The 144,179-nt window shown below is 41.3% G+C and overlaps 1 protein-coding gene and 1 long non-coding RNA gene across 14 annotated transcripts; one reads left to right on the top strand and one right to left on the bottom strand.

Moving 5' to 3' along the window:
* Positions 1–11,174: 11,174 nt before the first annotated feature.
* Positions 11,175–14,598, top strand: LOC114134585 (uncharacterized). The gene is made up of 3 exons (XR_003593415.1): positions 11,175–11,185; positions 12,445–12,453; positions 14,485–14,598. It is a non-coding gene; the product is annotated as an uncharacterized LOC114134585 (long non-coding RNA).
* Positions 14,599–54,217: 39,619 nt separating this feature from the next.
* On the bottom strand, positions 54,218–139,361 carry fgfr3 (fibroblast growth factor receptor 3). Of its 13 annotated transcripts, none has more exons than XM_028000270.1 (18): positions 138,900–139,361; positions 131,641–131,864; positions 102,583–102,846; positions 98,255–98,320; positions 87,585–87,754; positions 78,820–78,943; positions 76,843–77,033; positions 72,444–72,588; positions 69,742–69,923; positions 67,525–67,670; positions 67,250–67,371; positions 67,054–67,164; positions 66,784–66,974; positions 65,530–65,652; positions 64,689–64,759; positions 60,345–60,482; positions 60,096–60,201; positions 54,218–59,087 (listed from the first exon to the last, which is right to left on the bottom strand). In XM_028000270.1, exons 2-18 carry the CDS (start codon positions 131,786–131,788, stop codon positions 58,923–58,925), a joined length of 2,463 nt encoding a protein of 820 aa, XP_027856071.1. In that variant the 5' UTR covers positions 131,789–131,864; positions 138,900–139,361; the 3' UTR covers positions 54,218–58,922. The 13 variants fall into 13 exon arrangements, with proteins under 13 accessions (XP_027856071.1, XP_027856073.1, XP_027856077.1 ...); XM_028000272.1 differs by having other exon boundaries at positions 67,525–67,673; positions 69,748–69,923; XM_028000276.1 differs by having other exon boundaries at positions 69,748–69,923.
* Between the last annotated feature and the right edge of the window lie 4,818 nt (positions 139,362–144,179).

The following is a 144,179-nucleotide window of genomic DNA, read 5'->3' as shown; positions in this document are numbered from 1 at the left end:
TATTCTGTCAGCAAGTCACTAATTAGATCACAATGTTTGTAGATGCACCCAGTGGAGGTGAGTGGGTGATTTCAGTGAGGCTTTTACTTGCCACTACCAATTTTGCATTATTCTGATTTCTGCTTAAGAACTATAAGATAGGAATGTTTCAGTAAAGTGTATGTGTCATAAAAGATCAACTATAAAACTGGCTTTAAGTATTTTAAAACCATTCCAAAATGGATTTTCTCATATAAGATCTCATCACCGCTACTGATATAACATCTCTCTTCCTTGAGAAGGTTGAGCTCACGGACTCACAGGACTCGGCTTTTCCAAATCCGATATGCTCCATGATTGACAGCAGGATAAATCCAGAACAACTCTGGAGCGCAGGGGTAAAGCGTGCAACCCAGATACGGAGGCCTTAGTCCTCGACGCGGCCGTCACATGTTCGAGTCCTGACCTGATGACCGTCGTCTTTCCTCTTACTCAACCTGCTTTCCTGTCTGTCCACTCTCAAATGAAGGCCACTACAGCGGGTAAAGCATAAAAAAAGAGCAACTTTGCCCTACTTCATTTAGTCTCTTATCTGTTGAAAGTCTTGCTTTCTTTCGCTCTCTTGCAGCATTAATGAACTGCAAACCTGTTTCAACATGCCATGGAAAATACAGTATCTCTTTACATAGAGTCTACTATGAGGATGTATTAGGATCTTTTGTGGATAGAAAAAAAGAGTAAATTTATGCAAAAAAAAAAATCTAATTGTGAGAATGATCTCAGAATTTTCTTTAGAAAACATTGGAAATTTCAGAGTTTGAAAAGTCAAAAATGTTCAACTTTTAAATCTTGGAAAAGGTTTTTTTTCTAGAAATTTCTGAGTTTAATCTGAAAAAAAAATTATAGCAAATTTTTGACTTTTCAAACAGGAATTTCCAAGTATTTGCTAGAAAATTTCTGAGATCAATCTAAAAAATGTTGAGTTTTTTTGGCAGAAACGTACTCCCTTATTTTATCTCCAATGGCCCTAATGCTCTGCTGTATCTTACATCTCTACCTTCTTCGATTTCAAATTAAGCGCCTCGATGATGGCAAAAACCAAGCTAACGTTGAGTCGTCTTACTTCTGTAACAACATCTGCACAGAAGAGTGTTCCTGTCGGGCCAACCTGGAAGCATTTTTAAGGTGCATTGATTGATCAAAACCCAACCAGGCGGCCACAGATCAGGGCAGATCAAGTTGAAATCTTCAGATTCTGCTCACCAGCTATTTCATGGTGCATTTCCAGTGTATATTATTAACACACATTATCTTTATGTGCTAACTTGTTGATGAGGAGTGGATGAAAACCTGTCCAACCAAGCACGAATAGCCTTTCTGCACGCAGTTTGGCAGAAGTCCTCAGACATTTTGTGGTTGACAGAGAATTAAAAAAAAAAAAAACTCCAAAAGAAAAAAAAAGATGTTTCCAGGTGTTCATTTAACATAAAATGTTAGGTTTTTTGGCAGGAAAAAAAGAAGCTTTGCTGCTCACAGTTTTTTGTTCTGGTGTCTAAGCTAGGTACAGCTGAGGGAGAACTCTTCCTTTCAATTACTTACTGTTTATGGGGAGGAAGACAAAAGCTGCAGTTATGGAAACTGACTGCAGAGTCTAACCTCGGTGGAAACGCACTGTTCAGCTCGGTAGCTTTGTCTGAAACGATCTCAGGGTGTAAATCTTCAGTCCGACGGGATGAAGGATCAGCGCTGGGGAGACTGAATCTAAGCTACAAACCGTCCTTTAGCATCCCTGCTACGTTTGCCAGACTGAAATCATTCTTATGATTCTTCTAAATCTGCTTTTCCACCCTTTTGTGGGCACAAAAGACAATAGTCTTGAACAAGCAGTTTCGATGCGTCGTAGAAGCAAGAGAGAAACAGCAAAAAGAAGAGATGCTCCATTAGGTTCTGACCGAATCCACCAGAAAGTTTGGTCTCACCGCCACGTGAGGAAACAGTTACGAAATCAGTCCGGGTGTGTTTAAGAGCAGCAGGAGCTCCATGTTCCTAAATGGAAATAAAATTTGATTACCTAAATGAGACTGAAATTGGGAAAATGTATCACTGAGCGTGGAAGCTGAGGCTGCGGTAGCAGTAATATCAGATTACATTCAGTGAGAAAGTTTAGGACTTGATTTTAGAACATGCTTTATAAATTAACTTGAATCTCATCTAAAAAGCAAATTATTATTATTCTTTTGCTAATGTGCATCTAGAAAGTACTCAGCGCTTCACTTTTCCTACTTTTTACATTACAGCTTGTTCCCAAATTAATTAGCTATTTAAAAAAAAATATATATATATATCAAAATCTCATGAAAGAATTGAAGAGGTGTGAATACTTTCCAGAGGCACTCTACGTTGTCTTGAGTTTCTGTAAAGGAAGGATCATAAACAAAGTGTACCAAATGTTGTTTAATAAACTGTTAAAGTTCTTGTATTTTTCACTTGTTTAATTTGTTTTTCTTTGTCATGGTCTTTGTCCTCTGTCTACTTTGTGTGTTTGGTTTTTTTTGTTCACTAAGCACATCCACAGCACAACTGTATGCTGCCTGTCATTTTCTAACACATTCATGAGGACATTGTCATTTTTCATCCTAAATCCTAATTTTGTATCTTGACCAGCCTCTCCCGTCTGATGTCACTTCCGGAGGCTCCGCCCCTACCGTGGCATTTTAGGGCCATTGTATATGCCCAAAAAACCCCCAGAGATTTTCTAAAAAAAAACATGGACATTTCTCAGTTAGAAAAGTTTAAAATTTGCTAGAAATTAATCAGAATTCTCTAGAAAAAAAACATGGAGATTTTGGAATTTTCGACTTTTCACTCAGATTTACAAAAGTCGGAAGGTTTTTGACTTTTGAAACTAGGAAATTTTCAAAAACAAAATTCTTGATACAAGTCTCAGAAATTCAGAGGGAGTTTTTTTCCCCCTAGCAAATTTTCAATTTCAGAAACTTTCCTTGTTTTGTCCAGGGAATTTCTGAGATTAATCTGAAAATTTCAGAGTTTTTTTGGTGGAAATGTACTCCTTCTTTTTCTATCCACAGTGGCCCTAATATGCCGTCGGACCATTGAGAACAACATTAGTGCCAATGTGTTAAGTGGTTATTTTAACAGACCAAAACGGGACGCACAAAGCGTAAAAAATAGGGGGAAAGCTCTTGTTCTGAGAATGATAACTGACAGCTCTGAACAGTGAAGTACTGTTTTGTCATCTTAACTGAGCTGAAACAAACTTCTTTATATATGTAGAGCTGGTAAATATGTGTAAAAGCTTTAAATGAATACTTTAGTAAATGAATAGTAGCATGATCACAACAAAACTATCCTTCAGTCTGAGTACATTTATTCAGTGGGAGAATAAAAGCTGATGTAAAAATTGATGTACAAGCGGAGTTCACTTTGTCCAGCTGTAACCAGACCCTGATTGATCACTTCCTGTTCTTAAGACTCAAACAGAACCTACCTGACAAAGTAGAGTAGGCCAAGCAATCATCGAAAGGCAGACAGAATCCAGGGTCCCATGGAAAAGTAAAAATCTACAAGTCTGGAAAAGGTTGTAAAGCTGTTTCTAAAAGTTGAACCACACTGAGAGCCATTATCCACAAACGGCAAAGAACAAATGGAGGAGTGGCCGGCTGACCAAAGTTACCCTAAGAGCGCAGCGATGACAAAAGACCCCAGAACATCTAAAGAACTGCAGACCAGCGTATATGACGTCACCATGAGAAAACTGCCCAAAAATGATTCACATGGCACAATTCCAATAAGGAAACCACTGCCGGGCAAAAGGATCAGGAAGATTAACCTTCAGTTTTCCTAGAAAATCTCTTGAAGATCCTCAAGACTTTAGGAATAATGCTCTGTGGACTGATGGAATAAAAGTGGAATTTCCTGGAAGGTGTTCGACACTTTGAGGGGAAAAAAAATAACGGTAGAAAGGGAAATCATTCCAATAGCAAAGCATGGTGGTGGTAGTGTGGTGATGTGGGGCTGTCTTGCTGCCTCAGGACCTGGAAGACCGACTGTGGTAAATGGAACCAGCTGAACATCCTGACAGAGAACTTCTGGCCATTGGTTGGTGACCGAAAGCTAAAGTAAATCTTTGGTTTTGCGGCAGGACAATGATAAAAAAACAAACACCAGAAAGTTCATTTCTGAATTTAGACAAGTCAAAGTCTTGACCTGAATCTGAAGGAAATGCCGTGACTTGACCTTACGAGGGAAATTCATGTTTAAAAACTTTCCAGTGTGGATGACTTACAATTGTGGAAAGATGAGTGAAAATGTTTGAATGCGGTCGGTGTTGCTAAGTTGTTGTCATGGAAACTTTTAGTCTTCTTTACTCCGTAACAGTATCCACACAGAAGATTGTCATTATGACCTCTTAGCACCTAACCCCTTGTGGACAGTTGCCGCAAATTGACCACAAACCATCATACATTTCAGAAATGCCAAATGACGCCCAATTGAGCTGATTTGCATGAGCTATAATCAAGTTCACAATCTAATTAATTTAGGGTTTCACATGAAAACAGAATTATGAGTCCAGTTTAAAATCCCTCGTTGATGTTCCCATTGTTTCTTGAAAATTTTCTCCGTCAAACGTAAACGCTCTAATCCCTCTAGAAGAATTCACACGTGCCTCGTCGAAGCCCAAAACTGGAAAGTTTAAAAAGAAAAGTGAAAACCGTTTCCAATAATAATAAAAAAAAGAACAACAATGAGATGCGTGTGTGTGGTAAAACCGAAACAGCTGACGAAGTCGCTGAAAGCCGAGGGAACCGGCTGCAGTCTGCTAGATGGATTCCCTCTCTGTTTTTGCTCTTCTGTTTCCATTTGCCGTTCCATCCCCATGGAGAATCCAGATATTTTCCAGCTGTGCAGGCAGGTGTCAGGAGTTCGCTCAGGAATGAGCTCAGTGCAGCCTGGACGGCTCAAGCATGTTAATCTCAGGAAGCGCGGCCCGTTATTTACAGCTACAATTCAGATGATGAAGTGCTAATTGCAGACTCTAAAGGGCAGAGTACGGAGTTCATGTTGCCTTTAGATCAAGAACACCAACCACTGAGTCAGGCAATCAAACGGGCCATTTTCAGTTTGACAGTTGCCAGGGATACATTTGTCTTTGATTTGGCGGAGATGGACTGCTTTTCAGGAGAGGGGCTCAGCGACTTTTGTCCTAAAAGAACTCATAATTTTGGAGGAGCAATTTGTGGACAGTTTTTTTGGTGTCAATGTGGCTGAGCACCAGAGTCTTAAGACAAGCTCAACAGAACCATACAGTAGATGAGAGAGTTTGGTGTGGAAGAATTTGGCTGATTTTGTACTTAGTTCTGGCTTCATTCCCATTGAACACTTTTGGGATAGATTGGAATGGAGACGGCTAGCTTAGTCTTCTCTTCCTACATCAGTGTCTGACCTCACAAATAGTCCTCTGGAGGACTGCTCAAATATTCCCAAAAGAGGCGGCTGAGCGAAAGCTTTTTGCAAAAATAATGTACACAAACAGTGTTGTCAAGGTGACCAGGTAGTAATAAGTTACAGTGCAATCAGGAAAATCTCTGGTTTTCTCACTTCATATTGTTTAGAAATTCTTCACATTCTTGTAATTTATTTGTTGTCGAGGCATCCCTACTGACTTTTCACATATTGTTTTAACTACATTCATGTAGATGTTTAATCTCAACTAAATGCTGAAATTTGGTCTAATTCAAGTCTGAAGGTGCGAGTTTAGCCATGGAAGGACACCGCTTTAACTGCTGCCTAGTGTCTAAATATTCGATTTACTTATTCAGTTGTCATTTTGAAAATACTTAGTATACATAAATACAAAATAAGAAGATGTTGGGTCTTTAAAGTTCTGGAATTCCCTTACAGCTCCAGTATGAATCCCATTTCTGTAAAATTCTCCTGAATATTTAATCTGTTTTTGGTTGGACAAATCCACTGGTTCTTCATGTACTGTTGCAAAAGAGGAAGAAAAGACTGTTTGAACTGTACATAAAATACTCTGTTGAAATTTATTTGAACAATTCGCCACAGGCTTTATCCTGCTGTACTGTAAAACTAGGCACGCCACACAAACATCTTCAGAAACTTTCAATGTTTTGTTTCCAGAAAACTCTTTAAAGTGTTCTAGGTTTAAAGTCAATAATCAGAAGCTTTCAGTGAAAACTCCAGAGGAAGCTTGTGGTTCAAGTTTTGCTCATTGTCTAGTTCAGTGGTTCTCAAACTTTTTTCAGTGATGTACCCCCTTAAAAATATATTTTTAGTCAAGTACCCCCTGACACGGGCAAAACATTTTTGGAATAAAAAAGAGGTACAGAGATCGTGGACGTAAATCCCATTAAAACATACTTTTCCATGTACATTATGTACTTCGTCGGCTCTGGTTTTGCCTTCTTTTTCACTTTATCTGTACTTTCAGCAGCATTGCTGCTACGCTTTAGCCACGTCTCCATAGTTACAGTGTAATCATGATAACGACAGGTCGTTGACGAGTGCCCTGGGTCCGTGGGTCAAACTAACTTGGTGGGGGGGTCCGTTTTATTTTAAAGGATATTGAAACTAAATACTGAATATAAAATTCAGTGCATGAACACACATTTATATTTTATCGAACTTTTTACAAAATAATTTTTCCCAAGACTTATTATGAGGAGCCTACTGATTTTTAAAAGATATTTTTAAAAGCTTCACGTACCCCCTGCAGTACCTCCACGTACCCCCAGGGGTACGTGTACCCCCATTTGAGAACCACTGGTCTAGTTTGTCCAAATGCTAATGTTGCATGTCATTTCATCGCATAAGGTTTATATTATCCACTACTGAAAACGGTGTTCGACTGAACCAAACTGGTGCCAAAATGAATTGACCAAATATTATTTCATGTGCTTTGAAACTTTTCTGAAAATCAGCATCAACGTCTGGATTGTTGTTGTTGCTCCGCCTCATTAGCGAACTGCACAACAAAACAACTTTACAAGGTCATGCATGTTCACAGACTGTAAGAAGTCTCTAAGTATCCTCCAATGCAGATGAACATCTTCACAAAGTGTTCCCTGGTGTCTGCAGCTGTGTGAAGCACGCGGTGCCGCCTGCTCCGTCAAAGAACTGAAGCGGATCTGGACGTCTGGATTGATCCAACGTCCTGTGAGCGCGTCGCTTCAAACACGCAATAAATCTTTCAGCACAGCGTCCCTCAGCGTTTCTCGTCTTTTCATGAATATAAACTGGTTCCACTGTGATACCACGTTGTGTTGATCATCTCTAAATAAAGGTTTTCAGTTCTATTTTCAAAGTAAATCCCTTCAGAAATGCTTGTTCTTTGGTAACGTTCTTTGGGATTTCCTTGTTAATCGTTTAATGAGTTTCTTAAGGTTTTTCTTTTTTTTTTTTTTTTGTATTTGTGTTTTTGTGAAATATTGAATACAGAGCCTTTTTTAACGCCAAATAAAATCGATGACGCTCCTGCTGTTTGCATCCAGACCGCTAGGTGGCAGCCTGCAACAGGGTTTCGGTGAGGCGGAGGAGCAGCGAGAGCAGAGCGGCAGCTGCCCTCTCTGTTCGGGATGTCGTCTTAAGCGTCTTTTTTTCTAGCTGTTGTGTTAAAAATGACATCCGGGTATCTTTTACTCAACATTTTATCACTAAGTGAAACACATTATATAGACTAGTTACGCACAGATGGATGTTAGAAAGAGCTTATCTATGTTATTTTTGATTATCTTCAATTTACTTGCTAATAAAAACATCAGAATTAGACCAATAAAAAAAAAAAACTTCATGATTTTTCATGGCCTTAATGAAAAGTATTTTTGTTCACTTTTATGATGATCACATTGTCAGAAAATTTGAATATTTCATAAGACAAAAAATGGTTTGTCTCATGGAATCATGGAAATGTGAGGATACTGTTAAGTGTGTCCATGTATACAGTATATGTAACTGACACTGGGGAGTTATGGTGGATTTATTGATTAATGTCTTAAAAATCAGAGTTTTACATAAAGAATGATAATTTACTATCTCCTTAAAGAAGGAGGAAACGCTCTGGTGATGATGTCATGGATTTAGAACGTTCTGATAGGTTGACCGGCACATTTAAGTTAACTGGAGGAACATCTGTGGATGTCTTTTAATTCCACACCTGGAACACACTGACGTCTCGTTCGCCACAACGTTTGCTTTGGTTTTCAAAAGAAATCAAGCAAATATCAGGGAGAGAATCGTGGAGTCTCACAGGTCTGACTCATCTGTAGGATCAACTCCCAGCTGCTTGAAGGTTCATCTGTTCAAACAGTTCTAGACACCATGGGAAGGCCCAATCATCACAGCACTCAAGATGTCGACGGGTTCTGTGACCCAGAGATGAGATTTGGTCCAAAATGAACAAACTGAACCCAGAACAAAAGCAAAGATGATGCTGTACCTGGTAAGACAGTTTTTTATTATTTATAGTCAAACTGTCCTAAAAGGCAAATCAGTGAGGAAAAAGCCAAGTCTCCAAAATAAAGGTTAAGATAAAGCAGATTAATAGTTTGCAAAAGCACACAGATGCAAAAACCTTCATTTGTGGAGAGTCAGGAAGTTAAAGCTTGGGTCCAAATGGGTCTGTCTAGGGCACAATGACTCTGGCAGTAATGAAAAAATGCATTTAGCAAATAAAACTCATTTTGGTAATTGTAGCTGAAGAGAAGTTTAGTCCGATTTGACTTCAGACAGCGAGATAAAAATGTAACCGTCTTCTAAATCATTGTATGTAAAGCTTTGGTTTCAGCTGTGTGGTCAGATCCTGCTGCACCGTGAAGCACCGAGTGTTGGAATAAAAGCCTGTATATAATGTTTCTCTTGATCATGAGTCACTTCAAAGATGTATCACACATTTTTGCTTTCCCTTAACCTTTGCAATGATTGCCGATAACTGTCAGCAGTTTTCCCCGTGACATTTTAGGTCACATCACCCCAATGACACACATCACATGCATTTCTGACACACAAGGGTTTTAGGGTTTTCATTAAGTATAAAAATAAACATTTTCTCTCAAAAATAAAATCCCGATTTGTAAACTGCAGTTTGTATTTACTCTGATTATATATGTCGGATACTTAAAATCGTTTCATGAGTTGAAACATTTGTCACAAACAAAACTGTTGCCATGGGAACTTGTCCGGTAAAGAGGTCTGTCACACCTCCATTACAGCTTCTGCCACTGAAGCCAACTTGAGTCAAGATGAACCGATTTTAAAGAAATCGGATCCGTGTAAAACTGAGCGACAGACAAACCTCTGATTTCAAGGTGTTCCGTCATTTTGTGCTCTCCTCTTTGTGTGGGTCTCTCTCCCAACTATATTTGTGCATTAGTGGCTGAGCCGCAGTGAGCGCTCCAGGCCTGTCTGCCTTCCAGACCAAACACACATCCATCTCTGTCTCCCCGGCTGCTTGTGACCCCTGCGTTCTGGCGTCGAGTTAACCTTCACTCTGGCGTCCATAAACAGCCCGGCTCCTCGCCGAAGGCCACCCAGCCTCTGTGGTCACTCTCTGAGATCAGCATTAGTGGGAGCTGATGGACGCCCTTGAACCGACGGGCCTCACCAGTCACCAAGAGTACAAACAGAAACGATTTTAAAAGCATAATAAAACTGCCCGAAGCTCCCTCCGCCGCGCCGTTTCTCTCCTCCGCTCGTGCTTTCATTATGTTTCACGCGCTGTGGGGGATTTTGCTCGAGAGCAACTCAGAGTTAATATAGTTGAAATGTTGACCAGCAGGACAGCTTGTTCTTCTTTTATGGTTTTCGTTCCCCACGCCGGTTTTCTGTTTGAATGTGTTTCAGTGTTTTGCATCATGAATAATGAGGCTGAACCTTTTCTCAGTTGCTGTAGGTCGTGCTTTTACTTCATCTTTGGCTACTTTTTGTGCTGTAGCCAAGGATTCAGTGGAGTATGGAAGTACGGTGGCTACTGCCGAAACTTTTTTTTTCACATTTAGTAACATTACAACCACAAACATCAAATTAACTCAGAGCAGCAGTCTTTCACTTCAATATGTACATATTTTTAAGTTTTATATAAAACTTTTTAATCAATATTCAAGAATTATCGACTTAAAACAAGCGGCGTGTATGCTTTGGCTAATGTGCTAGTAGTGACGCTAGCTTTAGCGCGTTGGTGTTTTTGCTAACTTATGAAGCTTTTATCGCACGTAGCTTCTCCTAAGTTAATATTTCCAGACAAATTCTAAAACTCTAATTTACTTAGCTATTTTGTAAATGTTCAGTTGGAAAAAGTTCAACATTTGTGTTGAGGTTTTAGTTATCAACCGATTAAGAAATCATCAAGTAGCTCATATTTAGGTTCTCATTTTGAAGTCTATTTACGCAGTAGCTATGTTTCCTCTCCTTTTATTTTATTTTTTTTAACTACATCATCATCATCAACAACTTTATTAAAGACACAAGTAGGTCCATGTGGGAAAAAATAATAATTTAAAAATACAGCCTGTAGTTCTAGAGTTAAAATCTACTGTGTGCTTTAAATCAGTAACAGAGTTAGCATGACACATCAGCTATAAAACTGAAACTGAGTTTATAATTAAAAAAAATCAATTCATGATATGAAGCATGTTGTCATTGACATATAGTTGATGTCAACATAGGTGAACTTAGCACTTTAGAATTAGCTTCCACTCAATTACTGTGTGGCATAGTACTAAGCCCGGCAGCAATAACAAAACTAAATGCAATCAAAACAACCATTAATCATCATAAATGATATATGTGAGAATGTGGCTGTTCTTATTTATTTATTTTTTGCCAGTTGTTTGTTGATTCTTACATTGTGTGTGAATTGTGAGATAGTTATTTTTTGTTTTTGGGCATGTGCACTGACTGATGGCACCTTTTGAATTTCGTTGTCCTTGTGACAATGACAATAAAGATTTATCTTATCTTATCTTATCTTATCTAAAGTATTAATGGAACTAATGTTTATGCTTTAGTGGTGGTTTAGGGTTAGCACCACTAATATTTTAGCTAGTTGTGCCCACCACTGCTTATGGCTAGCTCACGTCTTGCTAGAAAGTTACTTGTAAGCTAGTTTTGTGTAAAATACTATTTTACAAACTATAGCGATACACTTGGTAAGTTTTTGTGTTTTTGTAGTGTGTTCCTTCTAAGCTATAGCATTCTCACAGAATGATGCTCCCATCACCATGTTTCTCCGTCGACTCCACTTTTGATGTTTATGTGCAGAGTTAGCTTACTGTGTTTTTCATGTAGACCAAAAGTAAACCAACCACATCAGCCTTCACAGAAGGTTGCGCTATGGTGCAAAAGGGGCTAAAAATACGTGCCTGCCACACTTTTCCTCTTTTTCTTCATAAAGAATATTAAAAAGCCGGGCATCGTTTTTCATCCACTTCCCAACGGTTTGTAACTTTGTGTTGGTTATAAAGTCACAGTAAAATGAATGGTGGTTCTCAAGTCACAAAAACAAATGTAAGTGGTTGTAATATTCAGTAACAAAAGCAGCTGTAGGATGTGACAGATTGAGAGAACCGCCAGCGTTCATGTTTTCAAAAGTGTAAGTAATTCAAAGGAGTACATCAAACGTGAAATGGGTTTGAATTTCACCAGTTATTACCAACTCTGCAGTTTTCCCGGCTTTCCGGAGCTTTTCAGTCGATTTTACATATTTTACTTATATGGACTTCAACAGCCCTGCTAGAGCTGTTCTTGTTACCGGCAGCAGCTGCAGGGAAAGTGATTTATAACCTTTAATAGACCCTCTCTGGCAACTTCCGTGCTTGAAATACTCCTCAAGTCATAACTCAGCTTGCGAATGATCATTATCCACAATAAACACGTCAAATGGCTGACAGCAAATAAAGATTTGAAAAGTCACTGGTTCTTATTTGGACAGGGAAACAAGGGATGGATGAGGCAGCTTCCTCAAAACATTTTTACTTCGATTTATTTGGAGAGAGACGCACAATTGTCTTCAATTAAGGTTATGTTTTCAGACGTCCTGCCATGTCTGTTTTACTGCCAGTATTTTCGCACTGCATAGTGAAATGGCAGCAATTCGGGCGTTTTTGACAAATCCATCAGAGTGAATTGAGTTGTCTTGAACTCACTTTGAAATCGGTGACTTTATTAACACCAATCCACGAAAAGAAAAATGTTCAAATTTAACCGTGCACACAGGATGTAACATTTCCCACGCAGAGAACAAAACATTCACTTTGATGAATGTTTAATGTATATGTTGAAATGATTAATAAGTGATCACCTGAACTCGGCTGTGGTTCATTAGTTACTTTAAACACCTGATTTGCTGATGATCTGTCAGGGTTGGCGTGAATCGACTTTTTGTAACTGAACTGTAATGCACAGAATTCCGCAGCACGTCTACATCTAAAGGTTGTCAAAGTCAAGCTAGCCTAACTGAGCTTCAATATTTTATTTATTTATTTACCCTCCCCTCCAGGGGGTCTTTTGTGGGCTCTAGTGTCCCTTATATGAAAGTAGGCTGACAGGAAAGGGGGGAAGACATGCGGCAAATGTCGCTGGGTCCGGGAATCAAACCCGCGACAGCCACGTTGTCATGTTCTGTGTTGTCTGTGTATTTATTTAGAGTTTTCCTTGTCCTTGAGTCTCTTCGTTGTCCTGTCTTCCCCTTACTTGTTCCCAGGTGTGTCTCGTTCTGTGATTACCCCCTGTGCATTTAACTCCACCTGTGTTCCTTGTTCCTCGTCGGGTCCTTGTCGTTACTTGCCGCCCTTGGCGTTTGTCGTTCCGTTCCTGTGTGCTCTGTCTATGTTTCGTCCCTCGTTTACCGGTTGCTACCGGCGTCGAGCCCTGGCTTTAGCTCGGCCGTGCTGCCCGGCTTTGGGACTGTTTTGGACTGTGTGTTGCCTCCCAGTCTGCACAGTCTCTCCGCCAGCCCAGACCCGGGACCAGCAACTCCAGCCGGCGCACCCCCGGCCGAATCAGCCGGCGTTCCAGCCGGCGCACCCCAGGCCGAATCAGCCGGTGTTCCAGCCGGCGCACCCCAGGCCGATTCAGCCGGCGTTCCAGCCGGCGCACCCGAGGCCGATTCAGCCGGCGTTCCAGCCGGCGCACCCGAGGCCGTTTCAGCCGGCGTTCCAGCCGGCGCACCCGAGGCCGTTTCAGCCGGCGTTCCAGCCGGCGCACCCGAGGCCGTTTCAGCCGGCGTTCCAGCCGGCGCACCCGAGGCCTCAGCCGGCGTCCCAGCCGGCGCACCCGAGGCTCCCAGTGTTCCGACCGAGACTCCCAGTGTTCCGTCCGAGACTCCCTGTGTTCCTCCCGAGACTGAGACTCCCAGTGTTCCGACTGAGACTCCCAGTGTTCCGACTGAGACTCCCAGTGTTCCGACCGAGACTCCCTGTGTTCCGACCGAGACCCCCTGTGTTCCGACCGAGACCGAGACTCCCAGTGTTCCGACCGAGACTCCCAGCGTTCCTCCCGAGACCGAGACCCTCTCTGTTCCTCCCGAGACCGAGACTCCCAGTGTTCCGACCGAGACTCCCAGTGTTCCGTTCGAGACTCCCTGCGTTCCTACCGAGACTCCCTGCGTTCCTCCCGAGACTCAGACCCTCAGCCTTCCTCCCGAGACTCAGACCCTCAGCCTTCCTCCCGAGACTCAGACCCTCAGTCTTCCTCCCGAGACTCAGACCCAGACCCCCTGTGCTCCGACCGAGACCCCGACTCTCTGTGCTCCACCAGAGACCCTGCCTCGGGGGGCTCGTCGTCGCTGTCTGTGGGCGGCCCCCGGGACTCCTCATCGTCACCTCCAGCGCCGCGGACGGCTGCCGGACGGCCTCCGGGGGTCCCGCCTCCGGGGTTCCCGCCTCCGTGGTTCCCGCCTCCAGCGCCGCGGACGACCGCCGGACCACCTCCGTGGTTCCCGCCTCCAGCGCCGCGGACGACCGCCGGACGACCGCCGGACCGCCTCCGTGGTTCCCGCCTCCAGCGCCGCGGACGACCGCCGGACCACCTCCGTGGTTCCCGCCTCCAGCGCCGCGGACGACCGCCGGACCGCCTCCGTGGTTCCCGCCTCCAGCGCCGCGGACAACCGCCGGACCGCCTCCGTGGTTCCCGCCTCCTTTGCCTCCGCCCACCCTGTGGGTAGTTTTTTGTTTGTTTTTGGACTCTTGGCCCTTTCTGTTCCTCCGCCCACTCCGTTGGGTTGTTTTTTGTTATTTTGGACTCTGGCCCGCCGTCCAGCGCCCCTCCACCCACCCTTGTTGTGTTTTTTGTTTTGTTTTTTTTGGGCATCTGGTAGCCGCCCTTGAGGGGGGGGGGTACTGTCATGTTCTGTGTTGTCTGTGTATTTATTTAGAGTTTTCCTTGTCCTTGAGTCTCTTCGTTGTCCTGTCTTCCCCTTACTTGTTCCCAGGTGTGTCTCGTTCTGTGATTACCCCCTGTGTTGATAATTAGCAGCAAAGTGCTGCATCTCTTTTTCTCCTATATATCATGAGTACATTTGAGATTTAGCGCGTTATGCTAACAACTTGACAGCTAAAACTAATGGTAGTCATCGTCGGCAAGACGTTTTTCAGGATCTTGTGTGCGTGACATCACGTTTGTAGCAGTAGCTCCATCGTGATGCCCCCCAAAATTCTATAATTCTTTTTATTATTTAGTAGTTTTTAACTAATAAAAATCCTCAAATGTTGACAACTAATCTGATTTTGTCCTATAAGTTATAAAGGACGATGCAAAACACGCATTCTTTTGAAAAGAAAAAAAAAGTATTTGGGACCTCCCCAAAAAAATTGACACCCTGGGCTACTGCCCCTCTAAGCCCGTTCTAAAGCCACTGCTGGTCCCAAACCCTGGCGAGGTAATGCCCAGTGGGCGGCAGCAGCTGACGCAGACAAAATCCCTGCGACTGCAAAGCGTTTGCCCACCAACATGCAAATCCACTGAATTAAACATCCTGAGCTTCGAGAGCTAACCAGAAAATTGAGGTTTGCATTTAAATGCAGATGGCGTTCCGGGGGCGACTGCAGGCCCAGTGTTTGGACGGCTGCTCAGGCTCCCAGTCCAGCGCAGTGAGATGCAGAGAAGCTGCAGGTGGTAGGAGCTGACGCAGACTGGGAGTGTTGTCCTCCCTGGGAAGGAAGCAGGCTAGCATCAGCAATAAAACCAGGGATTCTGGACAGCAACTCATTAAACGCTTCACTGGGCCCTGATGTCTGAAACTCAACTGGCAATTCTAGAAAAAAAACAGAAGAAGCAAGTCTGAGAAAGTGCGGGCGATTTGCAACAGTTTCCCGGCGCGATGAGATGCTTTACTCTTTTTTTTTTCTCTTTGCAAAAGCAGTTCCATCATCTCAGAGAAAAAGAGAGAGAGAATTGGAAGTTTAGAGCATCCCCTGTCCCGCAGCTCTCGGGGAAGATGTGATGGGGTTTCACACGGAGGACGTCTCTGTGAGCCAGATCCCCGGCACACCTTCCACCTCTCTCCTCCATCTGCCTCTTTTTGAGGCGCACCACAGACGTGGTGAGAGTGTAGGAGTGGAATTTCACCAGCCAACTGGGATTGCTGGAGTGGGGGGCGACGCTCTGCCAAAACTACGTTTCCACCTTTCGTGAAAGAGTTTCTGTCAAATGGAAAACAAATGTGCAATTGGCGCGTTCGACGGCGATGGATGCTGGAGAAGCCGAGGCGTGTCCGCCCGCCGTCGCCAAAAACGCCGCCTTTGAAATTAGAGGCCGGCGAAGAGGAGAACGAGAAAGAGAAGTTGAGCGGAGTAACAGCGGGATGCTCCGGCGTCGATGCGGAAGTATAGCCCGGATTTTCTTCTGAAGCTCGTCGTCAAAAACGCACGAGACGCAAATAAAAGGTGCTCAACTGAGACAAGGAGGATTTAATTAGTGCACTTGAAATAAACATGCCGTAAATCTCTCTGAGAGGATTCCGACCGAGGGATTTGCGGAGCTAATAATGCCGCTGCTGGGAGACTCCACGGTAAACAAATGCATAAGGACGACAGCTTTAATGCATTTTCTGCTAGTGGTAATCTTTGGAGTGAGACCATTTTTCCACCAGTTCTGTTCGGTCCACTTTAATAGAACCAAACAGGAAGTCCGGTTCGCCTATGAAGGTGTGAATGTGTAATCGGACTCTGATTGGACTTAAAAGAAGCAAAGTGTGGTCCGCCTACAGACCTTGAAGTGAACTGTGTTGCTGTTTCAAAAGCAGGAAGTGGACCACAGCGCAGGGCATTCTGGGTAAATACGAGATAAACAAATGCAGCACCATGTTTCGCTGTGAAGATAACATTTTCCATGTTGTCTTCATCAGTTTTGCAGATATGCATCAATTTGTATATCTGCAAAGTGATGTCATAGTTTAGTGTTTTTCTCATCTCTTTGTTGGAAAGCATGTTTGAGTTAAAGCCAAAACTGGCAACGTCTGATCGGTTAATTAAAGGGGCGCTATTATGGAAAATCAACATTTTTGAGCATCACATCATGTTATGATGTTATCCCCTCGTCAAAAACAAACCTGGAGTGTTGCCTTGAGTCTTTCATAAATGTTTGAGAAATCCTTTAATCTCCATGGCAACCATTCATCTGTGCAGAAACACCTCGGTGAACCTAGCCCCGCCTTCGAGGTGAAGCTCCTCCTCAGAGCTGCGGTTAACGAGCTCCCGTCTCACAGAGTAGCTCCTCCACTCGGCTCCTTCAGACTAGCCAGCAGCAACCAGCAAACACCTGGTGGACCTGCGCATCAGCCGAGCTCAAAAACATTGTTAACGGGTTAATAGAGGAGCCATGTTGTGACGACTTCCTGGAGGCAGAGTTTCAGAAAGAGCAGAAGTTTTTAAAGAGACAGAGACTCAATTGTAAAGAGTTAAGCTTCAAAGTCACATTTCTTTGATAATTTTTCTAACAACTGAAGGTAAGATAGTTAAGTGATTGTGCTATAAAACAATTGTATGTGCCTGGAAAATACATAATCATGCCCCTTTAAAAAAAAAAAGAAACAAAGCAAGACAAACTAGATAAAAAGTTTGTTGTGGATCTGATCGCTGGCTGAAAGCCGACCTTTACTAGTTGTTCATCCCTGCAACGAGCCAGAAAGGTGGGAACGATGGTATCCTTCATCATCTAGGTCAACATAGTCCTGAGTGTCGGCACAGAGGGAAGAATCAGTCCGTCTGTCTTTCATCTCATCATTGAGGAGATTAGAGTCGGAGCTAGCGAAGGGGAAACCCCCTCTGTCCTTCTCAGCAGGTTAGAGGACTGGTGGAGCTGCTTCCTCCTTCTGTCTCTGTCTAACTCTCCTTTTCTTTGTTGTGGGAGTTTGAAGGGCACACACACACACACACCCACAAAAACACCCCCCCCCTCCCCCCCGCACCTATGTGGTGGGAAGCTGTCAAGCTGCTGCTGCTGCTCTTGATGAGAACTAGAAAAAAGACTTTATAGTGAGTGACGCGGTCTGGATCCAGCTCTCATCCCCACCTCCACCTCCACCAGCAGCAGTCCTGCCCCTTGTTTACTTCCTGCAGCTCGCCGAAGAACAAAAACTAATCCAGTTTCAATTTAATCCTGCGAAGGCCGGATGAAAAGGGAGAAATGAAAAGCACGCAGTTAAACCCGGGACAGCAGGGACAATAACAAAGACTCTTATGGATGCGTCTTTGTTTTTGGAAAGACTGAGAGGTTCTGCATCTGTCATTGTTCAGCCTCTTGTTGTTGTCTGTCTTCTTCCTCTATAATCAAAGCTCTTATTCAAAGTGAATTTTATTGTTGGTAAAAGTCAAACAGTGGTGGAATGAAAGTGGTTTCGAGAATTTGAAACCCACTTTCAACCTGATTGAAATGAACTTTAATTGCAGGTACACAAATGAACTTGGGCGTTATTATTTTGTATTTAATATTTGCTTTCATATGTTAATGTCTAAACTGTAGACATACTTTAAAAATCTAATCTAATCGGATTGTGATGAATTATTAAAATATTTGTTAACTACATTAGTAATCGTGTGCCCACTCTAAAAAGGGCAGTTTACTGAGGAAGACACCATCAGAGCAGATATGAAGCAAAAACTGTACAAAACACTTCTTTGTAAATATATATATATATATATATATATATATATATATATATATATATATATATATATATATATATGAAATACATATACATATATATATAGAGGCTGCACAGTAGCGCTGCTGCCTTGCAGCAAGAAGGTCCTGGGTTCGATTCCCGGCCGGGGTCTTTCTGCATGGAGTTTGCATGTTCTCCCTGTGCATGGTGGGTTCTCTCCGGGTACTCCGGCTTCCTCCCACAGTCCAACAACATGACTGTCAGGTAAATTGGTCTCTCTAAATTCTCCCTAGGTGTGAGTGTGTGTGAATGGTTGTAATGTCTTGCCCTGCGACAGACTGGCGACCTGTCCAGGGTGACCCCGCCTCTCGCCCGGAACGTTAGCTGGAGATAGACACCAGCACCTCCCGACCCAACTAGGGACAAGGGTATAAGAAAATGGATGGATGAATGTTTTAAAAGTGGACAGGGAAGGAGACGTAACAAGGAAAATATTCAAATCTGCAGCAAAGATTAGTTTAAATCCTATTCTTGCATTAGTCAAAGTCTCAGACCTGAATAGAGTGAGGAATCTTGATTGAGTCTGACTGAGCTGGAGCTCTTTTTTAAGAAAATAGGCAGAAATTTCAGCCTGTAGATGAAAGCTGGTCAGAAATGACTTTCACCTCCAAATGAGAAACGTGTCGTTCAGAGGAGCTGGATAGAAATTAAAAGGCCGGGATTATGTATTTTCCGGGCATATAGAAAAAATTTATGGTACCATCAAGTAACTATGTTAACTTCAGTTGTTATAAAAATGCCAAATATGTGAAGCATGGCTTAAAAGAAATTTTACTTTGTAATTTAACACCTAGAAATTGGGCCTCTGTCTCTTTTAGAAGCTCCTGCTTTTTTCTGAAACGCCACCTTCAGGAAGTCATCACAACATGGCTCCTCTATTAACCCTTTATCCTTTATCAAAGTTTTTTTTTTACCAGCTTCACTCTGAGAAGTAGCTCTTATAATGAGCTCACCAGGTGTTTGCTAATTGTTGCTGGCTAGTCTGAAGGAGCTGAATGGGAGGAAGGCTGATCTGTGAGGCGGAAGATTGGAAACTGCAGCTCAGAGGAGGAGCTCCGTCATCAAAGGCGGAGCTAGGTCCTTTCAGGCCTCTTGCACAACTCAATGGTTGCCATGGAGATTCAACAATTTCTCCAACATGCGTGAAAGAATCAAAGCAACACTCCAGGTGGGTTTCTAATGAAGGAATAGCATAACATGATGTAAAGCTCAAAAAAAAAAAAATTTTTCCATAACACTGCCCCTTTAATTTCTCAAATTTCATTTGGAAAAAATGTTGTGTTGAATGACACGTAAAATGAATAAAGTTTATGGCTGCGTTGAAGCAAAACAACAGGACTAGGAGTGCTAATTCTTGCACAAAGACCTGTGAAGAATTTCTTCTCTTGTGCCTTTCTTCCTCTCTCTCCTGAGCGATGCAGAAAAATATGCAGCCGTAAATATGGTTTTCTGAATTGACTCATTGGCTAACTGTGTTCAGGGACTCGTGTCTGATCTGAAGGTGTGACTTCAAGGACAGTGTGGAGGTGTGGAGATGTGCTGTTTATCAGAAGGGGACGGATGAGGCTGCAGCCAGCCCAGCGGCGGCGGCGTTCCTGGGCCATTTGTTTTCATTACGCAGCCAGAGCGAAGCCACCACCTGGGCACGGTGCTCACACACAATATGGAGCATCATTTGGCGAAGTCCCCCCACCCAAAAAAAAACCCCCGGAGAAAAACAATGCGACTGCCGGAGTTCTGTCCACATTTTTTGCTCCATTTTTTATTTTTTTTTTATTTGCTGCTTGCTGATTCATGTGAACACAATGCCTGAGAGATTCAGTCCTAAATCACTTGTTTCTATGCTCAAACGTAGAAGAAGAATGAATGAATGAAGGACAGATCTCCAGGCCCGCTCCACTCGCAGACAGTCGAGCTTAAAGCAGCTTTTTAATTCCCCAGCTGTCAAGGTTTCTTCAGTTGCTCTGAGACAGCTCGAAGTTAGCAGCGAGCCACCGTCTCTCACCTTGGAGAAATGCAGTTTTTCCCTCTGTGGACAGGCTGCACAATGCTCCTACTCTCATGGGGTGGGATTCTTTTTCTTATCCTGAGGCAGAGAACATAAAAAAAACAAAAAAAACACATGCTCCATATAAAATGATCCTATTTTTGAAACCCTTTTCACTGAGTTGTATAGGAAGATGTTTTGTTTTGTATTTTTGCTCCGTAGGGAGGAGTTCTTGGATTGAAATGGTGAGTGTGACATACTTTTTCTCCTGCCTGCTCCAAAACACGCCTGGCGTGAGATTAAATGCTGAGACTCCTCGTCAAAGTCGAGTCTGTCTCACATTTCGAACTATGTTACCTTCAGTTGTTACAAAATGCTGCATAAATATGAGTCAAATATGAAGTAAAATAAACTGTACTTCCGGAGGCCTTGAAATTGGGCCTCTGTCTCTTTAAAAACTCCTGTTCCCTCTGAAACTCTGCCTTCAGGAAGTCATCCCACCACTCCTGTATTAACCCTTTAGCAACAATCTTAAGCGGCGGGAAATGAGAAGTTCCACCAGGTGTTTGCTAATTGCTGCCGGCTAGTTTGAAGGAGCTGAGTGGGGGAGCTGCTGCTCTGTGAGGGCGATGCTCAGAGGAGGAGCTTCGTCCTTGAAGGCGGAGCTAGGTCCACTCAGGCATTTTGAACAGCGGAATGGTTGCCATAGCGACTGAAGGATTTCTCAAACATTCATGAAGGAGTCAAAGCAACACTCCAGGTTTGTTTTTGCGGCGGGAGCAACATTTTAACATGATGTAAAGCTCAGAAAAGTCAACCTTACATAATACTGCCCCTTTAATTAAATGAGTCACAATGACATTTAATTCCCTTTGGGATCAATAAAGTATTTTTGAACTGAACTGACCACACCCTCATTTGAAAAATTCCGAATTTTTCCCCTTCAATGAATCCATCTGAAGTAACGGCTCAGTCGTCCAGTACAGTAGATTTATTCCCTTGATACACTTGACCCACATCCTCACATGGACTCATGAGAATCTTAATATTATCACGACTGGAATACGAATTAAAGCCGGAGGCTTAACGTGTCGGCCATGCCGTTACGCAGAACCACTGCTGCGGTAGATGTGACTGATCGACTCGGTCTTACCCTTTCAAGTGTCTGAGTGCTTGTGAATCTCCAATATTGCTCGATTTCATGGATAACCGTTGCTCTGGCTCCACGTCATGCTCAGTCCTCTCTTCTTCTTGAGTTGAGCTAGCGCAGCGCCAAAGAACCTCAAGGAGCTGTTGACGAAATTTGATGAAAGAGCAACAAAGAGTTAGTCACACTGCTCCGCATGGGACATGTGGGAAAGTTGATGTGTTCCCCCCCCTCGCCCATCTCCCTCTCAGCTCATGCTGTTGGGGTGTGTGTGTGTGTGAAAGAGAGAGAGAGCGCGAGACCCCCCAGATGTCTCATTAGCTATATCATTAGGGAGACAGCTGGAAGGGGGCACAGACAGCTGACATAGGCCTGTAGTGGCAGGATTAGCCACGACTTTAGGACGGCTGAGTGTTTGGGGTCCAGATCCCATGTCCAGTCTTTAAGCGTCTAGAGTCGCCACAAAACTTTTAGTCTAACATGGTTGTTGGACTTTTTAGTTCTTTAAGCGCCAGACATGGAGCATATAATACTGTTGTTAGTTTATAAATGACTGAACGGTTTAGCACCACAATACATTAAAGATCTGCTTTTATTGTATGAACCTTCCAGACCTCTCAGGTCTTCTGGTTCTGGTTCTGCTCTGCATCCCCAGAACCAGAACCAAACGAGGAGAAGCAGCTTTCAGCATCTATGCACCACAAATTTGGAACAAACTTCCAGAAAACTGTAAAACAGCTGAAACGCTGACTTCTTTAAAATCTCAACTAAAAACCCACCTGTTTAGAATTGTATTTGAAATGTAATCACTTACAAATGTATTGATGGAACCTGACTTAATGCTTTGTTTTTGGTTCTATGTTGCATTGTGTTTCTGTGTTTGTAATGATGTAAAGCACTTTGAAATGCCTTGCTGCTGAAATGTGCTATACAAATAAAATTTGATTGATTGATTGATTGATAAGAACGTTTTCAGGTAGCACACACATCTCTTCAGAATGGCTCCATGTCCCTTTGCCACGCTGTCATCTCGTCCCCGCCTTCTTCCACTTTGAGAAATTGTAGGTAGAAGCACTTGCTTATTATACCTTCACTTTATTTTATACATACAGCATCAGCAAAATCAACACAGAACAATATTTCCTGTGTATTTTTATATACAAACCAGTACACTACAAGTTTATTTCTGCTTTGAGTTAAGTGTTTACATAAATGATCAACATAACTGGTCATAATAATATTTAGACATTATCGGACACAGTATTTTTTCTAAAACTGTATATTATAACTCACCTGGCCCTTCCTCTTGATTCTCATCTCCCTTCTGTCCTCCAGCTGGGATTTCTCCCATTGAGTTGGATTTCTCCGGCTGAATTTCATCTTGGCCAATCAGTGAACAGAAGGAGGAATTGTGAACGATGATGTTGATTTTCAGCAATGGCAGCGGAGGAAGTAGACGAAGGCGCAGAGTCCACGTCGGACACGTTTCTAAATATTGAGCAATTAAAGTTGGAAGAAGAATAACGTTCAGGACATTTTATTGCTAGGAAAGATGTTGAAGACCTATTCCTTGTAGGATTATTTACGCAACTGCCAGTAAGCTTCATCAAACTTTCCCAATATGTCATGGCCAAACGCTAGCGGTTGGGTAAAATCAGATTGAAATCGTTTCAAACTTCAACAGAGGCCACGCCTCCAGGAAGCAACTGTTTCCTAATATCCAGGGGTCCAGACAAATATAGCAGACTAAGACTCCTGATGAAACCAAAATGACTATCGGCCATTGTTCTTTCCTCATTGTGTAATCTGTTTTGCAAAGTGCACCAGTCCCTCCTGCAGCATCCACATCATGATGCAGCCTCAGCCTTTTCCCTCCACATGTAAAGCCTTTCTGTGCATTGACAAATTGCAGTCTGGTGTTTGTGTTGCTCTTGGAGCGATGGCTTCCAGCCAGTGTAAGTGCAGAAACTGTGTTGCTGTATATAATGACAGTCTCCTATCAGATTGAGTCAAGCCTTTACAAGGTCTTTCGCTTTAGTTCAGGGGTTTGTACACACACTTTGAGCTGAAACACATCCATCACCGGGACGCAGTCCGGCTCCTTCCAGTAATAACTGGACATTCCCATGATTTTTGTAAATTGCTCAAACATGTGAGCAGCTTCCAACTTCTGGAGCTCAGATGTTTAATATCAGGCAGTGAGGAAAAAAGGAATTACTTATCTTATTTTACACAATGCATGTAAATATCTGGTTTCAGCTGAATTTACCTCTTAACTAATCAATTTCTTAGCGTTTCACAGATCAATAAATCAGTGTGTCTAAGCCTAAACCTGTTCTCTTGTTCACAATGAGAAAGATTATAATCGTTTGAATGTACAACAATACATCAGACTAGACATGAATATTTTTAACAGAGAATTGAACAGTTTTTGGTATTTTTTGTTAGGAAAACCTGAAAATGATACCACACAAAATACATTAGTAATGTGCATAAACTACACCAGTTAGGTTAGAATACTACATCACACCAATACAAAACTACTTTTAATGAAAATAATGCTTAATACCTGCTTAATGGTTTATTTCAAAAGGGAACTTTTAATTTGACAAAACAAATTTAACAGGAAGTACTGCAACACCCGGCAATGTCTGGATGCTAGTAGCTAGCCACAGCTAAGTTTTTCTTTTTAAACTGTTGATTCATTTATAGAATCAACAGTTGGTTTTCAAGACAAAAAAAAACAACAAATAAAAATCTCTTCAAAAAGGACTGTTAAATTTCTTTCTACAATATTTATAGGAATTTCTACTTTTCTTCTTTTTCTTTTTTTTTTTGCAAAAGGTTAGATACATATTTCCAATATCTAAAGGCCATTTGGTAACATAAATTAGAGATTCATTCGTGATGCAGACAAAACATCAGCTTTACGAGTCTAACAAAGAAGAGGAAGAAGAAGAAGACATCATGTTTCATGAGATGATTTGACCAACTTTAAGTTTCTCCTCAGCAACTCCAGAAGAAAAGCCTGTGTGTCATTAAATACTCTAGGAGGCACATTTAATGCTGGCTCTGTATGAGGGGGGCTGCATCTTGTTTTTACTCACGCTCCCCAGCCCCCAGCTCACTCCCCTCCATCGCCGCCGATGTCGTGCCCCATCGGGGGCCGCAACCCGTAGCGGCCGCAGCGGCTGACAGCTGCCACACTGGAAAAACAACGGCTGCCATTTTACTCCATGTGAACTCGTGGAGTAATCCCAGGAATGGCGGTGATTCAACCGTGGCCCTATAATGTTACATAACGAGTGCGCTTCATAAACATAATCTCTGCTTCCCTTTTCCTTCCTCTTCCCCTCAGTGGCACCTTCTCATCTTCAGCCCGGTGTCAGGCCCACTCCCTGGCCGAGCCGGATCCGTTTCCCACCCCTCTCTCGGTCTTTTACATATTTCACGTTATGCATTTAGAAGCACGCAGCTGGGCTTCCCACAGCTGCTGCTTAACTGGAGAGGAGTTTTACGTCTGCACACGGCGCTGACTTTTTGTTTTATTCCAACCTCGTTGCACTAGCAAAATAAATAAATAAATAAATTCCACAGGGCCAGTCAGAAGTTTACATCCACTCTACCAAACTTTTTTTTTTATTTGATTGCATCATTTATCCATGCTAAAACCAATTTTGATGTGTTTCAGATCACTGTCCTGCTGCAAACTCTAAATATGTCCATGTTTCAGTCATCTGCCTGTTGATAAGATAAGATAAGATAAATCTTTATTGTCATTGTCACAAGAACAACGGAATTCAAAAGGTGCCATCAGTCGGTGCACATGCCCAAAACCAAAAAATAACTGTCTCACAATTCACACACAATTGATGTTTACCCCACAGTTGATGTGGGGTAAAGTTAAAGGTCCCATTTTAGTCCCACTTTATAGCACAATGAAGTCACAATGTTTCCTACAGTTGTTGAAAAATGAGCTGCATATATCAGAAATGGCTTAAAAGAAATTGGACTTTTCATCACAGTTGTATCTGACGCCTTGAAATTGGCCTCTGTCTCTTTAAGAAACTCCTAACCTTTCTGACACTCCGCCTTCCCAGGAGATTCAAGGTTTTCTCAAACATGCATGAAAGAATCAATGCAGTACTCCAGGTATGATTTTGATGAGAGAATCACATAAGATACAAAGCTAAAAAAAAAAAAGTTAATTTTGTGTAATACCTCTCTCCCCCATTTAAAATACTTTATGTAAGTTACAGATTTGCTCACTTGTCTAACTGGCAGTTTCTTAGCCAGGCATGTTTTATTCTCCGTCTCAAACAAGTCAATTTTGATCTTTAAAGAACTTCCAGGTTGTCCAACCTCATCATTGCTCTTGCTTGATTGCCAAACGGTTCAATCTTTCGTTCGACCGTAAAGCTTCGCTGCAGAAGCATGTGACTCGTCCATGTAGGCAGCTGCAAATTTCACACATGCTTGAAGGTGTTGACTTTGGAGCGGTGACTTACTTCTTGTTTGGCATCCACTGAGCCCGAGTTTCAGAGACTGGGTCGCTCATGGTCACGTTGGCCAATCTTGTTTCATTCAAGGTGACAGTTTGGGTATTTGGACACAGTTGAATGTTTCAACATGATAATGACTTAAACACATGTCAAAACATTTTGATTTTGAGGATTACACTGCTTATTTTATGAAATCAGTTTGCAACACTGTTGCAGCCTGTTTAGTCCACTTTAATCAAACTATAGTTTGTTTGTCTAGAAAGTCCGGTTTGTTTAGGGGAGGTGTGAACTCATAATTGAACTCTAAAGCAGACCAAATACCAAACTCTGGTCCGTCTACAAACTAGATCTTGGTTTGGTTGAAGTGAAGTTCAAACAAATGTGTGAAAGCAAGCGGACCACAGACCGCTCCAAAAGCAGGAAGTGGACTATTGTGCACAGAATTCTGGGTAAATATGACCAAAACACGTGGTCTTTAGCCAAAGTTGAAGGAGAAATCCTACAGCTGCTAAAATCTGACATCTTCTTCTTGGGAGCAAACCACGAAGAAGAAGACAACAGGAAGTAGTCGAAGGATGATGTCGCTCTATTTTTGTTTACATTTTGTTAAGAAGGAAGTCACGCTCAGTGTCTTCTTCAAAAGTTTTCATATTATTTCCTTCAGTGGTTCTTGGTGCAGCGCCACCACAGGCAGAGGGGAGGAACAGGATGCTAAAAAGGTTTCATTTGTTTGAGACAGTGCAGTGTGAAAGTGAACCGAAGCAGCTCAAAATGTAAAAGTAGTTGCGTTTCCATTGACCACATAGTTGCACAATTTGACATTGAGAAACAGCAATTTTGAAATTTTTTTTTTTGTTTTTCAATAAAAGGTTTGAGCTCTAGGATGAGGTGTATTTTTCTTTGGCTGTATCAAAATTGATTTATTTCACAAAACTACGAGACAAGGACTTGTTTTGCATCACACCAGTCACGTGATCAACAACGGGATGTAGCCACTGGCACAAACCACGAAGAAGACAACCGGACGTAGTTGGAGTACAATGGCGTGTGTTTTATTGTCTTATGTGAACAAACATATTCACGCTTGATTTTAATCGGAGATATCACAACTGTGAAATTGTGTGCTTTTTTTCAACGTTAGCAGAATGCTGGCAGTTGCAACATTTGTAATGGAAATGCAAATGTTGCAACTTTGGTCTCCTATCGAACCGAGTCTACTGGTCTACCAAGTGCGAAAACACACTTACTTTAAAATAACAAGTGCATAACTGGAGGAACTAGCTGTACAAACGTCTTCCACAAAAGAGAGAAATACAGTTTGTGGAAGCACATCAGCTTCCACCTGCCGGGTTGTGTTTACAGTGCACCTGTACTTATCTTTGGCAGGCTCCTTTCCATTGTCTTTGTTTTTTGGGCAGCTGTGCTTCTTGTCAGCTGCGTCCACTCGGCCCCCCGACTGTCCACCTCACAGCGGAAACGTGTGAAACGGCACCGGCGTCTACTGTACGTCTCCAACTAGAAGAGTTTTTCAGTCCTCTCAGGGTGACGCAAGAGTCAGTGAATCCGTGTGAGGCAGCTTGAACCCCTAAAAATACACTTTGACAACTTCCGACTGCTGCTAAGAAATTCCCAAGTAGTCTGAGTGTGATGTAATCTGTGATGAATGTTAATCAGCGGATCAAAAATAAAAAGCTGCCTTCCACATCAGACAGATTAACCACGATTTAATCCCACCCTGACTTTCTCACCCTGGATGCATTTTGTCACTCGTCCCGCTTTACCCTTGAGATACCCCCACACCCCCCTCACCCTCCCCACCTTCTTTCTTCAGGCTGGAGCAGCAGATGAAAGGAAGTCAGAGTGAGCATTAAAGGCCGTGTCTTGGCAGTCAAGTTGACCTCCAGGCTTCGCTCCTCTGCTGCATTTTAATCCACCTCCTCCGACTACTTACCTGTAAAACCCTCCATGTCTGCTCAACCCGCTGGGTGGAACAGAACAACTTTAAAGGAAGTGTCATCATTCCCTTTTTTGCTGCTCAATACAGACCTTCTTTTGTTTTTCTTTTTTATATATATATATATTTTGAAATTTTACTTTAAATCTTTTATTATTCTCATAAAAAATGCTGTGCTTTGTGTTCTGTGGCAGTAGCTGATTTCTTTAGCATCGGCGCATGAAAAGGTCAGGGAACGGTAGCTGGAAGGTCGGAGGCTTTTCGGGCTTCGCTTGACTTCAAAGGACAGCGTGCTGCGTTTAACCATAAAGCTGCACAAATTGAAATGACAAAAAATAAATTTGCTTAACGGAACCATATCCATTTCCGAAAAAACTCGATAAGTTTTTGTGCAATACTGAGGTGGTTTTTTTCACAGCATTGAAATAGATGTACTTTGTAAAAAAAAAAGAAACACTGAAGAAAAGAACAGGAAGTAGTTGGAGTTTGTTTTTCATTTTTTCAAAGTGCAGATGGATCCACCAGAGCTCTCACAGCTTCACACAGTTCATAAAAAGTTGTGTCATTCCAGCATGTTGGATCCACAGCTCTTCTGTAAAATGGCAGACTACAATTTCCCCAAAAGTCTCCATAGCTAGCCGCTCACAATTAGCCGGGGCTACTGAATTAGCCGCCGACATCTCTGATGGCTGGTAGATGATGACCGCAAGCGCTATGACTGAATTATGAATTTATCTCATGTAACTATTCACATCTGTCGCTGCCATGATTTTTTAATGATTTATCGCATAAACAAGCTTATTCATGTGATTTTAATTCATTTCTTATTTAACGGAAACACAATTGTGAAATCATGTTTTTTGTTGTTGTTGTTTTTTACAGCAGCTTAAATAAAAATGTAACAAAGTCTTTTCTTCGTTTGTACCTTCAGACCCGGCACCTTTAACCTCACCGGCTGCTAATCTCAAAACACGCGCGTTATCGCGTTATTTCGCCGTCAGCGTGAGGAGGTTAGGGGTAAATACATGTTTGCTATTTGTCTCCCGGCCAAGACGCGCAGACAGGTTTCAGGAGTGGAACAAAGATGTCGCTGTACGAGAGCAGCAGATGCCCTTACATGTGTCGGAACAGAAGAACAAGAACAACTGGATGAACTCAACATCTCTTCAAAGCACCTGTCGGGCCCCGCTAGTTGCTAGGCAACAGTTCCCCCCGTCCCCCTCCTCCCCTCCCTGCTTCGTCCCACTTCGTTCTCGTAGTTCGTCTTTTCGCTCGGAGATAAACGCGGGTTTCTGCTGAGTGGAGAGGTTCTTCTCGGGCATCATGTCATCACGGTGCGCCTGCTGTTGAGGTGTGGACAGCTTCTGCGCCGGGGCTAACTAGGTGACCTACGTCTGTTGTTGTTGGGGTTGTTTTTTGCCTCCACCTCTCGGTTTTTCTCCCTCCTCTCCTAATGATGAACAGCGAGGCGCTAACAGCCGTAAGAATCCAGGCATGGGATTATTCAAAAAGCAATTTAGTCCCAACAGCGGGAGAGAAATGGAGCCGGTCTGTGACTGAACTGGGGCGCCGGTGGAAAAACGCAGAGCTCAGTGATTTATTTTTTCTTCAGATCACACTATTACTGAGTTCACATAAATAAATCAGAATCAACAAACAGAAGGTTATTAAAGTTACTTTAGCTCTTACTTTGTGTCTTGACAGTAGTTTTATGTGCTGCTCTGCTGGAATGTCACATTTGTGTGACTTTTTTTTCCCCTTGTGTTAATGTGTAATTCAATCAATAAAGTTTATCTGTAAAGCACATTTCAGCAACAAGGCAGGTCAAAGGGCTTTACATCATAAAAATACAAAGCTGCACAACAAAATAGAAATTGTGTTACTATGATTTTTGTCCGGGCTTGTTTAATTAGTTCAGTTCTTTGAAATGATTCTGTTGAACAATACGTCACAAGCAATGTCCGATTTTCATTGGTTAATATTTAGTAAATGTTTATTTATTATTACTTTTGTCAGTTTCAGGTTATTTCAGAGATTATTTGGGGCTGTTTGGTCATTAACAGAGTGGTGGCAACAATTTTGTCCATTAGTCCAAATCCCTCACAGAACTTGTGAGAAACTAAACTTCTTATGAAATTTTTTAAAATCGTGACTTTCTTCTTCCTTCTGTTTCATAAGGAATTATGAAAGCATTTGCACGGTGCATAAATAATAACAGTCTTGTCAACAGATTCTCCCACCCAGGCTGAGGATATCTGCAGAAGCTCCAGATTGATTGTTGCTCTTTATGCCCAGCTGGTCTGGTGTTTTTATAACGTCCCCCGCAGCTTTATTCTTGACTGAAACGTTGACTAAAATGAAACCTTTGTACAGATTGGTTGTGCCAAAACCGGTGTCCAACTTTTTCCTGTCGTCAGCTGGCTGTTTTTAACGTTCTCAAATGTTTTGTTGTCTGCTGTAGCCAGGAATCAATCAGAATCCAAGGAATGTTGTTTCTTTTTACGACACGTTGCACACAGAGGCACATTCTGTCAGTAGCAACAGAGGATGACGGGAACACAGGAAAATAACCTTTAAGCAGTTCTCGGTCTTGCTAAATTAGCGTGAGGGTAAGCAGTGGGAAGAAAAGAAAAACTCACGCTGGATGTTAGAGATTATTACCGAGAGTGTTCCTGCTCTGCGTTGAAGTTCCAGATGCTCCGTTGACGCTGAACCCGGTCGTCTCCGGTCAGATGAGGGGTTGAGCAGGTGCTTGTTGATGCAGGAGCGACAAAGTCGGGAAGAATGTTCCACATGTGAAAATTGTTCACAGTCGAACAGGGAGTGGGGGGAGTGATGGAAAGGGAGACAAAAAAATGAATAAATAAAAAGATCAGAAAGGAAACCATAGAATATTCTCCTCTGCGCTCACAGCAGAGAGCAAGGGAGTTGAATTTTGTTTGAAACAGGGATAGAACTGTGTGTGTGTGTGTGCGTGTGTGTGTGTGTTCCAGATAGTTACAACCCCTCCAAATCATCAACATTCTCATCACATTCTTTAGTCGTTTATCCTCATTTTCCTTTTGATCTCCTGTAGAAACCTTAACAATAAAATACTAATTATTTGTTTTTTTTTTCAAATTAAAATCTGTACATTTGGGCAGAAACTGCAGAACCATTTTCATCGCAGCCACAGGTGTTTTATGTCTCTACCAGCTTTGCACAGCCACAGATCATGACTCTGCCACTACCATGTCTTACTTTGGTGTGTAAACGGTGATGTGTTGTGTTTACTTCCTGTACTTTGTCTGTAGGCAAAAAAGTTACTACATCTTGTGTGACCAATTAGACATTATTCCTTTTGCTCCTCACAAGAAACTTTTTCAAAATTGTTGTTAAAACAACTTGAATTATGGAAAACTTACTTTTTTTTTTCAGCTTTAAATCATGTTATAATGTTGTTCCCTCATCAAAATACTTTTGCAATGGTACTAAAAGTAGTAAAGCATGTTTTATGTTTTACCACTTTACAATCCACTCCATAAGCATGCTGTGTAAACAGATTTTACAAAGTTAGGAGCTAAAGAAGCTGTTTACGTAACACTCCAGTACCACACCACGTCATTTACCAGACATGGTTAAAGCAAAAAGATCCCATCAGTTTTCTGTGTGTGTTTATTCTGATAGTGAACATGTGTATGAGTGATTCCTGGTCAACATTAACATAACATCGTGAGGGTGTTAGTGTTAACATTTATCCTTCAAACTGCTTCAGAGTTAAAGTGCTTTTAACTTCTTTGCTGCTTTTTTGCTCTTACATAACGTTACATGCCTTTGTATCATCCTTGTCCATCTTTTCTTGTTCCTCCTATTTTCTCTGCTGATCTTTCTACTCTGAATTCTCCTTGTCCAGTTTCTCTCTGAATTTCCTTCCTTCATTTTTCTCACTTTGTCCCATTGACATCTCTCCTCCATGTCTTCCTCTCCCTCTCATCCCATCCTTTCTCGTCTCCTCTGTCATTCCTTCTTCCCCCTTGCCTCCAGGAAGTGTTTTATCAATGGAAACCATTCAGTTTGTGGGACTTTGGGCCAGTAAGGCCCTTCTGGCTTGTCAACAGTTGTCTTGGAGAGGCAATGCACTCGCCAGGGCTGGCCGTCCTCCCACTGTGCTTCTTTGACCCGCCCCGCCCCGGCCCGTTGCTGCTGGGCTGCTTCTTCTGGCCCGAATTGGTCCGTCCAGAGCCAGCTCTGCCGCTTATAGGGTTGTGGGTTTTTGCGTGTGCTCGGGTTTGTGTCAGATGGTCAGTTTGTTGGCTTGGTCACTGCACCTTAGCCGTCTGATGTCACTGATCTGATGTCAAAAAATAAAAAAGTAGGACGGGGGATATAAGACTGTAGAAACATTGCATATTGTTTACATCCGGGAAATTTTGCGAATCTGCACAAAGCTGGAAAGCAAACAGACGACTATTTTGCTTTCCATCCATAGCCTTGCTGTCACAATAGAGCAATCCTGGTAACAAAAGGAAACCCAGAAATGTATGTATTACAAATTTAGTGAACAGGAAAGGAAATAATAATGCAGAAAAACAGTTGAACAACTAAAAACTACTCTTTTTTTTTACCCCTCCAGGGGGTCTTTTGTGGGCTCTAGTGTCCCTTATATGAAAGTAGGCTGACAGAAAAGGGGGCAGACACGTGGCAAATATCGTCGGGTCTGGGAATCAAACCCACGATGGCCGCGTCGAGGACTCAAGGCTCCAAACGTAGGTCACACTGTCCCCTACGCCACCACGGCATGCCCCAAAACTACTCATTTTCTTCCTTCTTCTTGCTCTCTGTGTTGGCTACGCCACACACAGACTTGTTGCCTTAGCAACTGACTGACAGCAGCTCCACTAGTGTATCAGGATGCAACACCAAAATACACAAAGATATTTTCCACACAAAAAACCAGAACATGCAGTCTGTTTATTTGCGATTATTAAGTGATTTCCTGAACACACCTGCGATTGATTAGCTAATTTAAACACCTGCTCTACTTATGATTCAAAAATACTTTCTTGATCACAAAGGGAACGATCTGACAGCCTGTGGGGCAGCTTTTTTTTCTTTCTTACTGAACTGAAAAACACCAAATTCTTCAGCATGTCTCTGTTAATTGAATGTAATTTGGAGTTAAGTGCTTTGCCCAGGGATACATGAAGAAAATGGGAGAAAGCTGAAATCAACCACTCAACTTTTGGATTTGATGAACCTCTGCTGGTTTTATTGTAGCTCTGGCTGAATGTTCAGGGTTGAAGGTTTAACCTCTGCCCTGGTCTTAAGTGCCTTCCTGCCTCAGACCAGGTTGTTGTTGTTGTTTTCCAGTACTATCCAGGTTTCAGCCCAATTCATCTTTAACCAGCTTCCTGCTCTCTGTTACCCACATCATACTGCTGCTGCTCTGCTCCATAAACTCCCAATAAAACTGAAACGTATGGTTACTGATATTTTCTTTCTCAGCCCGTTTAACGTGTAATGTAAATAAAAATGCATAGAAAACTGCAATCGTCTGAACACCCTTGACTTCTGTACACCTTCCCTCTGTGAATCGGGTGAGGTTGAAAAGACCTCAGTGTATGAATATCATAATTATGAGCCGCGGCGCATGTTTATAAAAAGAGTACAGTCTGAAATATGGGACTCGTGTAATTACACATTTGCTTCCAGACAGCTGGGTATCTCTGGTTAGATGCTGGAAATGCTATAGATATTCTAATGTAAGCCACATTTGGTGCCTATGTTGTGGGACTTTTATTTTCTCCGCAAAGGCACAATGGAGGGAAACATTATGCAATTAAATGTGTTCATTCAATACTATATTTATACAATGTGCATGTATAACTGCACTGTAAACTCGGTGTGGTTTTGGTTGAAAAGAGAGCTTGTTGTTGCGAAAAGAGACAAAGATGTAATCTTAGCTGTGAATGGGAATGGAATTGCTTCAGTCTGAGCAGGTCACATATAGCATTGGGGCCTGGTAACACTTAACTGCTACATATATATGTATTTATGCAAAGAGGTCATGGCACAGATCACGCCACCAAGGTTCTTTCAAAGATAAGTAGACCAAACTGGTAACGATGTAGAGCTATCTGGTTTCCACGCGGTTAAACGCCGAGACTGGATGTCAGTTTGTGTTGAATCAGAACCTTCGTGCCTCCTTATCCTTCAAGTAGATTCCAGAATAAGATTGCTGGAGGGGAAAATGTCAGGGGGGCTGTGAGAAAGAGAATCACAGGTGTTCTAAAAACAGAACACTATTAGGCATGTCCCAATACCAGACAGAGTACACGGACACTCGTACTTGGCTTAGGTATTTTGTCAGGGGAAAAAAAGGTACTTGACAATTCCAAATCCCGATATAGAGTAGTTTTAATAAGTTGGTATTTAGCTAGCCTGGTAAAAAACAGCCCTTTGTTCTAAACTTCACTTCCTACAGAGTGTCTGGACTCTCAGCTACTGAGAAGCGTTTGCTTTCTGGAGGCGCAGACGCTGTTGAAGTTTTAAATGTTACTCACTTGCTAAGGTTTGTCTGTGACGTATGCAATGCGCCAGTTCAAAGCTACGAAGCTTACCGGAAATTATGTGCGCTTCAAACAACCATGCTCCACTGTGGAGAGAGAAGAGCCAAACTGAACAACATGGCTTTTAATGGTAATTGAAGGAATGGCGAAATACTCTTCATTTCCTCTAATGCCATTGCTAAAACTACAGCCAGACTACAGCGCTAAAGCAGCGCAGAAAATCAACGTCATCTTTCACAACCTCTCCTTCTGTTCGCTGATTGGACCTAAATAAAGTCTTCTGGAGAAATCCAAGTCAATGAGAGTAAACCCAGACTGAGCAGTAAGCGAGAATTAAATCTAGCAAAAATAGCATTGGAAGGCAACGTAGTGCGTGTGCAAACAAACCAATAACTGCAAGAACTTTCACATGCTAGCCTTGGAACTTCCATGGGGATGCTTTACATTTCTGCAGGTCAGTTCATTATTGATACTTCTAAAGTTTTGAGAAAGGGTGAATGGCATATTTTTGTATGTACTCACATCAAGGCCCAAACAGTACGCATGGACAGTAACCGGTTTGATTCGCAAGCTGCTGACTCATCTAAAATCTCATCTAAATCACCAGGAGAAATTAGAGGTTGAATTAGAAGTAGAGAGACTGTTCAGTCAGAAAGCCAGCAATTACCATCAGCTGATCGGGTTTAATAGGTTTAATAGTGTGAACACGTTACACTACATTGCAGGGATGACCTTTTGTGTGTGGGTGTGATCACACACTTTGGTCATGCAAACCCTCAATGCTGTCCCCATTAATCTATTTTTCAATGCTTCCAAGAGATGATCTCCATCAGTGTTATGATGTTCTCCACTGCATCCTGGCTTTGTTTTTGTCAGTAATTATAAAAGGCACAAGAAAATCCGTCAAACTCCACGATATATACTGATGAGGCATAACATGATCACCAGACTAATGGTGTGTTGATCCAGCCATTGCTGCCAAAAAAAAAGTTGGACCTGGTCTCCAACAACTCTCCAGTAGTGGATACATAGGGGTGTGTCAAAAAGAAATTGATAAAGAATCATGATTCTCATTTACTGCGAATCAGAAATGACATAAAATGTCCCAAAATCAACTTTTAAAAAATAAATAAATGTAACAAGTCCTCAGGCTGTTGGCCTCCATTTTGTTACCGTGCGGAACGTTCTGGACAAGGTGGAAACGACAAAGATGAAAGAGAGGGATTCGAAAGCATTTCGACTCAAATTGTTACTAAAGACAAAGCTTCACATGAGCTTCACTGTGTGCGAGGTTCACAAAATGACCGTTGATGACTTCAGGAACACCGTAAATGAACGCCTTACCCTCTAGCATAGAGTTGTATGCTCCATGTTGTGTGTGATTGGTCAGAAGTTTGTTGCCGTGTTTTATGCAGAAATGCTTCAATGACTCCACTTCCTGTATGCTGTTTTTGTATTCGAAGGCGACACGAATACTTTGGAGGAATTATGTACAATTCATCAGAAACTATAAAGATTGTCAAATGGCCAAAAACTCCTGGATGGAAAATGAAACATCATGCGGCGCTCTCTCTGCGATGGTGTCGTAACCAAAACAAATAAAAGGAGTTGAAAAAACACTTTAACGTCTCCATTTCTCATTCTGTCTCGCAAAGCAGACTGGAGTAAATCATGACAACCCTTTGAACACCGAAAGATTGTAGTCGAAATCATCAAAAATATTAGTTTTTGAGTCCAATATCAATTTTTTTATTTAATCGTGGTTCCCCCTCCCAAAATAAAGTATTGAATTGAATGGTGTGATAGTAAAATATTCCCATTGTTAAAGGCAACCTCAATGTGGATGGCAGAACCCAAAGAATCCCTCTTCCAGTCCAACCTGGTGCTACGTGTTCCACAAACAAAGTCATTCTTTTGGCCTCTGCTCATATCCCTACCCCTAGTGGTCATAATGCTACGCCTGATCAGTGTATATTCTGACATAAACATGATGGCCTACAGTTTTCGCTTCGCTGCATTCTTGCTGCTGCAGGCGTGAATTCTCCCTTATCCTCCATCGCTCATAGTTTCTAAATCAAAGTGTTCTACCTTGATGTGCTACCTATCATCATCATTTTAATTACACTTCCTGAAGAGGCTCGGGGTGCCTCTAAACGCCGTGCTTCCATATTGATCGCGGTGAACAATAGGGAACCTGGAAGGGCTTTTAGTCTAGCTCTTAAAAAAAGAAAAGAAAAAAGAGAAAAAGTTCCAAAAAGCAGCACGCAGTGCAGAGCTGCCGGACTGAACTGTCACTGCACACTGAGGGGCGTTTAATCTTCACCACGGCTCATCCATCACACGCCGACAGCACAGGGGACGGCAGCCATGTTTACATGCACAGAATGTTCAATTCTAAGTAGCCCAGTTACCCGACCGTGATCAATTTATTTATTTTTTTATTCTCAGGGAAAAATACTTCAGCAAATATATAAGCTAAAATATGTAATAAAGATAACCAGGCTGGTTTTACTGGGAGACGTTAGAGGTGTTTCTGCCTGCGGGACGTTTCGTTCGGATGCACAGACAACCTGCTGGTTTTGATCAGCAAATATAAAAAGCGTGACTTTGAAGGACCTTCACAAGCTTCTGATTTAATTACAGGTCACAGGTAGATTTGAATGTCAATAAAACGACATGGCAATCCAGAGGTACTGACAATCACAGCTGCCATGGGAACCCTCATTTATAGCCCCCCTAGGGGCAGTTAGAGGAATCCTCTCTCTGGCAGCCAAACCCTTTCATATTTTCTGTGGAGCAGCATGCTGAAAGCTGACAGGAATATTCTAATAACTTGGGTTTTTTTGTATACAAGGGAAATTCAATCCCAGATGATCAAAGGTTCTTGTCGATGTCCAGCATTTTAACCTTAATAGTGATTTAAGGACCAAAAAACATTTGGTGAATTTATGCCTGAAACATGGTTGTCTGTATGTGCAGCGTTATATTCTGACATTATGACGGTAAAAAAAAAAGTTCCCACTGTTATTGCCCAGTTCATGTATTGAAACATGCTAGTAACAGGACAGATGCCAGTGTTTTATCTAAGCTCAGTGTCAGCAGAAGGCAGGGATTGAGTACATTTGCCAGGACATACGCCAATATCAGCAGCATAAACCAACAGTTTATAATTTTTCTTGAGAAGAATCAGGGTATCTGTGATTAAACCAAAATGAAACTGACTGACTGTGTCCTTTACGCAACTCCTTGGACTGTTTTAATTATTCCTTGTTCTGTGAACAATTAAATCCAACATTAGCATATTAATGAATGTGCTACTGTTACTATCAGTTTTAACTTAGTCACAATAATACAAGGACAGCTCAACTTACACTGTGGAATCCCTAAACACAAACCAGCAAGTCTAAATGTAATAAATGTCACTTTATATAACCATAAATATAGAATATGACAGAAAAAACCTAGGGTACAAAAGTTACAGCTAAACTAGAGCGGCAGCTAGCATGCTGGCGCAGAAATGCTAACACAATGTAACAGTATTTTCCTCTCAAAACAGAGTCTTAAGACTGGTCAATTCAATAACAAATACACTATTTGATGACAACTTTATGAAAATCATATTTTTGGTGCTAGATAGACGTTTATCAACAAAAATGAGACGGAGTTGTTGGATTGAGCAAAAGATTTACCAACCCGTCATGAGGGAAGCACTGCCACCCTGTGGTGATTCTTGGTAGAGCACCTCAGCGACGCTGATCAAACTGAAAACCGACATGCCTACGTCTCATATCCTGGTCACACTTAGCACTTTTATCCTCAGCAAGGATAAAAAAGTTACAATAAAGTTTCAGACTGTTTGAGCATCAGCTGAATGCAAACTATAATGTAATGGGTTTTTTATGATGTAAAGCACTTCGAACTCCCTTGTTGCTTAAATACACTACAAAAACAAACTTGGTTGATTGATATAAGAAATAAAATGCCTGCCATCTAGACATATGGAGTTTTAAAAAGCAACTAGTCATTTCATTTCAACCAGGGTTGGCCTATTCAAAGAGGAAATCTGTTCTAACATCAGGTCACAGCTGTCTCAGATAGAAAACACAAACAGATATTTGGAACAGAAATGACCTTACTTAGCTCAACTGCAAATTGATTTGAACATTTCTTTACCTACATATGTTTGATTTAAAAGGGTGCCAAGGAGGGCTGCATATTGTTGCCATTAGTTATTTCATGTTATGCTGTTATGCTATGATTGTTGGGCTTTTTTCTGAAGTTTTTGCAGTAGTCCTTCCCTTTAGTAGTTGACTCTCTGGATAACAGCCCACATGGATTCTTCCAAGAGTCAGAAGTTTATATATGAGTTTATTCTGGGATGGATGGATGGGTGGAAAATCTGAACAATGTCTGCTTTGCCTTTTAGTTTGTAAATCTTTTGCTTCAAAATAATGTTTGATGGGGTTTTTTTTTCCCTCCAGTTTTTTGCAATTTGCTGTCAAAAATGAAGCCTGCATGGCAATTTCCAACACGGACCTTGAAGTATTTGACTCTCCGGTGTCATTCTGCGTTTCTGCGTCACGCTTTCTGGAAGCATCCTCCATCGAAGAGCCTGAAATACGTCCAAGCTTCATGCTCAGGCCTACTACCCGTCACGCTCCCTCTGGTGCTGCGTAAACTGACTTCATGATCTCCGTCTTGACCGGAGGCAGCGAAGTTTAGCGGGACCACTCGAAATTCCACACGGGCAGCATAGAGTCGTTTTTTGTGTCGTGAGTCAAGCTCATTTCGGAAAAGGAAGAAGTGTTTCTTCGTCCTTGGAGATTAAGAAACATTGTGCAGAAACAAGCAAATATGGGAAACTTGTGGGGGGATAGGAGGATGCACAGATGGTCCCGTTAGGTTTTTCATTGATGGAACTTTCTAGGTCAGACGTCTGGTGTTGAGGGTAGGTTGGAGGGGATTTGTATTCTCAGCGGGGGCTACCTGCAAACAGCTTAAGGGTCTAAAAATAAAAAGGTAGCAGTAAAAGAATGAGCGAAAAGGCTCCCTTTCTTTCTTTCTTGGTTGTTTACCTTAAACATTAAAGGGAAGGTGGTTTCTGCATGTGGAACCATTTTCCCCCAGCCTTAATGACTCCTAATTTCATGGCAAATAAACTAAACAATGATGCCTTTGAGTCTTGCTTCACTTGTAAGCACTGCAAGACAAAATCGCATTCTTTTCCGGTCAAAGTCCAGCTTAAATGTTCCTTTCTTATCTACCAGCCGACCTGTAAATGGACCCCGGACTGTTTGCATTTAGTTTTTTCAGGCAGTTTGATGTCTGATTCCATCAAACTCTTTAAGTGTTTGACTTTTCATAAAATCTTTTTTTAAAAATGTTTGGTTTTTTTAACATATTTGACAAAACTGTCATGTCGTGACAGTATAATATGCGACAGATAATCTGCAGGAAAAAAATCTAACTCCTCCTTGTGGTCCTATTGCTGTCTGCAGAAATGCACCGCTCCAAATCAAAAACAACCAATCAGAGCTGGGAGGAGGGTCCTAGTGCTGTCAATCACCACATGTATATGCTGCTCAACGTGCTAAGTGGATTAGCCATTAGTTAATCTGCTAACAACAGAAAAACAATTTATCGTTACAGAAAAACAGTTTATCTGCTGTCATCTGTGGCGAAGCTAACTAGCTTAGCATTCACAACAAGGAAACTAGCTGTAGCTTACAGTATATAGGAGAAAAGAAGAGTGTATGTCAAGTTCTGCTTTACTGTGTGCAGTTTCCCCCACTTGAACAGGATGGATGCGTCTACAGTTCTCCACAACTGGATTCCACTCAAAAGACCGAGCACTTATCTTCACTTAGCTCCTATTTATTTATCAGTGTGACGGGAAGTTTTCCTTTACATTTGGTCCCAAAGCTGGTAAAACCCTTTAAACAACTCCAAAAGAAGATAGATATTACTAAGCTGTATTATTTAAGTTTACATAAATTAATTTTGCTCAGACTGCAAAGAAAAAAATAAGACTAAGTAGTAAACCACCGTGAATCAGAAAAGTGCTTAAAGTCAAATAAACAACAATAACAAATTTAAGTTTAACTTTAAAAGTTCAACATTTCACATTTACTTATTCATACTGATAATAAATAATTGATTTTATTTTACAAATATATACTTTCAAGTTATTATCTTACCTAATTTAAACTTTTCAATGTTTGTCAAATCCATCAGTTAAAAATTATGATGCAAAATTCATTCCAACCATCAAAATCACTCATTAATCATTAATGTGCCAAATATTGACAAGATTTCATAACAACAATATAATTAAGTTCAGACAGCATACAGGTGTTAATGAGCAACATCAGTGTACAGTCTATCCGGTGGCTAAGCGGAAGCTAATCCATCCAACAGTGATCGTTCACAGTAATAATAAAGTCTCTGTTACCGGCTGCTTCTCTGCTTCTTTGTAGCTTTATCCGGCTCTGCAGACCCGCCACACCAGCAGACCACTGTTGAAAAGTGACACTAAACTCCCAGTTGCTTCGTGTTACCTTCGTCTGGCGCTTCTGATACTGTAGTTCCGTCATTGTCCGTCCCTCTTTATGGTCCGTGTAGGCGGACCATAAACATGACGGACCACCGGTCCGCCATGTTTTCTTCTGATGGGCCATCACTTAGAGCCCGTCAGCTCCCGCATTCGGGGAAAAGCGGCTCGATCGTTTCCGATCTATTGAAAAAGGCTCTTTCCACTGGGTGTTTGCAGGGCTTGTCCAAGGTAACAATTAATGATGTACATCGATCGATGCAAAGCCCCGACAATAAGCTGGAGAAAGGTTTTAAGATGTTCACCTCGTTATACATTCACAGATACGAAGGTGAGTTTTACTTTCTTTAAACTTTGTGGCTAACATTAGCTTTAGCTTATCCTAGTAGGCAATATTCTCGGACATTTTTCTTGTAAAAATGTGCTAAACACTTTTCATCCATTCTAACGGACAATGTTTTTACCTTATTTCCAAGTATATTACGTGCGTTTATTGTCGTTAGTATCAGAGACCAAGTAACGGGGATTTTACGGTTCAGGCTTTTTGCTTTTGAAGCTTGAGGAACAACAAGCCCATAGCTTAACAGTAGAGCAGCTCTGGTGTCAGAGTTCTAGTTCAGCTGACTGTTCAAGTTCAGAGTTGTTGCTTTTAGAAAAATATGGCCGTGTTCCTTAAGGTCTCCGTGTTACTTCGCTTTATTAGTTTTGCATGCTTCTTGTGAAGCAGGACGGTGTTTACAGCAGTGTGTACAGGCGGATCAGTTGCTCGGCTGTCTGGCTCTGGTCTGCTCTCTCGTTCCCATAAACTCTTTCAGGCTGAATACAGAAGTGATTCCATGGAAATAACACAGGGGGCTCCTTAACCGTCTTCTTTAGGCTGAAGAAGTTGATCCGGAGTGAAGTGAAGGCTGTAAACTTTGCTGTGCGGCGTTAGCTTTAACTGGTAGCGACAAATATTTACAAGCCACCGTCTTCTTAATTCAAGACCGTTTGGAAATCCATGAAAACTTAAAAGCCCATTATATTAGGAAGACAGCAATGTTCGTAGTATTGCTTTATTTGTGTCTGAAATAAGACTTTGTCTTTTCTAGCTGTCATGGTAACGCAAAGCGGAAGAAAGAGAGCCGCATTTGCGCATGCGGTTGTGACGTCAGCGCGGCAGGTGCAAAGAGCTAGTGATGTGTCGGTCGCGAACGATCCGGCTCTAAGAGCCGGCTCTTTGAAGTGAACGATTGGAACCGGCTCCACAATGGGAGCCGTTTTAGGATCCTATTTGGGAGCCGGGTTTTTTTCTACAGTATATCGCTGTCTCTCCGCCTCCCTGTCGTTGTGCTTGTGCTCTGCAAGTGCCAGAGCCGATAGTTTTTCCCCACGTCGTTTTGTTTTTTGTCCTGCGGTGCCTCGCTGTCTCTCCCCCCCTTCTCCCTCTCCTTGCACGTTTTGCTCTTCTGCTAGTGCTAGAGCGGAGAGTTTTTTCCCTCGGTCGGTCCACTGCCCTCATGTCAAGCGTGTGCTCCACACATCTGACCAATCACACATAGTTTCAATTAATAATGTGGCGGGAAAACACTGAAAAAAAAGTTTATCTCCACTTTTTTGTGGAAACGGCAGGCAGTTGGCCAAGCTGTATAGCGTTCGTCGGCAGGTGTTTATGTACAGACACTCACTCAGCGGTCAAGAAGCACAGAAAGAAGGGGAGTTAGTGTGAGAACTGAATAGGTGAAAATAAATGAGTGACAGAAAACGGAGCAAGATTTGGACTCATTTTAATGCTACATCAAGCTCCAGGGCAGAGTGCAGACTGTGCAAAGTCAGCATTTCCTATCGTGCAGGCTCGACAAACAACCTGCACATGTGGACATCACACGCATCGGTATTGCTATAGCATTGTTATGCGGCATTTTTACTCATCGTAAGTGCTTAACAATGTCAATAATGAAACAAAATATTATAAAATTAGGTTTAAGCTATTAATTAATTAATAATGTCAAAAATATATATGGGGAGCCGTTTGGGAGCCGAAAGAGCCGGCTCTCCACAGTAAGAAGAGCCATTAGAGCCGCATCTCGAAAAGGAGCCGAAAATCCCATCACTACAAAGAGCCCATTGAATGTCTTTTCCCTTTTCTCCTCTTTTCACTTTATTTTCTTCTCTTTTTTCTTTCCCTGTTTTTCTATCTAATTCTGATTTGACAGATTATCTGTTTAATATTATACTGTCAGGACCTGGTGACAGTTTTGACAAATGTGTAAAGAAAATCATTTTTATAAAAGTTACATGCTGCCGCTGTAGAAACAACAAAAATGTTAATGCTAGATTTTTTTTCACCTTTTTTTCTAAAATAGAATTTTAAAAATTCTATTTTAGGATTATAGCTATGGATAAAAAAAAGTGTTATTTACAAAATGAAATTCTTTTTGTGTCATTCTAACATAATTGAATAAATAATTTTGGTGTCAGATATAAAGACTGATGATGTTTCAGGAGTTATTAATCCTTTGCACGGCACTGTAACAATGAACTCTGAGGCGTTGCTATAGAAGAAAGTATTACGTGACCATTTCCACTCTATGCACTATTAGGAATTCATTTTGCATTACCCGTTTCTTTGCAAGCCACCGTGCCCAGTTAATGAGATTCCCCATCAGAAAGCAACCATGACCTCCTTCCCCTTGAATCGTTCCAGAAATGCAATCGAATCCTGAAAGATTTTGACCTACAGAGAAATTTTTTTTCCTTTCATGATGGTACCTCATAGTGGAACATGTCACAATAGCTCAGGAGCGACTCTCAGCAACCACGGCCTTCCTGTCAACTTCTAATCCAGCAATTGGGGGGGGGAGGGCAGAGCAACAGTACAGATGTTCCATAAATGGGAATGGCTGGTGTTGCTTTTCTAATCTGTCCAAGAACAATGACCAAGCAGCTTAAGCTAATTGCTACCATGCTACTGATGCTAATCGTTTGCAGCACCTGGTTTATGGGTCAGAGTTTACCAGGAGGACAGACCTGAATTCTTAGAAAGTGACAATGCTTCAAGTAACAATTCATCTAATAACATTTTAATTATAGTTCAATTTAGTTTATTTATATGGTGGCAATAGTCAACAAATTTTAATCTTGAGGCTCTAAGCAAGGACACCTAACTTATACACAGAAAATCTACAGTAATGTAAGATAAATTTGACTCGATTGGCAGATTAAGGTTCTTAAACATAACCTTTAAGCAGATATCAAACATGCTTCTTAATAAGCTTCAATTTCTTCATTAAGATTATTATTCATCTGATGTGATTTTCTAATCTAAATGTCCTGCCTTTCATTAGCTGCAAGCAGAAAATTGGACCTGAGTCACATAAAGACAGTTATAAAGTCGGCCTTCTGTCATTTCCAGGACTAGAGGACTAATGAGAAACTCATCCATGTGTTTTATCATTTGTCTCATTGATTAGTTCAACAGTATCCTCACAGGTCTGCCTAAAAACAAATAAGAAATCAATCGCTGCTGCTGCTGCCGTTCTGACTAAACCCAGGAAGATAGAGCACATCACCCAGTTCTAAAGTCCTTCCACTGAGAGAATACACATTAAAATGCTGTTAGTTTATAAATCACTGAGCACCACAAAACACATTAAAGATCTGCTACTGTTGTATCGACTAGAACCAGAACCAAACATGGAGAAGCAGCATTCAGCTTCGACGCACCGACTTCCAGAAAACCGCAAAACAGCTGAAACACCGAGCTCCTTTAAGTCAAAGCTAACAACTCACCTGTTTAGAGCTGCCTTTGATTAGTAGGAACTGGAACATTGATTATATTTGATGTGTATTTGCTTGATGATTTTGATGATGGTATTTGACAAAATGTCATGTTTATGGCTTCTTTCATAATTGATGAGTGTACGATGTTTTCGTGATGTGGAAGCACTTTGAACTGCCTTGTTGCTGAAATGTGCTACACAAATAAACTTGATTGGACTTTATTTTAGTGAAGTAAGAAGAAGGTTATAATCTGGAGGGATCACTCTACAATCAGAAACCAAGAAAAAGAAATCTAATGACATTTATCTTCAAACTAATCTGATGTTTTAGAGTCGATTTTCTGGAAACAAACAAACGGATCCAGTTGTGACTGACAGGAGAAGAACCTTGATATTTAGGAGGCCAGTATAACAAACATACCTCTGCTGGTCTCCAACCATCATCAGGTCTATTCCTGCAGCCGTTCTCCAAGGAGCTCCCAAAACCAGATAGCTTTACTCACACACACACACCTGTTCCTGGATGTCACTCCTCCACACGGCTGTCTCAGTGGAGCGCAGTTAATCGCTGATTTGGCACACTTACAGCGACAACATACCGAGGTCCAGTTTCAGCAGCCCAGCGCCGCATACATAAGAAAACACGCTTTCATACTTGTCCTCACTCACACACGGCGGGCACATTTCACTTTACAGACGGACTCGCACACAAACGCTCGTACAAAAAACAGAAATAGCTTCTTTCAGTCGGGCAGCAATCGTGCAACGGCCACATCTGACTCTCATCTGATTCAGCCCCCCCAAAAAAACCTGCCTTTTCAAAGCCGGCCTGAAATGTACAATTATTGCATGCTGGCGACAGCTTGTGTATGCTGGAGCGCGCCGAGTTTTGTGGCTTTTGCCTAAATGGGAAACAATTAAAGAGGCTTTTGGCAGCGCATGAAGCTAGACAGATCAAAAATGGCTGAGCTTTTCAGGGAGAGGGAGCGGCCTGTGTCGAGTCATGGGAATCCGTAAACTTTATACTTCAGCGTTTGATCGGTTTGTATTTGTGTGTAGTTAGAGGTGGAGTTTTTCATGTTGTTTCAACGAGGAGGGCCTTGAAAAACTGTTTATTTCCATTGAACTTGCTCACGTTTTGCCACGTTACGAGAAGGAAACCACCACACGAGCTGAACTGGATTTCAAACTGCTGTGGAAGGAAAGGCACGAAAAATCCAGCAGAAAAAAAAATGCATTCAAGATTAAATTCATTTTATATACATGAAAATGTGTATTTTAAAAAAGAGAGAAGTATGAGCATCAATGTCAGGATTACAGTTGTGATCAGTTTTATGACGATTAATTAAACTTTGCTGCTAATTGAGAATCCATATCAGCTTCCTAAAATAATGGCGTAAGAACTTTTTTTTTGCCAAAAATATGAGCAAAAAAAAAAAAAAAATCACCACCTGTTTCTTTCTAAGATATTTTAGGCAAAAAAACCCAAAAAACCTTTGACCATTATCTTAGGATTTGTAAAAATAGTGCTCAGATCTTTTCATTCATTCGTTCGCTGATCATTCATGAACTGGCGGGTGCCGACACTGAGGGGTCACCCGACCCACCGTAACAGAACCGTGAGGGGTAATGATTACGTAACGAGTCGGACGCAGCGATGTGATGCAACGTAAAGACAGCTGCAGGCGCAGCAGGAGGCTGCGTGGTCCTCCACAGCCAGGGGAGAAGACATGGAGAGGACGACCCACTACAACGATCCTTTATTCAGACAATAAATGGATTTGAACAGACTGCACCCCGTTTCACACAGCTGCGAATGCGTTTCAGGGATTTTAACCGGGTTAAAAATGTGGAATGATTTGCAGAGAACTGAATGCACAATTGCATTGATTAAAGAAAGGCAAAACAAAATGAGAACAGAATAATTTAATAGCAGTCTCCCGTGGCAACCACTCAGCTGCGTAAAATGACTGGGTGAACCTAGCCCCGCCTTCAACGACAAAGCTTCTCCTTCAGACTAGCCAGCAGCAATTAGCAAACACTTTGTGGAACTGCATATCGGCTGAGCTTGTCATAAGAGCTACTTCTAAAAGCAACGCTGGTAAAAAAAAAACTTTGTTAAAGGGTTAATAGAGGAGCCATGTTGAGATGACTTCCTGGAGACGGAGCTTCAGAAAGAGCAGGTGCCTCTTAAAGGGACAGAGACACAATTTCAAGGTGTTGAATCGTGCAGTAAACTTTATTTCAAGTCATATTTGATATAAATACCATTTTACTAACAACTGGAGGTAACATAGTTACCTGATTGAGCTATAAATGGCACTTTGTGCCTGGAAACACATGATACTATCTTTTTAAGTTGCAGAGGGGAGTTGCAACTCAAAGTGCAAAGAAAAGGGTCAAGGGTCATGGAGACTTTGGTGTGTCTCACCTTCTTAAGTAACGCCCATATTTTCTCTCCATCACCTCCATCCTCCTCTTCAGCTGAGAGGAGGCTACAGCAGATAGCTGCAGCTGGCAGAAAGGGAAGTGGGCAGAAGGAGAACAGAGGAGAAAAAGGAGGTATGGAGGAGGGGGTGGAGGTGTGTGTGTGTGTGTGTGTGTGTGTGTGTGTGTGTGTGTGGAGGGGAAGGGGTGTGGGGGGGTCTGGGTGTGTGGAAAGCAGCCATTGCAGCAAACACCTCTAAAACAGAAACAGCCATTTAGCGGCAAAAACAAGCTCCCCTCACAAGACGACCATCAATGGGGCACTTCAGCCGGCCGAGGAAGTTCCATCGAGGGGCAGGATGTTCTCCTCAGGACGCTCTTGAGGCGGGACGCTGGCCAAAAGCATGTTTACATAGACCCGTCTCTCTCTCTCTCTCTCCTTCTGTCACCGTCCAGCTTTGCCCTCCTTTTCTGGCCGAGTAGAAAAGAAGGAAGAGAGAAAGAGAGAAAAAAGGAGCAAACTCTCCCCTGCCTGCTTTGCCCACTCCATCCCCTCCTACCAAGGCATTTACAGAGCCGCAGCCAGCGAGGCGGCGAGGGAGGGCGTGGAGCTGTGCTCAGCAAACAAAGACCGAGAGGCAAAGACTCTCTGTGATTAAAGAGCAGTTAAGAAGCTATGAGAGACTAATTTGTTCTCTGTGTGACTGAAAACAAAACAGAATCTGGGGCTTACGCTTCCTGCACTAGCTTAAAGTGAAATGCTAGCCACTTAGCGCTACAACAAAACTCCTTTCTCTTTCTAAATCCTTTACACACACTGCAATGTGGTAACATTTTCTTTATCTGTTCTACATGCTTTTTAGATTAACACACACACACACACACACACACACACACACACACACACACACACACCAAGCTGCTTCTGCTCACCAGCATCATGGAGACTGAAGAGCATCAGGGATGAGTTCATCTGAAGCAGAGCTAGCTTAGGAAATAATATTCAGAGTTGTGAACGCAGGCAGGGCCGGCCCAAGGCATAAGCAAACGAAGCAGCCGCTTAGATGAGGCAGCTCCTCTCTGGAGCTGATTTTTTATTTTTTTTAGTAACAATTTCTATGTCATTATAATAACAAAAACACACAATTTCATCATGAAGTGATTTGTTTTTACAATAAGATATATTGGATGATGCATGTCGAAATCTTTATTTTACAGACAAAAAGACAAAAAAAAAAATTGGGGGCCCCCTGGTGGCCATGGAGGTCATGCACGCTTTGCCGGTCATTTGAGCTGCGTGCGCTGAGCATCCAAACGTCCAAAGCTCTGGTAAGTTAGCAAAACAATGTCACAAAAGGACTTATCCTTCTGGGAGAAAGAAGAGAGGAAGAATAGAAAAGATCCAAGATAAAAATATGTTTTAATGTGTCTTGGTAAGGTAATGTTTATAAAAAAGATTTGTGAAGCCGCTAATAGAAAATTAGCTTTATAGCGACCTTGAACGGTTCAGTTCAACAGCCAAACATTTATGCTAGCATCTTTGTGTGAAGCCGAGTTTTAACTTGAAATGAGTTGATTCTCCTGCTTGACTCTGTATGTTTCTCAGGTAATTTTAGCTTCAAAACGGAGCGTTTGATAACGTTTTATAAGAATAATTAAAACTTGTCAACATTGTGTAGCAAATAGTTTTACATCAGGCTACATGGCTACATTCATGCATCAATAGCTGCTCTAAGCTGTAGTTGGTGATTTGTTGTTTGCTGCTGATCATTTATGTGGCTGAAACAAACAATATTTTTACATCAACTTCTAAGTTATGTGAAACTTCAGTTAAAATCATTTGAAGGCTCAGAGTCAACCCGGTACCGGTCCACATTCTCAGGGGAGAAAAGCTCACCTGGTGTAAATTACATTTTTAGTAAATGAAGTAACGCTTAAGAGAAATTAATTTCATCACATAATGTCATGAATATGTGTGTAGAGCTGCACCGATTGCAGTATTCTGGCTAAACCCAGTTACCGATCTTTAAAAAGGCTAACCTGCCAATTTTGATTTTGGCCGACACCAATTTTTTTGTCTGAAATGTTGCTAAATCTAGCAAGAAAGTCGCTGAGTTGGCAACAGTGGGGTGAATATTGTTAACTGTAAACGTTCAGACCCGACCTGGTGGGTCGGTCTGTCAGTCAAACCTCTCACTGCAGAGCAGAAGAGGACAGAGGCTGATTGTTAAACCTTTGCTGATGAAGATCAGGGGATAAGATGGACTTCACATGTAAGTATCGGCCAATCACGATTCCCCAAAATTAAGGAAATCGGCGCCCAGAAATCCACTGGCCGATAAATTTATCCTATATTATATACGCATAGGATATAATGTAAACAGCACCTGAGAGATGCAATAAGTAATAGCAGGTGTGTGAATGATCTAATATTCTAACTGCTGGCGTTCTGACTAAAACCAGGAAGATAGATCACATAACACCAGTTTTAAAGTCCCTCCACTGGCTCCCTGTAGCTCAAAGAATAGACTTTAAAATACTGTTAGTTTATAAATCACTGAACGGTTTAGCACCACAATACATTAAAGATCTGCTGTTGTTGTATCAACCTTCCAGACCTCTCAGGTCTTCTGGTTCTGGTTCTGCTCTGCATCCCCAGAACCAGAACCAAACGAGGAGAAGCAGCTTTCAGCATCTATGCACCACAAATTTGGAACAAACTTCCAGAAAACTGTAAAACAGCTGAAACGCTGACTTCTTTTAAATCTCAACTAAAAACCCACCTGTTTAGAATTGTATTTGAAATGTAATCAATTACAAATTTATTGATGGAACCTGACTTAATGTTGTGTTTTGATTATTGATTCTGTGTTTCTGTGTTTGTAATGATGTAAAGCACTTTGAAATGCCTTGCTGCTGAAATGTGCTATACAAATAAAATTTGATTGATTGATTGATTGTTGATTCCAGCCGGTCCACATTGTTAGCAGACATGGAGGGCCCCAAAACCGAATTTCGCTTGGGGCCCCACGGAGGCTTGGGCTGGCCCTGTGTGAACGTCTCACAGAACTCTGCCTCATCATCTGAGCGTGCTTTAGAACCCCAATTAAGAATTTGTAGAAAAACATCAAAGCTGGTGTTCGCAAATAAAGAAAAGATTTGAGACAAAGGTTCACCTTCCCACTGTCTGCCTCCCAAAACTATTTTAGCTGTGATTTTCTTTATTGCCACCATCATGCTGCAGTTTTGACCACCATGATGTCTTCGGTTTGTTATTCCACCCCGTCTGTGACCTGTTTTCATAGATATGTCTCTTTTTTTTTTTTAACCCAGCCACTAACAGTTAAACGAGTAAAAATAATAATCTTAATCTAGGAAACATCAAAAATGAGCGCATAGTGGGTAAAATAAGAGCTATGAAACTGTTATTTACTATTACATGTTGAGATATGTCTGCAGTGCAGTCATATTCAATCGTTTTAAATATACATCTCAAATTGTCTCTTTTGTCAGAATAAAAGTGCCTTTTGAGAACAATAACCTTAATCATAAAGCAGGTATTACATATATTTTTCATTAAACTCCTATTTCTGTTTGTAATTGTAGTTTTTTTTATTGGTTTGATGCAATATTCTCATTTCAAATGTTATGTTTTCATTAGTTATAAGGGAAAAATCATAATTAAAAACCCCCAAAAAGCTTTCAAACATCCGTCTGGGTCTAGTTAATCTATATGATGTGTTTCACTTAGTGATAAAGTTGCTCAAAGAAATTAAATTTTAAATAATATTCCAGTTTATTGAATGGGACAGATATGGAACGTGTTGGATTTAGAAATACTGACACATTTTAGAAATCTCAGCGTTTCAGTAAGGATTTACACTCTTTAGGAACACAGAGAAGAAGCTACTGTTTGTTATGCTAACCATGCTAACTGTGTTAATTGCTAATAAAAGCCGCTAAGAACTGTTTCAAATGTCAATTCTGTATTGATTTAGTCTTTGCTTTAACATAATTATTGTTCCTCATCTAAATCATTATTAACCACTTACCGCAGGAACACTAGCAAGCAATTTGAAGATGTGGTTGTCTCATTAGCTTACATGTAAATTCTTAAGCACAAATCAGAACTAGCTAGCATTATTATCAGCAGGACAAATCTTCACAAATAACATCTTCAGTCGCTATAGCAACATGATTACCTCCCCCAGAATAATGTTGAATTCATACAAAGGCAAACAGAGTCATCTTCTCCAATCAGGACATAAACATAAAATCCCAAATAAACGAATAAACACATTACATCAGCCCATGAGGTTTAACGTGGAGCGCCACTGAGTTTACGGTTTTAAGTCTTTTGGAGTTATCTTCTGTCCTCCTCACTGCATCAAAGACTTTGACCAGGAATTTGTCCCATACTTTTGTTCTTTTACTTTTTTCCCCCATTCATTTTCTTTTTCATTCTGAATGTAAAATCTGAACGCAACAACATATTGTAAATACTCTCCCCCCCCCCCAAAAGAAATCCCAAGCCTTGCCGCCGTCCGCTTAAACCAAACAGTTTGTGCGGAGTGAAAACAAAGGGAGTTACGACAAACAGGAACAAACCGACTAACATTTGCTCTCTGCGGTGTTTTGGTTCCAGTTCATTTCAAAATTCTTCCAAACTTCAGGATCGCAAAGTTTGCCAGTTTTTTTCTTTTTTGCCAACAGAGCAGTCAGTGTTTGCTTTTGCAAATCCGCAGTGACAGAAACGGGGCTGACAGAAAGTTCTGTTGTACCGTGTTTATTCAGAACCGGCTTTGACAGCAGAGAAAAAGAGGGAGACTCAAAGATGTTGTGAAACGGTTCTTTATTATTATTATTTTTTTTGTTGTTGCTCTCCCATGTGGGGGGAAATGTCTGCCCCGGAGGGGTTGTTGTTGTGGTGGAATGTTGCATCGTGAGAAAAGGATGAAGACTGAAGCAAACAAGCTGTGAAGGCAGACAGAATAATCCAGTTAGTTTCACCTTTCTGAGTTAGAAATCTGAATACAAGCGGAGAGAAATAATGACAAAAAAACAAGACGAGATCAATTGAATCAAAATGACAGAGCAGCTCATAGAGACACATGAAAGTCTCCTCCTGTACATAAAACCGTGTTTCAAACTACAGACCAACCCAAACCTGACTGCTGAAAACCGCTGAACTCTTTCTACGTCACGTAATCACTCCAGGCGCCATGATGGATGTCGGAAGTGAGAGACGGGAGAATTGAACAGAGATACTGAAATTGTTTTCGCCATTTTATTCGTGGCTTCTACTTGTTCTAGCCGAGTTAACTTGTCTATGAACGCAGCACCTGGTTGGGACTCACAGACTCACAGATTTACAAAAACTTTGAAACAGCTGGTTTAGAAACCGAGCCACACCTCCTCCCTCCTGACATGTTGATTAAATGACCGACTTTACTTGAATTCACACCACATCATTTCTATCACTATGTCATAAACGGCAATTCCCCTCAAACCGGAGCAACTTTATAGACATGCAGAAGACGAGTATGGAGGAATTTGAGTTATGACAGAAAAAATTCCCCCATAGACGAGATGCTAACCAGTTATGCTAGGCTACATGTTGGTAGGGCACTGTTTCCATGGTTACTGATGGTTAGACGCGTACTTTCGCCTTAATGCGACATTTTATATATTTCTACTAACGCTTACTTATAAAGTATATGAACGTTAATCTTCTTACTTTGTAACAAGTGTTCGCTGCAAGTCCGCCATTACACTGAAGGCTGCTAGTCAGAATGATTGATGGCTTCTATCCATCGCCGCCATCTTTCCTCGTTAAAGCTTATTAATAAAATGACAAGTTTTATTTCTATCCTTGTCTGTTTGTGCAGCCGACCGCGCAGCAACTTCTGACCTTTTTAAAGTGAAACGGGCCAGATAAAAGCGACATTAGGCCACCGCAGCTGTTGATTTTACAGGAGCGCATAAGGTTGTTGACATCCGTCATGGCGCAAAAAGTCAATATAAAATAGACAAAGAGCTGCGTGAAAACTGACAATAAACAGTCAAAAAACCAACCTGAAGAACCCGTCTTTCAATTTCCCTCTTCCATCCTCTCCTGGTTATCGTGTGGCTGAACACAACAGAGGATGAAGAAATCAGTGAGAACAGAGATCACAGGGCTCTGCTGAAAATCTGGGCTTTGTTTGTCCAAAAGGAATGAAAAGCTGTTGATTTTTTAAAAAGCATTTATAGTAAAAAAAAACCCCAAAAAACCAACCAACTCTGCCACATAAGAGGCTCGTGGCAGAAAATGATGTTTTTCACAAAGGGAGTGTTTGTAGTTGGTAAGTGCGGCTCTGTGGAGAAGTTATGAGCAGTGACTGTCTTCACTGACCTGACCTGACTTTTTTTTTTTTTTAAACAGAAAAATGTGCTGCAGCCTCTTTGATACAGTGGCAAAAAAATAATAATGGAATTACAAGATTATTCCTCTTTGTACATCAAAAAAATATTGACCTGTAACCTTCATTAGGTTTGTGTTAAACTCTTACGAAGCACATTTTGGCTCATGTTGTTAGCCGACACATTTAGAGACCGCAGTAGGCGGGAGCTCTTACTTGTGATGCCTTTCATGAGCAGCGGAAAAAGGCAACGTCGAAATAAGACGTCAGTTTATTTATGTAGCACCAATTCACAACACGTCACATCAAGGCACTTTACAAAAAAGTTGATTCGATCCAATATGACCTGCTGACCAAACTTCCTCATATGAATACTGGTTTAGGAAAGGATCTGCTGGACTTCTCCATTTGTAGAAGTGTTTACTGACGTAACACTCACACTTGTAAATTGGACTTAATGCTCTTGTGGCGCCCCCTGTTGGAGCAGGGGCCAAAGCTGCTGCTTAGTTCACTTGTGCCTCTGGCTGGCTGCAGTTTAGGAAACAGTTTTTTTAAGAAAACACTGGAAACAGTCTGACGTGTTTGAGACGTCAAGAGAGTTCATACAGTTAAGATATTTACTGCTGGTAACCCTCAAGAGAACCCCTCTTGAAAAAGACTTCAACAATTTTAAACAATTCTTATTAAATATTTGACTTTTGATCGGAGCGTTCCTATTTAAAAGGATTAAAGTAATTCTCCAGAATGAATGTTGTGACGACGAGACAGAGGGAAATATTCTTTTAATTTCATTTTAATGCAGAGAAAACAATGTAAGTCACAAAAAGTACCTTTGATATGTAATGAAATGCATTTGCTTCCAATTCTGCTGCATAAATAAAACTATGTATTTGGAGTCAGTTCTAATGTTAGTAAGCTGTTAATTCATTTTCATTAAACAACAACAAAAAAAAAAACAAATATATATATATATATGTGAATATATATATATATATAAATCACAAAAAAATAGGAAGTGAGGCAGGTCTTTAAATTTGCTACCAGAACAGAAAAAAAATCCATTTCAAAAGAGACCTAACAAAGAGAAGAAGGGCATTCAAAGATAAAATAACAATTAAAAAAAACATAAATGAAACTAAACCAGAAGGAAAGCTTTTTAAGGACCAAACAAAGTTCCAACTCTACATCACAATTCTCTTCTTCTGGCTCTTAATAAAAACACTGAGAAGCCAACAGCTCTGAATAAAATACTCTCACCACAGGGAAAGCTTTTACCCAACATGGAAGAATAAATAAGAACAAAACACCACTTGTTTCATTATATCCATCCGTTCTTTACAGAAGTGCTTTTTTGTCTGTTTGGCTCACTTAATAATATTAATAACATTAGTGAACAAACCAGGTCAGTTAGCCCTAGAATGCATCCTTTAAGATCTACATTTTAATAAAAAAAAAAAACAAAAACAAAAAAATACGCATTTATACATTCATAATGTGATGCAAAAACAAATCAAAATCAATCAATCCCCTTTTGCTAAATCATGTAATCGAGGCACAACTGTGATAAGAACACAAAAAGCATCTCCTATAAAAACTTTCACTGAACTATTTTTTTTTCCTGACAGAATTTTGGTGCCAATAGCAAAAAAATAAAAAAATAAAATAAAACCAATTTGGACATTGTTGCAAAATTATAGTCCCCAATTTGTATTTTATTTTAAGTCCTTCAAATATAAAAACGACTTAAGGAAGTACTGGCGCTGACTTGTTGGTGAGTCCAGCTGGTTTCTGATTGCACAGTAACACTTTCCCACCAGTTCCACTTAGCAGCGAGTAAATCTGCGAACCCATCAATGCCACGTAAAAGTCCTTTCCCTTCTGTGACTTTGCAAACGTTTCAGACTGAATGCTTTTTAACTTTGAGGGATCAGTTAGAAAAAAAACCCCCAAACAAAACAAAACAAAAAAAAAAAAACGAGAGAAAGAGAAAGCCTCACTACTAAGAAAACCCATTTTGTAATTCTCTTCCTAATACTTCTGGCCACCTACATTCACCGGCGCAGGATTTGGTTCAGAGATCGGATAAAGTCGGGCTTTTAAGACTAAATTTGGCACTTTTCACAACACAATCGAAGGACACACACAAAACATATGTTTGATTTTATTGCTGTGCGGTCCGAGTCACACAATAAGCCTTCATTTCATCCAGTAATAATAATACCATAGAGAGGCAATAAAGTTTTTGCTCCGTCAACGAGAAAAAATAAAACATTTATTTACCCCTTAAGCTAAACCTTTACTAGTGAGTATTAGCAGCGTTGACCTTATGACCTTTGAATGTTCTGTGATTAAAACCCTGCGAGGCACATTTTTAATTAAAAATAGATTTATGCAATTGCACTCACTGGAACTTGGATGCTTTTATGTAATTGTTAGCTACTGCGAAATATTTAAGAGCTTTGACCGCGTCCTAGCAGGACTGCACTGAATGAAAACCTCTTTGAAGAATTGTGAATTACATTAAAATTTTCTGGTTATTGCAGGAAAAACTGCAGGAAACAGAATTATGCAACCCATGTCAGTCACTGTATTTGAGTATTTAACACGTCCAATCTGAAGTAAAGAAGTAGTGTGGCCAGAGGTTAGCTGACAGCTAGCCCTGTTAGCTAAACAGGGTTAGCTAAAACCCTTTTGAGGGTTAGCTAAAGTAGGCTAGCTAACAGATTTAGCTAAACAGGTTTAGCTAACGGGTTAGCCAAACCTATTTAACTAACCCTTAAAAAGGCAAACAAAGTCATTGATTTATTTTAGAGATGCACCGATCATCTAGTGACCGGTACTGGCCATGTTTTCATCACGTTTTTTTTTATTCGAAGTGACGCCTTAGAAAAAGGTTTATGGACCGGCAAAATTCAACAAAAGTGTTTATGCTAGCTTGAGGTGGTTTTTTGCTTTTCCGTAAAAAAGTTAACACAAAAAGGGGAGAGGGAAACACATTTGCCAAATCAGTTCTGAAGCTCATCTGGTCCACTTTTTTTCTTTTTACATTTTTTAGTTCTTTTTTAATGCAAATCAATCTGAGCTAAACAAGGTCCTCGTGTAACAAAAGCCATAAAAAACCATTTTAGACATTAAAACTTCCACTTATAGACCAACTGCACATCAATTTTTGTTTCAGAATTGTTTATAGCTCTTAAATTGTGATTTGGCTACATTCAGCATTGGCAGGTAAGGGTTATAAAACAAAACAGGACTGGAAATTGGGCCAAAACATTCTGATCGGTGCATCTCTAATTCCTTTGTCCTTTAAAAACAGATTGAGGCTGTCAGAAGGCTCTTGTGTTTCACAGCTTGGAGTAAAAAGAAAGCAGTGCTGTAAATGTTAAAGTTTTCCATAGTGTATGTATGTTGGGTTTTGGGAGAGTTTTTAAGGCCTAGTCCACATGTAGCCAGATATTTTGGAAAACGAATACATTTCCAAAACATTTTGGACCTTCCATCCACACATAAACTCAGTTTCATGTCACTAAAAACAATTTGAAGAACTCAGACCAGGTCAGATTTGACAAGACAAGAAGTATTTGCGTGCGCATATGGGAAAACGGAGATTTGGGGTCCCGTGCGTTGCAGACTGCGACAAATAATGTGCTAAAATATCCACATATTTGTTCTGACATGATTCCCAATCGATAACTAATTTAAAACTAGTAAAAGCTACATACCTGGCAACACAAATGAACGTCCTGATGCCACGTTTAATTCCAGACAGAGATCGTTGTAGTGGTCGTTTTGAAGCAATCTGATTGGCTGACATACAGTAGGTCTTAGCTTTGTGCTACGCTGCCCCCTATGGGTGCGGCATGATGAAAACAACTTTCAGTGGCGTATATGTGCAAGTTCTTGTGGATGTAAACTTTTCTGAAAACGATCCTGACTGTACAATATTTTAAAATGGGTTTTCATAAAACATCCGGCTACGTGTGGACAAGACGTTTGAACAAACCCTAAAACTCTGATCACATCTTTGTTTAATACATAACTTGATGAAATCTGCAGTGAGCATATTTGCAAGGTCAGATTTACGTACTTTTAAAAGTCATATTCATGCTTTAAAACTGTAGGATTGACAGAAGGTGAACATTATTTTGAGAATGACGGTCTGTGTGATGTGCTGCTATTTCTTGCACAGCAAGAGTTCATCATTCTTTCCTTAGTGCAAATGCCAACATGTGAAACCAGAAGTAGAACCCGGCAGCCCCTCCGGGTGGCGCTCCGGAGTCACAGGCCAACGTCCGGCCGTCGCACTACACTCGCTCTCAGAAACGTCGTCTCCTGCCATACATTCTCATTTCTCTGTTTCGGACAGTAAACAAACCAACACACAAAAAAAATGGTGGATCAAAAAAAAAAAAAAAAACGTCTGCCAGTTTGTGACAAAATCATTTCTGTTGCAAAATAAGTTACAAAAAGTCGAAATAAAAATCTTTGTGTACAGTACTAAAATACCTAAAACCTAGAAGTTTTCAAACTTAAGAACCGCATGTTAAGTCTATAAATACCTTTACAAATATACATGTTAATTATTCAAATAAAACTTTTTTCTGCAACACCCAAAATAAAAAAAAATTTAATGTTTCCAAAGCATAGACAGTGTCTTCCATCCTAAAATAAACAGTTTTTTTTAAATGTATTTTTTTTTCTGTTTTTGTCTTTTACACACAGGGCTGTGGACAGTGATATGATACATATTTGCATTTATATATTTACAATAAATCACTTTCTAGATATAGAAAAAAACAAAACGTCCTCCAAGTGGCGCTGTTCTTACTACTGAAAGGGCCCGACATCCGCCTCACCTCACCAGGAATTTTGTTCGGAGAAAAAAAAACAAAAAAAAAAACTTTTCTTAGGATGAAAAACCCCCAAAAAACATGAACACTGAGGAAACCCGCTGCGGCTGGAGGTCTTCGCCTCTCAGAGCTTCTCCTCTGAGTTCTGCTGGAAATTTCTTCCTGGATTCTGTTCATGAGGGAGCATTCCATTGTGATCTGTGCAGATCTAGAGGAGATAGATCCGCACCACTACTTGGTCGTCTTCAAAATGCCCTTCACGTCCTCCGCGTACGATTTCTGAATTCAGTCCCAGGAGGTTTAAATCCCAGGAGGCACGGAATGGTTTCACCACACCACTGTTTGTAGCAAAAGACTGGCCAGAGTATAAAAATAGAATTTCATTCCTGAAAAGAACGCAAACAGCCCAAAAAAAAAAAAAAAAAAAACTAACAAAAAAAAATCCTTCAATGTTCGAAGTGTCTTTTTAATCGGAGGAAAAAAGCCTGGAGAGTTTAAGACGAGCTGCGGAAGTATTGCGTGAAGTCTTAATTTCCATATCTTGAGGAGTCTTGATTCGATGAGAGGTGGTTATTTGTCACAGAGTGTGAGCGGAGGTCGTGACCTCCGCCGCCGGGCTCTTATGTCCGTGTGACGGCATTGCTGGGAGGCTGTTTGGGAAGACAGGGCTCGTCGGGCAGCGGGTCGTGGGCGAACACGGAGTCGTCTCCGGAGGAGCAGGTGCTGTTGGAGTCCTGGCAGGTCGGGGAGTACTGCTCGAACGGCACCGACAGGTCCAGGTACTCCTGTCAGAGGAAGGGTCAAAGGTTACCTGTGGTCAACCGTCTCTTCTGAGACTCGCATAAATACAGGAAAATCACATTCTGCCTGAAGAGAGCCGCTCAGATTTCAACACATCTGAATTCCAATGACACCATAACATTGTTGAAGTTGAAATGATAAAAATAAATTGAAAAACGTCAATTTAAAAAAACAAAACAAACAAAAAAACCTCATGTTCTTGAATAAGAAGCTTTTACGCTAGCATGAAGTGGCTTTTCAGCCGTGTAAAAATAGGTGTATTTTGCAAAAGCTGCAATGTTTTCACATCACATGAGTCACATGATCATCAACCGGAAGTTGCTACTGGCAGAAAAAACAAAGACGACGACAGGAAGAAGCAGGAGGATGATGGTTTGTTTGTGGATTTTCTGGACAATGTGCAATGGTATTTTTTATTTAATTTTTTTTAACCAACAGTTTGAACACATTTGAAGCATTTTTAAGCCAATATAACAACAGAGTACGGGAGACAATTAGGGCCACTAATTCTGTCCTTCATGTCAAAACTTTAATCTAAGAATTCGGATGTTTCTTCTCAGAAATGAATGTATGAAAGAATGTGAAAATCATCTTGTCCCAGAAAGTTAGTTCTACTCCTGCACAACTCCCATCTGTGATTAGAGATTTAATTCTGTGAAAAAACGGAATACAGAGATGGAAGTCATAATTTTGAGATGACAGAAGATATAATTCTGAGACTAAACCCTTAATTCTGAGAGAAATAAAATCAGAATTCTGGTTTTATTTGGCAGAAATTCAAGGGAAAAAAAACAACACATGGCAGCCCTAAAACCTTATGACGAAATGTAAATTTGTTTAGCAGAACAATACTGTTCACTTCAAAACCAAGAGCAATCATGGAGCCATTTTTACAGCTGACTCCTCATGCAGTCAGCATAACCCTCAACATGACCACCGTTCATCATGAAGAGCCTCAGGCAGCAGGAAATAAAACCATCATCTTGACTCACATCAGTGGAGGTCATGGACAGAATCCGGTCCAGGTCTTCCACCAGCTGTCTGAAGGTGGGCCTCTGAGACGGGATGGCGTGCCAGCACTCCCTCATGATCATGTACCTGAAAGGTCAAAGGTCAAAGCCAGCCCCCACCCCGTTACTCTGCAGCCAATCAATTCAAGTTACCCAAAACGCAAACATCCAGTGGTCTGGACTAAACGGATCCAGTGTGAGGGTGTGACTGTCGTCGGTTCAGACACTTACAGCTCATGCGTGCAGTTGGCAGGTTTGTCCATCCGGTGTCCTTCTTTCAACAGCTTGAAGAGTTCCTCGACTGGGATCCCCGGGTATGGCGACCCTCCCAGGGTGAAGATCTCCCATAACAAAACCCCGTAAGACCACCTGATCAAAAACACACAAACAAAAACAAAACACTGATCAGATCAGAGGGTGTTTATCGGATTATTAAAACAACACAGACAGGCGGAAATGTTTTCTATCAAACTCTCTTCCAGCTGTATAAGTTACAAAGTAATGCTGCACTACCCCTCCCCCACCTGTTGCTGTCAAGCTTCCTCACAGACATGACAAGAATTCAGCTGTTAGGAAATATGTCAGGAAACACATGAAATACGACAAGCCAAATCACACACACACAAAGGGAAACAAGATACAAATAAGTACTAGTTATTCATAACTCAAGTTTTATTTTGGACCAATATCAGCATGTTAAAAATAGATGAATATTGGTAATGCTGCACATTGTTAGCGAAAACAGTCAAAGCTCACAAAAAAAAAAAAAAAACTGCTTTTCTTTCTCCGTGTGTTTCAGGGAGATGATTAATAATCCTAAATAATCATAAGTCAGTTAAATCAGTTTGGTACTCTAGTTAGTTCTGGTAGCATTTGTGAATGCAAAAAAAAAAAAAAAGCAAGAAAAAAAAATGCAATCAAACAGATCAGAACATAAAACCAAAGATAGTTTGTGTTTGTCCCGTTCTCCAGCCTGAGCCCAACACAGAAACTGCTAGTTACCAAAATAAAATCATCCTCTAGTAAACTGAGAATACAGCAGGTTCAAGAGTTTTTCCTCTAAAGTCTTCTGTATATAAAATACTAACCTATAAAAACTCATTAAGTCAGTCATGTAGTAGCTGACATTACAGATATCACTCAGTGAAAATGGGTCGTTTTCCAGCTGTGAACTGATCTATATTTCCACCCAGAGTTTTCTGCCATTTAAAAAAAAAAAAAGCTATATTATCTTATTCTAAAAGAGAATCAGAGACTTCCTACCAGGAACCAACCCTGACCTGGACTCTACTGTGAAGAGGAGAGTGTGTATTGACAGCCTGAACATTTCCATCCCAGCTGCAGTCCAAACCAAGCCATCATCTCACTCCCTTTCTCTCTCTGTGGCAGCAGCTTCAGAAAACTGCTGATTCACTCCGAAATGGTTAACCCCCCCCCCAAAACAAAACAGGGGACGGGGAGGGGGGGGGGTCGTCACATAATGGGCAGTCAATTAACCGGGTGTAGCATTGTTGAACGGTTCATCCTGTGAATCACAATAAGACCCCCTCCTCACTTTAATCTAATTATCTACGCTCCGATCTGCAGGGCGGAGAACGGCCGAGCCGACTGGTCCACCACCTGAATGAATAAAACATTCAGAAAACGGCTCCGACTGACCCCATCTGTGGGCCTGACCTCATTCTTCTCTTAATTTTCATTCATCTCTTCAGTTTCAGTTGAATTTTAAAACTGCGGCCATCTTCAAAAAGCTGCAGTGCTTCGTTTTTAAATTTTATTTTCAATTCGTTCCAGTCGGAAACAGTCAAAGTCGTCACGTCAAGAAGTCGGGACTGGAAAAGTTCATCTCCAGATGCAAACAACATGTTCAACAGCTGCGTTTCGACTGACCATGAATGACCATAAACGGCAATTTAGATGGAAGGTTTTCGAGCTACAATGATTTAGTTTTTCAATTGTATCAAAATTTGTCTATTTCGCCAAAAGCGCAATGGAAACTTTTTTCACATCAAACGAGTCACATGATCAACAGCTGGATGTAACGTCGAAGAAGACGACAGGATGATGACGCGTCATGTTTTTCAATTATTGTGTAAAAAAACAAAACATATTCTGGTGTTATTTTAATTGTGCGTCTTATTTGAGGAAAATGCAGCAGTTTGTGAAATTGTGTGTTTTTGCCATTAAAATATTGACAAAGTTTTGTAATGTAGGTACCAACACCCACAGGAAAAGAGAATTAAATGTTTACAAATAGATCGCGATTATTTTAATTTCATATGCTTTGCAGATGGTGTCGAAAAAAGTTTGCCAATTTTTTTTTTTTTTAATGAATTTTAAGAAATGTTTTCAGTCAGCGGTTTAAAACCAATAACAATGCAGGCATAAAATCCCAGACCTCCTTTAGAAATATGTGGATGCTGGGGATGTCTGCGCTAGCTGCTGCCTGTTAGCATTGAGATGCTATGTTAGCCTTGGATAGCTTCACTTATAGGCTAACTTCTTTTAGCCTATCAGCAACCTGAACATGACCATAGTCCAGCATCCAATCAGATTATTTTTTGAAGCAGAAATTAAATGAATCCCAACGGGCAAAGAAAATCAGCATTGTTGTCCATCGCTGTTAGCTGAAGTCGCTTGTGTGTCAGATTTACAACCGTACCAGAAACGCAAGAATAGAGAAGTTCCGCTTTGAACCTTTGTACGTACAAAACAAGAAAAAGCAAGTAATTACATTTAAATTTGTTTATAATGAATTGAAATCAATGCCATAAACTCTTGATTGTACTTTCTGGAAATCAGCAGGTGGAAGATTCACAAAAACTGGAGATCAGCCACAAATCTAAAACTGACGGATCGCTGAGTAAAATAATTACTTTCATGGGACTAATAGTGGGAAGAGCTTCCCAAGGATTAAGCATCTTTATCTTGACTTAAAGTCTTACATTTATACAAGCTCATATAAAACATCCTGCAGAGACTGCACAGCAGTAAAAACTGAAACATGACTAAACATTTTGCAACTGTGATCATGCCGATCATTTGTTCTTTACAGTTTGGAGTTTTTGACAGCTTAATTTGAATGTTTAGAACCGTCGCCCTAGCAGACCGAAAGCCAAACAGTGGAAGGCCCTCCGCGGTGTGAAGGGGATAAACTGGCTCAGAGTGACTACTGTATAAAGGCAGGCGAAGATTTGGAGTCTGTAATCCAGACCTGCTGAAATAACAGAGCCGGCCAGTTCTCCCCTCGGCCCGTTCCCAGTCTGCAGTGATCAGACGGCCCGGCAGCGCTGACAGGGGCCCCTGTTTGGCTTGGACGTCTGTGCTGGGGACACAGCGTCTGGCTGTGGCTGGCTGGGGGAAAGGCTGCTGGAGCTACTGCAAGATGCATCACCTTGGTGATCTCCCTGTCTGACGGGGCCGCTGGCTTTAGATCAGAGGCGGCGCAAACACAGCCAGACGGGGAGAAAGGCGTGCATGTCTCAGAGAAACACACAACCTGAGGGAACACCTCTGCTTTCTTATCTCGACGTTTTGGATTGAGCCTCATGAAATAACATTAATTTATGAGAATAGAATTGCACAATTTGAAAATGCAAAAGTAAATTTGCTTAATGGAAATACAGCAATTTGTTTTTTTGCGCTAGGATGAGGTGGTTTTTCATCCGTACTGAAATGGAAGCATTTTGCTAAACTGCAATGAAAAAACTTTATTCACGTCACATGATCAACAACCGGATGTTGCTACTGGAGGAAATGAGGAAGACGACGACAGAAAGCAGTTGGAGGATGATGGCACACCAAGTGACTTATCGCCTGAACCAACTAATACATGTGAGATTTTAATAGTGTTTCTTATTTAATGGAAACACCGCATTGCAAATTTGTGCGTCACGAGTCACATGATCAACAGCCGGATGTGACTACTGGTGGAAATGACAAAGAAGACGACAGGAAGTGGTAGGAGGATGATGGTTTGTTTTTGATTTTTTCAGACAAAGTGCAGCTGGCTCCACCAGAGCTCTCACATCCTCACAGTTCAAAAAAGTTGTGTGTTAGTCCAACATGTTTAATCCATAACATTTCTGGAAAATCAGAGGCTACAATTTGCCCAAAACTATTTCCCCAATAGCCTCTTCTAAATATAAGGAGCTTGTTGCTTCAATCTGTTTACATCTGTCGCTGCCATGATTGCTAATGATTTATTGTGCAAACAAGTTTATTCACGTGCAATTTTAATTTAATTTGTTGTTTAGTAGAAACATAGTAATTGCAAAATTGTGTTTTTTTGAGATAAGCAGCACATCGACTAAGATTTGCACACATGGACATGGAGCTAACAAGATGCTGGGACTCCAGTGTCGTATTGGGGAGTTAGGAACAAACTCCACCAGAAAAGATTCCCAGTTGAAGGCTGGTTGACAGCATACTGGAGATATTTGGCGCGGGAACCCATCGGTTTAAGTCCTGCGCTTGACACTAACAAGCTCAGTCACCACATTTCAACAGCCGCATTCCTCCGCTGTACACATCAGCGGACAGCCGGCATGAGACGGTCAGCTTGCGGAAACTCACACGTCGCTCTGGTGCGTGTAGACCCGGTCGAACAGAGCCTCCGGAGCCATCCATTTCACGGGTAGACGACCCTGGAGCAAAACAAGTACAACAGAACCGCTTTGGTCAGCAGAACTTTTCTGTATGGATCAGACAGGACAAAACTCAACGCCGTCACACAATGTTTAACTGTCTCCTGCCTCCGCTACGCGCTCCATCACAGTCAAAGCAGCACAGTGGAGACATTCAGCAGCATGTATTTAGATTCAGATTGTAGCGATTTACTGGTTTTCAAAAAATGTTATTTCAATTCTTCTTCTTAAAATGATTTTTTTAATATATATGATCACAAAGCCTCATAAATACTGTTAGGATTGTTTGTGGCAGACCAACACAAAGTAGTACATAATATTGTGAATGCACCGATTGCAGTTTTCTGGACGATCACCAATCTTTACAAAGCATGACCTGCTGATTTTGGCTGACACCAATTTTTTTTTGTCTGAAAATGTTGCTAAGTTGCAACAGTAGGGCAACTATTGTCAATAAGATCAATGGATAAGATCAGTTTAACATGAAACTATTGGACAATCTGGTCCAATTTACTACATTATAGTAAAGTAGTGGAAGGAATATGTTTTTTTTCTATTTGTAGAAAAATAGAAAAATTGTATTATAAATACAAAAACAGTGCAGAAATGCATATAAGCTACTAAATGAAATGAGACCAAACATGAAATATCTAGGATTTATTGCTGCGATTAAATAAAAAAGCAAACACGTAACATAAATGCACATTTTCCTTACTGTCCTGAGTTTTTCCCTGACACTTCAGACAAAGCACCGATGTCATGAAACTCACATTCGTGGTTTTTTTGTAGTAGTCTATGTTGTGCACGTCTCTGGCGAGACCGAAGTCGGCTATTTTCATGACGTTGTCCTCCGTCACCAGAACGTTTCTGGCTGCCAGATCTCTGTGGATACACTGCAGGGGGAAAATATGACGAACTCAGGTTAGCTTTACATACAGGAATGTGGATAACAAAAAGATTTTTGTTGAAAGTTGACCAAGCAGTACAAATTTAAATGGAGAAGAAATAAGTTTTTCATGTCCTGAAAAATGAAGGTTTTGGGAATATGAGATTTCTGTTTGACAGCAAAAACTTTTGAGTTTTCCACTCTGGTCTGTCATGAAGAGATTGGAGTTAATCTTAGAGTTAAGGTAAAGATCAATGTGCAAATTGCTAATATGAGGCAACGTTCAACCTAGCGTTAAGCAGGTCTCGACGCTAAGCTTGGATCTTTTTGTTGAAATCCGATGTTTTTGCCTAATTGTTCATGCTACTAATTCAATGTGACTGCAGTCAGATTTCTGTGTGAACGGTTTACGACCCGCATGCGTAGAAGAACGTAGACATCACACAGCAGAGCGTTATTTACAGGCGTAATAAAGACACAAACGTCTTTCAAGTTTGTAATTCTAATTTTCAGCCATTGTTTATGTCTGGATTGGCCGCTTCTGGCTTCTTCTGGTGCAGAATTTTGATGCATGTCTCACATCAATGACATAACGGTCGGATAAAATGCGACGTGATTGTCCTAACTGCAGAAAACTATTGGATAAGTATCCAGATTAGTATGGAAGTGGGACGATCTGGATTATTTCATGGTGAAAGAGATCAGCATCAGGTCATTCAGTCTGCCGTGAATACGCTGGATATGGGTCTGCTGTGTGAACCAAGTCTAAGATACTGAAAACTGTTTAAAACGTAAAGTCAAAATCATTCCACCTTCATTTTTAGTAACACAATGTTTTAAAGCCAAACCAGAAAAGGGCATATTTTGTTTTTTTAAAAAATGCAAAGAAATTGATGCCGATAGTTAAAATCTTGGTTACAAATCTTTGATCGGTGCATCTTTACTTCCTGCCTTTAAGAAAAAATATTAAATTGTTAGAAGTCTAAACCTTTTCCTGGTAATTATCTAAAACAATTTAAATTCTAATCACCTCATTCCTATAAAAGAAAAACTTGTACATTTACAAAAGAAGATATAGAATGTATCTTTTTATCTGTCTGTCTGTATCGTTGTATATTTAGGCTTTAGGAGATGTTACCTTCTGTGAAGCCAGGTACTCCATGCCTCGGGCGACCTGATAGGCGCAGGACACCAGGTCTTTAAAGGTGAGCTGCTCGTCAGGGATTTTGCAGGTGTCAAAGGAATAATCCATGCCTGGAGGACGGCGCGCCCTGAGGTACTCCCTCAGGTTCCCTTTGGAGGCGTACTCCACCAGGACGTACAGAGGACCTGGTGAGACAGAGAACATCGTTTAAAGATTCGTCTTGGTTCTCCTTTAATCGTCTCTTCCTCCTTCTCTGAGGCTCACCGTCCTGAGTGCACGCTCCCAGCAGGTTGATGATGTTTTTGTGTTTGCCTATCATCTTCATCATCTCCATCTCTGACACCAAGTCTGACAGATCTTTATCTGTTGCATCGTCTGGGGGGGGGAAAGGCAAAGCTAAATCAGAAACGGTGCTGATTTCTTTGAGATTATTAAAAGAGGGAGAATGTAATTTTATAACCTTTCAGCATCTTCACAGCAACGGTGAGAGGCTTGTTGGGCTTCTCCTTGTCAATGCCGACTGCCTCCGCCATGACCACCTGACCGAAGCAGCCCTCCCCCAGAGGTTTACCCAGGGTCAACCTGAAAACAAAAACGCTTTTAATCTTTAGACTCTCCACTGTGGCAGGTTTTAGGAAAACTGATATTGAGGTTGTAACGTGACAAAATATCAAGAAGTTCAAGAGGTCTGAATATTCTGACGGTCACAGTTTGTGCGGACTGTTCCTCTCTTACCTTGTGCGAGGAAACTCCCATTTGGGGTCAGAGGGCAGCTCCAGCTCTGAGACGTTGGCCAGCATGGGCCCGTCGCTGGACGACAGCCGAGCGATCCGAACCAGAGGCGTGTTGGAGTTCATGGAGGAGTTAGAATCCAAGGAAACCTGCTTGGGTGCAAAAAAAAAAATATCTGTTATAGTCTCTGAAAACAACAAGGTGAAATCTGTTTAACAAGGACAGAGACGGAAAGGAGAAATATTATATAGTTCACTTTGGATCAAACTAGATTTATTAAAGAAACAGAAATGATTAATCTCATAATCCAATGACATGACAGCTGAGACTACAAATATAATCCTCAGAGGCGTAATACTGCCCCTTTAAACTTTAGATATTTGAGTATTGTCTATATTAAAAAGAATCCCTAAACTTTGAATTCAGTGAATTAGATATAGGTCTTTACGTTTTGTGCAATGCAAAACACATATTAATAAAAAAAAAGAAGAAAGTCTGGGCCTTCCAAACAAATTGGCGCCCTGGGCTACTGCCCCGATCAGCACATTCTAAAGTCTGGCCCAGACAGCTGGACACGACTTTTACAGCCTGAGGCTGTGTGCAGGATGAAGCCGTGGCTGAAAGGGTTTCAAGCCTGGACATCCATCCATCAGTGACCTCCAGCTCCAGGTCCGTGGTTCTGCCTCTGAGTGAGGGGACTGCGGGGGGCTCCACATCCTCCCACCATCTATCTACCTGCAGGGCGGAGCCCGGGGCCCACTCCTGCTTTTTTTGATGGATATCTTGGTGTCAGTCTGCTGATTCTGCCCCTCTAGGCCTGCAACACCAAGTCTACTTACAAGTCATGACTGTAAGAAAATGAGGAAAAAAAAAATAAAAATCTCCAACCCCAATTTGAAAAGCATACAAGTAATATCTGACAGAACATGCCTGGGGGTTTACAGGAGATTTACTTTGCGTTATGAAAGAGAGAGGAGAAAACTGGGAGATTAGCCTCCCAAAATTGAAGCAGAGATTATAGAAAAATGCAATAAGAACTTTCCCTCCGCTACCTTATAAGACCATGAAGGTGGAAAAAATTTGAGCAGAATTACAGGCTGCTGTATGAGGATCTACTGGACTCAAGCAAGACTTCATTATGTCCCAAAAAGACAATGGCTACAGCTAAACACTCTTTGTTGTTTTCCACGAACTGATTTGTGACGTCCAAGCTTGTGCTCCTAGAATTATGCAACCTTTCAATTACAAAGCTGGAAGGCTGGAATTGGATCAAAACAGCCTCAGAGTCGCTTTTGCCAGCAAACAGAGTCCAGCAGGTAAATGAAGCAGTCGGATTGGGTGTTTATATGAGTGGAAACGTTTGGATTTTAAAGGTTCTCTTGCCTTCATGAATAGAGAATAAACAACAAAGTTAAATCTGAAAAAAAAAATGATGGAAATAACTTCAAGGCTACTCTTCGTTCCACTTTGTTTTTGAGCCAGTTACTCTCGTAGCAACCAAAATGTAACGAATTGCTGTAAATTTGAACTCCATCTTGTTTTCTAAGCAACTCCAGCAGAAAAAGGCAAAAAAAGAGAGAAAAGGCTCGTCCAACTGCAGGTTGTAGTGAAGCAGCTGCTCCACTTCGTGTTTCTCTAAACAGTTGGGCGTGAGAGGGAGTGTGTGTGTTGTTACACTCACAGTGAAATCTAAAACTGACACTGACAGTCGGAGGAGGGCATAAATATCCCTGCGCTGAATCTGCTCCAAGATAAATGTGAACACATGTCAGCAGAGTGATGCCTTACAGTATCCCAGCAGGACAAGGGGAAGATCCATGACAGACAGGTGGGTGATGCCCCTCTCACTTCATTTGTGCCGCATGTAGCATTTTGTACTTTTACTTTTTCACATTTTGTCATTTGCGATGAACCGATATGAAAATTTGTGATGACATCATTCGATACTGTCATTAATATCGGACCAGTTGTATTTGTTGGACCGACACTGATGAGTTAAAAACTGACTAATAACGGCCGATGCTAATGTCGTTGCCGATGTATTGTGCTGCATGACGATGCATAATCACATTACAAACCTAAGCTTCAATTTATTTATTTGGGTTTTTATGCGAAAGACCAAAACAAAGCAAAATAGAGCATCCATCTAATTGTTTGGCGCCCAAACCAACAAGAGAGAAAAGGAAGAGAAAGCACTGTGCAAATCTTGTATCTACTTTCTGTTACCTGTCTCTTGAGGGGGAACTTCGACAGTTTCTGCACAGGCGGCGTGGGGAGAGTCTTCTGCGTGGTCATTCGCATGCGGCAAAGGAAGACGATGACCACGGCGAAGACGAAGAGCACGCAGCCCGTCAGGTAGATGAGGATGTCGGCGTAGTAGTCGTCTTTGCCCGAGTTCACTGCTTTCGAAGGGAGGAGGCCGAGAAACATCAAAGGCACAGTTTAGCTTTTTATCAGCGGCACAAACACACCAGAAACTTATTTCGGCGCAATAAAGACACATGGATCACTTTAATTTCAGAGCTGCGGCAAGTAATTGTAGCCGTTTCCAAAAATGGAGGCAATTATTGACATCAAGCGTAAGGGATGTTTTACACTGTCTCTTAGCCTTAAGATGCCTGAACAGATGATTGAAAGTGATCAAAGAGCAGCAGAAGCGTTTAATTTCATGCCTCGTCTTTTCAAATGATGACATAATAACACATGCTAAACATATTCAAATTCTTGGTAATAATCCACTAAAATACACTCTAATCAGATTTACAGAGACTGCACCGTATGAATACTCCTGTAAACATTTGCATGAGAAGAAGATGAAAGAGACAAACAAGAATCAACAAGAGAGCCTGTGTGGTGAAGAGGAATATACCTGGAAGCACCGTCAGCCAAGCGGAGTGGTAAGCAAAGCCGATAGAGTTCCCCGCCAGACAAGTGTACTCGCCCGCATCCTCAAAAGTTACATTGGTCAAGAAGAGAACCTCTAGCTCCTTATCTGTTGTGTTAATACCGGCCGTCTGTGGGGGAAGGAGGGGGAGTAGAGATGGAGCAGAAGGATGTAGAGAGGAGATTCCATGAGCCCAAAAGGTTTTATTAAAATAAACACCAAACACCGCCATGAAGAAGAGGAGAGGGCCGAGGAGTCGGCTTTGCCACCACCAACAGCTGAAAATACCAAAGCACCATTACCCAGCTGTGCTTATCTCAACAGAATGAAATTTTTCTTTAACGTGTGTGTGTGTGTGTATGAATGTGTGGGGGGTGATGCTAATTTTAAATTAGAAAGTCATTTGAAGAAATGTGCATTTCACAGCAGCATTTATTTCTATAAGGCAGTGGTGGGCACACTTCCACTAATGCGCTAGTCACAGAGCTAATTTTCCGTTTAGTGCTGTAGCTAAATTTGAAAACATTTAGTGCCCTTAGCATTCCCTAAATTAAAGTGCTAATTTGCTTGGCTGTTTGGTAAACATTTAGTTGAATAAAGTTTGACATTTGTGTTGAAGTTTTGGTCATTGGCACACATTGTGAGTATCAACATGGTTGAATGTAGCTCATTAGCATTAGTTTCCGCTACGTACTGTTGGTTCAGCACTTTAGTGCTAGCAGAACTAATATTTATGATTAGTGTTTCAGGGTTAGCACAACTAACTTTTTAATTTGCGCTGCCCACTGCTGGTGTAAGGTAAAGGTGCAAGTATGTGACCAGCTGACAACAGAACTTTAACATGATATATTTAACAAGACAAAGTTGTAATAGCGGCTTGTGATTGTAAACTGAGCCACTAAAAATGCTCTCATTGTTCATTCCCCATTCTGTCAGGACTATGGCTGCATAGAAACCCCCAAATTTGCAACCACATTTCATTGATGTATATAAAATATATTTAATAATATTGTTGAATTTGAAGCAATTATAACAATCATCACTAAAAGGACAGTCCAAGTTTTCCAAAGTGCATAAAGGTTATACATCTTACCTGCTGTGAGATAACTTTTGTTGTTTTCATTTGGTACAAATTTAGACACAATTTTTGAACCTTTAAAAGTGTGCTTTGAACAGATGTTTACATGTAACCTAATGTTTATTTACTGAAAATAGAAAAAAGAGGAGGTTTGCCACCATTTATCTGACTTGTAAGTTAATACACCATTTCTATGGTGACATATGGTGGTGGCAGCATCATTCTGTGGGGATAAAGCCAACTTGTCTATTAAGTAAGAACTACAGGCAGAAAATGCTGTGTTTAACCAGAAAGATAATACCTCTACTGTTTTACTGCCTCAATTTATGTTCAGATATGTATAAGAAAATCAATTTTGTGTTTTTTTTTTTAAATAAAACTTCTCTTCAATAATCTTGAAAACTTAGGTTGATACACTGCACTTTAATCAAACTGCATTATGAATACATAAATAAATAAAAAAACACTTCAATTATGATTTTTCCTACTTTGACTAATGCTACAGCAACAAGGAGCAGTCAAAGTGCCTCAGTAATGAGCGCCGCTATCACAGCCCCGTGCCGCATACTCTGATATAAAAGACCATTAATATTGCGGGAGAATGCCCTCCATGGGAAATCAATAGCAATCTGTGTGTTTGAGGGAGGCTTGGTCAGTGAGCTTTTAGATTTATGGCATATTTGTGTGTGAGAGTGAGACTTCTGAAGCCATGGCAGCAATTAAGAACGCAATGTTGTGTCTGCTATTGATCAGGGTCAACATGGCGCTCTGAGTTAAAATGAATGATAGCTACTCACTAGCAAGATGTGATTACTTGAACCCAGTAGAGGAATGTGGGTGTGTTTGTGTGTGTTTGTCCTATTAGCAAGTCAAGCAGATCCACAACCAAGAGGAACCCTGCAGGCAGCGGAGAGCGTCAAATGCGGTGAAGGCGGTTCCTGCTAGCAGCTCAGTATTTACCTGGTTTGTGTACCATTAGCCAGAAAGCTTTTTCCGACATGCCTACAAAGTTTGAGGCACGACACCAGTACTTCCCGGCGTCTTTCTCTGTCACGTTGGACAGTTTCAGAATACTGCGAGCCACGGTGTGTTTACTGACATTACTCTGCGAAGGGAAAATTGAGAGGCACGGTGAGGCCTTGGAAAGTCTTGCAAGAACACAGTAGCTGCGTTTTCAATGACCATATAATTGTGCAACTGGACATGTCGAAAATAAATTCGCTGGGTGGAAACAGGTTAATTTGGGGGGGGGAAAAAACAACAATTTTTTCAATAAAATGTTTTGGTGGAAGGATGAGGTGGTCATTTATTTCACAAAACACTTTTTCTCCATCACACGAGTAACAATAACTGAAAGTTGCCACTGGCGCAAACTACAAAGAAGCAGAAGATGGCAGGAAGTATCTTCTGCCATGTTTTTATGAACTGTGATTTTAAAAGATTAATACCATCAACTAACTTATTCACATGTGAGTTCCATAGCATTTCTTATTGAATGGAAACACTGCAATTATGAAATAGTATTTTTTCGAAGTCAGTAGCTGCCTTTGCCTCAACCACAAAATTACACAAACTGAAATTATGAAAATGAATTTAGTTAGTGGAAACGCCGCAAATTAGAAAAAGAAACTCGTTTTTCAATAAAAAGTTTTGGCAAACGGTGAGATGGTTTTCAGTCAAAATTGGTTTACTTAGCAAAAATGCAATGGAAACACTTTTTTTCTGCATCACACGAGTCACATAATGAACAACTGGATGTTGCCACTGGTAAAAACCATGAAGAAGAAGACGACAGGAAACAGTTGGAGGATGATGGCGCTGAATGTTTTTCAATTTATTTCAACTTATTCACATGTGATTTTAATTGTGCGTCTTACTTAATGATAACACCACAATTGCAAAATTGTGTTGTTTTTATTGACAAAGTTTTGCACACATTTTTAATGGAAACAAAGCTTCTGTAAAAAAAAACCCCAACAAAAAACAGCAGCAGCTTAAGAAAACCTAGTCTTTTTTATTCATATGTGAGCTGAGTTGACTGAACAGTAGAAATAAAAGTGAATTTCACTTGCAGTCTTAAGAACTGACGTGTGAACATCTCTGGTGTTAAATCTCTTATGCATCTGTGAATGCATACCAACTACTAGCTGCCCTAGATGGGCTTAAATTATTAAACAGCACATAAAAAGGAAAGCAAATCAGATTTTAATGTAGCTAAATGAACATCCAGTGTTTGACTCTTCTTCTTTGCCTCGACTTTAAGTCTTTTTCCAGGCACCAAAGATCATCCTCCCCCCCCAAAAAACAACAACAAAAAAAAACCAGAGAGAAAGAGAGACACTCCTCCCACCCCGAGCTGTGCGTGTCATGTGTGTTTAAATGCCACACATGAGAGAGAGCATATCATGACTGAATGAGCTGTGGTGAGTCCTCATAGAGAGGCACACACAAGTTTCTGTAAATACTGTTTCAATTATGCGGCGGTCGAAAATAGAGCCTGGAGCCTCAGTCTGGGCCGACGGAGCCGTTCCCCCCCACCCCTCCTCTTCCTCCCCTTCACACTCCGTCTCTCTGCCCATTCATCTCTCCATTTCAGCTTGTTTTTTTTTGTTTTTTTTAAATTAAAGTCATCGTTTTTTCACACACTCTTCCCGAGTCTGCAGGATGATTTATATACTAACATGTCTTACACTGGATTTTTTTTCTATTAAAATTTAATACAATTAAGTTGCTGTGCTAAAACGGACGGTGAAAGAATGACCAGCTGCAATCATGGTTGAATAAAGGGAGCATAAAAAGGCCAGGTGGGACAAGCAGCTTACTAAATAAATGCAGGATGCCAAGCGCTTAAAAACTATTAGTGGATATTTATTATATGTATTTGTTTTCGTACCAAAATCAAAATAGCATTAAGACATAAAACCCCCCTAATTGTAATAAATAATTTTAGCTGCTTTAGGAATAATTGGTGCTGTTCTGTTTTAAGTGATGGCAATAAAATCATGGTGCATGTTTTTGCTTAAAATTATAAACATTTGTGTTAATACCATGAAAGAACATCATTTTGAACCAATTTCATCCCGTGAAAACACGTAAAACACAAAAACAAAGCATTTTCAATAGTAATAAAAAGTTTAACGATTGCATTTTTCTGGCCGATCCCCATCACCGAGCTTTCAATTTTGACCTCTAAATACCAATTTTGGCCGATTTTTTTGTCTGAAATGTTGCTAAATATAACAAGAAAGTTGCTGAGCTGGCAACAGTGGGTTGACTATTGTTAATTGTGAACCTGGTGGGCTGGTCTGTCAGTCAAACCTCTGACAGCAGAGCAGAAGAGGACAGTGTTTGATAAAATGTCATCCTGTCTTGTAAAAAAATCCCCCCCAAAAATAGTGTTTTGGCGACCTGATGTGCTGCTATGACAAATTCCTTAGAGGAATCGTAGGTGAGACAATTTTTTTGACACATAAGCAGGATAATAGATGACTGCAGCCGAAGAAAGTCTTTCCGTCTTTCTGCTGTTTTTCTTTTTTCGTGTCGTTGCAGAAAGATGTATGAAGACAGATCCAGGGAAAACAGCCCCATGACCTTCCTTCCCTCTTATTCCTTCCTTCCATTCTCTCCTTTTCTATCTCCCAACTCTTAGGTCTTAATATCCATTTTCTGCCTCCTTCTCTTTTTTTTTTCTCACACAAGCCTTCATCTAACCCCGACACACGTTCTCTCTCTCTCCCTGCTGACTTTGCCCTTCCTTCGGTTCCCTCACTCATTTTTTCCATGGCTTTTTTTGGGTGCCTCTTTGCTCTCTCATTCCCTCCTCCTCCTCAAACCACGCGACGCAGCACATCTGACGGCAGCGGCGGTTAGCTGAGCCCGTCTCCCTCCCTGCGTTTGCCGCCACCACAGCAGTTAACTTAGTCCAAACCAGATGTTTGTTTTTATTCCTTCTCTCCAAAGGGACAAGAAAAGAAAAAAAAAAAAAAAAAAAAGCTCGAGGGTGCAAAAGCCCTGTTGGTTTGCAATGGGAGTCTTCCCCTCATCAACCAGAAAACATAAAAAAAAAACAGTGTTTATGGTGGATTCCAGGTGAAGTTGCTTCTTTCAGTAGCTGTGTTTTCATTAAGCATAAAATTGTGCAACTTTAAAGTGGGAAATCAAATTTGCTTAATGGAAACATGCCAATTTCAAAAAAACTTATGTTTTTGCTAAAACAAAAAAGTGACACTATGATGAAGTGTGTTTTTTTGTAGCCTTATCAAAATTGGGTTGGAAAACTGCAACGGAAACACTTTTTTCAGATGTTGCAAATGGTGGAAACGTTGAAGAAAACATCAGGAAGCAGCAGGAGGATGATGGTTTGTTTTTGTTTTTTGTTTTGTCTCACAGCATCACAGTCCATAAAAAGTTGTGTGTCATTAAAATTGGGCTGATTTATTGGCGCTGGTTTCCTTAATTATGGGAGATCGGTGATCGGGTTACATGCTTACGATCTTATCCACTGATTTTAATAGTTAACAATAGTCACTCCACTGTTATCAACTCAGCAACTTTCATGCTATATTTAGCAACATTCAGACAAAAAAACATGGGTAAACATGGTGTCGGCCATTGGCAGGTCAGGCTTTTTAAAGATCGGTAATTGGCGATTGGTCAGAAAACTGCAATCGGTGCACCCCTAATTCCAACGAGTTGAGTCCATAGCTCTTCTGTAAAATGGCCTACAACAATTTCCCCAAAACGCTGCATACGTAGCCGCTCCCAAGTATAAGGGGCTTGTCACTCCAACACCTGAATGAGACTCCAACATCTCTTCTGATGGCTGAATGATGAGCATCTCATGTAACTGCCATGATTTGTAATTAAATTTATTCACATGATTTTAATTTAATTCCTTATTAATGGAATCACTGCAATTGCAAAATTGTTTTGTTTTTCAACATCAGCAGAATATAGACAAGGATTTGCGCACATTTGTAATGGAGACGCAGCTAGTGATGAATTTATTTCATGGGTGGAAAAGTCTTCCAAAATAGCAACAAGATGCTTCATCACACACCACACTCGCAGTAAGAGCAGAAATCTGCTTTGATTTACAGTGATATCATTAGCTTAATGGCTCTACACTTCCACACGCTCCAGTGTGTTGTAACGATGCTTCACCGTTCGAGCAATGAGCTCTTCAATTAAGAGCGGTGAAGGAAGCCCCGTGGCCCCCGCCGGCTCCCCTTCTGCAAAGGCTCATTAAACACGACATTTAGGAAAGATTAACAACATGTAAAATTATCTCGCGCCGAGCCTGGCTCCAGGCTGGCTCATTAAGACGTAAACCCACCACGGTGTGTGGCTCCAAACCCACCTTCAGGACGTTGACGTAGGGGGCGCCGTCAGGGCCGTAGCGGCTGCCGTTCACCTCGATGTGTTTGAGCCACTGGATGTGCGGCTGGGCGTCGCTGTAAACCTTACAGTGGAACTCCACGTCGTTGCCCACCACCACTGTCTGATTGGCTGGCAGGCCCGCCTGGAGGATCGGCCGGTGGGGCGAGCGCTCTGAGGGAAGCATAGACCGTAACGTTTTTTCTGTTTTTTTTAAAAACCAGATCAGACAGATAAATTATTCCCTGAATATTTATGTGAGATGCCGCAATTAAAAATGAATTCTGAGCGTAACAGGAAAGCAGTGAAACGCAGACGAAGCAGGAGTCGAGTGAGCTCTCTTGTTAGAACTAGCTCATAACCTGGCCGCAGAATTTTAAAGGACTTGTAAATGTTTAAGCGAAAGCTTTGTTTAGGCCAGTAAACAAGACTGTAAGCATGAAAAAAAAACATGAGCAATTTTGTACAGTTTAATAGACAGCAAAACAAGTCTGAGTTTAGTACCATTCCTCACACTGTAAACAAATGTCAACAAAGTAAGATGAATTTTACAAGTTCCAAAAACTGAACATGTTGGACAGACAGATGATATACAAGCTTATGGAGGGTTAAACAGGACAAAATTTAATAAAAAAAAACAAAACTTTATTAAATGTAAAATGAAATAAATAAAGGTTTAACTAAATATTTTAATCATTTATTTAATGTAAAATGTATTTATGAAATATGTCATTAAATTATTAAACCTAAAGTCTAGGAAAAAATTGTTTGCATAAAAAAAAATATAGGAACAATAAAATAAAACATGCAAACTTATACCTATCTAATTAGATAATTTAATTATTTCATTGTTCCTGTTCCTGCAGAGTTACCGTGAAGTCATTTTATCTGTGAAACTTCACCATAGAAATCAAGGGGCGGTGCAGTGGGCGGGGCCAACACTGATCTGTTGAACTCCGCTAGCTTAGTTTAATTTTAATGGAGGATTTTCATGAGCTTTTCTGTGACATTTTACAGTTAGCAGGTGACATAGAAGCAGGAGATGGAGATTCAGACTACCTGGAGGATAACATTTAAGAAGTTCTACTCACTCAACATCAACGTGAAATCAGACAGTCATTTCTACTCCCTCTGTTACAAGAGCCGCCAAGGTTTTCAAAAAACCATGCTAAGCTAGCGGCGTTCAACAGGTCAGTGTAAGCCCCGCCCCTCAGTTTCAACGGGCAAACTGAGGGGCGATAATTAATTAATTAGGAATTAAATAATGGCATACATATTTAATTATTTGTCTGCATCAGCTATAATAAGTTTATATATATATATATATTTTCCCTTTTTTTTCTCCGAAGAGTTTTTGCGGTGCTAGTGGCTCGTATTTTTTTTCTACGACAGTAGGCAGACAGGAAGGAGGGTGAGGAGAGGGGGGAAGACATGTGGTAAAGGTCGTCGGGACCGGGAGTCGAACCCGCGACGTCCGCGTCGAGGACGAAGGCCTCCAAACGTGGGGCGTGCTAACCCCCTGCGCCACCACAGCACGCCCCATAAGTTAATATTTTAATGATTTAATTACATATTTAATAAATTAATTCATATTACTTACATTGAATATTTAATTAAACATTTATTTACTTCACATTACTTTACTTAATAATGTACTTATTGATTTTATATTGCTGCTAATGTTTTAGTGATACATTTTTATTTTTTTAATTTGCCCCTTTCAACTCTCTGTGTCTGCTTAGTTCATATTGTTGTAGGTGGAGCTACGATCTCTGTTTCAGTTTTACTGCAACTTTAAACACAAGAGGCTCACTTTTCAAACTGGTGTTGCTTACAAACGCGCTCAACTGAATATCATCGCCATAAAACGTAATAAAAAGACAGAATGACGGGAGCTGAAAGTGCGCAACAGAAGAATAACCTTTAGCTTTTATGAGTTAAAGTGAAAGTAAACGCTTACCTAAAACATCCAGCTGGTAGGTGTGACTGATGGTGCCGTACTTGTTCTGCACCACGCAGGTGTAGTTTCCCCGGTCCGATGGCACGGCGCTTTCCATCACCAAACTCCACTGCTGGTGTCTCAGCTGAAGATAGAAGGAATGCATCATTACTACCAGGACTGTCAACAAATATTGCTGGACGATACAGGATAATATAGTTTTGAGGTCATTTTCAAAGATAAAGATATGATAATGCAAGTTTGCTCTCCCAAAGACAGATACACTCTAATTTTGTAAAGAACACTTCACACTGGAACTGGAAGATATTTTAATTACCCAGAAATAAAACAAAAACAATAAATAAAACAGAAATGAAAACCACCAAATTAATAAAATGGATTATTAAGTCTCTGTAAACAAAATTTTCCTTAAAAAATATTAATCTGAATGGAAATCATCCAGCTCATTTAATTTATCATCCAATTAACTGACTAACTGCGACAGGCTTAATTACGACATGTTTAAGTTAGAGAACCAAAGTCAATTTTGAAAACATCTAAGGAGATATTGTGGTGATTTTAAGAAGCAATAATAAAACAAGCAGGTGCGAGCGTTACAAACTGAACTCTACAATGCCAGAATTTGTTTGACGGTATACACGTACAACAGAATATCGTCTGCATAAATCCTAATCAAATCACTGAATAACACCAGCTAAGGAACATGAACAAAAAGATATGCGCCAGATTTTTCACTTTACTGTGGATCACTAATTCTCAACTTTATAACAAAGCTAAAATTCATAAACAATGATGGTTAAATTATCATCTTTCATCAACAGAAGCCATTTTCACACTGGGTTACTTTCACAGGTGTTCAGCAAAGCAAATGTCTGTGAGGGCTGACAGACTTTTTCTTCTTTTTGCACCTCCGAAATTAGTTCCACTGTACCACTCAAGAGAAATGCATCGCCAGAGACTCGAAAGCTAAATTTTGCGCGGTAATTCAAACCAGGTGCGGCTGGAAGGCATGGAAGACAGATACTGAGTTGACAGGCTCAGAAGACAAAGGGATGTGGAGGGAGTTAGCAGAGGAGAGGGTACGCGTCGACAGGCGGCGTCTCCACGGGCCGACGGGGGCGACCCACGCCGTTTAACGGGGGGAAACGGACGTCGCAGGGTGAACTTCACTTGAAGAGGTCAGAATTTCTAATGAGTGATGTCGACAAGGTGTCTTTTCGGGGTGGAACACTTCACCTCACCTGCGTAAGAAAAAGTTGTTCACAAACACGCTTTATGGGGGGAACCAAACAGATATTAGTGTCGCATTTGTAGGCAACAAATCTCTCCCACCACCCTTTCTTCTTTTTCTTCTTCTTCCCTCTGGAGCACACACTTCTTCACCCTCTCTCTTGGAGGTGCATTCGGAAAATAAAGCAACAGTGTAAATATTATGCCTGAGTGTGCTTTTTTTCATCTTCTTCTTCTTCTCGCAGTTGCGTGGTAACATAAACCAGGCCGCCCGCTCGGCGTTGGCAAATGGTTTTTCTGTGGAATGGCTGGCTCCACCCCGTCTATCCCCTCTCTGAGATGAGGAGTCAAACTCAAGTCAATGGCTGCTCTCATGAGCAGATGAGTGACGCCTTGTGCTGTGGTCGCTGAGGGGAGGGGAAAAAAAAGTTGGTGCATGAGAAGGGAGGAGGCTAAAATGTGGTAAAATATGAGCTGGAGCTGATATTCAGTGAAAGCCAGGACCACCAACAGAACCAGGGAGACTATAATCACAGCTATGCCATACATTTACCACTGTCTCTCTACTGCTGGGATTTGATGTGCAAATGTTTCATTTCAGATGTTACGTGTTTGACGGACTTTGTAAAAAATCTGAACTCATGTTTTGTTTTTAAATGTGGCATTTCACGATGCGTAAAGACCTGCAAAAGCATCTACACCTCGGTAGCTTTTTGCACATTTTGTGTACTTTGTTGAGATTGTAAATGATAGAGCAACATAGATTAGTTCATACTGGGCAGTGGTAGGACACAGTGGAAGGATTTGTTCAAAAATGTTTACAAATAAAAACCTGAAAAGTGTTACTTCCATTTCTATACTCCCCTCTTAAGTAAAACCATCCTGTTACATTCACAAGTTCCAGTGGGAACCTTTTTGTCTGCGTGTTTCTGGTAGGCCTGTAAATCTGACGTACAAGCAATATCCGCAACGATGGACAACAAAGTCACTTCTCTTCATCCACTGCGGGTTCATTTCTCCTTCAAAAATTGTTCTGATTGGACACTGGAAAAGACAACTGTTGTGTTCAAGTTGTGCTAAAAGCAGTTAGCCTATCAGCAAAGCCATTCAAGCCTAAAATAGCATCTCAATGCTAGACATGTAGCAGCAGCACAGACGTCCCCAGGGCTAATGTCAGCGTCCACATTCCACATTTCTATAGAAATCAATCATCAATGATCAGGAGTTTCTGAAACATTGGAAAGATTGAGTAGAATAACACTTGGCGCCAACCTGATGGTTGAATAACCTACATAACGACAAATATCTGTCTTGTTGAGCTCAAATATCAATTTATTCAATAATCGGATTGATGGACCTCTAGTAAGGACTCAAGTGAATGCCACACTTTTCAGATATTCATTTGTAAAAAAAAATTCAAACTATCCTTGTCCTGGTGTATGACATAAAATTCCCCCCAGAAATGCTAAGAAAGTTTGCCATGGCGAGACACTGTATCCAGTTCTCGCTTTCTGAAATTGAATTTCTGCTGTTGATTAAATATGAACTCTCAGTGACTTTGAGCGTTAACATTCCTCTGCCTTTCATTGGTAACTTTAATTATTTTCTACACGCGGGCCGTTGGCTTTTATTAACATGTTACACTGGCTAACCCCTGGTGAACCTGTAGCATTAGTCCCCAAACGTGATAATCCCATCCATTTCAATCATGCCAGATTCCAAGCAGAATTAAATTATTAAGCAGCTTATGTTCCAGTCATACCAGGCTTTAGAGGTTTTAGGGGCTTTTGCCGCGGCTGTACAGAGCAGCGCTAGCCATGGGAATGGATGAGGGGGTTCACACTGCAAGGAACCGCCTGCATTGAAAGAAGACAAAACTAGAGATGCACCGATCCCACATTAACACCTATACCAGTACCAATACTGGAACAAAATTCTAGATCGGGTATCTGTAACTGTGCAAAATCCATAAGGGCACATCTATTCTAATTCTATGCTTTGTGCTCTGAGCAACGTCCTGGTTTATTATTTATGTTGTTTTTAGAATTCCTAATTGCACTTTCTGAACAATTTGAAAGAATGTTTGTTGCAACTTAATTTTTACCCGTTTGACCAAACTAGTCAACTTATTATTTTAATCAGTTTCAGTTTCTTTATTATTTATTTTCCATTGGCTATTCTACTCCTAATTACACTGACTGAACAAATTACAGTTGTTTTTTCCATGTTTGACCAAGAGACATGGAAAAGCTATTGGTGTATTTCAATGAGCTGTACTGGTGTAGAGTTACAAGATACATTTGTAATCCAGTACATTAACGTCTCTCTTTAAAAAAAGAAACATTTGTAATCAGTTCAGTTGAGCTGCTTTCCTGTATGTGATCGGCCGAAACTAAACCTGAAATAGGTATCGGTATCAGAAGTGGAAAGAAGTGAATTTGTGCATCCTGAGACAAAGATATTGTTGTTTCCGGTACAGTGGAAAGACACAGAAGTACACTTTGTTTAGCTCATCGCGGCAGCTGGCTATTTCATGTACATCAACAGACAAAGTGAATTATCCTTGATGGATGTTAAAAAATAAAGAAATTGAGAAATAGAAATTTTTTGGTGATGCAGTAGTTGTGTGAGAAAACACAGGAAGCGTCGTTCCCCTTTATAGTCCAAACCCTCTGTCTTCACCTCGCAAAATAGCCCTGTCAGAACAAGTGGGGGCCAGTTAGCAGAATTTATGAGTGTGTCAGAGCGGACCAGCAGCCCGGATCCGCGCTACCGTCTAATTTGACCCGCAGAGAGGGCGGAAGCAGGAAGACGCGGCCCTTCAGGGCTCGCTATTAAAACCGGGAAAGTTTTGTTCGTCTGATGCCTGACTTTGGCTCAGCTTGACACTTGCATCAACGAGGATGAGGTCGTAAAATGGGATGTGTGAAAGCGACACAATCAAACCCCGCTAACGGCAAATCCTGCCTTTCAAAGCCATAGTATGTTTTAATAAAAAAAAATAAAAAAAACAGGTGAGGAGAGTGAGCGTTGTGGCTACGGGAGGTCTAAAATTAGATGAGGAGTTGAGGGGGAAAGAAAACAGGGGTCTAAAAATAATCTCGCAAGCATAGAAATTCTAGTGGAGGCTGTGGTAAAAACTGTAGTGGAAACGGGAGGATTTTGAAGTGCTTAAAGTCTTAAAAAGTAACAGTGGAGGCAGATTAAAAGCCCCTGCTTTGGAAAGCTGTCAAAACAGAGGGTGAAAATTCTGGATGGAAGAAGAAAAAAAGAAACAACACAATGAAACCCCCGCTTCCGCCAAACAGCAGCTTTATGTGTTGGAAGAGAAAAGATGGCTGAATGGGCTGATGGCACGCCTATCTCCTGCCATGTCCATCTGACAGCTCAATAGAGGGTTAAACTTTGACCTTCAGGCCCTGGCCTTGGAGAGCTCCACAGTTGTCTGGGAAGCAGAAAGGAGATGGAATCTGAGTTTTAATAAATGACGTACACATCTTATTAACAACTTAATGTAGTTTACCGTTTAGTTTTCTATAGCCCCTGAAAGTGCCTGAAATTGACTTAGATGCCTCTGAGAGTGGGAGACAAATAATGAGATGTATGCTTCAGAGCAAAACGTGGACCTGTTGGATGAGAAACAACTGATTATTCTGAAGTTATACTTGCTTATTAAACCGGAAAATAGCCATTTGACAACAACATTGTCAGCATTTTTCTAAAAAAAATGTATAGCTTCCAGCTGATCTGTCCAACTTCACCCATAAAGGTTTTGTCAGCAGCTTTTTAACCATCTCCTGTTTTTGTCTTTGAACATTGCAGCTGAAAAAACGTAGTCTGGGTGCCAAGTTTCTACGTTTTCTGTTTTTGTTTTTTTTTTGTTTAGATGTTGTTTTCATTGACTAAACTTTCCCAATATTTCTTAAAGTACATTTTCTTTTCAAATATTTTCAAATTCAAAAATACTTTGATCACGAAGGGAAGTTAAATGTTGTTGTAACTCATATTAATTCAAATTTCTTTAAATAGTAATTGTAGATGGCTTCTTTTCAAGAGGTGCTGTTATTGCTGTGCCATGCATTCACAGCCATTTAGTCTCACAATGGAGCTGACAATCTGGCAGTGAGCAAGCCGCTATCTGACTGAAATTATGCCTCCTAGATAACCGTCTGATGGACTCGCATCGAAAAAGTTAGATTGTTCAAAGCAGGCCCAACCGCCTGATGGAGCTAGAAATAAGTCAAATAGAACTGGGACAATGATTAGAACTACGCCACGGGTCGGTTAGCTGCTCCTTAAACACGCGCCTCACGTGAAGAGCAAAGCGATCCTCAAAACCAGCATGGCTGAGATTCATTCAGCTAAAATTACACATGGCTGTCAGTACCAAGATGATGTTGTCAAGTCAGAATGGAGGCAGCAGGAAGATGGCTTCACCCTCAGGACCCTGATGGGAATAGAGTCTTTAGAATGTCATTGTTGGGATGACAGAGCTGAGGCCCTGCCCCCCACATGAACCCATCACCTCCACATGGAAGACGGGGTGATACGGGGTGATATGGGGTGATACGGGGTGACGGAACACTGTCCGCATCTGTCTATCGCTCACGCTGACGAGGAGACAATTCAATCTGGGGCCGATTTGTTTGAAATACTTCATGTGTTTATTTCTGTGTTTATTCATTCCATTTCCGTAATTGAAAGCTACGGAAGCGTCTAGCTGGCAGAGCTCAGAAAGAAATTCAAGAGAATTTCTTGAGTCAAAGAGAGAAAACGTTCTCGTTATGACGATATGCAAAGCTCATCGTTATAATGAGAAACTTTCTCGTTTTTACCAGGTATTTAAAAAACAGGCTCTTCTGACAGACGGCGACTTGTTAAAAGGTAAAAGACACCCGTTTTCCTCGAGACGGCTTCTAAAAATCCCAAGAAGTGTTAATGTTTTAATGTTAATGATCTTTCATATTTAAAAGGGAAGATATTTTGATTTTAACGAGATATGAATCTCTGTATAATGTGTTTTGCATCTCATTATGACGAGAAAGTTTTCTCTTTTAAGTGAGGCACTGCTCCCGAATTTATTTCCAAACTCTGGCAGTTAAATGCTTCCGTAGAAATCAAATTACACACAGATTGATAATATTTACTAATTAGGTGACTTCTGAATATAATTGGTGGATTTTATTTAGAAGTACTACAGTAAATTGGGGGAGGAGGGACTGAATCAGGATTTGTTTTTGTAAAGATATGGTTTCACTGATAATTATTGAAACAATTTTTAATCAGCATAAATTTATATTTAAAAAAGTTTCAAAAAGAAATCTTTTTGGACTTTTTGGTTAACAACTTTGATTTGTAAAAAGCTGGAAGATTAAACAAAAAATAAATAATGTTAACCAACCATTTTTTATTTCAATTTCTTTGAATTAGACTTTAGGTCTAGAGACAACAGACAACGAGATGTTTGTTTAAATATTACATCACAGTATAATGAGCTGTGCAGTAGAAACATGAAAAAAATAACATTTTGGATGACAAGAAAAATCAACTGCTTTCAGAGAAAATAAAGATATTAATGAGGCGGTGATGTGGTCAGAGGTCTGAAATTTGAATGGGTTAAAGCTGTTACGCCTGACGACCCTGAAGCCTGACCGTGTCACACTGGTATGTCACCCAGTGCCATGACCTCTCCCTTCACTTCTGTGAGGGCAAACACTGCCTGCATGGTGATCACTAACTGGATCTTAAAACAGTTCTGGGACAGAAGGGAGGGGTGGGGCACGTGAATATTACTCAATAAAGACACATGGGAGAACGTCTTCATTAACCAACACAGACATAAAGGAAGATGCTCCACTTTTTCTGCCATGTTCAATAAGAGAGGAGCATCTTAATAAGGCATCAATCACCCCTCAAGATCTAAATTTTAATTACGGCTAAGGAAAAGTAAAGCAGCTTTAATATACCAGATAGAATAGTAGGTAAGTCAGTAATTAAATGTGTTAATATGCTAATGTTAGCAAGAGGAAAAAAAAAAGCATAAGGTGCAATTTCTTTTGGAAAAATCTTTAGACTAGAACCGTTTAGGCTTTTCAGAATCAAACTAGGATTTGGATGTCATTTCCAAGTTATCACCACCTGTTGGAGCAGGGGAGGTATTACAAGGTTGTTACTAAAAAAAAAAAAAAAAGGTAATTAATGCAAATTGTTCTTAATTCACAAGAAATACTCAAATATTTTTTTTAAGTAGAACTGATTCTTCCCAAAGAAGGACTTTCACAGGAGTTTAATGAAGAAGTTGAAGATCGGACAAACAGGTGGAATAAATATGTTGTTCTCTGAGCAGTCAGTTGGGGATTAATCTGCTGCTAACAACGTGGAACCAACCATATCATCAGCAAATCATCATGTACACTACAGACGCTAAAAGCTGCTGTCGGGGAGCCACTTCAGTCCAAGTTAGGGTGTCCTGAGGGCTGCTGACAGGTGTGTGTGAATCTGTGCGGGTTGGTGGTGGGGGGGGATAGATAGACAGAAGAACAGAGAGTGGGGACAGAGCGAGAGAGACAACTGCTGTTGGTCTGCTGGGAGCAGATGTTGGAAATCTCTGTAAACTGTTAATAGCTGCAGGATCTCATTACATTTAACTCTTTAAAGGCCAAAGTTCCACTTGGGAAGAAATGTGTTTCAGTGCTTCTCTGCTGAGACATTAGAAGACGCTAATCTACAACCACAAAGTGATGTTTTAGTGCCAGTTTTCCTATGATATTCTTCAAAATACAGAATTATTTGGTGTAAAACAAGATAAAAAAAAGATCCTATTACAGTATTATTTTCACAGGTGATCAAATAATGTCTCCAACGATCACAATCTGCTGTAAAGATTATTCAATACAGAGCAAGGTAAGAGTAACTCTGACCAATTGAATATGCCTGGCAGGACTTTTCAAACTGAATACCAGTGAGTTCCAATATTACCGTACATATTTGGTTATTAGTTATTAGCTAAACAAACCTAAGACTGTGACAGAGAGCTCAGCTTCAAGTGAGTCTGATGACAAAAGTGAACACAGCAGCTGTTTGCTGCAGCGCTTCACCATCAGCGCTGGACTATCATGCGAGCATGCATGTGTCTGGTTTCAGGACTGCAGTTAGACCCCCCACCACCACCACTATTAAACTTATTTTGGTCGTTAGTTGGTAGAGTATGCCTCCGTGGCGTCTTTCACGACATTTATACACCGTGAGAAGATCCGCCGGGCACGGCATTCTTTCACCACTCAAGGTTTACGCTCCTTTAATTAGGGAAACTCACGTCAAGGACCAATCCCGGCACTAACCCTATGGATGGATGGACAGCGGCGTAGCTATCCTCCCAGGGGGATTAACATGCCTTGCTACGGGACACTCTGGCAGCACCTTAAGGGGTGGAGATTGCGACCTCCGCCTGGCAGAGTTCTGAGTGTGAAGGTTTGAATCTAAAAATCTCCTGAACGCCTCTACCCTTTTAGGTGTCAACATGCTCTTCCTCTCACCTTGATGCCTCCCATTCTCTGCTCGCCCTTGAACTCCTTGCCGTTCTTGAGCCAGTGGATGGTTGGCATCGGGATTCCGCCGGCGGCGCAGCGGAACTTGACGGTGTTGGCTGCGGGGACGGCCAGGAGCTTCTTGTCCATCCGTTCGGGCTTGGTCCAAAAAGGAGCTTCTGTGGGTCCAAACACAAAATCTTGTTACAGACAATAAAGGAATTCCCACAGAGCTGAAAGGACTTAAGAGAAAAATGCTAAACGGGCCCAGTGGTCATTTTCTGCTCCTGTTTTCTTTAGGATTCTTAGATCATGTAACATTTTGAGGAAAGACCCTTTGGGAATGTACACATACATGTTACTGTAATTGCAAAAAGATGGTGCAGAGGGGAAAGCTTGCTCTCCTGTCCTGTTCTGAAAGTGATGCAGCTTGGATGAGTTATGCACTCTGCCAGACACAAATGGGAGATTCTGGATTCCAAAAGATCCTCCGACACAACGATGTAAAGAGCAGGAAACATGAGTTGGCACTTCTAAGTTTCGGCTTTACTTTTGCAAATGTGGACACATATTTGTGCAAAAGTAGTCACACATAGCCTAGGGGAAACCAGTCAATTGTTCTGAGCGTCGCTTCGTCCAGAGAAACTGGACCATCGGCTATTGAGAAACGATTGTTTCCTGGAGGCGTGGATTCTGTCAAAGTCTGCAACGATTTAACTCAATCACCAACGTTTAGTTGTGACATATGTAATACGCCAACTTGATGAAGTTTACTGGCAATTGTGTGCGCTGTAAACAACTTAGAGATGGGAATCCGGCGGAATTGTGTAGGATGACAATGGCCAAACATACAAATACAAACTTCAAAGTATTTTATTGGGATTTAATGTGATAGAGCAAATGCTCCACCTTCCAATATGACTGACCTGTGGCTCAGTATGGAAAACGGTCATATGTTACTGTTGGAAGCTTACAGGCACCTGCGGAGCCTTTGGTCCGGGGGGGTTCAAAACAGGATTGAGTTCTAACTCAATCTTGTTTTCATCCAATTTCAAGCCCCGCTTGGTTTACAAAGCGATGTTGTTCAGTTCATAACAGCGTCGCAGAGAAAAACACGGCTTGACAGAAATTGAAAAAGCATTAGAAGCGGCGCCTGAAGCTCTCCGACGGTCCGAACAAAACTTATCATCTCCTTCGCCTCCGAAACAATGCGAGGGTTCATCTGAATTGCACGATCTTGGGAGTTTGAAAACCTGTCAGGGTCGATTTATTGAGTTGTATTGAGGAGACGCTGGACAAAGGGAGTGCAGCCAGTCAGACGAGCTCTTTGTCCCATCTGTGAGGATGAGGAGGGTGAGAGCACTGAGGCATGGTACGCTCACTCTCTTTAGTGGTCTCTGTGTGTGTGTTTCCCTGGACAAAAGCTGGGGAGGTGGCTGACCGGTCATCAGATGTCTCTTTTACTTTTCCAAACTCCGGAGGAGAGAGAGGAGCTAATTATCATCTGAATGCCAGGACTTCTGTCCATGTGTGTGCTCCATCAGGCATGGATGAGATAATAATTAAAAAGTAATCCGAACCCCCCAGCCCTCCACCCTGCAACAGCTGAAGTAATGCTTTCTTACTTCAGGTGGGACGTCAATCACTGCCGAATTACAATCTCGGCGTCAGATCTGCTACATGTGCTTTTATCACGATTCCTGCGGTGTTCTGATGCATTTCTGACACACAGTGTTTTGGCTCCTGCTTTCAAACACTGGCATCGGCTTCACAGAGTAATTGCAACCAGACTGAGGGAGATATTCAGTGCTGAGAGACGCAGACGTATCCTCTGAGAAAGCAAACAGAAGGTTCCTAAAAACCTATCAGACAGACAGTAATTGAGCGGGTGTGCGTGGAGCGCAGACTTCCACCGTCCTCAGCTTGCAAAGACAAACACTCTCCCCACATTCAAGCACTCGCACACAATCTTCACCTCCAAATGAAGAAACTCTGAAACTTCCTGACTCCCCCAGTCGCCCCCCGATCTCCCTGTAGCGTTAGCGACTCGTCACTCCCTCTCGGGGTGGGACAACCCTCTAAGGAGTCTGAACACATTGTTTTCTTGGCATTGCAGTAAGCCACACACACACTCAGTCCAAAAAAAGAAAAGTAACACACACACACGCACACCCCCACACACAGGTTTTTAAACAGTCGCTTTCCCAATGTGTGGTCCTTCTGCTTCTGAACTCAGCCGAGCCTGAAAACACTTTCCTGCTGTTGGTCCCTCAGCCACAATGATGTCTCCAACCCTAGAATAGACGGGGACTCAATAAGCTGGAGGAGTCACCATGGTTTCCTACCCAAGTTTGGTGGTTTTTTCTCTTCTAACATCTTGTTCAGTCATTGAGATGTCCCTTATTGTAATCGAATTCCAGTCCAAATACAACATCTGGGAGGATTCTTCCCAAACAATATCTTGCTCTGATATACAGACAATAAAAACTGTAGATGTGGACCAAAAATTTGACTGTCAGATTTCCAGCTTGAGCAGGCCTCGATGACCGATAAATGGAAGTCTTAAAACGGATCTTTTTCAGTTCATTGAACACACCATCAAAAAGAGCATCCAGGTCACGTTGACAGCAACATCAATTGGTGCTTACGATGGTACTGAGCACAGAAACTTCAAAGTTACCTCTTATTTTTTTAGCTTAGTTTGACCTGCTGGTTGTGATTGTGATCAATCTTGGACTAATGCATACAAAAATGTGCGGTCAGATCTAATAGGTGATAGTTTTGACAAGGTGGTCCTTATTTTTGCATTAAATGCATACATTCCTAGGATTTATTTAATTTTTAATAAAGTTAATAAAATGCATCAAAGAAGCTGATGCATTTTTAGAGTTCTTTGTCTTTTACTTCTTATTTTTGATGCATTTAATAAAATTGAGAGGGTAGAATCTGATTTTTCAATATTTGAGAAGTGAATTATCTGATTTGAATCTCGTTCCGACTGATTGGTGCCTCTTTGAACAGTTCACTCTAAATGAACTGTTCATTTAGAGTGAACGAGAGAGCAAAGGTTTCACCTGACAACAGGAAAGCGGTTCTCTGTTATCCTGAAATGCTTCCAACCTCTGAGTGTCACCAAACAGTCCAGGACTGATGATTAAGGGTTCTCTAGAAAATCCAGTTCGTTTCAGGAAGTGTGAACCCGTAATCAAACTCTGATGCGGACCAAAAAAGCAAACTCTGGTTTGCCTACAAACCTAGGTCTTGGTTCATCTCTGCTGCCGATATACTGTAAATAATTAATGACAAATGCTGGGAGGCAAGAAAACAAATTTCTGTGATTCTTATATTTTTCTGATTGTGTTTAATTCAGAATCGGATGAAATTGGCAAAGACTAAATATGAGAAATTGGTCACAGCATAGTGATTAGGGCATCTTTACATGAAAGAAGCAAAAATATAAAAATAAAAGTGAACAGAAGAGATGACAGTTGAAGCTATAAATCCTATCACTACACCAATATAGTATACGGTAATTTCTCTGAATTTAGATTCATTCCAAAAACATAAAGCCTTCCTTCACTTTAAAAGCAGCAGGCAGTAGCTGTTCTGATTGCAATATGACTTTTCTTTCAAACTGCAGTCCGGCTCCATGTGCTCTGCCACACACAGGAATTCTATCCCATGTCTAATTGGCAGGATGGTATTTCCTCAGCAGAGGCGGGATTTTCATAGGGGGGTGGCACCTCCAAAGAGACACATGGTCCACAGAACCCTTTCCTGCCTGGATATTTGCTGTAGTGGAAACTCTTCCACTGCAACAGAATGATTCAGCCATGCCACTGCAGAGATGTGTCCACTTGACAGCTGCGGAGTGGGGAAAACGCTCCCAGTGCCTAAAACTACACTACGGGCTTCCAGCGTGTTTGATAACTTATTCCAAAGTGTGATGGAAGAAGTCACTGAACACAGAAGGAAGAAAGGCCAGTCAGTGGGAGGAGCAAGGATTTACTGCTCCATTACAGGGTCATATTGCTCTGATTTGACAGGAAAGTACAGAAATATTTCAGTTTCTTCTGTATAAAAATACGTGATCAAAATACTGCTTTTAAAACAATGGTAAACGCAACTCCCTGTGTTGAAAAATAAGGATGGCAGAATCATTATGTGGGGACACAGCAACGTAAAAAAAAAAAAAGCTATACATCTTTTTCCTCCCGAATTTGTGCTTGAGATTTTGTTGGTTTATCAAATAAAATGCAAATAAAAACGTCCATGTTTGTGAGGGATGCATCGATTCACTTTTTTCACTTCTGATACCGACGCAGATATCTAAGGTTTAGTATCGGCCGATACGATTTGATATAGAAAAACAGCTGGATAGATTTAAAACATTTCTTTTTTCAGATGCAAACATAAATGCGCTGAATTACAAGTGTATTTGCCAACTCTGCCCCAGAACAACACACTTTACTACCAGCAGCGTCACTAGCTTGGTCAAACATGTAAAAACAACTTTCATTTGTTCAGTCAGTGTAATTAGGAGTAGAACAGCTGATGGAAAATAAATAATAAATTGACAAAAACAACAGATTGACTATTTTGGTCAATTATATTAAAATAAACTGTAGCAAACCCTCTTTCAAATAGTTCAAAAAGTGCAAATATTGCTTTTATAATGTATAAAATGTAATAGAATTACATTTTATAATATAAAATATAATGTAATATATATATATAAAACGCATGACATCACTCAGAGATCAAAGCATAGTATTAGCCTAAACAGATCTGCCCTTATATACTGGGAACATTGTCACCGATACCTGATCTAAAATTCTTTTCAATATTGGGACTGATACAGATATTAATATGTAATTTGAACGACATCAAAAGGCGTGAAGAGGTTAGTTAGAACCGATCTTTTGTTTTTTCTTCTATTGCTGCTCCACGTGCAGATGAGCCGTTTTTACATGAGTAGAAATAAACTACAGAGGTTAGTGGAGTGTGCAGCCCCAGCAGGGTTATGCTCTCTGTGGCCGTTTTCCTTTAAGCCCTGCTGTTCCCACTGCTCTACCCTCTCCAACCCCAAACCCCTGCTTCCGTGTCTTCACATTCCCTCTGACTTCTGGTTCTGTGCTGCGTGACTGCATTACTTCTGTCTACCAGGCTTGAGCGTGGCGGCAATTAGACGGGGCAGGATGTGGAGGGTGGCCGGCGGCCGGGGCGCGAGGCCCGCTGATTCTGACACGCCGCACCAGGTGAAGTCGAAGAGGGTGTTTTAATTGCGTAATTGTATAATTTGCCCTCGCTGACGCCTGCGAGCACACAGGCAGATTTCATTACAGATTATACTGGGGCCCTTTGAAGGCGCAATGCGCCAGAGGGCCTTTGGGGACCAAAGGAAAACAGAGCTGGAAGAATGGCGGCTGTGGAGCCGCGTTGCGTGGCCCCGGGTCTGGCTTTCTGCTCTCCTGCCAGGGTAAATACGGAGGCTGCATGGCTCCGGAGCACAGATTAGGCTCTGTTAACATTCCACCCTCCAACACACACACACACGTACACTGCACTTTTTACTCACCACAAGCTAAGACAGTGGGCACTGCTTGTCCACTCAAGAAAAAAACCCCTCACTTTCAGATGTCCTGTTCACTGTGAGAGACTGGAAGATAACTGAACGCTTACATTAGTCACTTTGAGATGCGTCAACCACTGAGGCATTTCACGGCTTCAAAGGGTGGAAGAAGAACCAGTACATATGGAAACATTGAGTCTTAATCTGCTAAGTAATCTACGGTAAAGCTGAAACGATTAATCAAATTAATCGTGATTAATCGATCATTGAAATAATCTGCAACTAATTTAGTAATTGATTCACTGTTATCTGGAGTATACAGACTATATAAAAAGGCAATTTCCTGAAAGAAAGAGGTAGAGATAACTGAGCTTCTCAACTCATGGGACAGCCCAGACACCCTATGGAGGAAACTCATTTCACACGCTTGTGTACATATTCTCGTTCTTTCGGTCACTACCTGGAGCTTGTGACCATAGAAGAGGGTCGGATCGTAGACCAACTAGTAAGTCCAGAGCTTTGCCTTTCAATTCAGCTTGCACAAATTTGTCTGTTGTCTTCCCACTCATTTGTGAACAAGAACCCCGAGATACTTGCCCTCCTCCACTTGGGATACGACCTCGTTTGCAACCCAGAGATGGTACTGTACCCTCTTATAGCTTAAGGTGCTGATTTTCATCCCAGGCCGCTTCATGTTCGGCTGTGAACCGATTCAATGAAGGCAGGAGATCACGGTTTGATGAAGCCAATAGAACCGCATCGTCTGCACTAAGCAGACAGCCGATCTCAAGACCATCAAAACAGATCATCTTACCACGGTGGTCTCATACTCCAATCCCCAAGGGCCAGTGTCCTGCAACTTTTAGATGTCTCTCTGATTCATCTCATCTGGATCCAATATTAGCATGTTAGCAGAGCTTGACTGCATGCTAGTGAGGCAGTTTAGCCATTCAACTAAAGTGTGTTGGATGAGGGACACATCTAAACGTTGCAGGACTCTGGCCCTTGAGGATTGCAGTTTGAAACCACTGCCTTAACAATTTTTCATTGACTAGAAATTCTTTCCATGAAATTCTGTTCATTTAGATTATTTACTATTTGATTAATTTACATTTTTGATCTGCATGAGTGAAAATCCCCCTGAAACCACCCAACCAGTCTGACCAAGCAATACTTCCAACTCGTATTTTCTTCCTCGACAATTCTGCACAACTGGGTTACGTCATTACAAAATGTTCACAATAAAAACACATTGACATTTGTGTTTTCAGCTCGATACATTTTAACTTTTAACTTGAACTCATGCCAGCCTATATTTGCACTCCACTTGCACTAAGAAATGTTGACTCTTATGCTTTTCGCTCATAACCATTTGCTGCTTCTTTTTTTCTCTTGTGCTTCCAAGGTAAAGAGTCTTTTGTTCACTCTGCTCCCTCTTCCTGGAACTTGCTACAAGAAACTCTGAGACTGACTGAATTCATCTCATTTAGTCATTCTGCATCCAAACTAATGACATGTACCGGTTTTTATAGCTTGACATTTTCTTTTAACGGTGTCATTTTTTGAGTTGCATTTGTTGCTGCCTCTTGGCCGGGACTCCCTTGAAAAAAAGGTTTCTAATATCAATGGTAAAATAAAAGCAATAGGGGGTATGAATAAGTTTGGAGGCCACTGCTGTTGTTAACCTCAGCTCCTTATTGGTTTCCTTTTAGCTGTATTTTCTGATGCAGCGACCTCCTCATTTGGTTGAAGACATTCACACGGAACTAAGTTTACAAAGTCAAATCTTCAGAATGTCTTCCTACAGATTCTTCCACCAGGTGTGTTAATGAGTCACATCCCTAGTAGAGTCCTCTCTGTGTGTGGATGTTCTTCCGCTCACCATTAGGGACTCTCCGGCTGGCCGTGTGGCTCGTCACATGGCTCCTTCCTGCTGCAGCCCTGCTAATTAGCAGTGGCTTAACGGACATTAAGCTGTGATAGGGGTTTAATGTTTCTGAGCTAATCCCTCTCCTTTTGGCCGGGAAATTGGAGCCTCATATGTCATGAGGTAGACTTACACCCAGAGATTAAGTCTGGCAGTCAGAGGGTATTTACCGGAGTGCAGGATGTCTGCCGAAAGCTGTTGCCTTTGCTGCCACTTATGTCCGCTTGGAACACGGTCCAGGCTTTTCCTGCTAAGCGAAGGCTGTGCATTCAACATGTTCGGGTTTAACACTGAAGGTGGCTTATCCAGTCAGACATGTGGCAGAGAGACAATGACAGGAGGGTTTCTGCCGGGCTTTGGGGATAAAGGCTTCTGGTTCAGTGAGATCAGACTGAAAAGATGAAATATTTTCACCCAGACGCTGCATGTTGATGGGCTGTCCTGTCTTCATAAAATGAGAGCACCTAAACAAATTCAGTTTTTTAAATTAAAGTCTGAACAAAGAAAGTGTTTGATACATTTTGGGGTTGATCAGCAGGTTGTCAACATAATAAGCTGATAACGCACTTTGGAGTGGAATTGGTGACTGAATGACAAACACTGAATGTACAAAAACAGAGCAAACATGTTGAGACTAGGGCTGAACGATATAGCTGAAAAAATGTGCCAGGATATACATAAGCTTTTCTTATTTGTTGATTTTGATCATTCTTGATTAGTTTTTTGTTTTAAAAATGTGAAATTTCTCTCATGTTTCTCCACACCATTACTTCTTATTTTTCAGCAGTTAGGAGGCATAGCGAAAAACCTGAAATTCAACAAGTGGTTGCTAAGTAACGAAAGAGTGAGTGAATGAGTTGATGCCACCAAGCTTGCTTGACTGGTCTTGAGAGGGTGAGGGGCTAAAGTCTTTCCTCTACCTACATCCCCCAGAATGCAGTACGGTTCTGAATCAGAGTTCAATGAATAGTCCATATATTGAACATTATCTTTTGATAGTGTTATATATCAATATTGTGATATATGTTATGATTTATTGTCCTGCTGTAGCTGAGATATGGCTGAGTTTGGTTCAGGCTGCATGAGAGCAAGACTTCAAATATTTTGTTGTTCTTACATTGTCTTGATTTTTAAAGAAAAATTTCAATCAGCTAAAATTGGAATAGCCAAAGAAAACTATATCTATCATGTAGAATTACAGCATCTATAATTCTACATGGCAATGCTCCATCTTTCCAGAAACAATGAAATGTTAAGACTTTTTCTAACAGAAGCTTCCCTTGCTCCATCAACATCTGTCTCTCCCCATATAATGATTATAATTAAAAGACGATAGGCTGTATAAATCATTAATGACGACCATGAGGCACACAGGCTTTTCTTAACATCACAGTCTTGCTGCTTCAGTTTGATTCGTGTGTGACGGTGTCATCAGGAGGTCTGAAAGGCCTGGAATGGAAATCTGATTTCAGATCGCTGTCCGCCTTTTGCTCTGTCATCAGAACAGTTCCATGTTTTTGCTTCTGGCATCAATCTCATTCATGTTTCAAGCAGTGGGTTGTTTTCCAGTTGTTATTCAGTATGAAAAGGTCAGATAAAATATTCCCATTTTGACCTACACCCAGGGTCAACAATGCACCGATCCACTCATGTCTTACTTTTGCCTGCTGTCTCTCTCCTTCCTACTTCCTGTCTCTCTTTATTTCTTTCTGTCTGCCTCTGATCCTTCACAGTATTTCCATAAAGTCAATTCCCTCTTCTGAGTCCCCTACACCTGTCTGCGCCTCACCTTCCCGCTGTCTCCCTCCATATGGTACGATAAAGGCAGCCCAGTGTGTCGTCTGGCTGGTAGAGGGCTGTCAGAGCGGGGGAGACGCTCTCAGTCTCTCTGAGTCGCTCTCAGTCTCTCTGCAGCCGTGCTGGCTGACAGAACGGAGCGTGTGAAGTCTGCGAAGTCGGCACAAGCCGTCCTTCATTGTTCTTTGTTACCCTACACCTGAACCCGGTGCGCTCCTGAATGCCAAATCAGCTCTCGTCCCGGCAGAGCACTTAGAGGGCTGTTACCTGCTGGAAAACCTCGGAGCTTTTTGATCTGTGCGCCGGTGGTATTTAGCTAAGTGCTGTGGGCTAAAGGTTTATATGAGCCCAGCAAGGTAGTTAGAGATTATTAAAGCCACATAATGATAAAACTCAACTAACAGACAAGTCACGGACCAGAAAAAAACTTTCACTAAACACGATCTTGTTCCCGCACAAAAGAAACTAATTAGGTAATTAGGTCCTGAAATATAATGGAATAAACAAATAATAAGTAAAGATGTAAGTCTTAATAGCTGCATTTCCATAAGAAATGAGCGCAAATCTGTGTGTCTATTCGGCTAATGTAAGAAACACCACCACAATTTTGTAACTGCGGTGTTTCCATTAAAAAAACAGACGAAATTCAAATCACATGTGAATAAGCTTGTTCACATAAATCATTAAAAATTATGGCAGCGACTGATGTAAACAGTTGCATGAGATATAATTCATAATTCAGCCAAGGCGCTAGCGTTCATCATCTATCAGCCAATCAGAGGAGACGTCAGCGTCTCATTCCGGCGTTGGAGCGACAAGCCTCATATACTTGGGAGAGGGTAACTATGCACATCTTTTTAAAATGGTAGTCAGTGATTTTACAGAAGAGCTGTGGATTCAACACGTTGGAATGACACACAACTTTTTATGAAATCTTGGGTGAAATCTTGGGAGCGGTAAAAACATACAACTTGAATGTATTTTAAAAACTAATTTTGAGCATTTGGAGTCGATTCAAAATTCCCAGCACTAAATAGATCCCAGGAATTTTTCTAGAGAAACATTATTTTTCCTGCACCTCTGATAATACGAACAGCTATTTAAACAGAACTGACACATTACAATTTGTTTTGAAAGAGATCAAATAATAGAACGTTTTCAGTTTGTCACCATTATTTAGATTCTGCCTGGACAAGAAATACATTCACAATTGTGAACCCGAATTATCAAAACTTCTTTAACGGTTATTTCACGTCAAACAAACAAACAAAAAAAGAGTCTTCTCAGACCAAAAATGTTTGACATTTGTGACCATTAAAAACATCTACATTACACCAGCTATTGCTACAAATGTATTAAGCAGAAGAGTAGAAAATAATTCACCATTTCCATTACCTGCATCTTCTGGATCTTCATCATAGTCTTCATCATCACCAGATGACAGAGAATCTGAAAAATCAGAAACACGGGAGCTTCAGAATGACATGGATTACATAAACCTTTAACTCAACAATTCCTACGTGCTTTGGACCGTTACCTAAACACACAAACAATTCACCGATCACGTCTACACCCCAGAAATGTGTGTGAATTGGAGATTAAATGGTGTGTGGCCATAAACACGTACGATGGTGCAAATGTTCCTAAATCCAGATCCAGAGATGCATGAATGCACGCTGCAGCTGGCTGCTCATTGAGAAAGTTCTGAATGAGGCTACAGTTCTGCTGATATTACAACCTAAACATTTCCGTAGACGATAGGAATCCGGGGGTCGTTAGTGCTGCAGTCCAACGCTCCTACGAGTGGATCCACACACACACTTCTCTAGCCATGGTTGCAACATACACTTTCTGCTACAAACTCTCCCTGTCAGACTAATTATTTTGCAGCCATAGATCCTGTTTAGATTTGCTGTGCCTTTTTTTTTTAAAACTTTATTATTTTTTGCCAACAGCGTGGTTACTATTTTCCATGTGACCTTGGATTTTTCCAGTTCAGATCCTCAGATCTGGTTAATGAGAGCCAGCTGTTACCTCAATGGCCCCGGTGAGCTAAAACTGCTCCTCAAACTCCTGACTAGCAGGTTTTTGTTTCTATTATTTGACACCTGAGCCCAACGACTCCGCACTGCTGCGGTTCGACTCAGCAGATAGAAGGCGTCCTAAAAATACTCACCGAGGAGTAGCAGCAAAAAGATGGGGATTATAGCTGAAAACAAGTTAATCATATTCCAAATGGCATAATGTATGTGAGCAGACATGAAAAGGTTTAGTAAACGAAACATGGCGAATAATCTGTGGGATGTGTGTGTGCTTGATAGACGTAGCAAGCATTGGGTATGTTAAGGGAAAAAACAACCTCCTCCCCCCCCCCAAAAAAACTAGCATACTCATCCGAAAAACCTTTTAATCGGCAGTTTTCAGACTTCCGTCTAAGAAACGTGTAACATGGTCAAATATATATATATATATTTTTAACTGCTTCAATGTGTCTGGTGGCAAATTTGATCAATCAAAAAATTGTAAACATCACTTTCCACAAAAAAGTCAGGTTAAGGCAAGTTTTTGACGTCTTTTTTTTTCTTCCAACTTTCTTTATTGAATTTTACAGCTTGACATACATCAAATGTTTGTACAATGAAAACACGGTAGTTATAGATAGAGAGAAGAGGAAGTTCAAGCTGATTTCTCCCAGAACCCAACCCACCCCGTCCAGGTCTAAGCACAAGACAAACAGCCAGCAGAGATCCAGTCCCTGCAACAGCTTCTAGCAACACGACACACACACACACACACACACACACACACACACACACACACACACACACACACACACACACACACACATCCATCCGTACACTTTCCAAAGGAGGCAGAAAAAGAAATAAAGAAAAAATAATACTAAGTAAATAAATGAATATATATTTATACGTTCGTACTAGTAAATTACACAAATATACAAATAAAGAGAAAAATAAAATAAAAATAAATAAATAAATTATAAGACAAAGAATACCTATCGGTTAAAAACAAAAGAATTGGATATCGATGAGAAGGCCTACAGATAATTTAATTTCCTTCTGAATCAGGTAGTAAAGTCATGGTACCCCCTACAGACAGGAAAGGTCTCCGAGTCTCCATAAATTTACTGGTGGAACCCTTAAGTGAAAATCTGAGTTTTTCCAGTTTCAGGTTGTAAAGAACTTCTCTGACCCAGTGGTCATGAGACGGGGGGACGTTTAGTTTCCATCTAAGTAGAATAAGTCTTCGAGCCAGAAGGGTGGTGAAGGCTAGGGCCTGTTTCGAAGAACGTGAAAGGCCCAGGTCTGGAGGGATGCCAAATATAGCCGATAATGGATTGGGGAAAATTGTCTGATGATATGCTTGACTTAGTGTTTTAAAAATGTTTTTGACGTCTTTTGTCGAAGACACACCAGCCGAGGTAGTCACACACATCCTCAGTGAATAATGGGAAAGACTTAAGGTTGACAGATGGAGTCAGTGACCAATCTCAGGATATAACAAGGTATTAATAAGTTGCAAAAGCCTAAAATTGCTAAGATTTTCTGTCATGTCGTTCCAATAGTTTGAAGTCCTTTGAACGCGATGCCAAAGAAAGTTCTGTAGTGACAGAAGTTTAGTAGACCTCTTGCCGAACAAAACTGCTAGTCAGTGTTAGTGCTAATCAGCTAGTCACCGTCTGAGGAAAACATGTTAAGTAAAAGTGTGAAAACTAACTATCTCTATAATCACTGATAATTAGAGATTTTTGAATGCATATTCTGTTTTTACTAATTTCCTTACCTGTATTGGAAAATAACGTAATATCACTATTAGCTTGAACAACTGCTCAAGCTAATGTTAGCATACATTTCAGAGCTTAATATTGATGCTAAACAAAGAACTATGTCTAGTTTTTTTTAAAGAGTTTGAACTAAAATTTAAAATAACATGACTTGTTAAACATATACTGGTTTATTCCTAACCGAATTGAAGATCGTTACACAACTGCTCGTGACTTTTAAGACCAAAAGATGCTGATTTCTAGCATGTTTTTATACCTGATAGTTCAGTAGAATTGGTTCCACTGGGAACCGAAATTGAATATTTTGTTACATTTTCCCTTTCACACTGCACTGTGTTAAACCAAACAAATCTTTAAAAAACCTGTTCCCCTCCTTGCACCAGAAACCACTGAGATCAACACGAAAACCCCCGAAGAAGATACCAAGCTCAACTTCTACCTTCATGAAATGGCAGCAGAAATGGAGTGGCATCAGATTTTAGAGGTTGAAGGATTTCTCTTTTGTCTTTGGTAAATAGCCACGTGCCCTTTCTCCCACTAGCAAACTTTTGTTTTGGTCGTACTTACCCAGAATGTCCTGTGCTATAGTCTGCTTCCTACTCTTGGAGCCATCTACTGTGGAACCACAACAGAGTTCACTTCAATCAAAGCGAGAACTAGGTTTTTAGATGGACCAGAGTTCACTTTTTTGGTCCACTTCAGAGTTTGATTGAACATTCACACCTCCACAAACACACCGGACTTCCTGGGCAAAAGAACTAGAGTTCGATTGAAGCGGATTTAAACAGGGCTGGTGTGAATGCGCTCAGTTTTCTCAAAAAGTCTGCTAACGTCTGATCTTATTTCTATGAACCCAACACTGTTTATCTTTTCTCATCGGCAGAAGGTAGCAGTGCACTCCTAGCTCTTAGCTATCTGCACCTAACTCAAATATTTGAGGACCAACACAATAGTACAATGTGTGTTTTCAGATAAACCAAAGGCGCAGTGTTTACAGTAGAGGGAGGAGAACCACCTGCACTGCAGGGGAAAACAGGATATTGTCGCCTCATGCTGTTCAATGTCAAACTTCTAAGGTGGTTTGTGCAGGCACAGGAGCATTAAAATTATTCACTTCATTAAAGAATGCAACAAAATTGCATCAACTATGATCTTAATCCCTGAAGCATGCTGAGCAGAGCTGGAAGCAAATGTGCTTATTTTATTTTACTTGAGAAATTTAGTTAAGGAAAAAAATATTATGCCAGACACTCTAGCTCAGACATCAGTGATGAGGACAGTGGTGCATATTCAGTCTGGAACAGATACTTTGGACATAAAGGAGAAGTTATCCACCTCTGATTAGCGCTGGAGTTGATCGCATCCTCTCCAGTTTGTAACCAAACACACTTGTGTGTGTGTGTGTGTGTGTGAGTGCTTGTGAGAAGGTAGGAGGGAGAAGTGAGAGAGGAAACTCACGCATTTATTGCCACCCCATCTGTTTTCAATGCTGAAATGTTTCAAGCTAATTGCTTTCTAATTAGTTGTCAATAACGGACTCAGCTGGTGTCCCGGGTTATACGGTGAAACGCCTCCTGACTTTTAAGCTGCTGCTCGCTAGCCTCCTGACCCCCACCGCCGCCGCCCACGGCCCCACCCTCACTTCCTCTTGGTCTTGCGCTCTTATTAGCGCTCTGCTTTCACCACAGAGCCATGATAATGAAATTCACCTTTGACTGTGTGGCTGAGAGTCTGTGTGAGGCGTGTGCACAGAACATGCTTTAGTGTATCTGCGTAGAGGTCTAAACCTCGGCTGCTAGCATGGAGCATTACTGGATGTTTGGTAGGAAGTTACTACAGTTTGCTGGACAAACAAACAGAAAAGCAGAATAGATGTGAGTTTTCAGAACACCCTCCTACATCTCACCTGTCACCCTGATGGTGTAGTTGTTGAGCAGGGTGTTGGTATGGGCAAGTCGGCACGTGTAGACACCCGAGTCTTCGTACGACACGTTGATGATGCGTAACATCCCTTGGCCGACTCGCGTCCGGTTGCCTGACAAGAGTCCAATGCCGTCTTTGAACCAGACGACGGGCTCTAAGGAGTCCTTCCGGTTGCATGACATGTCCAGGGTGTCCCCCATGCCCAAGATAAAGTCCTCCAGGAAAGCAGTTTCACTGGACACAGAGTCTGCAAACAGACATGAACAAAGAAGAGCAGTTTAAATTAAAGCTGCGAGCAGCCTCGTGCGGCCCTTGCAGCCAAGCGCCGCTCTGGCCTATTGGCCACCGCGGGGGTTCCAGCCACCGCAGAAGCTCTCGCACAGTTTCCAGAGCCGCAGCCTGCTTGCCACTGCAGAAGCTATCAACCGTTCACAGTAAAATATGACACTTCCTGTTCTCAGGGGGCGTGGCCTAAGTGATGTCATCATTTGACCATAGGGTATTGTAGGACACCCAATGACGATCAATCACTGAATGTTTAGTGCCTCTGTGTGTTTCTATGTAGGATATGTAACAGTTTCGTGTTTCATGGCGAGTAGGTGAACTTTGACCCCTAGTAATCCCCGTTCAGCATGCTCAAACACTCACCGTTTTGATAACTTTGAATCAGACATGCCTTATGATTAGACTGACCGAGTTTGAAGCTGATCAATCGAAATCCCTAGGAGGAGTTCGATCAAATGCAAAGGCTGTAAAAGTCAAAATCGAGGTCAAAATCAGAACTTCAATCCAAAATGGCCGACTTCCTGTTGGGTTTAGAGCATGGTTCTAAGAGACTTTTTTGTACCTCCTGGCAAGTTACACAAGTGTACCAAGTTTCGTAATTCTAGGTTAAAGCATGGCTTGGGGCTGATCATTTAAAATATTCTAGGGGGCGCTGTAGAGAAATTCGGCAATACCCGTCAACGGCTGTAATGGATTCCTGTTCGGGGATGGATAAGGATGCATCCTAGTGAGTTTGGAGCAGCTCGGCACGAAACTGTGGAATTCAGAGCCAAATGTATTTCAATGGTGTTCGCAACGCCGCCACGCCCACCTGCTCCATCGAAGCTGGTCGGAGTTGGAATCCACAACACACCAACATGTCTTCTGTCTCTGGACAAAGTTTCATGTCGATTAGGTCAAAGGGGTAAGATAGCGACGGTTCACAGTAAAACATTACACTTCCTGCTCTCAGGGGGCGTGGCCTAAGTAATGTAATTTTTTCACCACAGGGTATTTTAGGACACCCAATGACGATCAATCACTGAATGTTTGGTACCTCTATGTGTTTTTGTATAGGAAATATAAGAGTTTCGTGTTTCATGGCGAGTAGGTGAACTTTAACATGCTCAAAGATAACCCCCCTTCAACATGCTCAAAAACTCACCGTTTTAATAATTTTTAATTGGCCATGCCTTATGATCAGACTGACCAAGTTTGAAGCCGATCAATCAAAATCCCTAGGAGGAGTTTGATCAAATACAAAGGCTGTAAACGGCAAAAATAGGGTAAAAATCGGACCTTCAATCCAAAATGGCCGACTTCCTGTGATACTTGCACTATGACATTAATTGTAAATTCTGAGCGTCTTAGTGAGCTCTACAACTGTACCGAATTTCAAGTCAAGTCTCTATGATAAAGTAAGTGAATAGCAAAGGGTCTTTTGAAAATTGCTAGGTGGCGCCGTTGAGCCATTTTTTAGCGATTTTTGCGACGACCTTAAAATATGTAAATTTGAAACTCGCTGTATGCATCCGCCAAGTTTGGTGAGTTTTTGAATATGATAAAGCCTCCAAAAAGGCGCCTCTTTGGGGTGGCAGAAAAAGAAGAAACAGTACAGATACAATAGGCCTTCGCAGCGCTTTGCTGCTCGGGCCTAATTACAAAGTCAGTTAATCTGGATTAGCTAACCCTAACCCTAACCCATTTGCTGAATAAGTTCCGATGTACTGAACTTCCTATATACTGGTGGCTCTATGCCTTACCAGAGGCACAAAACTCTGAAAATATCAAACCTTCAGCGTGGGGGTGTACTCTCCAAGGTGTGGTCTATGCTAGTTTCCAAACTTTACTTCCTGTTCATGTCAGGATTCAGGTTGGAGTGAGGGTTCTTTTCAGAGACGAGCTACGCGGAGGAGTTTGACAGCCTGACGCACCTGCAGCGGATTCCGGTAACCGGCGGCAGGCTTCTTAAGAAGCGGTGGAACCACCAGTCATCGCTCGACGGTTACCACTTGTTGGTCAGACTCAGCCTTAAGATCTCTCATAGTCAATGTCAAGTATTGTCAAGTCATTTTGTCCTTTTCTCTCTGTTACCTCACAGACCTTGATCACGTTTCCCAGAGCCAAGCCTGGATCTTCGCTGGTCGAGCGTGTCTCGCTGGTTGGTCCTACCAAGCCGTTCCGATCCGCTGCTGTCCCAGACCCCCCGAACCTACCTGGACCCTTGTTCCCCTTCTGACGTCCTCTCTTCTCGATTCCTGAACAATCGTTAAATTGATTAAAGACAAACCCTCCTAACAGTAAAGTCTGTTCTTCTGTGCGCACCTGCATGTGGGCAAGGAAACTAAAATCCAACATGACAGTTCAGTAACGTCAACATCTGGTGACATTATGCTTTGCATAATGTCATTTCGTCAAGATGGCGCCGGCGCAGCTGGCTGCCTGCAGACGCAGCTCCCGTCGTGTGTGTTTGTCTGTGTATATTTGCTGTAACCGATTAATGATCCGTGCTTGAAGAACCCATGGATCATCAGTTGGGCTTTCCACAATGGCTGGATGTGGTTCTGTCGATGTTCTCTGCGTTCTTCTGCTACTTTTTATACTCGTGGTTGCGGAGAACCTCGCCGAGCGGAGTAGCGGCATTGTTTGCTCGCATGAACGGCTGATTGCGCCGTGTGGGCCTCTGCTGCTGCCCGGAGACGGGCCTGTGGTTCCGGAGGAGTTACGGAGGAGACGACGGGGCTGCGGGTCTGGAGTTAAACGGAGGGAGAAGAAGAGACGGCGCAGGCTAGTGGTGAGGTCTTTGGGAAATAGGACAGAGGAACTAACGGCGCTGGTTAGGACCCAGAAGGAGTACTGGGAGTGCAGTCTCTTCTGCTTCACGGAAACCTGGCTACACTCGCTTATTCCGGACTACAGCGTGGAGGTTCCTGGATTTTCCTTGGTGCGGGGGACAGGGACTTTTCCAAGAGTCGGAAGAAGAGGGGCGGTGGGATTGCACTTTATGTGAGTGAGAGGTGGTGTAATCCCGGCCATGTTAACGTGAAGGAACAGATTGTAGCCCGGACATTGTACTTCTGGCTGTGGGAATGCGGCCGTGTTATTTACCGAGGGAGTTTATGTCCGCCATTTTGACCGCTGTTTACATTCCCCCATCAGCTGATGAAGCAGTGGCCTGTGACGTCATCAGCTCTAACGCAGCCAAACTCCAGACTAAACACCCGGACGTTGTTATTGTGTCTTGTCTCTTGTCTTGTCTTGTCTCTATGCTGTAACTGCGAAGTAATTTCCTTGCCGGGATGAATAAAGTACTTCTATTCTATTCTATTCTATTGTATTTGTGCAACCCAGTTGATTCACTCCAAACCAGTAGATAAAAGCACGCCTAATTTGAATTGTGATTTTTTTCTTCTTTCTTGCAATATTTCAAAAGTATACTTTAAATTTGATTGACGATTGCATGGGAAAATAGCTCGTATTTCGCAATTTAAAGTCCATCTAATGAAATGCCACCGTCAGTTTCTCTTAGCTACAATAATATTAATTACACTTTCACAGCAGTATTTAATTAAATTTTTGAATTAAAAAAAATTAAATCACCTTAAACATTCAGCTTCTATGCACCGCAAATCTAGAATAAACTTCCAGAAAATTGCAAAACAACCAAAACACTGAGTTCCTTTAAATCAAGACTAAAAACCTGTTCAGATTTGCTTCTGAACAGAACATTGACCAACATATTTGATGTGTATTGATGATTTTAATAATGACATTTGACAAAATGTAATATCTGTTATTGGTTTTCACAAGTGTCGACTATCTGATATATATATATATATTTTTTTTTAATGTTTTCACAATGTAAAGCACGTCGAACTGCCATGTTGCTGAAATGTGCTACACAAATAAACTTGATTGATTTTTGTAAAAGACGAAAACATTTTTTTGGTGTTGAATCTTAAATATGGCTTTCAGACAGAAGGCATATTCAAATGCAAAGTACCTGATTAACTCAAATCCTGTGACCTCTTGCTGAACTTCCATGTGTGATTATGTCAGCCACACCCACAGTTTGCTTCACCAATGCAGCCTCAGTTGGGTTTTCCACTTGTTAACAATCATAGTTTATTTTCTGGAGCACAGCTAGTAGAACTGCATTACAGGCCTGGCAAATTCTTCTGTTGATCTAATAAATCTGGGGTTTCCCTCCGACAAAGTGTATTTCACCCCATATAATGATGTTTCACGCTCTGTGTCTGTGGATGTGACCTTGTAGAAAGGCCTAAAAGAAATATGGAGAGCACTGTGCCTACGTCTTCTGTTCCCCGGCTCTCAAACAGAAATGTGCCAGAGTCTGGACTGGAAAGTAGCAGCTTTAGAAAACCCTGAAATCATCCACAGCAGTCTGACAGCCTGACATCTCCAGGTGATTTCAACAGACACAAACACAATACAAACGTAAACCACACGCATCTATTTAGCATAAGTTTCAGACATTGCCAAATGCTCACTCCTAAATTATTCGCATCGGTATGAAGAACGGAACTATCCTGACTCCCACATTCCTGTTATTATTTTTTTTAATATACTAATTTGTGTAAATCCCTCACTTTCCTTTTTATCCAAACCCTGTTTAAGAAAGAAACGTAGTCATGGTGCTTGGCTACAAACAGGAAAAGCTGCTGTCAGCCCATCAGGCAGAGAGCACAGACAGATGTGAACTGTGAGGAAAGCCTCATTTATTTCTGCTTGGAAAAACCAACATGTTTACCGACTTCGCTGAGGATGCCGACTAGAGGAAACGGAGCCGCTTGGATGCGACACTGAGGCGTTTTGTTCATTCATCAGAGGTGTGTCCTCTTATTCATATTTCAAATACACAATACGGCGACCATAAATAATCAACGTGGCTTAATGGCAACAATTGAGCTGAATGTTCCGTCGTACACAAAGGCCACTTGTAAGGCAGCTAATGCATGCATACTTCCACATGTCTTCGACAGCTTCTGTAACAAATTACTCAACATGCACCTGTTTGCACACAAAACACTGAACCCATCGAGCCCCCCAAACCCCCAACGCCTCATCACCCCCTACCAGTACTGAATATGTTAAATGTGTGATTTATGTTGGCAAAGACACCCACTCCCAAAAATGGGAGAAAGGACAAAAACATCCTTGAGCAGCCACTACCAAAAGACAGTAAGTGTTAGGCAAGCATAAAGTATTGCACAGTTGCAAAGTGGAAGAAAATAAATGTAAAATCTTTTCAGTTATTTTTACAAATACACAGTGTTCCAAATTATTATGCAAGTGATATTTTCTCAGATTTTCTTAAATGGTCAATGCAAATGATGGTCAGTATAATTTTCAAGTCATGAACTATTACAGTATAAATCAAATTTTACTGAACAAAGCTCCCAATGAGAACAGTATTTTTTTCAAAAATAAAAAACTCAAAATGCAAAATGTTCCAAATTATTATGCACAGCAGATTTTCTAAACATTTTATGGATTATAAAGAACTGCAAACGGTCATTCTTTGAATGTGTGGCATTAAGTGGTCACATGTACTAAAATCAAAAGCTATTTCAATCAAAACATGCAGGATGTCAGAAAACCTTCCCAGAGCTGCTGTTCTGATATGAACTGCTTTCCACCCTCAGATCTTCTGCTTGAGGAAACTCCAAAGGTTCTCAATAGGGTTGAGGTCAGAGGTCAGAGGAGGATGGTGACCACACCATGAGTTTTTCCCCTTTTATGCCTATAGCAGCCAATGACACAGTGGTATTCCTTGCAGCATTCATTGTCATGCATGAAGATAATTTTGCTACTGAAAGTACGGCTCTTCTTTTTGAACATGAAAGAAAGCGATCAGTCAGAAAGTCCATATACTTTGCTGAGATCATTTTCACACCTTCAGGGACTCTGAAGGGTTTGACCAATGATTCTCTCCTCATGATTTCGGCCCACAGCATGACTCCACCACCTCCTTGCTGATGTCACAGCTGTGTTGTGATGTGGTGGCCATCCACCACCAATCCACTACTGCGTCCATCTGGACCATCCAGGGTTGCACAGCGGTCATCAGTGAACAAGTCTGTTTGAAAATTAATCTTCATGTACAGCTGGGTCCACTGCCACCGTTTCTACTTGTGAGCTCTGGTTAGGGGCCCAATAGTAGGTTCATGTGCCGCAAGCCTCTGGAGGATCCTCCACTTTGAGGTTCTAGAGGCTCCAGCAGCTTCAAATAACTGTTTGCTGTTTTGTAAGGACATTTTAACAGCTGCTCTCTTAATCCGATGAATTTGTCTAACAGAAACCTTCTTGATTTTGCCTTTATCTGTACAAACCCATCTTTGTTCTGAATCAGCCACTAATCTCTTCACAGAACGATAACACTTCAGTTTTTGTTAAATATCTAATGTTGTCATACGGCACTACACTATCTGATGATCGCTATCGTTTGTGGGTGTTAAAGATTTTCAGGCGTACCAGAAACACAATACAGAGGTTCTGGCTTCGAACTTTTACATGTAAAAAAACTCCCAAAAAGCAATTAATTGTATTAAAATTTAATGGGCAAAAACAGATGGAATTAATTCATCAAAATTAGAATGGTAAAGTCCTGGCTCTACTTAATATGCATTAATACGCACAGTTGAACACCTACGGTCTTCCTTATTTCCACTCTTGGGAGTACAGAAATAAATGCCACTCATGGATCAGAAAACAAATCTGTAATTGTGAATTTTTCACTAACAACTTGGAGTTACATTCTACAGAAAAATCAGAAAGTCTGTGAATAATGAACTGCAAACAGGCGAGGTTACACTGGAGAGGAATGCTGTTCAGCAATGAAGTAAATGGTGGAGGTACATAAGTACACAATACTTTTATAAAAAGTTTAATTCCTTTCCACTTTATAATTACAGGTCAGTTTGAAATGGACTATCATGTAAAGTCCCAATAAATCCCAAGTAGGAGGTTGCTTGGAAATAGATAAAATGTGAAAACGTTCAAGAGGCACGAATACTTTGGCGTTGTACACAATAAGTCATAGAGGAATTAACTCAGTTAATATTTACCCAATCTCAAAATGTTTCTTCAAAGCGCTTAAAGGATTAAAAAAAACTTATTTTTCTTTAGCCATGCTAGAGATGCTAGGTCAATAATAAACCAATGGGGCTGTTCAGTGGCCTCCGGCTTCGACAAGCAGATTTACAACACGTCTTTTTGTTAAAACAAAAAGCTCCATTCAGGAGGAGAAAAACAGTGAGGCAACAGCGCACAGCACATAAATTCAAGCCCAGCATGAATGACTCTCTACCTTTGTGCACGTCTGAGAAAGAAACCTGAGAAAAAAGGGCTGCAGAGTATTTTCAGGTCTTAAACTTGGAGAAGTGGGCTCTGTGAGGTAGATATAAAATTCTCCAGAGAGTCAGCGCTGGTAGTGGACTTACCGGAGTGAAACCCCTCTGAGTAGACAGCAGCATTCTTTGTATTCATCATGCGTTTTCTTTATAAAACGCATTTTCCTGGAAAAGACTTTCCAATCGTGACAGCGTTAGGAGCAGAATATATCCAATTAGCATTTGTTAGCAGCGAGGCGGGACGCTGAAATGCATCTGTGCATCTTTTGCTTTGATCTTGGGGAAAACATATAAGAAGAATATTCATTCACAACTTTGATGTTTACACGCTGCCAGAAGCTGAACAAATGCAGCAAAACAAAGCTACACCCAACACGTTCTAAAGAATCCCAACTTCTCAGGTGTAGCACAGAAATGCATCTTTGCTGAAATGTCCGTCGTCCAAATTTGGAAATGCAGGTTACTAAAGCTGCTGTGCATTAAACGTGTTTTTGGTTTTGACGGGCCCACACATTTTGCGAGCGCTCGACTGCTCCGTGGCAGATCTACAACTCGCGGAGCGTTGGGCCAGATGGCCTCATGGTGAAAATCCGGTAGCGTGAGGCCGCAGGGTTGAAACCCAGCCGCTGCTCTTTGAGAAACAATGCAATGCGCTGCTCTGTCCGGGGAAAATATGCATAAAGGAATTCCTAATTAGCATCTGGGCACTTTCAGTCCCTGTAGGAACGAGAAAAAAAAACAACAAAAAAAACCTAACTGCAGCTGTGTGGCCAGCTGGGCCCATCTGTGTTTGTACTGAGGAGATCCAAGGTGGGAATACATTAGAATCGGATGCTCTTGTGTGGCTAAATGCAATACAATACACTTTAAAAGTTTAAAATCAAACTGTACATCTAAAATTGATGGCTCAGATTTTCTGATGTAAGGTCTTTTTCAGGGATGAACCCAGCCACTGTTTTCACTTCCGATACCAAAACAGATATCTGAGGTTTAGGACATTTATGTACTTAATTACAAATTTATTTGCTAACTCTGCACCAGTACAACCCACTGAAATACACCAACAGCTTCAGTAGCTTGGTCATACTTGGAAAACAACTTTAATTTGTTCAGTCAGTGTAATTATTAGTAGAACAGCAGATGGAAACTAAACGAAAGAAACTGAAGCTGGCAAAAATAAACTGCAACAAACGTTCTTTAAAAGGATTCAGAAAATGCAATTAGGAATTGTCAATATAATGTAAGATAATATAATAAAGCATAACGTTCAGAGGACAAAGCATAAAATTACACTGAATAGATCTGCCCTTCCGGATCATGCATATTGTCACCATACCCAATCTAGAATTTGTTTTTTTTTTCAATATCAGGACTGATACAGATATTAATATCGGGTCGATGAATCTCCAGTCTTATATGTTTAGGTTGTTGGTTCATTCTTTTCTCTTTAATTTTCTACAAACTCACCAGAAAATGATGAAATTAGAAACCTCACTTCAAAAAAAATAAATAAATAAAATCGGAACTATCCCTTTTAAGTCTCTCTGAGCCCAAAGTCCCCCGACAAACACTGGATCTGCTACTTATGCCTGTGCTGAAAACGCAGCTTCAGCCCATTAGCAGTGTTTAGACTGTAAATGGCCAAAGATGTCTGATAGAGAAACAAAGGTGAACAAAGCCTAAGCAAAGCTTCCCGTTCTGCCTTTGTGGTGACATCCAGCTTCATATCGACATCTCCACATTCCCGCTGCTCTGCCGTCCGGCGCAGCATGTGTAAGCTGTTTGAGCAGAGCGGCTGCGGCACTATCGCCGGAACCCGACGCCAGCTGGAAGCAATGTGTGAGATCTGACTTTTCAGTGTGTGTGTGTGCTGTCGTGGATGTAGGTTCAGATAAGTGTGTGTACGTACGATTGTAAACGAGGTACTTCTGTGTTTTGTATGCGCGGCTCCACGGCCCCGGCCGGACAGTCACTCCATAAATCAAGGGGGCCTATGCCCTTCTGGCCCCTCTGGCCCTTTCAGAGCAATATCATAACAAACAGCCCTTCAGAATAGTACAGCGTCTGTCTCTGAGATACTGGGGTGTGTTTGTCTGTTAAAGTGCAGCTCAGAGCCTCCGTCTTTTCTGTGTGTCTGAAGAGGTTTATTTATCCTCTACAAACTTCTCCAGGGGCCAGTGGGCAGGCCACAGCCCTAGGGATAAATAGCCCTCTTTATGTGGGAAGTCTTTCCAAACTTATCCCTCTTATGCATACACACCCTCTTACACACGCACTGAAGGATTGTGTAAAAAAAAGTTTCTGGAGGAACAGGAAGAAGCATAGACTCCGTCATGTCAGGTCAAGTTAACAACTTATGGTTGTTAGCATATTTAATTGAGCCGATACATTATCACATTAATTTCAATTAATTAATGACAGATTTAAACATGTTAAAATTGTTGACCCAATTAATCACTTTTTTTTCTATTTTAAAGTTCAAGCTGGAACTTTTGCATTGTGCTTCTTTAGGGCGGTTGATAAAGACGCTCCTCGTAGCCCACTGGGGGTTAATTTCCACTTCAAAAACTGATCTGATTGGACACCAGAAAACACTGTTGTTGTGCTTAAATTGTGCTAAAAGGAGTTAGCCTGTCAGCGAAGCTATTCAAGCCTAAAATAATGTGTAACTTGACAAACTGTAAAGTTTACTGGTTGACTGTATGGTTATTATGATTTAATATTTTTGTGTTTTTATGATGTAAAGCACCTTGAACTGCCTTGTTGCTGAATTGTGCTATACAAATAAACATGTAGCAGCCAATACAAACGTCCCAATGTCAGCATCTCCAGTCCACATTTCTAAAGAAGTTCCAGGAATGATCAGGAATGAAACACTGGAAAGCTGAATGGGTAAAATAACACTTTGCACCAATGGTTAAATAACCTAATTAGACATTTAAAACAGCAAGTATTTTCCTTGTTGAGCTCATGTCTATTTATTCAATAATTTAGCAACAAAAAGAGATTCTGAAATGAAAATTGTTGTTTATTTCCACTTATTTTTAATTAGATTTACTATATGAAACATTGTAGGATGTACAGTGCTCTGCACATGCTTCCACAGCAGCTACCAACACATTCACCACGCAGGCAGAGCCTTCAACACAAACGTAGCCCAGAGGCCCATGCCAACTCTGCCTACAAATGTGTTCCTTATGGAAAAGTGGTAAGAAGAAAGCTGTTGTTAAAAGACATCAATAAGCACTAATTATTGTTTTTGAAGAACACTGATGCAGCGTCACGATGGGAAGATGGATGGAGCTGGTAGAGACCCTTGTAATGTGACATAATGTCTCGTGAGATAGCTCTATAAACTATTGATTAAGGTTGGCAGAGGAGTCAATACAAACGCAGAGTATACTTTTCAGATTTTTATTTGTAATAAATTTAGAAAATTATGCCTAATTTTCATTTCCTGTTGATCTATCAAATGAAATCCCAATAGGATACATTGAAGTTCGAGGTTTTACCTTGACAGAGCATGACACTTTAAATCATTTTGCTAGCTTTGATGTTTATTAATGACATCTGTGTTAGGTTAAAAACTCTCTTTGTAACTGTTTAAGATTTAGACATGTGTATGAGGGGTACTGATGTGCTTCTTCCTCTCCTTTCCTAACAGGTACTTTGAGTGAGCCGGGGAGAAAAGCAGGAGCACATGCCTTATTTAAAGCCATATCAGGGATTAAGCTGCTTTGAAAGTGATGGATTCCAGATGCTCTGGAGAGACATTTATCTTTATCAGGCTACCCCCCCTCTTTTTTCCCCTCCTCCTCACTACATTTAACTAATCATACGACAAGGCCGTGTTTCCCACATGTGCGGAGCAGGCTGCTCCCAAAGCAGCGGCAGACAATTCACCAACAAATGGCCAGTTGCAGGTAATTAGTTTGCTTCCACTACTGTAAAAGGTTGGATTCCCTGTATCTCAGCCATCACTCGTGGCTCCGGGTGCGTGCGGCGCTGGCACTGGGGATGATATGCTCAGTGCAGATGAATCTGATTTGTGTGTATTGAGCCATTAATCCTTGCCAAGCTTCAAATATTTCACCTCTTATGAAACAGACATGGGATGTTCTGCAAATATTCGAATTGAAGCTGATCGACTAGCGCTGTTTGGCATAGAGAGGTTCCCAATAGGCCTGTCATAATTCCTTTACATTAAGTTTCATATAACCTAGATGGATGAAATGACTTCAATCAAAGCATAATTATTCGTTTGAATCTCCTGATCAAAGTCCAGATCTGAATGCAATTAAGAATCTGTGGCAGGAGGTGAGAATTGATCTTCAAAGAAGTGCTAAATTCAATCTGATAACAGCTTGAGGTTTTTTTTTTTTTGCTGATAAGAATGGGCAAAACTGTTAGTTCCTGGATCAGGGGTCTCTGACTCTATACTCTCTACGCCAGGGGTGTCCAAACGTTTTTGTCATGCTGTGGGCCAAAAGTGTTGAGTCAAAAGTCCTCACAGGCTAAGAAAATATTAATAATAAAAAACTCAAATCAAGCAAATACAGTAGTCAGATTTTTTTTGTTTGTAGGTAAGCTGGATCATAGATCCAAAACATAAAAGTGGTTTTGCACGTATGCTGTATTAAAAGAAAAGAATCTAGTTTTCAATTTCTTTTGGTCTCGACTGAATAAATTTATTTTCAGTTATGAGAACCAAATTTGGGTCAAAATACTGGCAATATCTAGCCAAGTTTAACACATTAAATAGAAGCTGATTCTTCTACAGTGAAGTCATCTCTTCGGTAAAGTCTCTGGAAGATGCGGTTCTACTGCATCTTGATGAAAACTGAAGCTTGAAGACAAATACTTTGTGTCCTACTTCCAGTTTTCCATTGATCAGATTTTCATTTTTAAGATAAAATTTCAGATTTATCATTGAAACAAATGTCCAGAAGACTGCAAAACATGTGAGACAAGTTCCTTTAAAAACCCACCTGTTTAGAGTTGCTTTGATTAACAAAACCTAGAATATTATATATATACAGTATATATATATATATACATTTGTATATACCGTATGTGTATATACTGTATGTATATATATATATATATATATATAATCAATATATCTGATTTATATTTGCTAGATGATTTTGATGAAGGCATTTGACAATATGTAATGTTTGACGTTTCACAATGAGTTACTGTATTATGTTTTCATAATGTAAAACACGTTGAACTGTCTTGATGCTGAAAGGTGCTAAACAAATAGACTTAATTTGACTTGACGATGCACTTCTTTGTGACAAAGCAGAAAACTCCAAAATGAGAAAATGTAAATCTGCTTAAGCAGTGTGCATACATTTGCCAGTCTTTGTGTGCATCTTATTTTTGCTTTATATGTCTAAAAGACACCATAATTCACTACAAATATCTTCCAAGGTGCGTCAGCCTCATAGACGGACTGGGACGTCCTCAGCAGCAGCGGCTCGTCTGCTCTCTGCTCCCGCCAACAGATTCTTTAGCCTCTACTTCCTCTGCTGAAAAGCGGCACCGGCTGCCAACCGTTTGGCAAGCTCAGCAACCCGTCAGACTAGCCAGTATCACATGACCTTCAAACAGGATCTGTAGAGCCAACCCTCACCCTCACCCCCACCCTCACCACCCACCAACAACATCATTCTCCTTCCCGCCGTCAATAAAGAGCACGTTTTTCTTCCTCCGTTTCAAAAGCTACTCAAATTGTAAATCTTGCTCGTCTCTGGAAAGTTTCCCAATTCTTTCACTCCTTCCTCTATTCTCCTCTCCTTTCTCAAACGTGCAGTGAAAATCCCTAATCTCTGTTTAATATGGTTTGGCCGGATGTAAATACCTTTGGACAATGCCTTTAATCTGGGCCAGCCCGACAACCTCACACCGACCTAGAGAAGACTGCCAAGACGAGAGGGGCTATTGGTGGAGAGATGAGGGATGGAGATCAAGGAGGAGAGAAGAAGGGTGATGGAAGGAGGAAAGGGGGGAGGGTCTCTCCACCAAGCTGTGGCGCTTCATCAAAAGAACCCCCAAAAATCAAGTTAAAGATAGACATTGCCTCTAAACATCCCGCCCTGGCCTGTGCCAGCATCAACCCCCCCTCAGTCCTGCCTCCACTCCCGCTCAGGCCTGGACTTCTGCTCAGCTGCACTAACGAGCATCGGAAGCGACTGTACGTCCGGAGTTTCTTGGCAGAGGCCGGCCATCTTTGCTCCTTTCAGACCCTCATCGTCGCCCATCGTCTCTCCCCACCCGCCTCGGAACGGGGCGTGGGTCTGTCCCATGGTAATTGTCATTCTGAAGACGAACTGGCCTAGTTTCAATTCAGCAGACAAAGTGGAAGAAGAAGCCCACCCCCCATAAAAGCCAAGATGTCGGTGGAGAGAGTGTGGGGCGGGGGCTGCCGAACAACATAATCACACAACAACACGGAGGATCCAATCTGATTATAAGGTGGCTTTTACTAGACATGACTGCGGAGCCTCTTGTTTAGGCAACGGGATCCCTTCGTGTTCTGGGAGTAGAGGTGGTTTTATGGCATGCCGTCAGTGATTTGCGCAAGCGTCACAAACAAAAGTCAAGACGACCTGGAAATGTCAACGGCAGAGTCGTATGACTTACAGCTTCAGACGATTGAAGGAAAAAATAACCTGATAGCGACTCGCAACCTTGACCGAATCTATGTGACAACTTTTGGAAAACTGTCCAACGGTCATAAAAGTGAGCTCTAAAAAGTTCCCGGCGTAGAATTTGCGCTCTGGGTGATCTGAACTGTTCAGAAAGAAACAAACTTCTCAAAGTTCAAAGCACAATTCAAAGGCCTCTTATCTGGAACTCCAGAGATGAGAAGCATCTGATGGAAACCATGTTCAAACACACTGACACAGCATGAGGAGATGGCTGATTGAAATGTTCAACTCTGACCTCTGGTGACCTCAAGTACAACCCTGCCCTGACCTCCCAGGGTGCCAAGTGTGACCCCCACCCCCTCACAGATGCACAGAGACCTTCTAAAGTACCCATAGATAACGCCAGAGATAGCGGTGTGAGTCTTTGTGGAAGGTGAAAGAGATCACGGGTTTATGAAGTCTGATCATTGGCCAGAAGAGCTCGTACGTAGAACACACACTCACACACAACTAAAATCTGAAAGCTAGAGTGGAGTTGGCACTGTCTACACTCTAACAATGACTCTGTCTTTCAGAGATCTTGGCAACAAGACCGAAGTTAAGCCTCAGCAGCCTTTAGTTAATTAATCTGTCAGGAACAACAGATTTTATTGACCTGTCACCTGCTTTTTATCAATCTGAATAAAAGCTAAAAGCATCTAAAAATACTGCTGGATGTTCTCATTTATATTAAGCCTAGTGTTTCATCTCTGTTGGGGAACAATGTGGTTACCGTTAGAAATCCACAACTTCTCCATATTTAGGTTACATAATCATAAACTGTAAAATAAATATGAAGCACACTTTATTGACAGAACAAATGTAGTAAAAAAAAATTATTTTAGCTTGTTTTGAAAACATGTTTGTGCATGATACTGTATGTCTTTGACAGAAGTCTCTAAGGGCCTTAATATCCTCCAAGTTACTGACCAAAAGAGACAACAAAATCAAAAGGAGCAAAAGAAACCTGGCGAACATCTTGTTGGAAACTCAAAAATCTCATTCTTTTGTCAACCAGGCAATGTGTAATAAGTAAAGGCTATCATGTCACGATCAAAACAATACTGCTGTTGGCAGATGTTTACTGAGTGAAGAAATGTGTAAGGTGCAGAAACAATTTTCTATGAGATGTTGATGTTTGTATTCAGATTGAGCAAAAAATGAAAACGACAGTAGGAAGGCTATGCAACTAAAAAGAAAATTTGTTGTTTCTTCCGTCTAGAAATATTGTCATATTTGAAAATGTTGGCAGTGTGTTGAAACTCTTAAGACTCCCACACACTCGGGCGTAGTGTGCGTAGTCTCTGAGCCACGCAGACTCCGCTTTCACTGTCCGTAGACAGTATAGATTCCATAGTTGAGCCCACTGATTACCTACATTTCTTGTGACAAATCCCTTCATTTCCCACAGTCCAAATAGATACTAGTAAGTTTGACAAGCTAGTTGGGCGCCTAGCCCCACTTCTTCTCCAGCAGGTCAGCCACCGCACACCTTTCACTGAAGCACAAGTACCAGTCAGGATTAGCAGTTGGAACTGGTTGAACCGACTCTCAAGCTTATTGGTTCAGTGTCGCATACAAAATATTCTGATGTTAATACTGTTTCCCACCTAACAGTTTGTGTGACACAAAGTGCACAGATGCAACAATTTATCCTTGTGCCGACGTGTCCAACAGACATCCACTTCGAGTCCAGTCCAGTACGTAAGGACATGCGCAGAGGGAAGTACGTCCAAATAGATCGAAGCCTTAGCTAATAATCTACATTTACAACAGGGTACACACTAACCGCTAATATGATATGCTTAATAAAGTTCAAAACATGAACTCTTATTTGTCTTTGTTTAAAAATAAATACAAACAAATAATAAAATAGAAAGTCTTTCAAATGTTTCCAGACCTAAATCCAATTTGGATTATGTGGAAGAGCTAGAAATATAATTCATGCAGCCTCACTAAACTTGAGCTATTATGCTAAGAGGAATAATGGTGACCACCATTGCTTCCGTAAAACAGAGCGCTGCTGTGTGACGTCAACATTCTGCACGGTGTCGCTTTGGGGTTGTGAACCGTTCACACAGAAATCGGTTAATTGGTAGTATGTGTGACAATGCAAATAAAAATAAAATTGGATTTTGAGCATCAAGACCTGCAGTGTGAACGTAGCATTAGCGCTCTATGGTTTCATGGTTCTTGTCAGTTGCAGCCCACTTTATCAGCAGAGTGCCAGACTACCAAACCAGCTCTATCACAGATGTTTAAGTTGCTCCTTCCAGATAAACACCAGCATTGGCCTTTATCTTAAGAGCCCTGAGTGCTTCTCCAATCTGAAGCAAGCTTCGTGAATTAGAAAAATTCACGAAGCTCATTCTGATTTTGTTTTTCAGCGATACACACCAAACAGAACGCTGCATGGGGAGAAATTTGTCACATTAGGAAAAAATGTAGCCCATTACCAAATGCTGCATTCAACAATAACAGTTCTCAAATATATATATATATATATATATATATATATATATATATATGTATATAAAAAAACAAGAAAAAAAAAGGAAGAAAAAAATCCTGTCAGCTCTACTGTCACTGTGCCGCTGTCAGCCAGCACAACTCCACGTCTCTCTCTTCTTTCCAGGGTGAAGAAGGCTTCCATTACACTCTGCAGACGGTACAAGGGTTTATTATTTTAGCTCTCCTGGCAAAATAACATAAGGGAATACTGAGGGGGGAGGCCGAGGGAGGGAATTTGGTTTCAATATTAGATGTGTCAGCTGTTGCTGGATGTGGGGGAGCGTTAAACAGAAGCACACATGAGGGTGAGAGCACAGGCCTCTGGATCGTTTCAGCTGTGAACAAAGATAGATGGATGAAGCGCCGCAAAAAGAAAAGGGGGCTGGGGGCAGAGAAAGGAAATAAAGATGGAGAGAGAAGTAGGTGACCTAATTAGACTGTATTAAGGGGAAGGGTGAAGGCACAGGGAGCAGATGTGTGAGAGTGGAAAGAGGAGATAAAGAGAAGGATGGGAAAGAGGAAGTAAGAAGAAGCAGAGTTGAGAGAGGATGAATATGAAAGAGAGCGGCCACACATCCATGCTAGGGAGAAGATGAACATCGCTGCCTTGCTGCAATAAGTAAGTAGAAATCATGGCAGTGACAGATGTAAAAATTAACATGAGACATATTCATAATTCAGGAATGGTGCTAGCGTTCATCACCTATCAGCCAATCAGACTTTGCGTCTCATTCAGGCATTGGAATGACATGCTCCGCCCATTTGGGAGTGGCTACATATGCATCGTTTTGGGGAAATTGTAGTTGGCGATTTTACAGAAGAGCTATGGATTAACACACAGCCACACATTGTCCAAAAGAAGACAAACTTTTCAGACAAACACAAAAAAGTTGAAAATATTCAACTTTTGTAGTTGACTTCAACCTCGTCTTGTGTGTTCAGTTCACCTGGAATGGAGGGAAACTGCGGGGGAATTGCTGCAGTTGGCATATTTCAATAAGCTGGAATTCGGCAATTAGTGCAATAAATCTGAGGTTGTCCAACAATTTAAGTCAAGCCAAGTGCCAGTAAGTGGGTTTGTGTCATCAAATAAAAATCATGGTTTAGTTGGAATAAAACAATAACAAAACAACTTAAAAATGCTCATTGTTTTATATAAAACGCTGCAGACATTTGAGAATTTAAACTAATTTGGAGGGAGCTTCCTTTATTTTACAATCAAAAGTATAAAATATTTAAACTAAATTTAAGAGCACAGGTGTTGGAGAATCCCATCTGGTCAGAGGAAGTCCTCACAACAGCACGAGTCGGTTACAGTATCTCCTATGCTGTGCAGCGTTTTGGACTGATAAAACGCCCCACAGAGCTGGATTTGTCTCCAGTGACGTTTACGTTCTGATCGACCACGTTTCAGGTGAGTAATTCAACTCAGTGCAGAGGGAGCTGCATACCGCATTGCTGCTGAAAGATGCGTACACTGACATAAATGGTTTTGGTTTCGTGCAACATTCTTCCTCTCATGTAACTGCATGACAACCTAATGTTCTCAAACGGCAGAGTTTTGTGAGAGCTGCAAGTCCTCTTTGTTTCGGAATGACCTTTTAAAGTTGAGGTACAGAACGTTGCATTGTACGGAGCCCTTTTGGCAACATGAGAGAAATTACTTAATGACTCATGGGAACGACTCGTTCAATTTGTGGGAACGACTTAATAATGCGCAATAATAACTCTTATTTTGTGGGAACAACTTAATTATAACAATTCTTGGTCATTAAACAAGCTGTGGCCAAGAGTTATCAAGTCGTGGGCACAGTTGTTTTTTTTTCTTCCCTTTTTGTTCCATGTCACCGGCGGACTTTGTAGTATTGAGTATTTAGTCCCACTCATAATGATTTTGCATGAGCTAAACTAAAAAACAATGCCATGATTATTTGGTAAATGTGCACACTGAACCAACAGCAACGTACAAATATTAGCACCATTACATTTCTACCAATAAAACGTTGAGCCTGTTGGATAGAGTCCCACTGCACCAGATGCAGTGGGACTTATTGTAGTTTATCATTCATTGTGATAAATTCGTTATAAGAATTTTGAGTTATGGTTGTCAACATGAATTCCAATTAATGGTGTTTAAATCCCCTAAAACTGTCTGTATTGTCGGGATTGATCATTTTTCTTCACTGTTTGTTCAATGAAGACAAATCAATGAAAAACAAATATTTCAAAAATACTCTATGCGGTTTATTTATACAAATCACATTTCTTTAAGAAGCGGATTACAAATAGCAACGTTTTTCAGGAGCACTATTTGTGTTTGTGGGGCAATAATTGCTGTGACACACAGTCACAGTCATACAGTTACCTCAAAATGAAAAATAAAATAGTTCTTATGGTCATTGTTACCGTTAGCACAATAGTATATAGCAAAATATCGTTTTAAAACTAAGTCCATATCGCCCACCTTTCATGGAAGACAGAACTGCCACTGACAGTGTTAACGAGAAAAACGAGTGAGAGGAAAATGTAGATTTTACCCAAAATTTACTAAAATTGTGCAACCCAAATGGACAACACATATTAATACAGCAAAGGGAACTGGTAAGGGGGTTGACACAACAACGTGACACGCTATGAATCTGAAAATGAAACACTTTTCTACTGAATGTAGGAGGAAGCATGGAAACGTTTGGTGTGCAGCAGGTTTGAACACGCATAAGGTATACTAGCTGCATTTTGCAACTGCAAATCCATTCCGCAGTCTATTGAAGAACATGCAGCTCAATAAACGGTGGCAGTAAATCTAGATGACAGAGGGACAGATGAAAATAAAGATAAAAAGAGGGTGAGAAGATGGATAACTTAATAGGAGGCAAAGCTGAAAGAGCCACATTTACTTAGTTTCAGCTGCTAAATAAAAGTGCAGATTTTCAAATAGCAGTCCAATACGACACAACGAGGCCTTCTGTTCCCCCGTGTTGTCTGCTTGATCTGTTAAGTATCTCAACAATTGCCTTAAGGGGGAGCTTTGTAATTAAAAACCCGCCGTATGTCAACACTGCTGTCAGCCTGTGGGCCGAGAACTGCCCTGAACCGCAGCCAGGGGTAGAACAGAGGGCATGTACAGGTGTGTATGAAACAGAGAAGAGTGTGTATATGCCTCAGAGACATCATTACGATGTAACACGGTACATGCAGCTAGGAGAGGGCCTTGAAAGCTGATGGAAACTTCAAAACATCTCAAAAAAAAAGAGAGAAAAAGAAAAGAGGCAGTAAGCAGATTCCTGCAAAGATCTAGGGCTTACAATGCGAGTCTTACTTAATATCCCTGCATATATGTGCTGAGAACGTAGAGAGAAACACACCGCAACATGAAGATGGCGGGGGCCAGACACACAGACCTGTCTTTTCATCCATAATTCATGCAATTCTTCTCACAGAGGATTTCAAAGGGCATTAATGAGGTATAATAATAATAGTCAGACAGGTGACAGCAGCGACGGGGTCGGTGTGAGTCCTGCTGGGTGACAGTGACCTGCTGATCTGCAGCTGACAGCTCCCTTTTCAGAAAGTTTTGCCTAAGTGGACATCTAAAAGCAGGTGATTTAGACTTTACAAAACTAAAGGTGTTTTCACACCTGATAGTCAGGTAGAGTCTGATCAACTGGGGACCAAAACTGCAACATTTGTTCCATTTTCAGCTGGTGTTGTTCTCTTTCACACTGCACTGAGTGAAAAATAAACCAAACCATTTCAAAACCTGTTCCCCTCCTCGCCTGTGTTGGCGCTGCAGCAGAATTCACTGAAGGAAACAACATGAATACCTCAAAATCGGTTTATCACCCAGCGCTACTAGAAAGCTGCATTTTGTATTTGCTCAGGAGATTTTTCTGTCATATTTCAAGTTATCTGATGGATGTAAAACTAAACTGTATTTGCACCCTTATTTGTAAGGGTGCAAATATTTTTCAAAAAATCTTAAAAAAAGATTTACTCCATAACTATATGCCATCACAAGAACTTCTGTGCTGCTGTACTAAACAGAAGCAGTGTTCAGCCTTTAATTCCTTTACAGAAAAAAGAAAAAAAGAGTCTTGGGTGTCTACTGGATTATTTGCATCACAGAGTCGACACAAAGCAGCCATTGTTGCAGAAATCAGCGCACTCTCTAAAGCTTGTTTGACCTGTATGCTTCCCACGCTTGCCAAAAGATTTCCTGATAACGTTGCCAGGGAAATGTGCATCATCGTGTCTCTGCTGAAGAGGAGGAACCGCTTGCAGCGCCATCAAGCCCGGGTTGTGATGAACGGCCCGGTTCCTCATGGCTCTTGTTGAGCCCACACATGGGCTCAACATATAATGGGACGATTACAGGTCAGTGAGGTCGGGCGCTCCACCGTACGGACACGTGCGATGATATTCTGGAAAATAACCCGACACATGCAAACTGGAAGGGAGAGAGGAGTCCCTCTACCCCCTCCCCCCCACCCCCAAAAATGAACAGATATTCCTTGTCATCTTTTCATTTTTGTTTCATTGAAGAGGGCTGAACAGCTGCACACTGCTGGTCAGCTGGCTTAAAAAAGACCAAACAAACAAAAAAAGATTTGTTGGTTTTGTTTCTGGTCAAACTTGCTATACCTAATTTACTCATGACGAGTTTTGATGTGAAAACTAAAGGAGTGGAATATTGAAGCTGTGGTTTATAGCTTTTAATTATGTTTTATTGTTAAAACATAAGTAAAAAAAAAAAATTCTTTTATGTATTTGTTAAAACTGTCAATATGTATTGACAGTTTGTTATGAGACTGATAATCTATGAAAATCAAAGGCTCCTCTGCCTTTTCCCAGTGCTATTATTGTCGTCTGAAGAAATCTGGTCAGACACAACCAATCAGAGCCAGGAGGAGGGTCTTATCGCTGTTAGTCACCTCATGTACGCACTGCTCACCCCCCTCGCTACGCTACAGCGTCTCTCCACAGCGGAGCCTGTCATGAATGCTAAAGCTAGTTAGCATGGCCATCAATGTCGGCAGATAGACAGTTTTCCTGTAAAGGCTCTGGTTGGTTGTTTTTGACTGGGAGCGGTGCATTTATTCATATTGCTAAAGTATTTCAGAAAGGAGCTTGACTTATTTCACATCGACAGTGATGATTTTAAGAAATATGTCAAAAAAAACCATTTAAAAAAAAAATAATAATGCAGCTTTCAGTCTATGTAAATGCCATAATGCTGAGGTGTTTCTCCTCAGGTTTACTCGGTATGTCTCAGAACAAGATGATGGGAAAATACATCAAATCTTTCTTATTATGAGCTAAAGGGCAGAATCATGTCTTCACTGAAGTTCTTCAGAAAAACTGCTTTCTGCATAAGCTGTCGGCTATTCTGAGACGCACACACACAATCATACTTACAAAAACAAGCATGCACACACACGGTGCCTTCAAGAAAACACTGTGATCATCAAAGACTTTGCGAGCGCAGGAGAAGCTTTCAACCGGTAAGATCGTGCATGTGCTGGACAGAGGAGAATAAGATATGCAGCCAAAATGAAATTTGACAGAGAAGAAGAAGAAAAAAGGGGAATGACTGTGTGTGTGTGGGGGTGTGCATGTGAGGGTGTGTGAAAACAAATTTCTCGTTGACCCAAGCAGCCCCTGCTGACACGGACTGTGTTTAGAGGAGTCACGGATCTCACACACGTCTCTGTCTGGGCCAGGAATTCAGCTTCCTTCACTTTAATACCAGCAGATTGTTCAGGTTCAAACCAGGGTGGAGTACTAACACAAAAAATACCAGGGACAAGAACTCGAATATGTAAATAAACAACAACAAAAAAACAAAAGAAGAAGAAAAGAGAAGTTAGATGGTGGGAAGGAGTAAAAATATCCATCATTTGGAGATGCTTCAAGGTAAATGTATATATTTGATTATTGATTATATTTATAGTTATTAATTTATTTTAATTGTATGCTCCAGTGTACGTGATTTCAGGGACTGTAGGCTATAGATACATTGCTTGTGATACTATTGGACCTTGTTATCTGGTGTTTGTAGTGTTACATCGCGTTTTCTTTTATATATCACACATACATTTAATATTCACCGCATTATTTTGACAACTTGACAGCTAGAACTAACGGTAGTCGTTGTCAGTGAACAGCTTTTTGCCCTCCAGCAGGGAGATGGAGGGCGTTACGTCACGATGCTAGACAAAAGAAATGTGTTTTCAGTTACTGTGCAGTACATAAGTATAAACTTGCTAACTTTCCTGTATCAGTACTTGAACTCAGCAAGTACATAAACTGAAACACTCGCACTTGTACTCTGAAAATTTGAAAAAGTATTTAAGCTAGCGTGAAGTGGTTTTTTTTAGCTTTTCCAAGAAATATTTAATGCGATAAAAGGGGAGATGGAAACACATTTGCAGAATAAATTCAGACAAGGCGAACTTTCCCATCCACTGGTGGGTCTGCTCCCCATCAGAGGCAAAAAACTCTGAAAAATTTACAAGCTCTTCTCATTTTTCTGAGCTGTGTGGCTCATGCTAGCTTACAGCCACTTCCTGTTTACTACAGCCACATGTAGCACCAACGTCTGTCCAAATCACGTCTTGTGTATCCTGGTCCAGTAGACGGAAAGACGTCTAACTCGCATTTTCCCCTTTCCCATTCTTTTTGTCTCTATTTTGCAACATTTCAAAAGTTCGCAATGCATTTGCGTGATAATTGGATGGAAACAAAGCCAGAGAAAACATGGTAGTGGCACCATGATGCCGGGGGGGATGATTTTATTCAGAACACCTGAGAATATCTGGGAAAGACAAGAGACTCAGTGGAGACTCTTCTACAAAGAAGAAGGAAGATGTTTTACACACAAAATGCAAATGGAATACATCATGGTTTGCGATCTTAATGTGACAAAATCTCACATGACAAACCACAAAAGGCCACCAGCAGGAGGTGTGTGTGTGCATGTGTGTGTGGTCAGTGACTAAAGGTGGGATAATGACCCACACAGACATTCACCCCCTGCTCTTCATCATTAATCTCCAGCATCAATTCACGCGGCTTTCCAAAACGCTACTTTCTCCTTCTTTTCCAACATTTGGGAATGCCACCAGCCTTTGGAGAAATAAACAACGGCACAGACTTAATGGAAACAAGGGGACTGCACGTCACACTCACTCGCAGACAGACCACAGAACCGCCTCGCTTTACTAATGCACACATAAAAAGCAGGGAATAGGTCTGGAAATGACTCTAGAAGCCTTTTTAAAGCTCGTTTCATGATTATTTTTTAATGGGTAGTTCTGTTCTTTGGGTGAGTTTTTTCTCTCTTTTTTTATAAATGAAATTACATGCTTTCAGGGCCTTCAGTGGAATAAACCCTCCATTGAAATAATTACAGGTTTTATATTTAAAATCTTCCATAAGTGAAAGGCGACCATTAGGGGTTTTTTTTTTAAGTAGAAATAGCAGGGAGAGATTTGTTTTCCAGTCAAAAACATTCATCACCCACAGTCAGTGGTCAAATGCATAAACAACACAAAACGTGGGCAAATTCATAAGACAGCATTAATACAGCTGCAGTGCAGGTAGCTAGCAGCCTCACACCTTTAGGTTAATTATTATAACCTGTAAGCTTTCAACAACATTTCAGCACCTTCTGATTACTATTCAATATACACACACACACCCTGATATCCATCTACCATTCACCTCCTCACACACACACAGTCACAGACTGTTAGCATAAAGCTAAAGGAACTTCCCAGCTCAAGGCTGTAGTGGTTGAGGGGAAGTCATGCCATCTGCCAGTAAATGACAGTCGTTTTGCCCCCACTGCTGGTCCATCTGTGGACTCGGGGAACTCTGTGGGAGGACAAAAGGCCGACAGGGAGACGGGCCGCAGGCCGGACATGCCTACTGGGCAGGGAAGGGGAACCCCAGCCTCTCCATGACACGCAGAAAGGTGTAGCAATGTTGCAGCTGGATGATTCACTTGGGGTTCACTTCCAATTATCATTCAAATAGCCACAAAGTGTAGTTTTAAAGTAAAGGGAATCAAGGCTGAAACAATTTATTGAATTAAACATAATTGTGATTAATCAGGATTAATTGTGATTTATCGCGACTAATCGATTACTGAAATTGTTTTGTTATCTATTGCAAAGTGTGTTTTCCAGCTTCTACTTATTTGGACTTTAAATTCAAGTCAATTCAAAGAAGGGATATTTTCTATCATTTGTAATTTCTTTCTAAGAAAAGGGAATCGGACATTTCTCTTAGTGTGAAAGAAATCAGAGATTTTATTTTTAACCCATGTCGCCCTACTGGAGGCCTCCTCTAAAAACACTTAGCTGCCTATTTTAACAGCGCACACACAATATACCTTAATACTAGGGATGCAAGTTATTGATTAATGAGTTAATCTAAAGTTGACTGATCTTATTAATTGGCTTACGATTAATTGATAAGCTGCAATTTTCTCAAAAACCTGAGTTTTGTCTTGTATCACGAGGGACAGCTGTCTTTTTATAACCCGACAGGCAACATTTTTCATAATCCTGAAAAAAAAAACATTTTATTGTTTTGTGTAAGCTGTATTAAATACTGACTGAATAAACAATAACTTGTGTTTTTTCCCCACATTATTAAACTTAAGACAAAACAGGAACTTCTTAGGTTACTGAATAGAAAAAGAAAGAATAACTTGTTGAGTGTTTATGTTTTAAAACAGAACACAAAGCGTACTTAGCATCCCAAACGGGACTTTGTTTGGGCTGTTACTTTCCTGTTCTGGTATGGCACCGCCATCTTTATTTCTGTATCAACCGGTTCTGCTTGAGGATGACCAACGACGACCTCTTCTGGATGGCTGCAAAACAATGTTAAAATAACGTCTAAACAGATGTTATTAGTTAATCAGTTGGAACTAATTATAAACAAATAAGCCTTTAATAAACATTAAATCGTAAGTCAATTAACTGTTTGCCTCTTTCTTAATACACATTACTACACTCAGTGGAAATTGTCTTGGCAATTCAGCAAAAGCTAACATCCTCAGTCTTCCTTGTCTCTGCTCCTGGAGGCACGGCCAATCAGTGGCGAGGAAAATGAATGGCGCTCCTGGATTGGCTCCTTTACAAACGGCAGCCTGTGGTGTATTAAGGTGTGATGGCTTTAGGTTTCTCAGCTTCTCAAGCTTTCTTTCAAATATTTAACATATGCTCTATGAAGAAATTCACAGAATGTTTTAATGAATAGATTTGGAGTCACAAAAAAGGCTAAGTATTATTGCAAAAGTTGCTTATTTCTGTACTTTCATCTCTAAGCTGAAACTTTATTGCCACACTGCAATATCTCTAAAAGGGCCCCTTTATGTTCCATTGCTTGTGTACAGTTGTCTGCCTGGTTTACAGTATCCGTGAGATAACATCTTCGATGCAGGCCGTGTCTTTCATTTCAACCAAATTGAAAGTAACCAACAATAGAGACACTGATAGTGAGATAAAGTCCCATCATTTCATCAGAAAACACACTTTCATCCATATCAGGTCAACCGAACCATCACACATCATGTGTCGAACCAGCAGCGACGTGAAACTACTTCCCAGAGTCTCTGCTGCATTTCTGCAAAAATATGAAGCAGTTAAAAAAAGAAAAAGCAGAAACAAGACCACGCCCAACGTGATTTACCAGCAGATGCACAGAATCACAGCAGCTCTGTCGCATCATTGGGGCTGATCATGAGGTCAGAGGCCCCAAGCAGCTTTTTACTCGTTTCATTTGTAGTGATGGAATTCCTCAGATGACATCATATTTCTAAAGCTCGCTCTGTCAGGATTTTCACTCCGCAATCACACACACACACACACATTATGAAAGCATATTAGATGCAACCCACGTCCCCTCCTGTGAGCCGCGTTATCTGGAAGATAGCCCCGACGTGTTCCTACACACACGTGAACAAAGTGGGAAAGACAAATCTGGATCCTCTCCAGAAAACACACAAGCCCTCATCTTTCTAAATGCAACTGCAGCATGTGAAGAGTGACAAAAGATTGCTTCAAATGGCTTTTGACTTAAAGAGAAGAAAATAAAGAGAAGAGAGAGTGAGCGAGAAGGGGTAAGGGGTGCGGGAAGGAGGGAAAAAATAACTCTTGGCTAGTGCCTCAGGAAAAAAAAAAAACAGATTACAGCGCTCTGTTTGGGGCTTTTTTGCGCAATATGGAGAGATTAAAGAAAACACAGTTGACGTTTACTTTGGATTGATCTCTGGGCAATGTCTGCGCCTCGAGAACAAAGAGGAAAAAAAAAAAAAAGAAGAAGAGAGAAATCACACTGAGCTCAGCAAACCAAAAACAGTCCAATTAAATCCCGCTGGGGGAATCAAAAAGAAGAACACATTTACATAAACAATAAATGTCTTCTGAAACATTTTTGTTTATTTGAAGTTGGCGGAGCGCTGAGATGTGACGGGGATGAAGAAGCTGCTCAGTGTGAAGTGTCCAAAAACTTAACATTCAGAATGGCTGCAAAGTATTCACACCTCTGTGAGTGTCCCCCTTTTGTCACATTAAACAATCAAAAAACGTGTTACAAGAATGCACTAATGACTGCAACTAACCATTATTTATTTCATTAACATAATCAATAGAATATTAGATTTTTATCATGATTAATCGATTAATCAGGTTAAAAAAAAATCACATCATGCATATTTTTTCATTTAACCATTTAAACTTTTTTATGAAATGTTAGAAATACATTGAAAGATGTGAATAAACAAATAACTATTCATTTTTTAAAAATAAGAAAATAAATATTTAATTGCCTAAAATGTTTGTACAGTTTTGGCTTGTTTGCTGCTCAGAGTGTGTTGTTCTTTAAGTAAATTGACTTTCTTTGAGCCCGTATACTCCAGTTAACGATAAATCGACTTCTAAACTAGGTGATGATTATTTCAATAACCAATTTATCATGATTAATCTGATTAATCGTTTCAAGCCCTGGAAACCTCTTAAGTTTTAGCCCAATTTGTCAAATTAAATCTGTAGAATTTAAAATCTCCTTAACAGTTTACAAAGCACTTTGTAATAAAAACCCAGACAACATTTCTGATCTTCTTCAACCCTGTATACCACTCAGACCTCTAAGATCATCAGAATTAAACCTACTAACTATTCCGAGAGTCAGAACTAAACATGGTGAAGCAGTTTTTAGTTTTTATGCTCCAGCGCTCTGGAATAAACTTCCTGCTCATTGTAAGACTGCCCCTACCTTGAGTTTATGTAAAACAAGCTTAAAAACCTTCTTATTTGAAGTTGCCTGTTCTTAAATTTTTAAATTCTATTCATTGACTATATTTAAAAATGTTTATGTTTACTTTGTCCACTTTTAATCTGCTTGATTTTTTTTATTACTATCTTCTTGTATGTTGTTTTTAACTTTCTTGTACAAGCACTTCGAATTGGCTTGGGCTGAAAGGTGCTGTATAAATAAAGTTGCCTTGCCTTGTATTACGGATGGAGCGGGTTTCACTTGTCACAGATTCTTAATTAGTTTTACATCTGGACCTTGACAGGCTGTGAAGAAAGTGAAGAATTGTTCTCATAGGGCTTCATACTCACAACATGATGCCGCCACCACCATGTTTCACCATGGGGACAAATAAACTGCACTGAAATTTGTGGTTGTGACGTGACAAAAAGTCAACAACTATATGTTTTACCCAGTGTATTATAAGCCTGGCAGGTCACCAGGCTTTACAAGCCCCACCAGGCTAAGCACTTGTTTATTTGAAATGTTTTTTCAAATTTTATTTACATACCAGTAACCAGTAACAAGAATAAAAGCCTCAGCGCTTGCTTGGCTCGCTCAACGCAAACTTGTAAAAGTGCAACTTATAGAGGTTTGCCCTGAGAGCACAGTGAGACTGATGAGAGAGCATATACTGCATGTTTCCAGCCAACGTTTAATATTAACACAACAACATGGTGGGTGGGCCATTGGTGACCAGACTTAGCAGGTTTTCTGGGGGAAACCCTGACCTCCAATGTTAGCAATTCAGACAAGCCACTCATTTTAGCAAAAGCAGCAACTAAAATGTAGATTTGTGTTTTTCTGCTTGTTTTCTTAAACAGCTCCATCAGTGGTACCAGAGATAACAGAGGGCGGGGCCCCGTATCCTACCTGTGGGCTGAGCGGTTGGCAGCCTGGCCGGTGAGACGCAGAGCGGCAGCAGGAGGGAGAGCCAGAGTGAGCACCACACAGCCGTCATTCCTCTGGACGGAGGGGCCCGACGCAGAGCAGCACGGACCGACTCCAACTCAGGGCCCATCCTCCACCATCCGCATGCTGTCTCGCTGAACGCCGGCCGCAGACGAAAGAAGGTCCGACCACTTCCCGCCTCCGACCTTTAAAAAAAAAGAGAGAAAAAAGAAAACGACAAACATGGAGTCAGAAAATCAAGCCGTTCAGATGTCTGGGTGTTCGTTGCGAGAGAATCAACATCACGTCGAACCAAAAGCTGGAGAAACGCCGCGGGCTCTGTACGCGCCATCCAATATTTTGACATAACATTCTGTACAGATTTTCAAGATTAGAGTGGAAATCCCTCCTCGCTGTTTTGCTCTTGCGGCACTTCTGACTGCTGAGGTGGGTTAGCAAAAATTCGACTCAGACAAAAAAGACACCCCCCAAAAAACCTCCAAAACTAGTTTATTAAGTCATCTTCAAAACTGCGCTAATAGAGCGGATTTGTGTATTTTTGAAACTAAATAACCATTCGCAGGACTCCGCTCCTGCTTGGGGGAAATTCCTCTCTGTTGTCTGGCAGCTGATTGATGAGAATCTGCGGCTCGTCCAGCATTAATACCCAAGTTTAGAATCAGTGTGAGTTAAGTGTGATAAGCAGGAGGGAGGCAGAGACACGGCAGGTACAGAGCGGGATGATGAAGAGCTCTGCCCTCTGTTTGTCTAAGCGGGGAGAGGTTGGAATGTACCGAACGCTCTGAGTGAAGTGCCCAAAAAAAGCAAAGTACAAACCGCCCAGTCCGAGCAGTCTTACTACCACCGGTAGCTTTAACCTTAGCTGGTCTCCCTCCATGCTTAGAATGCTCTAGACTACTGGTTCTCACATGTTTTATGACAAGACTGCAAGTACAGAACAGAGAGGTGCAACAGAGATGTTTTAGTCTGTTGTGTTAAAAATTAGAAAACTTTTATTTTCTGTGTGATTTAAATATGTGTTGCATTTTCATTCAAGACGGTTTCCAAGTTAACAGCTAAATATTTCGCTAGGCTAGGCTGTTTTCTCACCTCACACTCCGGTAGACTCTGTTTGACTGGGGGCCATTTTTCACACTGTACTGTGTCAAACAAACCAAACCTTTTAAAAAACCTGTTCCCCTCCTCGCCTGTGGTGGTGCTGCAGCAAGAACAACTGGAGGAAACAACATGAATACCTCAGAAACAGACATGAGCGCAACTTCCTTCTTCGCAAAATGTTAATGAAAATAAAGTGGCGTCTGATTAGAGCAATTTTAGGTTTTCTCTTATGACTTTGGTAAAAAAACAATAGACATTCCTCCCGCTAGCGCTAAACTTGCGCGTTTGTTTTCGTTGTATTGACCAAACCGAAGCCCCCTGACCAATCCCTTCTGCTCCTCCTACAATACAAACAGCAACAAGATATTAATAAATATGGGTTATTAATATCAGTCCAGTTTTACTTATCAAACTGATACCAATGTATTAAAAAAATCCCCAAAAAAGAAATCAGCCAATACCAATACTAATATTATGCATTCCTAATTTTGTTTTATATTTATCAGCTCTACATCACTGTTTAAGTGTTTTTGCAAACATATTCATTTAAGGTTTTCCACATCATGAAGAATAGCAAAAAGAAAACTGCTTTTAAAGGAAAGAATGAAGGAGTACTATTTAAAGGTCTCTTTAAATAGGAAATGAAATCGTTCCCTTTAAACAGGAAACTTTTTAAAGCAGAAAGTTTCCTTTTTGCTATGTAGAAGAACAAGCAGACGCATGAAAGAAAGTGGTCTGCTCAGACTGAATCCAAATGTTACTCTTTGGCTTATGGAAATGCTGTGTTTGAGCGCACTGTGAAACATGGTGGCGGCAACATAATGCTGTGGGGATGCTGGGCTTCCACCACAAAAGCTGAATGGAGGAAAACCTACAAAAAACTGAGACCAGGAGGAAGTTCACCTTCCAGCCAGAGTTAAACTGGACTTAATGTTTTGGATTGAAACATGTGAACAGTTCAGAATGGCTCAGTCAAAGCCCTGAGCTAAATTGCAATTGAGAATTGAGCAAGACTTGGTAATTGATGTTAACAGACACAGAAGAAAACCCTGAATTGTTTTCCTCCCACTTCACAATTATGAGCTACAGTGGAGAAGGTCCAGAGGTGTGAATACGTTTTACAAGGTGCTGGAATTGCTTTTGTATTTCCCTTGTTAAAAACGGACACCAACCTTTCTACTGAGCATCACTTGAATCAGCAAAGAAAAGCCACAAAGTTTCATAAAGACACACCAACACTTTGGTGCGCACACACAGGTGTGTTTTGTACACACACACACACAGTCCAGAGAAAAGCTTGTGTTGTCTTTCCTCCTAAGCGTGCTGTTTTTCTTTCCCTGCAGAGGAACACGTTCCTTATTCAGCACAAACTGTGAGACTTTGGTTGCACTTTATCAGTTTTCTGCACAGAAAACACCAACTTAGACCACTTAACAAGACACACACCGAACACCCACACACACACACCGTCCTAATCTAAGCACTACACCTTTCATGCTTGCACATCCCGCAGCCTTTCATATTCTCCACACCTCTCCTTCTCCCCTCAAAGCCCATCGTTGGTTTGTGATAAGACCCCGCGTGAGCCACTAACTAAACGCCGCTGCTTTTGTTCGCTTTGGCAAGCACAGAAATATCCACGCTGCAATAATAAAAATTGAATAATCTTAGCTTTTCTTTACATATACATTCGGCGTGACTTCAGAGATCTGTTTGGACAAGTTGCGTGGCAGCCTCTCAGCCACGTGAGGCAGTAACAGCTCTGATTGACTAACGGAGGTAGTTTAGATGAAGACGTGGAGGAGAAAGCAAGTGTTGCGCGTGACAGATGGCGTTAAGTTGAGACAAATCCTCGTTCCCTGGAAGAGGAGCGACTGCTTTAAGTCTTCTTTTGACTACAGAGGAACTTCTCACCAACCGTTACGAGACAAACGGAGACGCAACAACCGGACATGGAGCTGACTTTTTCTTTCTCAGCTCTGAACGTTGACCGGCAGGTCAAATGTAAAAAAAAAAAAAAGTCGTTTTCTTTCCCCTATTTAATAAATCAATCCTCTTTTTAAAGAAAGTGCAGCATGTGAAACATAGTAGAAAACCCCCCAAACTTTGAAACAATAAAAAAATTTAAAAATCGGAAATCCATACCGGCCTGATTGGTGCATCTTTACTGATAAACTCATCAACTTCTATTGAAACTAGATCTCAGCGAGGAGTTCAAAAGCAGTTGTTACGCTAATATTGTCTTAAAGCGTGGAAAGACAAACAGAACCAGAGCGGTGACTATTTTCACTGTTAAAGCTCAGGGGCAGAAAAGGGGCTTTGAGAACTGTTCAGAACTCCGTCACTACTACCCACCACCGCCTCCTCCGCCTCTTTAATGCGGATCAATTCAACAGAGTCACACTTCTCCAGAGCAGGAGGAAAACCCAATAGTTGGGCAGCAGTCATCAACTGAAGAGGCGCTTGGAGTGAAAATGAAGCTTCAAGGTTCCAAAAAGACCAGAATCAGCCTCACATCAGAACTGCTTTGTGTCATGAACACTCGCCTTCCTGACCTGTCGCTTCTCCAACCACTCAGACAGCTCCATATCAGAGTGCCAGGCTTCAGCGACAAGAGATATTGATCAGCTGAGAGGCAGGGGGAGTGTGTGCGTGTGTGTGTGCTTTCTGCTTCAGGCTGCACAGAGACCTCCGACTGAGGAGATTCAGGCTCACCTCAGGCTGACACACGCCTACATGTTCACACACACACACGCCCATACACACACACACACAACGAAGAATGAACAGGACGTCAACTAACTAAATCACAGCGGCTCAATAAACACTCCTACAAACTATGCTGCCTCACACACACACACACCCCACGCCGGCACACACACACACACACACACCCCGTCATGTTGTCACCTTCCTAAAATAATGTTCCAAGCCGTTTTTTTTTTTTTGCCAAAAGTTTTTTTTTGTTTTTGCATAACTCACCTTTTAGCAACAAATGACTCAGCCCATTACTTTAGTAAAGTGACCATATTTATATTTTTCATGAATATGAATTTAGTTGCAAAAGTCAAATGATAGAAAACGCACCCTGAAACTATACTGAGAAATGGTAGTGGCAGTACCATGCTGTGGGGCTAATTTGTTTCAGCTGATCAGAAGAAGACCAGAGCTGAACACTGACCAATCCCAGGAGATTTAACCAGACATGTTTACAATGGCCTAATCAAAGTCCGAACCTAACACCTATCGACAACCTGTGACAAGAATTAGAAACTGATGCTTACAGAAGCTATTCATGAACTTGAGCTACTTTGCAAAGGCTGCACAAGAATGCAAATGCACTACACACTTTTCAGATTTTCTTTTTTTTTTTTTTTTTGGATTTTATTTTCCTTCTATTTCACAGCTATTTACCGCTTTGCGATGCTCTGCCACGTAGAATCCAGATGAAAAATACATTGAATTTGTAGCTGTAATATATATAAAATAAAATGCATGCATATATATTATAAGGTGCCAGTTCAACAAAATTGCTAAAATTCTGTCACAGCTCTTGGTTTTAGTGTGCAAAAACGACAGATACCAGCCGTTTTCCTTATAATAAGAAACATTGAAGCCATCTAATTCATAAATAGAAAACAAGAAACGATGAAGCGCCATTACCACGAGCTAAATGAGTGACTGAAAGCAATCCCGGCAACATCCATCCATCCATTTTCCGTTCACCCTTGTCCCTAATGGGGTCGGGAGGGTTGCTGGTGCCCATCTCCAGCTACATTCCGGGCGAGAGGCGGGGTACACCCCGGACAGGTCGCCAGTCTGTCGCAGAATCCCGGCAACAAAAAGAGGCAATTAGTTTCACATTTGGAAGCGAAATGTGCCTGAGTAAACCGGTGGGCGGCATTCCTCGGGTCGATACGTGAAATTCATTTACACAATCAGTTAATCAGTCATTATCTGTTCCAGCTGCAGCATCCAGGTCTCTTATGGAGTCCAGTCATTTTCTGGGCTTTGCCAGGACCGTGAGCCAGACCGAGTGGTCAGAACCATCCAGTCCAGAAGCCTGCACTATAAAAACTGATTTTTTGAAGCCACTGAATTTTACTTTGTAAATATAACGTTCAGTAGGGGCTGAGGTTTATTTTGACAAGAAATCCTGATCAGGATTTCAGTCGAATTCAGTCAAGTTCAGTCCGCTCACGTTGGGTTGCAAGTATTAACTTTGGAAAAGTTGGTTTACGATTGAGAAGGTTTTGTGCTGAAGCACGAATCTCAGCTTGCATCCAGCTTTTTAAGTCAAACTCTTAAGTCAAACTGAACCGCTGCCAATAAACGACACAGTTTAGCTGCGACTGACACAGATTTAATACGTTCACCACTGTTTCAGTAACATTTGATTCCCTAATGACCAACACATTCTTCTTAAACATGCCATTAAAAGCCAGACGGGAAGAGCGATCAAAAACGGTCAGAATTTAACTCATCTGCACGGGAAGGAAGCTTTTTAGAAATTGGTTGTACCCTCGTTTAAGCACTTCTTCTTTTTTTTTTTGCTGTTAAACTTACAAACTCTACCCAGAAATGTTGACTAAAACGTATTTAAATGCAAACTGCAGCACAACTAATACTGTTTTAGTTACATTTTAGACCTCCTATCGAAACCAGTGCCCATTTCTTATCTCTTTTTTAAAATTTTTAAAACATTTTTAACATGAGGAGCTCAGGTTCTTGTTGGTCCTTATTGAGGATCCAGCAGGAGTCAGTGTGAAACCAGGGATTCTGAGCATCCAGATAACTTTGCTGTGCGCAGTCATTTCTGCAGCGGTGAAACTTGTTGATTGATCCGAGCTGTAATGTCTGAGAAACACGTCGAGGAAGATGATTGTGTACATAAAAAAAAGAGTTAAATATAGGCTGTCAAACTGTTGATTCAGCAGGTTTTCTGCTTCCAGTTGAATATTAAAACATAACGTGACAAAGACTGTTTACTGTTCTTTTTTCCACCTTCTCACACACGTTTAAGCCTGTAAAGAAGAAACAATTAGAACTTTGGAGAAATAAATTAATTCAGTTGATTAAATTTTCTTTTTTAAATAGCCAGAATTTAACTCTTCTATCTGAACGTTTTGAAAACTAGAGCAATTTTAAATGCAATTTAGCTGCTAAGCTAAAAAAAAAAAACAACCTATGCCTAAAATCTACCAGAATTAAATAAGAGCAAACAGTTACAGCAGAGTTATTGGTGAATTTCTAACAAATAGTTTTATTAGTGTTTGTGTTGCTGTCGGGGGGGGGGAGAAGAAACCTTACATGTAAGAGATGGAAAAACGGGGGGAAAATTGCAGCTTTCTGGAGAAACTTGGATCAAGGAGAATCGGAGAATATGAAAGAGGAATGGAGGGGCCACAGAGAGGAGGGGGGCCCGGGAAGACGTCACCGCTGCAGAGAGGAGACAGCTTCACCCACCCAGTGGAGGATGCCATGGCGCTGTACACTTTCTGAAAACAATCACCTATAATTTTCTATTTCACAAATGCATGATTTATTTATCACGAATAGAAGCTGAACCAATCCTTTAACGCACACATAAAGATAATTAAAGACGTCTCCTAATTGGAGTCTATACCTGCATAATTAAACTTCAGCCACATTCCCCATATATTCGCGGTTCGTGCGTTTTCCACGTTTTTTTCTCCCTCCCTGGAACCAAAAGTGGGACTTTAACTACTAAAAGAAACGTTTTAGCTCAAACCGATCAACATAAACGAGACAATGCACTCGAATGTGTGTTATTTTCGAAACCCCGGGTCAGTTTTTCCTGAAAACATAAACCACCATCAGAAGGGTGTCCGAATCTCGTCCACCGAACCAAGCGGACATGAGAATATAATGACGCACAAAATGCGCACGGACTGCGATAAGATTGAGCCGCAGCCTCTGCGCCGTTTGTGCAGCTTTGATCCCACAAATTCAAGTTGGAATCGGAATAGCGCAGAGTGAGACACTAAGAGCTCCAACCTGTCACAAACCCAACACAAAGAGGCGAAGCAGTGTTCAGCTAGTCTACCTGTAAATAATAACAGCACACTCCTACTAATAATGACAACCGTAACAAATCTTACCTAAAGAGTCAGTTTTGACAGAAACTCAGCCTTCAGGTTCCAGATGTCCCGCAGCTATCATGAGAAGAAAACCAACCTCTACTGACCAGGAAACTTTAGGAAAATCCACCCAACTGTTGTCAGTTTCTGTCGTTTTCTAAATACACACAAAACCCGCCACGGAGCCGTCCGAAACACTCCTCGCGACTTGACTGAAAGCGCAGCTCGCGCTGCGCCGCTGCCACAGCCAGCAGCTTGTCCTCCACTACATCCAGCTCAGCTCCACGCGCTGCTGCTTCTCACACCGTCCAAAATACGCTCATCTCCTCCCGCGCGTGCAACAGACTGGAAGACCGGGAAAGCGCGCTCGAGGAGAGTTGAACGCGACTCCTCCGCTTCTCTTCAGACTGAATGACCCTCGCGCGCTCCGTCGCCACTGAACACTCAACTCCCGACTGGCGAGTCTCCGCCGACTGCTCCTCTGTCAAGTAGTGGGGAGTTTGCAAGGTGTTGCTGTAAAGCCGGCTCGGTTCAGACACGTGCGGCACTTCCGTTGGGTACTTTCAAAATAAATTAGTTTCGCTAAATATCTTGGCTCGATTTTTTCCCCCCGACTGAAGTGTTAAACGAAATTCAGAGTCCAGGTAAAACAAACAAACAAAAAAAAAGGTTTCGGCTGCTTCTAGAAAATCGTCCGCCCAAAGGACAATGTTTTATCGCGTATTTCCGGTTTTCAGGGAGATTTTTCTCCATTGGACACAGTGAAATTATACTTATCCATTCATATATGTTGCCCCACTTATTTCGCGGTTTCTTTTAGATAGCTTTATTTTATTTTATGGAGCAAAATGCCAGAAAAAAACATGGAAGAAAACCTGTTAAAGGCGATAAGTAAACTAAACACAGGGCCAGACCAACGGTGGTTTACAACAGAGTCTATTCAGGTGCTTGAATAGATCGGAACGTGCGTATCGTTATATTTCCATATTGTTCCATAATAGCTGTACCTTATACATTAACACTGAAAACATTTTGTTGTACTCTTTAAATAATTACATTTTTAATGTTAACTATGCAATATTTTTGTTGCTCTACCTAGTGCGATATGTTTCTGATTGAAAGAATTTCGGTATATAAAAAAATGTGAAACTATTCTTAAGACAAATAAATAAATGAATAAATAAATAATGAAGTCATCTATAGAATCCCTTTTCAGGGTGTCAAGATGGGCAATTATTTATTCCCTTTAACTTTGAAAGGGGAACAGGTCGATGTCAGCGTGTGCTTGCGGGTTTTTGACGATTCTCGCGCTCGCGACGCCTCTCGCTTTCAGCGGGACGCACGTGCATACGCTGGAGGGCAGGACCGTTAAAAAGAGTTGGGTTGTCCGCCTCGGACCCCCTCGCGGCTCCGCTGAGGGCATGAAGTGATGAAGAGGTCTGAGGGATGAAGCGCCTCCCACGCTCTTCTTCTGTCACTCAAGAAACTTTCCCTCCAAGCCTCAGAGCCCCGAGTTGTTATCTGCCGCATATCATGCCTGGCTCTGGCTGGGGGGCTGCTGGTTGTTTTGGGTTTGATCCAACAAAACAACCCGTTTATCTGCTTAGAAATATTTCTAAAGGTTAAAAAAAAGGAGCAAATTAAATTTGTGAAAGCTGAAAAATACTTTACAGAATAATGGCTGAAGACCATTACATATGTTTCATTTTACTGTTGTAATAATGACAATATCTAAGGATATTTAACTCATGATGAAATAAAACAACAAAAAAATCATTTTTTTCTTTTTTTTCTTTATTTCTTTTCCTTTTAAAACCACAAAATTGATTGTAATTTTTCGTGATGTTACATCACTGACAACACATTGAGAACAATAAATCTCAAAACCTGTGACATCTATTTGTACTCATCTCCATTTTCTCTGACACCCTTTAATAAAATCCAGCACCTTCAAGACTAGCCTAAAAGTAAATACATCTTATTTAAAGCTGCAGTGTAAAACTTTTATATATAAATATATATAAAAAGTTCTTTGTTTTCATATTTGTTAAAACTGTCGCTATATAGTGACAGTGTAATATGAGACTTTGTTCAAGTGTTGTTGATGGAAGCATCATAAAGTGGGCCAGTCAGTCTGGTCCCAGCTGATATGAGAGTGAATGGTCCTAATTAAAGTCCAATCCTCATAGAAAACCTCTTAGAGGCCTGTGACTGTAGCAGAGGTTCAACCTGATCATAAATGTCCAACATGTTTACGTACTAGAACTGGCCTAGTGAAAGTCCAAACCTAAATTCAGCTGGGAATTTGTGGCAAGACGTTTTCTCTGGATCATCCAATCTGGTCAAATTTCACCACACCAACAGGAAGCAGTTCAAGCTCCACGTCACCGATTCAGTGCACCAAGGGGAAATTAGTCGGTTTTATTTACCGACTGCCCTCAGCTGGTCCCTTCACACACCAACAGCGTCTCCAGTCTGTTTGTTTTTGCTGCCATCCTTACAACTCTCCACTTCTTTAAGCAATTACGCAGAATTGCCGTTAAAACCCATTTAATCTGCAGCGTAGTGCAGCCGCCGGGCTAATCGCTGCCATCAGGGCCGACGTGACAGCACCCAACAAACCTTTAGGCAGCACACTAATTACTGTCGTCTCATAAAACATCACAGCGTACTCAAAGTGTTTTGAGTACTCTGCTTTATGGCGCCATAAAGCGAAGCAGCCCACTACTAAGTGACCATCAGGAGGCTGAGGAGTGTGCCGCTGTCGCCCAGGTTGTGGCGCTGCCTCCTGTCAGGCGATTTATGGCAACCTCTGTCGACGCATCATGAATTAGGCAGAAGAAGATTGGCATCTGCATCACTATGTCAATGTTGACTCATTAATGCCTACTTGAGAATAGCGAGTTTCTCCTCTGTGCCTAAACTGATGTTGAGTCAAAAACATCCACATGAAGTTTGGAATCGATCAAATTAAAAAATAGCATCAACACTTCCTGCTAACTGGGCACCGGTGGTGCTTCTCTAAATAAGTCATTTTTTTGATTAAAAGAATAGCAAATGTCAATAAAGAAAGTAAAATTCTAAAGCATCGTAGCTGCAGTCCAATTGGGGGCATCGTGTTAATTTTGATGTGGTGCAAACGAGGCAGTTCTGGTATCAGGAAGAGCTCCGAATTCTGTTGAAGTACTGTGAAAAGCTGACTTCTAATCTCTGTCTTTGTTTAGTATAAATCCAGATCAGATTGAACCCAGAGACACGGACATGTCCATCCAACTAACCCGACAGGTAAGCAAGGAGAGGGTTGAGCTTTTTTTGCCATCATATAAAATGTTATGTGTGATGAAAAGCTAACATTCCACATCACCCTGAACGCATCATCAGGTCAGCCATATCGTGGTGGATGGAAGCCGTGCATTTCTCCAGGTCGGCTCAAGTACTTGCACAGGGAGATCTTTGACCTATTTTCTGCTTAATGCCTGAAAAGTTATCAACTTCGGCCTTAAAGGGGCAGTGTTATGTAAAGATTTTTGAGCTTTACATCATGTTATAATGTTATTTTCCTCATCAAAAACATACCTGGAAGTGTTGAATTTGATTGGTTCATGCATGTTTGAGGAACACTTGAATCTCCTGTGGCAACCTTTCATTGGTGGCCTAAACGCCTGATAAAAGCCCCGCCTATTTCCCCAAAGTTCCTCCTCCAATCTGAACTTCCACTCCAGTCCTTCCCCCCCAACTCAGATCCTCCAGACTAGCGGCAGCATCAGTTAGCAAACACCTGATGGAATCACGCATCTGCTGAGCTGCTCAAAGGAACTACTTCGATTGCAAACGGCATGATGGAGGAGCATTGTTGTGATGGCTTCCTGAAGGCGGAGCATCAGAAGGAGCAGGACCTTATTAAAGAGACAGAGGCTAATTTTAAGGCATCAGATTGTAAAGTCTAATTTTTTAAAGTCATGTTTTATATATATTTATAATTTTTAAAAATAAAAACTAAAGTTAACATTGTTACTAGATTTCGCTAAAAATGGTGCCTGGAAATTACATGATACCGCCCCTTTAAATAGCCACTCAATGTAAACGCTCCAGAATTGCATTTATATGAACTTCGAACAATTAAAAAGACTTAATACTGAACTCTAAGCTTTATCTCAAATTACCTCTTGAAATGAGCTGGATTTATCTGTGGGGACTCATTCTGGTGCCCCATGCCTACTAAGTCCAGGAATACTGCATCAGTGCTCAGCATCATGGGAAAGTGTTAGGGAGGAAAAACAAAAAAAACAAGCTGTACAAAGAGGAGAGCGGGGCAATGACGACCGGGCTCGGCGACCCTTTGGACAACGTGAGAGATGTTAGTGGGAGGGGAGCCGAGGCCGGGAACAAAAGCCGGCCGGTCAGGAGGAGAGGTCATACAGATGGTGAGAATGCTCACTCAGACAGCTCGAGTACTGATGGGCAAACTGACCAAATGACCCCTACACACACACAAACACACACACACACACACACAACTGCTCATGTTAATAGGAAAAACAAAACTCTTCCCAACACCCCCTGCAACACCCTAACTTCTAATGAATTCTCACAGCACAGCACAGCACAGCACAGACAAACACACACACACACACACACACCCACACACACACACACACACACACACACCACTCCTCTCACCCTTCTCTTGCATTCCTCCTCCCGCCCCCTCAAGCCCCCCAGGGAAGTGATCAGCAGGAGATGAAAGGTGAAGCTTTTTCATTTAAAATGGAGTTAAAAATTAAACACGAAGAAGAAAGGCGCAGAGTTAAGTTTGATTATCTGGGCCTGAGATGTCCAGAGAAAAAGAAACCGCGAGAAAATGTGTGAGAACCTCAGTAAGGCCGTTGGTGCTGGGGCAGGTTGCGTGGCGGCGGACACCACGGTCCACGTTAAGCCCACAGAGCCGCCGGCGTGGAGCGTTGTCCCCCTCCAGCTATCCTGTGTGGTGTGGGCAGCTGCCCACCGACTGCGGAGCGGGGAGGACAAGAAAAGCACAGGAGCTAATCATTAACACCAGGCAAAGATGCAGCACAAAGAAGAGAGAGATGATGGCTGAGGGAACTTTGCACCCGGCCGCATGTGGCTCTCTCCTCTAGCAGAGGCTAACGTCCACTCGTCAGCAGACCAGCATGATGCAGGAGTTCATCTCAAATACATCCAAGTCATTCTAAAAACCCTCACATGTACCGCATGAAACATTTAAAAACATTTCTTATAGCAAGTCGTAGAGGTGTTCTGTTCTGTTGACCATACATTTGC

This window comes from Xiphophorus couchianus, chromosome 19 (assembly GCF_001444195.1).
Source record: "Xiphophorus couchianus chromosome 19, X_couchianus-1.0, whole genome shotgun sequence".
Taxonomy (NCBI): Eukaryota; Metazoa; Chordata; class Actinopteri; order Cyprinodontiformes; family Poeciliidae; genus Xiphophorus; species Xiphophorus couchianus.
The sequence above is the reverse complement of the archived record's forward strand: the minus strand, read 5'-3'. Positions and strand labels throughout refer to the sequence as shown.

What these genes read in the sequence shown, in the direction of transcription:
- fgfr3 (XM_028000270.1), bottom strand. Translation starts at nt 131,788, where the DNA reads ATGGGCCCTGAGTTGGAGTCGGTCCGTGCTGCTCTGCGTCGGGCCCCT. An exon ending in TACACGCACCAGAGCGACGT is followed by an intron (nt 60,483 to 64,688) that starts GTGAGTTTCCGC and finishes GTTTTTGATCAG; the next exon opens with GTGGTCTTACGGGGTTTTGT. An exon ending in GCCAACTGCACGCATGAGCT is followed by an intron (nt 60,202 to 60,344) that starts GTAAGTGTCTGA and finishes TTGACCTTTCAG; the next exon opens with GTACATGATCATGAGGGAGT.